General features: G+C 42.7%; 1 protein-coding gene across 2 annotated transcripts; it reads left to right on the top strand.

The window, feature by feature from the left end:
* Positions 1–51,162: 51,162 nt before the first annotated feature.
* Positions 51,163–133,105, top strand: LOC139371293 (contactin-3-like). 2 transcript variants are annotated; one of them, XR_011627218.1, is made up of 24 exons: positions 51,163–51,553; positions 64,872–65,007; positions 67,027–67,162; positions 89,221–89,396; positions 91,492–91,590; positions 100,199–100,402; positions 100,951–101,053; positions 101,484–101,668; positions 106,827–106,963; positions 107,383–107,512; positions 108,152–108,302; positions 108,788–108,915; positions 111,147–111,322; positions 120,566–120,683; positions 121,900–122,058; positions 122,151–122,300; positions 124,531–124,601; positions 126,004–126,238; positions 126,622–126,731; positions 128,712–128,898; positions 129,173–129,285; positions 129,551–129,716; positions 130,236–131,261; positions 131,678–133,105. XR_011627218.1 is itself a non-coding variant. In XM_071111591.1 (23 exons), exons 2-23 carry the CDS (start codon positions 64,953–64,955, stop codon positions 130,340–130,342), a joined length of 3,096 nt encoding a protein of 1,031 aa, XP_070967692.1. In that variant the 5' UTR covers positions 51,163–51,553; positions 64,872–64,952; the 3' UTR covers positions 130,343–133,105. The 2 variants fall into 2 exon arrangements, 1 of the variants encoding a protein (XP_070967692.1); XM_071111591.1 differs by having other exon boundaries at positions 130,236–133,105.
* Positions 133,106–144,179: the final 11,074 nt, after the last annotated feature.

Genomic DNA, 144,179 nt, shown 5'->3' with positions numbered 1-144,179 from the left:
TTGCCTAATGTTAGAGTACACCATGCAAATATTGTACTCAGTAGGAATATTGCTCACATTCAGAATAATACAAACATCTGCATAGATCAGTTAGTTCACAAATGATTACCTTCACACTGTGTGCTAATTACTTGTCACAGTAGAAAGTGAACAACTGGGATCTTTCAGAACAGATTTCAGCAGACTGCCTGTCTATCTGTACAGTAAGTGATCTTGGCTGCGTAAACATACCAACGTGTCAAGCTCTTTGTCCTTAAGCTGTGCTCCCTGGAACTCAATTGCAGGACACTAGCAGCGAGCCATGTGGACAGAAAACCCATCAATTAAGCTGACATTACACTTCTGTTCACTTGTCTTTCAAAAGCAGTGTATTATATTGCATGTCCACAGCTGCAAAGCCCAATGAGGATAAAGTTGCAGATTGAAATCCCAGTGATCCTAGTGAGAATGAAGGTGCTAATTACTGGCTAGGAGATTGTGCGGGTATGGTTATAAAATACTAGGCAGATGGGGCATAAAGACACCATCCTGCTTTCTAAGAACCTTTGCACCATTTTTTCACATGTCAATGCAGTATTATTTCTGAAGTATAGTTTATTGTATCGTAATTTCCACAAAGGTGGACTAGAGAGATGGGGAGAAGGTCATTCAGAAATGATGCCACTTTATTGTATATGGGAGGAGGAATTGTTGTTTACCACCCCTCACATCTTGTATGTTGACTTGATAACCACATTTCAGGATTGTATATACATCTCTGTATGTATGAGGTGTATACACAACTGAATACCCACATAGTGAGGAAGATTGTTACCATGCTACCATATTTTATCAAATACAGGACAGAGAGGGAAGAGACAAAGTGATACCAATCTTCAATCTCACTGATTGAGATCCTTCTTGGCACATGGGGTTGGCTGGCCCACTCACAAGTTCTAAATATTAGGAAATCAATACGATGTTAAAATAATGAAATAAAGGAGAATGGAATATTAAACACTAAGGAATAGAAAGTACTGTTGCAATGTCATTTTGAAAATATGATATGGATTGAGTGATGCCTGACTCAGTCAAATTTGACATCAAACCAGAAATCCTTTTACCGCGAATCAATCCAGGGCCTTAAGGTAAAGCTCATACTTCTATGATTTTATCCTTGAACATAACTCAGTTTGGGGTATAATCATACTTCCTGTCCATTTAGACCTGGAATGGAACAAACAAGGTATACCTGTGGTTCACTGTCTCCGAAAAAAGATCAATGTCGATCTCAATCATTGTTTTATAAACTGTAGTTTCAGCTACTTGTAATAACTTGTTCTTTTCAAGGTCAAAACAGTTAAAGGATGATCTCATTGGCCTCAAATATCATTTGAAATACCGATGAGATTACATAAATACCCCTGGGGTAATTTGTATTGAGACCTAGATTGATGGGTCACAGCATATTTTCCATCATGGATTTGACTGATGCCTGTTGAGTCAATGTCTTGCTTTTTGAATTTCTGTGCACTTGTAGACAGACTGTGGGTGATATGTGCAATCTAACTGTGTCTAGGCTAGACAGTGTGTTGCATGATGTGTGGTAGTGGAAGATGCACATCACTGAGCTCTTGTGCTCTAAACTTGCTCTTGAGGGGATTCATAAAGTTGTGATTGTATTGTGCTTCCTGCTTTGTAGATAGGTCTCATCCGAGTTCTCAAATAGATAAAATATATCTTGCTTTTCAAAAGGGTTAGAAAGGGGCTATTTTCCTATTCATCTATTCCCCTGTTTCTTGTTAGAGATGAAACATTATATATCTGACAGCTGTTTAGTATTCTACCATCTTACCACAACTCTGAATCATAACAGTTTGCCTGAACCCCAGAATAATTCTTTCACCTGAGCAACTTTAGCTCATTTTGGTGAAACCCTCATAGATTAATGGGGATGTGATAGAGAGGCTGATATGACAGATTGCAAACAATGGACATTTATCAAGAGCAGTGCGGTCAATCAAAAGCAAAGTCAAAGTGCGGAAGAGCATTACTTTTCTTTGCATATCACGGTGGTGTTTTGATCACAGTGTAAAGCAGTAGCTGATTAAATACATGCCAAAAGATTCCATGCTGGAACCTTAGGTGAGATATGTGATCCTTTACACAGAGCAGTCAGATGGGGGCTGATCTGATGGGGGTACACAACAAATACACAGCAGAGGTCCTTGAATAATGAATGCATTGAAGTTGTGAATGGTCCCTTCTGTCAGTCTGAAATAGTTACAGAAGTTGAGAGAAGTGCCTAGGCAGCACAGGCAGCAGCACCCTGGCTGGTTTTCCCCATGATGAATTGGTGGGTTATTTTTAGTCCGGCTCCAGAGAGGGGTCAGGTTGGCACCTCTGACGGGCCCAGGGAGGGAGAATCAGCTGGGCTGGGTCTGTGAAGTAGGTCCTCCATGACAGCAGATGGAGAACTGCAGATCTAGAGCCACCCTCCCTGGGCTCAGTTAATCGCTCCAGTGGAGTCAGCCGGCTGGGCTTCCAATCACTCTCATCTGGCTCCCCGTCTCGACGGGTCTCGGAAGTGAAATCAAAACTTGGTCTTCCAGATGGAGGGACAGACAATGTACAATATGTCCTGGTGCACCCCATGCAACAGATTTATGACAGCCATAAAATGAGACAGCAAAATGTTTAGGGCCTGTAAATAGTCCGGCTGGAGAGGTTTTTGGAGGCTTGAAGTTGATTGTTTTTTCCTTACTTGTTTCTTATGCTTTTAAACCTACATTATATTCTCTGTAAGGTAATACACTGTGATTGTGGCATTCCACTTATCTGTATCCTGAAAAGAAGAACTATGACCAGGAACTATAAGATTGTTTCGATAACGAGATACACATAATAAAGGTCAACATACATTTAATGATGAGATCTAACAAGCTAAGAAATTGCAACATCAAGTGTAACAGCAATAATTAATGTTGCCGACAGAACATGCTGCTTCACTCCCAAAGAATATGAGAACAGTGGCACTTCAAATTATGAATTCCAGTGAGCCCTCTAGCTGCCAGTTTCTGTCACTAGCAGTTCAAGGGCACAACACACATATTCCACACCTAGCCCCATGGGCTGGAGGTCTGTCAGATATTGTGTGTGTGTGTGTGTGTGTGTGTGAGAGAGAGAGAGAGTGTGTGCATGGGAGGCTCTCCTGACAGTGGGCCTACTTTTAATGAGGCACACCTGGCCCTCATTCATAATGGAAGTCAGATTTCAAATTAATTTGGTGACCCTCTCCATCCAGGGTGATGTTTAACAGCTGTAGAAACCCAGTAACCGCTGCATAATGCATCATCATTCACGTGTTTGAACCAGAGGATGAGATCTCCATTGTTTAACCTTTCTCTCTCTGCATCCAACACAATCAGAGGGAGACAACAACAACGCATCCTGACACAATTAGATCATATCTGATTCAAAGACTTACAGGCCAATTTGATTTGACAATAGTTGCAGAAACAGCACTGCAGCTAAGACAGCATTTACAGCGCATAGTGCAGGCTGCTACTTCCTTCAGTAAGGTCTGTTATGCAAAGGTCTAATTCCAAGGCTTCTGTCAATAACAGGAGGAAAACTTGAACGTCATTATTGAAACCGTTGTGCATTGCAGCAGGTAATCAATCAGTGAATTGGTCTCTTCTTCTCAGGCCTGTCATTCAAGTTGTTGTTAGAATACTTGTGTTTTTGGTGCTTCGTGTTTCATAGAGAGATGGATTATATGGGAACAGGCATGATTATTCAGGTGGGATGACTCATCCAGATTGAGTATGTGGATGTACTGCTTGTTCCTAACCAGGCACAGCCTTGGACATTACAGTACCTCTGCTATTCCACTAAAATAGCACACGTTTATCTGATTGCAATCCCTTATTTTCCCGAACATGAAATTGGCCTTGGTACAAATGCCCAGCAAACACGCACACCTTTGGCCAACGTATCAAAATGCGTCGGGAATATGTAGTATGGAGAGCGTTTACACATTGGGAAGAAGCTGCTGCGATGTCAGAATGTTGATGCCTGGCCAGCTTATAAACAATGTAGAACTATAACTCTTAGAATGTAGGAATTCTGAATACATCTGCAAGACGTCTTGCCAATTAGCAAGCGATGCCTACCTGGCTTCTTCCCTATGTATCAGGTATACATCGTGCCGACTTTGGCCAGAGGTTTGTCTCCTGTCGGTGGGAGCCTCTTGTCTGACCAGGTTGGGACAGATTCAAGTTAAGGGTGGTACTTTTTGGCCTGATTCAGCCTGATTGATGATCGCTCTTACTCAACAGATCGAGACAAATGAATCCCTTGAGCTATCACAGAAGACAAGTGAAAAATAGACTCTGACAGCTTGACACCATGAGAGAGAGTAAAAGGAGGGAAAAGATCATTAATCAAAATAAATGTTTGATCTGTTTTGGGATATACATTTGAAAATTGTAATGGTGTGTGCTGATAGTCGGCAAGCAAGTTCAGGGTGTGAGTGATTTAATCAATGAACAAAACATAATACGAAACAAGAACAACGAACAGACATGAAACTGAAACAGAAACAATGACGCCTGGGTAAGGAACCAAGGGGAAATATACCAAATAGGGCAGGTAATCAAGGAGGGGATGGAGTCCAGGTGAGTGTCATTAATGCGATGATGCGCGTAACGATGGTGACAGGTGTGAGCCATTATGAGCAGCCTTGTGACCTAGAGGCCGGAGAGGGAGCACACGTGACAAATATGAACATGATAAACCAGTAATTGATAAGTTCCACAAATCCCACCTTACTGCAGTTTCTCTTCGATAGGTCACAAAAAAGAAAATAAAAGTAATTTCCTCCATTCGATCAGCTACATGCTGTTGTTAATGCGGCATTTTGGAAAATGATCAATGCTGTACAAGAGACAGCTGATGAAGTGCACTGAATGAAAGCTGCCATGGCTCATGTGCGGTCATAGCTATCTTATGCACAAACAATGTTTGTTTTAGTGTGTAATGTTTGAGCTGCGGTGCAGACAAATGAAAAGAGAAGTAGTCAGCTTTTCCTAAGAGGAAAGAAGCTTTGATGAGCTGAATCAATGTTTGTTGATGCTCTTTTCAGATTTCTACTATTGCTAGAAATTATTGGAATATAAATCATAGTGGCATTGAAAAAATGTCTGCATTACATGTGTTTGTCAATTTCTTCAACAGATGATCAGGTCTATATAATTATCAAACATATATTAGTAATGGAAAGGAAACATACTATTTGTTTAAGTATTAAAACTCTCCTTTAGTAATACAATTGTAGGCAGAAGTTGGTACAGAGTACAGTATATGATAGCTCTCCCCAGGTTCTGCAATGTGTCTAAGACATCCTGAAATGTATATAGTCTCCCCTGTTCCCCTTGTGTGACTTTCCCTGGCAACAACATTTTAATAAATCTAACCTCCCGTTGACAGCAGAAACCATCTTGTCAGCAATTAAAAGCTCAGAAGTGGGTTTGACCGCAACTTGACCTTTCATCACAAGTATAGAGTCATAACAAGGTGAATGAGTCTAAGCATGGCTGTTTTCATCAGGCCTGCGGCAGCCTTGTGTTCTCAGGAAACCAGTCGTACTCTCAGAACCTCAGACAGCCACGGTGGGGCCCAGACAGGAGGAGTATGAGTGTAGGTGGTATCCGCCTTCTGATAGTGTCTGCAGGTGCACATAACTCAGAACAGGTTTTAACACATACACAGAAAAGGAGACCTTACAGTTTATCATAACACAATTCATTAACCCTTTGAAAGGTATGAGGCCTTGGTTTAACCCCTTCACATTCTAAATAAATTGTACTTAACATTGTGCTTTATCATTTTACACAATACCCTTTTGCTCTGATAAAACCAGTCCAAAAAATTCTAAAGATTGTTGAGATATTTGGTGAAAAAATCTCAGGGATGCTCAAGGCCTCTATTGGAAGTGTTTTATACAGTAAGACCCAAGCTGGTATTTCGTCAAAAGTAGGCCTACACGGGGAGAATCATAGACTGTGGAAATGTAACATTGTTCCTGTGAGGGGAACATGCATTATTCCATTAAATGTCAATATCAGATCATTGTTAAATTAAGAGATTAGCATTTTCTGGCACAGGAATTATGTGACATTTCCCAATGTAGATAATATTGCAGTGCAGGTTTGATTGATTTCTACAGATTGATAGAACCTTCTCCATCTCATCAGAGAAACTAATACCATATCATGCTTAACCTGGAATCCTGCACCATAGACTTAAATTTATCGCATGTATGGATCCTGGGTATAAATACTTCAATGACAGTATGATATATAAACAGTAAATATATATATTTACATCCTATGGAAAAATCAATAAACCATCTGTGATTAAGGGGATCTGGGTAATTTAGTAATTACCAAAGGCTATTATGAAATTGACAGTGATGTGCTATTCAGGCAATCCCTTTAAACAAATGGTTTGCTTAAAAAAAACTGCAGCCTTTAAAAATCCCTCCCAAGACATTTCTCAACATGCCCGCCAGACTAATACACCTATTCACAACCAGAGGAGTGGGGAAGTATCTTTCAAAGTGATTGTCCTGTGAGGCTAAGAGACAGAGCCAGCACATATATTGGGTTCTATCTTACCATGTTAAATGAAGCTAACTCAGCAGCTTGAAGCAGAAAATCAATGATCCTTTAACTGTTACTCAATCTCATACCTCAATTAACACACCGCCTACAGAGGGGGAGTTTGTCATGTGATGCATCTGATTAATGTTGACTTAAAGAACATGGCAGAGCATAGGAAAGTCTAACTTCGAATGCTGGTGTCAAATATGTCCCGGGATTTATTGTATTTGAGTTTGATTCAGTATTATATTCAACTCTTCACCAAGCTCAATTTTGCTTTATGTACTCTATGCATGAACTAAGTCATTTTACATCTCAAGGGTATAAACACCAGGATAGTGCTGGGTCTGTCTATTTGAGCTTACAAGTCTTGTTACAGTCATCACAAATCACTGAGCCTAGTAATTACTATGTGTATTCTCATACCTGCTGTTAAATATATTGTTTTTGAGCAACATGAGATGCCTTGGACTGTTGCCATTGATTTGCAATAATCAATTGGTTATACACCCACATATTACAGCACAAACACGGTCCCATTGTGAGTCCATAAGGGAAAAGTGATTAGAGACAGGTTTCCATCTTTGTTATGCTCTATTCCCTTGAGGTTCTCACAATGAGTAATGATTGTACCACACTGTCTCTAATATTTCCATTTCCTGGTCTCTTTGTCTCAAGCATGTCTCCGTCATACTATCTATTTCTTTGAATATTCATTCTCTGTTCTTTTCTCCCGGTCAAAAATGTTTCTTTCTCAAATCACTTTTTATTTCTTTTCAGATGCCTTTGTTTGCCTGTCTCAAAACACAAAGCTCTATTATTTAAGATATTATTTATTTAAATAATTCCCAACCACCATCAATGGTCTTGGAACTTGGTAGGTCTATTACAGCTTTGTTTAGTCTTTCAATATCTGCATACATGTTAAACAGAAAAATGTTCAGCAAGTGTGAAGTGAATATGAGATTATATAATTTCATTGTGATATAACATCTTGGTTCAGAGTAAATGTTTTGATCATATTAGTATTGTTTCAAATCCATTCTCCTAACTGCAACCTTATGATAAACATGAGAGCTCCTGGTCCCTAATAGTGCATGCAGGCTGCTGCTATTTTTGTATGGCAGGTGATCAGCCATATGCTGAGGTAAGCGTTACCTTGAGATTTTATAAATAATAACATCAACTGGAACCAACAAGCCAAGGAGGCAATTCAAGATCTCACCAGAGCCCTCAGAAATGATGACAAAACGTGTTTGGTGTCAGCACTTGGTAGGTAAATAGATCAAATAAATACTAGCCATACTGTACACTCTACAGTCACAACATGAGACATGAGTGATAGGGTGACCATGGTGACTGTAAAACAGTCCAAGTTATAGGTTCCAAAAAGGCAACATGATATGTGTTCTAAAATACATGCCATGAAATGGTTAGTTCTCCACATGCATTTTGATTGATTAAAATGTGTTTCAGCCTTGCATTAATTGAAAATATCCATGCAACATTTTTAAGTAAGAGCATAGAGACACTGGTTTGATCACAAATCTGGCATCCTTTATACAAGTTTCAAACAGTCATGCATAAGATTATTGAACCTACAAGCTATTGACATCTGAGTGTATATTTCAAGGGCATACTGTGGTTCTCTTAAATTGTTTCCTATCTTTAGTGTAATTCATAGCTTTGTGAAATCCAAGCCTCACTCTTAACACAGGACTCCATTCAACATCTTAAGATGTCGAAAGGATTTATTTCCTTTCAAGGATTGGTAGTAGCTGTTGGAGTTGGCCTGCTTGGCTCCCCTACATTGTTGAGCGTACAGTAATCCTTATGGCCTGTGGTCCCAATTACAAATGTGTCTCTCGGCAGTCATTCCAGCTAGCCAAGGAATGTAATCCCTTCCCAAATTGTGTTCTGATGTGATAATAATGGCAGAAAAATCTCAAATTTGGAAGGGTCTATTGAGTCCTGTTTTTGAAATTGTCTTTAAGTAGCGTATTGAGAGAAGCAACAAACCTTGCCTCCATATAGGATCACACAAGACTAACTCATGAGTTTGCCTATTTGCCCTATGCACTCTGTTACAGAGGCAACATCACACAGCCACTTCCTATTATGTTAATACTCTTTTTCTACACCTGAAAACATCGCCAAAAAACTCCAACACTACAATAACAAATCAACAATCTTGTTCAGATTTGATCATTGTTATCAAGACCTATAGTAGAAGAAATAAAAACTTGTATCCACTCTCAGGATATCTAATCTAATTTGTCTGGTGTTTGATTTCCTTTGCAGCTGGTCCACATTTGTCATCCTGTAATATTTATCATTCCTGCGCATTTATCATTTTGAGCATTTGTCATTCCAGAACATATATCATTTCAGAGCATTTGTCATTCCAGAGCATTGCTTGTCATCTCCCTGGTCCCTTTCACAATGTTCATTTGTCTATTTGACTCACAAGACAGCACTGCTGTATGTGGGCTCCTCTTCAAATGTGGATGTAACACTGCTGCTCCTGCAGATATACTCACAAACACCCTACAGTATGGACAGTTATTGCGTGTTACTTAATCATGTGACTATCAGAGAGAAATAGCTGTCCTTAGAGACAGATCTGTGTGGGGCGTGGCCTTGTGAAAAATAAACCAAATTATTGTTAAGGGAGAGAAACAGACTTGACCTTTAGAGACATGTCTATAGAATCCCAGATACATCATTTGAACTTAACCAAATTAGATCTGGAAATGAAATGACAAATTGCAACAAGGTGCTTCAATTCCCATTTCTCATCATTTATGGTGACTGCATGGATGAGGGTAAAGCAATGAATGAATGTAACAGCGTTTTGCTCTAATAAAATGAAAATGCAGCTGTTTAATATGTGGATAGAGTTGCCAACACACCCTGAACAGTCGGTGAGTGGGGGTAAAGTTGTATGATAAGGAAAAATGAGGTAGAGGCTTTTTTTCTGTTGTTCATTTAGTATATTGTATATTATGTTTTTATAAATATCCAGAAAATGTAGACAACTTTTCTGCTTTTTTCGCAGTTGAAAGTGTTGTTGACTCCCATGGGTTATACATTTCTGATGAGCGCTTTGGGTTACAGTCCCAGTCTATGGTTTTAAAAGCACGAGGAACAAAAGGGGTTGAGTGCAAATTGCCTTTGTTTTTCTAATTTAGATGTGGGCTTTGCTGACTACTTGCAGAATACACATGGTAATGGTGAAAGGAACTGTAAGTTCAACACAGATCCTTCTCACTACATGGTAACTTAGGACACTGGACTATTCTATTGCACCCAGTGATGTAGTGGTGCCTGGAGAAGTAGGTATACTCCAATTTTGCCCAAATCTTTTGAAACGGCCCGGCTGGAGAAGGAAAGGCACCCTGTGTGAAAAATTATATGACAAACAATGAAACTGAATGACCTAAAATGATAAATCACATATTGGCCTTTCACAGGCCAACCCAAGTTGTACTGTGCAAATAGTCTACTAGTAGGCCTGCTATTAAAATAGATATATTAGGCTGTACACTGAGTCAGACATTCACAGATTTCACAAAACCTTTTTTCATTTTTTTTGCTCTCAAAGTCACACTTTTTTTTAAATAGAAAAAACACAAAACTGGATGTTTTGATGATCTCCACACTAGCCTACTTCGATACTCATCATGGGGATTAACACGTGAGTATAGGCAATGCCCACAGAAATAAGTTGGTATACAGTGTATACCTGTGCATACCCTCCACTACACCACTGACTGCACGTTCCACCCTTGCATTGCATTCATCAAAAGACACTGGATTGGCTGTTGGAAGGACGCAGCATTTTTTGGGGGGGTTGAATGTGCCTTAAGCCTACAATAACTATTTGGAAAACTGGGCACAAATCACAGTTCACAGAGATGATTCAGTCAGGGGCTGGTTGTGACAAGAAAGGCCCAAGTCTGACAGTTGCCATGTTGCCATGTGGGAGCATACCAACAGACCAAAGAGTGTGGACTGTGAACAGATAATTTCAAATTCCTTATATTAAGCAAACCAGATGGCATGACTTTCTTTTGTTTTTTGTATTTACAGATAGCCATGGGCACACTGCAACACTCAGACATAATTTACAAACAAAGCATCTGTGTTTAGTGAGTCTTCCAGATCAGAGGCAGTAGGGAAGATCACCTGTTCTCTTGATAAGTGCGTGAATTAGACCATTTTCCTGTCCTCCTGCTGTGCATTCAAAATGTAATGAGTACTTTTGGTTGTCAGGGAAAATGTCTGGGAGTAAAAAGTATATATTTTCTTTAGGAATGTAGTAGAGTAAAAGTAAAAGTTGTCAAAAATATAAATAGTAAAGTAAAGTACAGATACCCCCAAAAACGACTTAAGCTGTACTGTCAATTATTTGTACGAGTTACTTAACCCCACTGGGTACTACTATGGTACTTTCACTTAAGCTCCAGTACCCCCAGCCAGTAGATTTGTTTTGGCTGACCGTGTCAGGTCGGATGAGGTGTTTATGCCCAGGAACTAAAAACCGTCCACCAGCTCCACGTTAACGCCACCTATGCTCCCCGCAACATGATTCCCCCCGCCTCGTAAAATTCACAATGATATCCTTTGTTTTCTTTGTATTCACTTCAATGTTGTTTTCACTGCACCAGACTATTAGACATTGCACTTCATGTCTATCTATATCTATCTTGTCATTGTTAGTGATGAGCCCTAGGAAGTTGTTAGTCTCACAATATATTGTCAGGAACCCCTTTTCTGTTTTTTTATTTTTATTTAGTGCTGTGAGAATGCAAACCAACTACCTACAATGGCCTATCAAAACCTTTTCTGCATGAAAAATGTACTTTATTATTGTCAAAGACTTGGCACACAACCATTGATACACAATGTGTGTAATGCACTTTGGCCTAGTACACGATCACAGTAAAAATGTATTTAGTGGGCTGAGCTGCAGAAAAGAAACTCAGCAGATCTTCCGACTCTCTCTCCCCACTCAGCTATGCAGGTGTGCAGGTGGTAAAGTCCTTGGCAGCTGAGATTATGACACAGTGACGGTAGAGAGACACACCAATGAAGTACTGTATGTGTCAGTCATGCTGGTGTTGCCAGTAGAGTAGAGAGTAGAGAGAGACACTCCGCTGCTGCCCAACATGCTGGTGTCGCCAGTAGAGTAGAGAGTAGAGAGAGACACTCTGCTGCTGCCCAACATGCTGGTGTCGCCAGTAGAGTGGAGAGTAGAGAGAGACACTCCGCTGCTGCCCAACATGCTGGTGCTCTATGGTTGATTCGGGGATATGTTTTCTTGGTCTTGGATACACAGAGTGATAGCCTTACAGAACCTTCCCTTTATTCTATGGTTTTTTCCTTCTTCTTTCTGGGACACATGTTCAGGTTTAGAGATTGACACTGGCAGCTCTTTCATCTCTATGTGAATAGACAAGTCATTAACCTTTCTGTTCTGTCCCAATCTCAGGGCCTCCTCCTCAGTACGATCATCACCCAAACTCTGTTCTCTCCAGATCTCAGGGACTCCCAGGTCACCCACCCTCGCACTCACTTTTTGTTCCAGCACCTCCCGATTTACAAATGAAGCACTGATAATTATAATATTCAGCCCAAGGGCACAACGGCCACTTTGGCCGCAAAAGGCATGGATTTTTTAGGGGGCATTACAGCCACACAATGGGGATGCCGCTGGGAAATTCAAGACAGATGAAGTGTGTGCAGCCTGCACAAGAAACAAATCAGAGCTCATGCCTTCATTAAATAGTACCTGCAAAACACCAGTCTCAACGTGAACAGTGAAGAGACAACTTCAGGATGCTGGTTTTCTAGGCAGAGTTCCTCTGTCCAGTGTCTGTGTTCCTTTGCCCATCTTAATCTTTTCTTTTTATTGGCCAGTCTGAGGCAACTCTGTATAGAAGGCAGCATCCCTGTGTCACCTCTTCACTGTTCACGTTGAGACTGGTGTATTGAGGGTACTATTTAATGAAGCTGTCAGTCCAGGACTTGTGAGGCGTCTGTTTCTCAAACTAGACACTCTAATGTACTTGTCCTCCTGCTCAGTTGTGCACCAGGGCCTCCCACTCCTCGTTCTATTCTGGTTAGAGCCAGTTTGCGTTGTTCTGTGAAGTGAGTAGTACACAGCGTTGTATGAGATCTTCAGTTTCTTGGCAATTTCTCGCATGGAATAGCATTCATTAAACAGAACAAGATTAGACTGACGAGTTTCAGAAGAAAGTCCTTTGTTTCTGGCCATTTTGAGCTGTAATCAAACCCACAAATGCTGATGCTCCAGATACACAACTTGTCTAAAGAAGGCCAGTTTTATTGCTTCGATAATCAGGACAACAGTTTTAAGCTATGCTAACATAATTGCAAAATGGTTTTCTAATGATCAATTAGCCTTTTAAAATGATAAACTTGGATTAGTTAACACAACATGCCTTTGGAACACAGGTGTGACGGTTGCTGACAATGGGCCTCTGTACGCCTATGTAGATATTCCATTAAAAAATCTGCTGTTTCCAGCTACAATAGTCATTTACAACAAAGTCTACACTCTATTTCTGAACTATTTTATTTGTATTTTAATGGACAAAAAAAATGCTTTTCTTTAAAAAAACAAGGACATTTCTAAGTGACCCCAAGACTATGCATAGATAATAAACAGAGAGTAGCAGCAGCAGCGTAGGTGAAGAGTGTGAAGGAATGTGAATGTGTGTGCATCCTCTTGAATATACATTCTGTATACACAGCGCCTTTAAGATGGAGATGTCAAGAAAATGCAATCAATCACAAATAGACCCCTAAGTCTATCTTCTGTGAACTTCTGCAAGGTCTTGGTTATGGAAAATGAGTCTTCTTACAGTTAAACTACTAGAAAGCCTGATTACCACAGCCAGACCCGGCCCTGCTTCCCAGTCAGGTTTCATACAACTTCTGCACCTGTACATTTCACCCTGTGCTCCTCCAAAGAACAGAAGGAATGTACCCTTGTATAAACTGAGCCTTATTTTGCTGTAGTCCCTTTCGAATGGCAAGGCTTTCTCTATTTCCACTTCCACTGTAAATCCATGTGCATAGATAGATCAGAGGCCTATCTGGCCCCATCAGTGCAGTTTGAGACTGCTGTACGGCCCTGAGGATGCCGCCAGGCCCCACTCCAAACATAGTATTTACAATGTGTGGAGAATAATGAGCAGACTCCTAGCTGGTGCTGTGAGCATGCCAGTGGCAAATCTGCTATCCATGTGGTTCTCCAAGCATGTAAACTGTGGATGGGGAGGCCAAAAAAGCATCCACACTTGCTCGGAGGGGCCATGTGAGTAAGCAAACGTGACGGAACACAGACCGACATTCTCTGGTTTTGTTTGAAGGAAGAACAGTACTGTCCCATGGTTAAGTGCAGTGTTTCCCCAACTCCAGTCCTTGAGTAGCCCCAACAGGTTTGTTGTTGCAGGCTTAGCAGGATTTTACACAGAGAGACTCTGAGATTAAGCTGGAGGTATACCACCCCCCCCCCCCCCCCCCATGATGGAACAACCTACTAAAACTATGAGATATGATGATGGAGCAGAGAACATGTGAATGTGAGAATGCATTTGGAATGCACTACTAGGGTACCAGGGATGTGTGTGACTTGTGTGAGATGTGATTGAGTTTGTCGTTATTGCTAAGGACTCCGGGAACCTTTCACAACCATCCACTGTCTGTTTGTTCTGCTGTTCATACATTTTAAAGCCTGCACTGAGACCTCTGGGAGAGTAAACAATTGCTTTATTGATGAATCCCCCCCATAACAGGAAGAGCACCACAGACCAGAATGAGACTTGACGCCACATATAACCTATTATTTTACTCTCATCGTTTGAGCAGAAGTGGAATGTTAGCATTTCTTTAGTTCTGAGCATTGTCATTAAAAGTTAAGAATAGCAGTTAGGAAGTGTACTCCGTAAGGCATTATTGTTCCCTACTTGACTAGTGATGTGATCTTTTCGATAATAGGAGTCACATAGTCTGTAACAACACAAGCTAACAACACATGCACTGGTATGTGTGTTTTTGTCTTGTCCAGGGTTGTTTGTATTCTATGGGGTTTTGGTATGTCTAGGTATATGTAGGTCTATGGTGGCCTGAATTGGTTCCCAATCAGAGACAGCTGTTTATCGTTGTCTCTGATTGAGGATCCTATTTAGGTTGCCATTTGGGTTTTGTGTGTTATTGTCTATGTGTAGTTGCATGTCAGCCCTCGGTTTAGCATAGCGTCACGTTTGTGTTTATTAAAGAGGAATGTATTCTTATCCCGCTGCGCCTTGGTCTCATCATTATGACGAACGTGACAGTAGTCTTCATTCTCCCTATAATTAGTATTATTATTGAGAATCGGGATATGCTCCTTCTATTTTCAACCTGCCACTGAATAACTATTTTTTGCACATTCAGTGTCAAATGTGTGTTTTCACTTCACTGCTCCCTGAAAAGCAAGCGAAGCTCTTCTTCCCGAAAGCACTGTCTTTTGGAGAAACTACAGGGATTAACATGAAATCCTCAGTGAAATTGTTCCAATGACACCATGTCTACCTTTTTTATCCCTTAGGTAGATAATTTACATTGAGAGTGTTTATTGTAGAATGTGTTTGAATGACCTAGGCTTTCTTATAACGAGATAAAAACTGTGGTTATAGTGTATAGCACTATAGCATTGTTTGAAAATGCTCCTGGACTGAATGAGAGTACTTGGTGAGGTGTTAAGTGGTAATGAAAGGATTACCTTAGAGAGAGAGAGGATAGGATTAGGCTGCTTAAGAGACTGTGACATGCATAGAATTACACTGGAGTGTGTGTGTGTGTGTGTGTGTGTGTGTGTGTGTGTGTGTGTGTGTGCGGGGGGACGGGACTTTGCAGTGTTTGAACTGAACAAAGTTTTGTCACACAACACAATGCCACAGAAGTTTTGAGGGAGCGTGCAATTGGCATGTTGACTGCAGGAATGTCCACCAGAGCTGTTTCCAGAGAATTTAATGTTCATTTCTCTACAATAAGCCGCAGCCAACATCATTTTACAAAATTTGGCAGTACGTCCAACTGGCCTCATAACCGCAGATCAAGTGTAACCACACCAGCCCAGGACCTCCACATCTGGCTTCTTCACCTGCGTGATCGTCTGAGACCAGCCATCAGGACAGCTGATGAAACTGAAGAGTACTTCTGTCTGTAATAATGCCTGTTTGTCTGGAAAAACTTATTGTGATTGATTGGGCCTGGCTCCCCATGGATGTGCCCCTGCCCAGTCATGTGAAATCTATAGATTTAGGGTGTAATGAATTTATTTAAATTGACTGATTTCATTATCTGAACTGTAACACAGTAAAATCATTGAAATTGTTGCATGTTGCGTTTATATTTTTGTTCAGTTATTTCTTACATTATTTGCTCAGAACGTTTCTGGTATTATTACCTACAGCCCAACAAAAACTTTGGGATATTATCTCAATGGTCACTAATCAGAAATTCCATCAGAAATTCGACTTCCCTGACCTAGATCCTTTGTTTGCTCTTCCAGAGGCAGCTCTACTCATACTGGAGGCTCCAGCAAAACACCGACACCGGCGAAGAGGTAGGAGTGCGGCCCTAGTCAGACTCAGGGTGCATACCATCCACCTCTTCCAAGTATATTACTCACAAATGTTCAGTCCGTGGACAAAAAAAGTAGATAAGCTCAAGGCGAGGATCTCCTTCCAGAAAGACATCAGAGACTGTAAAATACTCTGTTTTACGGAATCATGGCTTTCTACGGATATATTATCCTCATCTATTCAGCTAGTGGGGTTCATTACATGGACAGGAAGAAAGAACTCTCAGAGAAAAAGAAAGACGGAGGGGTTTGTTTCATGAATAACAACTCATGGTGTGATTGTGGTAACGTACATGTCCTTTTGTTAGGAGATGCTCATCACATCTCCTATCTCACATACGCACCACAGACCCAGGATCATTGCTACTCTCCCTTCCGGAATGGCTACAAGGCACTTTCCCGCACTCCCTTTGGCAAATCAGATCACGCCTCTAAACTGCTCTTCCCCATCTATAGGCAGAAACTTAAACAGGAAGCTTCCGTGGTAAGGACTATTCAACATTGGGCTGACCAATCTGAATCTTTTCTTCAAGATTGATTTGGTCAAGCAGGCTGGGAAATGTTTTGGGTCACCTCTGAGAATAGTATCAATGTATACACTGACTTGGTGACGCTGTTCAAGTGTATAGAGGATGTTGTTCCCACTGTGACAATTAGAACTTATCCAAGCCAAAAACCCGGATATATAGCAGCATTTGCGCAAAACTGAAAGCGTGAACCACCGCATTTAACCATGGCAAGCTGACTGGGAACATGAACGTGTACAAACAGACCAGCAACGACCTCCATAAGGCAATCAAAGAGGTAAAACGACAGTACAGGGACAAAGTGGAGTTGCAATTGAACTGCTAAGACACACGAGATGTACAGTATGTGGCAGGGACTCCAGGCTGATGTGAGTAAGTGTTAACCCTCGCAAGGCTGCCTTCATTGCGAGGGCTGACCACAACTCCATTTTGTTGCTCCCAGCCTACAGACAGAAACTAAAACAAGAAGCTCCCTCGCTCAGGTCTGTTCAACGCTGGTCCAACCAATCTGATTCCATGCTTCAAGACTGCTTTGATCACATGGATTGGGATATGTTCCGCATTGCGTCCAACAACAACATTGACGAATACGCTGATTCGGTGAGCGAGTTCATTAGAAAGTGCATTGACGATGTCGTACCCATAGCGACGATTAAAACATTCCCAAAACAGAAACCGTGGATTGATGGCAGCATTCGCGTGAAACTGAAAGCGTGAACCACTGCTTTTAACCAGGGCAAGGTGACCGGAAACATGACCGAATACAAACAGTGTAGCTATTCCCTCCGTAAGGCAATCAAACAAGCTAAGCGTCAGTATAGAGACAAAGTAGAGTCAGAATTCAACGGCTCAGACACAAGAGGTATGTAGCAGGGTCTACAGTCAATCATGGATTACAAAAAGAAAACCAGCCAGCCCCGTCGCGGACCAGGATGTCTTGCTCCCAGACAGACTAAATAACTTTTTTGCCCGCTTTGAGGACAATACAGTGCCACTGACGGCCCACTACCAAAACCTGCAGACTCTCCTTCACTGCAGCCGACGTGAGTAAAACATTTAAACGTGTTAACCCTCGCAAGGCTGCAGGCCCAGACGGCCTCCCCAGCCGCGTCCTCAGAGCATGCGCAGACCAGCTGGCTGGTGTGTTTACGGACATAGTCAATCAATCCTTATCCCAGTCTGCTGTTCCCACATGCTTCAAGAGGGCCACCATTGTCCCTGTTCCCAAGAAAGCTAAGGTAACTGAGCTAAACGACTACTGCCCCGTAGCACTCATTTCCGTCATCATGGAGTGCTTTGAGAGACTAGTCAAGGACCATATCACCTTCACCCTACCTGACAACCTAGACCCACTCCAATTTGCTTACCGCCCAAATAGGTCCACAGACAACGCAATCGCAACCACACTGCACACTGCCCTAACCCATCTGGACAAGAGGAATACCTATGTGAGAATGCTGTTCATAGACTACAGCTCAGCATTTAACACCATAGTACCCTGAGTCTCAACCCCGCCCTGTGCAACTGGGTACTGGACTTCCTGACGGGCCGCCCCCAGGTGGTGAGGGTAGGTAACAACATCTCCACCACGCTGATCCTCAACACTGGGGCCCCACAAGGGTGCGTTCTGAGCCCTCTCCTGTACTCCCTGTTCACCCACAACTGCGTGGCCATGCACGCCTCCAACTCAATCATCAAGTTTGCGGACGACACTACAGTGGTAAGCTTGATTACCAACAATGACGAGACGGCCTACAGGGAGGAGGTGAGGGCCCTCGGAGTGTGGTGTCAGGAAAATAACCTCACACTCAACGTCAGCAAAACAAAGGAGATGATTGTGGACTTCAGGATACAGCAGAGGGAGCACCCCCCTATCCACATCAACGGGACAGTAGTGGAGAGGGTAGTAAGTTTTAAGTCCTTCGGCGTACACATCACGGACAAACTGAATTGGTCCACCCACACAGACAGCGTCATGAAGAAGGTGCAGCAGCGCCTCTTCAACCTCAGGAGGCTGAAGAAATTTGGCTTGTCACCAAAAGCACAGATGCACAATCGAGAGCATCCTGTCGGGCTGTATCACCGCTTGGTACGGCAACTGCGCCGCCTACAACGGTAAGGCTCTCCAGAGGGTAGTGAGGTCTGCACAACGCATCTCCAGGGTCAAACTACCTACCCTCCAGGTCACCTATATCACCCGATGTCACAGGAAGGCCATAAAGATCATCAAGGACAACAACCACCCGAGCCACTGCCTGTTCACCCCGCTATCATCCAGAAGGCGAGGTCAGTACAGGTGCATCAAAGCAGGGACCAAGAGACTGAAAAACAGCTTCTATCTCAAGGCCATCACTGTTAAACAGCCACCACTAACATTGAGTGGCTGCTGCCAACTCCAGCCACTTTAATAATGGAAATTGATGGACATTGATATAAAAATATATCACTAGTCACTTTAAACAATGCTACTTTATATAATGTTTACATGCCCTACATTACTCATCTCATATGTATTTGTATGTACTGTACTCTATATCATCTACTGCATCTTTATGTAATACATGTATCACTAGCCACTTTAAACTATGCCACTTTGTTTACATACCCTACATTACTCATCTCATATGTATATACTGTACTCTATACCATCTACTCCATCTTGCCTATGCCGTTCTGTACCATCACTCATTTTTATATCTTTATGTACATATTCTTTATCCCTTTACACTTGTGTGTATAAGATAATTTTTTGGGAATTGTTAGGTTAGATTACTCGTTGGTTATTACTACATTGTCGGAACTAGAAGCACAAGCATTTCGCTACACTCACATTAACATCTTCTAACCATGTGTATGTGACAAATAAATGTGATTTGATTTGATCCCAAACGGCATCCCAAACAGCGTCCTCAGAGCATGTGCAGATTAGCTGGCTGGAGTGTTTACGGAAATATTCAATCTCTCCATATCGTAGTCTTTTGTCCCCACTTGCTTCAAGATGTAAACCATTGTTGCTGTACCAAAGAAAGCGAAGGTAACCAAACTAAATTCTTATCGCCCTGTTGCATTCACTTTTGTCATCCTGAAATGTTTTTAGAGGCTAGTTAACCTCTTTAAGCTAGGGGGCAGTATTTTGATGTTTGAATGAAAAACGTTCCCAAAGTAAACTGCCTATTTCTCAGGCCCAGAAGCTAGAATATGCATATAATTGGAAGTTTCCAAAAAGTTTCCAAAACTGTCAAAATATTGTCTGTGAGTATAACAGAACTGATATTGCAGGTGAAAACCTGGGGAAAATCCATCCAGGAAGTGCTGTTTTTCTGAAACTACTCTTTTCCATTGCAAGCCTATCCTCCATTTAAAGGGATATCAACCAGATTCCTTTCCCTATGGCTTCCACAAGATGTGAACAGTCTTTAGACATAGTTTCAGGCTTTTATTCTGAAAAATTTGCGAGAATGATCACATCGCGTCAGTGGATAGCCAGATGTCCTCAGATTTGTGCATGCACGCGCGCCTGGAGCGAGTCCTTTTCTTTCACTCTTCTATTAAAAAGGCTGCCGTCCGGTTGAAATATTATCGATTATTTATTGTAAAAACAACCTGGGGATTGATTATAAAAACGTTTGACATGTTTCTATGAACTTTACGGATACTATTTGGAATTTTCATCTGCCCGTCGTGACCGCACGAGCTTGTGGATTTCTGAACACAACGCGCAAACCAAATGGAGGTTTTTGGATATAAAGAGAATCTTTATCGAACAAAACAAACATTTATTGTGTAACTGGGAGTCTCGTGAGTGCAAACATACGAAGATCATCAAAGGTAAGCGATTAATTTGATTGCTTTTCTGACTTTCGTGACCAATCTACTTTGCTGCTAGCTGTTTGTAATGTTTTGTCTGCTGAGAGCTGTCATCACATAATCGTAGGTTTTGCTTTCACCGTAAAGCCTTTTTGAAATCTGACACACCAGGTGGATTAACAACAAGTTAAGCTGTGTGTTGGTATATTGCACTTGTGATTTCATGAAAATTAAATATTTTTATTAATTTAATTTGAATTTGGCCCTCTGCAATTAACCGGATGTTGATGAAAATGATCCCGCTAAAGGGATCTGTGCGCCAATTAAGGACGTAATGTACAGTGCCTTGCAAAACTATTCATCCCCATTGGTGTTTTTCCTATTTTGTTGCATTACAACCTGTAATTTAAATGGATTTTTATTTGGATTTCATGTAATGGACATACACAAAATAGTCCAAATTGGTGAAGTGAAATGAAAAAAAGTGTTTAAATAAAAAAAATGGAAAAGTGGTATGTGCATGTGTATTCATTCTCTTTGCTATGAAGTCCCTAAATAATATCTGGTGCAACCAATTACCTTCAGAAGTAACATAATTAGTTAAATAAAGTCCACCTGTGTAGAATCTAAGTGTCACATGATCTGTCACATGATCTCAGTATATATACACCTGTTCCGAAAGGCCCCAAAGTCTGCAACACCACTAAGCAAGGGCCACCACCAAGCAAACGGCACCATGAAGCCCAAGGAGCTCTCCAAACAGGTCAGGAACAAAGTTGTGGAGATGTACAGATCAGGATTGGGTTATAAAAAAAATACCTGAAACTTTGAACATCCCATGGAGCACCATTAAATCCATCATTAAAAAATGGAAAGAATATGGCACCACAACAAACCTGCCAAGAGAGGGCCGCCCACCAAAACTCATGAAACAGGCAAGGAGGGCATTCATCAAAGAGGCAACAAAGAGACAAAAGATAACCCTGAAGGAGCTGCAAAGTGTCCATAAGACCACTTTAAGCCGTACACTCTAGTTGGGCTTTACGGAAGAGTGGCCAGAAAATAAGCAATTGCTTAAAGAAATAAATAAGCACGGTTGGTGTTTGCTTAAAGGCATGTGGGAGACTCCCCAAACACATGGAAGAAGGTACTCTGGTCAGATTAAAAAAAACTTTAGCCATCAAGGAAAATGCTATGTTTGCCGTAAACGCAACACTGGAACAAATTGGAAAGAATTGCAAAAATCACTGAAGCTGGAGACTCATATCTCCCTCTCTAACTTTACGCACCAGCTGTCAGAGCAGATCACTGCACCTGTAAATAGCCCATCCAACTACCTTATCCCCATATTGTTATTCATTTATTTTTTTGTTCCTTTGCACCCCAGTATCTCTACTTGCACATTCATCTTCTGCCCATCTATCAATCCAGTGTTTAATTGCTAAATTGTAATTATTTCACCACTATGGCCTATATATTGCCTTACCTCCCTTACCTCAATCACCATATTCTTATCGGCAGATGCGATAGCCTCGGTTTTTCTAATGACTGCCTTGCCTGGTTCACCAACTACTTTGCAGACAGAGTTTAGTGTGTCAAATCGGAGGGCATGCTGTCCGATCCTCTGGCAGTCTCTCTGTATATATCAATGATGTTGTTCTTGCTGCGGGCGATTCCTTGATCCACCTCTACGCAGACGACACCATTCTGTATACTTCCGGCCCGTCCTTGAACACTGTGCTATCTAACCTCTAAACGAGCTTCAATGCCATACAACACTCCTTCCGTGGCCTCCAACTGCTCTTAAACGCTAGTAAAACCAAATGCATGCTTTTCAACCGTTCGCTGCCAGCACCCGCACGTCCGACTAGCATTCCCACCCTGGATGGTTCCGACCTAGAATATGTGGACATCTATAAGTACCTAGGTGTCTGGCTAGACTGTAAACTCTCCTTCCAGACTCATATCAAACATCTCCAATCTAAAATCAAATCTAGAGTCGGCTTTCTATTCCGCAACAAAGCCTCCTTCACTCACGCCGCCAAACTTACCCTAGTAAAACTGACTATCCTACCGATCCTCGACTTCGGCGATGTCATCTACAAAATAGCTTCCAATACTCTATTCAGCAAACTGGATGCAGTTTAATACAGTGCCATCCGTTTTGTTACTAAAGCACCTTATACCACCCACCACTGCGACCTGTATGCTCTAGTCGGCTGGCCCTCGCTACATATTCGTCGCCAGACTCACTGGCTCCAGGTCATCTACAAGTCCATGCTAGGTAAAGCTCCGCCTTATCTCAGTTCACTGGTCACGATGGCAACACCCACCCGTAGCACGTGCTCCAGCAGGTGTATCTCACTGATCATCCCTAAAGCCAACACCTCATTTGGCCGCCTTTCGTTCCAGTTCTCTGCTGCCTGTGACTGGAATGAATTGCAAAAATTGCTGAAGTTGGAGACTTTTATCTCCCTCACCAACTTTAAACATCTGCTATCTGAGCAGCTAACCGATCACTGCAGCTGTACATAGTCTATCGGTAAATAGCCCACCCAATTTTACCTACCTCATCCCCATACTGTTTATATTTATTTACTTTTCTGCTCTTTTGCACACCAGTATCTCTACCTGTACATGACCATCTCATCATTTATCACTCCAGTGTTAATCTGCAAAATTTTAATTATTCCTCCTCATGCCTTTTGCACACAATGTATATAGACTCTGTTTTTTTTCTACTGTGTTATTGACTTCTTAATTGTTTACTCCATGTGTAACTCTGTGTCTGTTCACACTGCTATGCTTTATCTTGGCCAGGTCGCAGTTGCAAATGAGAACTTGTTCTCAACTAGTCTACCTGGTTAAATAAAGGTGAAATAAATAAAAATAAAAAATAAAAATCTTACCTGATTTGCACACACTGTACATATTATTTTCTATTGTGTTATTGACTGTATGTTTGATTATTCCATGTGTAACTCTGTGTTGTTGTTTGCGTCACAATACTTTACCTTATCTTGGCCAGGTCACAGTTGTAAATGAGAACTTGCTCTCAACTAGCCTAACTGCTTAAATAATATTTTTCTTAAAACCCACCTCTCATCACCCCGAGAACCCTATCCCCACAGTGAACCATGGTGGTGGCAGCGTCATGCTGTGGGGATGTGTTTTATCGGCAGGAACTGGGAAATTGGTCAGAATTGAAGGACTGATGGGGAAACATTTAAATGTCTTGGAATGGCCTAGTCAAAGCCCAGACCTCAATCCAATTGAAAATCTGTGGTATGACTTTAAGATTGCTATACACCAGCGGAACACATCCAACTTGAAGGAGCTGGAGCAGTTAGGGTTAGGGTTATTCATTTTGAAAATAATTAATTTGCCTATCGAATGTAAAAATATTATTGACTCAGCTTAAAAGAGAAAAGATACAGATTGCTCTCCTAATTTGTTATTTTATAACTAGGCTTGTCATGGTCGCATAATTGCAGAACAGCTCAGAGATTAACATTGCACTAACTGCGTCTGTAATGACTACTGTTTCATACCTCCATACTCATTAATCAGCTATGACTGGCGATAGAAACTCAGTCAGTACAGAAGTGAAACATAACCTGATTCTTAACAGCACCTTTAAGATCTGGAGAGATATTTGTAAACACCTTGGGAGAAAGGATTACTTTTCTGCTTGGACTCCCCTTAATAATAATGGTATTTCACCCTGGCGTATCTGATAGCATATTCCAGCTCTGGCACCAGAAAGGTATAAGGTCAACATCAGATACAGTATGTTTGATTGTGACACGTTGCTTTCGTTTGAGCAAATCCCCCCAAATTGACATATGTTTGGTATCTGCAAGTACGGCATTTAATTTAATCTAAGAAGATCCCCCCCAAATAACCCAATACGAACCCCAGTGGACAATCTCCTGCTGAAAGCTGAAAGACCTAAACACTTCATATCTTCATTTTATGCTTCTATACACTCTAATGTTTAAAGTAATTCAAGTGCTCTGAATAGGGTATGGGAAATGGAGATGGGGAGAGACACAGAAATTCAAAATTGGACAAAGGCTATGCTTGAAGCAAGACAACTGTTCACCTGCAACAAGGTGAAATAGATGCAATATAAGATTATGCAACGGGTTCATAGGACTCCCATTATATGGAATAAAATGAAAGCAGAATTCACTGATAACTGTTGTAAGTGTAAGAAGGAAAAAGGCACTCATGCCCATCTGTTTTGGACATGACCGTTTCTGAAATATTCTGAGAAAATGTCAAAATGGAGCTGGAGGGCATGGTCATATGTCCTATAAGATTGGACCCATGGCTGTTTGTACTGGGTGTCATCGGGAACAGGCCATCACTTACCTTAGCACAGCTCAATCTCCATAAAGCAATAAAGCAATACTATTTTTTTACTATTTTTGGCCCACAAATGCATTCTTCTTAACTGGATAAAAGACCAGCCAACAATAAATCAGTGGTATTGCCACTGGAGAAAAGGAATGGTACATTTACGAACAAGGAACGAGATTTCTATACAACACGGGACACATTTTTTGCTATCTCTTCCCCCTAATCTTGCAGATTGACCCTAAGAAATGTCAATATAAAAATTCTGTGAATTTATGGGTCAACTGGACCCTGGTCGCTTTTTTTGTAGAAAAACAAATATCTTGTTGTGTAGGCCTTTATAGTCTGTTAGGGGTATATACTGTATTAAAGACATTGGTCAGGGGTCAGTTTACTATTGTTCACGTACTGTTTTACCAACTTTATATGTATATACTGTATTCTATTCATGGCTCATCTTATATAACTACTGCTGTACACACTAGTATATTCATATACTGTCCATACTGTCTATACACAACATTATATACTGTATTTGCAGTACCAGTCAAAAGTTTGGACACCTACTCATTCAAGGGTTTTTCTTTATTTGTACTGTTTTCTACATTGTAGAATAATAGTGAAGACATCAACACTATGAAATAACACATATGGAATCATGTTGTAACCAAAAAAGTGTTAAACAAATCAAAATATATTTTAGATTTTAGATTCTTCAAAGTAGCCACCCTTTGCCTTGATGACAGCTTTGCATACTCTTGGCATTCTCTTAACTAGCTTTATGAGGTAGTCACCTGGAATGCATTTCAATTAACAGGTGTGCCTTGTTAACATTTGTGGAAGTCATTTTTTTCTTAATGTGTTTGAGCTTATCAGTTGTGTTGTGACAAAGTATGGGTGGTATACATAAGATAGCCCTATTTGATAAAAAAAACATGTCCATATTATAGCAAGAACAGTTCAAATTAGCAAAGAGAAACGACAGTCCATCATTACTTTAAGACATAAAAGTCAGTCAATCGAGAACATTTCAAGAACTTTGAAAGTTTCTTTAGGACTCCCAAGTGGGGCATCAGTCTAAGGCACTGCATCTCAGTGCTAGAGGTGTCACTACAGACCCTGGTTCAATTCCAGGCTGTATCACAACCGGCCGTGATTGTGAGTCCCATAGGGTGGCACACAATTGGCCCAGCATCGTCCGAGTTAGGATTTGTCCGGGGTAGGTCCGTCACTGTAAATAAGAATTTGTCCTCAACTGACTTGCTTAGTTAAATAAAGGTTAAAAAAATTCAAAAGTGCACTCGAACAAACATCAAGCACCATGATGATGCTAGCTCTCATGAGGACCACCAAAGGAAAGGAAGACCCAGAGTTACCTCTGCTGCAGAGGATAAGTTCATTAGAGTTACCAGCCTCAGAAATTGCAGCCCAATTAAATGCTTCACAGAGTTCAAGTAATAGACTCATCTCAACATCAACTGTTCAGAGGAGACTGCGTGAATCAGGCCTTCGAGGTTGAATTGCTGCAAAGGAACCAATACTAAATGACACCAATAATAAGAAGAGACTTGCTTGGGCCAAGAAACACGAGCAATGGACATTAGACTAGTGGAAATCTGTCCTTTGAGATTTTTGGTTCCAACCACTGTATATTTGTAAAATGGATGATCTCTACATGTGTGGTTCCCACTGTGAAGCATGGAGGAGGAGGTATGATGGTGTGGGGGTGCTTTGCTGGTGACACAGTCAGGGATTTATTTAGAATTTAAGTCACACTTAACCAGCATGGCTACCACATTATTCTGCAGCTATACGCTATCCGATCTGGTTTGCGCATATTTTTTTTAACCTTTATTTAACTAGACAAGTCAGTTAAGAACAAATTCTTATTTTCAATGACGGCCTAGGAACAGTGGGTTAACTGCCTGTTCAGGGGCAGAATGACAGATTTGTACCTAGTCAGCTCGGGGGTTTGAACTTGCAACCTTCCGGTTACGAGTCCAACTCTCTAACCACTAGGTAACCTAGTGGAATATCATTTGCTTTTCAACAGGACAATGACCCAACACACCTACAGGATGTGTAAGGGCTATTTGACCAAGAAGGAGAGTGTTGGAGTGCTGCATCTGATGACCTGGCCTCCACAATCACCCGACCTCAACCCAATTGAGATGGTTTGGGATGAGTTGGATCACCAAGTGAATGATAAGCAGCCATTAAGTGCTCAGCATATGTGGGAACTCCTTCAAGACTGTTGGAAAAGCATTACAGGTGAAGCTGGTTGAGAGAATTCCAAGAGTGTGCAAAGCTGTCATCAAGGCAAAGGGTAGCTATTTTCATTTGTTGAACACTTTTTTGGTTACTACATGATTCCATATGTGTTATTTAATCATTTTGATGTCTTCACAATTATTCTACAATACAGTGTAGAAAACAGTACAAATAAAGAAAAACCCTTGAATGAGTAGGTGTGCCCAAACTTTTGACTGGTACTGTACATTCTAGTCTCTGACATTGCTCGTTCTGATATTTCTGGATTATATGTGTGTTGTTTTATTATTCTATTTTGTTGTTGTTAGTTATTACTGCACTGTTGGATCTAGAAACACAAGCATTTTGCTACACCTGCAATAACATCTGCAAATCTGTGTATGCAACCAAAAAACATTGACTTGATTTGATTCAAAGAACGAACATTTAAAGGAAAACATGTTGAATTCTTGCAAGGGTCAGCTCGAGGCGGCTCAACAGGGGGCTGGTGAAATGGAATGCTGAAATATTTATCAGAGCGTTGCATATTCAGCTGAGGGTCCTTTGTGAGTGCTCGTGCGTGTGATCTTCCACAGCACGTTTACAAATTAAATATTTAACGGCGAGAGCGGGATGCCTGGGTAAGTGAGAAGAGCAGCGAGTTGTGTGCTTCAGGGATGATGGGTGTGGTGTCCCGGGAGGTGGGGGTGGAAGGGGGGGGGGGGGTAATGAACCTATCAGTGTCCAGATATGAGAGTCGACTCACCACAGTATCTTCTCATCCTAACAGAGCGGAATCAGCCTCAGAGTAAATGGCACACTGTTGCTTCAGAGAGCCGGAGAGGTACACAGAGATGTGTCATCACATCTCTTTCTGTGACTGAAAAACTAGTGGGGAGAATATGTCACACACATAGCTATAAGCATACCTGAGAATATTGATTTTGGCTTGCATTAATATTTCACAAACATATTTACAAATTCTTCTTTTGAAATTACCACCGCCTGAAAGCCTGTGACCTCTGCAAATGGCAACACATTTGAGTCAAAAGTCATTCATAGTTCAGTGTAGAATTTTGGTTTAGCCTCCCAAGGCAAAGTAGGTAACATTTCTCATGAGTGGAAGAAGTTACATTGACAAGGATGAAAATTATCTGCCAAGTCTTTTCATTGTACCTAACTTTACTTGGAGGCGCAGGTTAAAAACTGGAAAGGGAAGTTGTTTTGCGTGGTTCAGTCTACCACTTTCAGGTTGAAAGTCAACATCATATTAATTTACTTTCCTCTGAATAATTTCTGAACATAAAATCTAAAATTCCCAAAGGACATGTCAGTATGGCCGGTGATATCATTTCTCACCTGCCACGCAGGAGGCCCATCTTCACTTATCACCAATTAAACTCTATTCATCCACCAACTCATTTAAAGTCTGTAAAATTGTGCATGAACATCCATAGTTTTTTCTATTTCCAAAGCTTCTCAATGGAAAGTATTTGTACTGTACGTGAACCTCTGTTTCAACCCTTGCTATGAGCCTGTGTATGAAACCAGCAGGCTGAAAAAGCTTTGTTCTGCTAAGATGATGCAGTGATATTCTGAACAGGGCCAACCCGCTGAGCGGAGGACATCTAAAATGAGTCAAACATAATCAGCAATTAAAATTGTCAGCATGTGGGAGTGTTATACATGAGGGAGGATAAATCTACATCCACGAAATAGCTAGCATGTGTCAGGATGGCTCTATTGATGAGCACAACTCACAGCTTGCACTCTCAATAACTCAGAGATCCACTGAGGTAGGACTTGTTCAGTTTGACTGTTCAGAGTATTTCAAAGAATATGCTTCAAAAGATGATTTGAAACCTGTAAATATGTTCCTAGATAAGCCGGTGCCATGGTGTCAAATAGACCCATCGACACGTGGCATGTTTCAATCCATACAAAACATACATACCATGTGCACAAGCACAGGTCACAGAGATCAGAGCAGACCCTGCTGTAATTCCTTATAGAAATAGGTGAAGAGGGATCAGATCTGGTACTCTCTAATTTTCCCTTTCTAAACAAAACCATTTCAATGGACCCATAAGGAGGATTAACAACAACATGCATGCACCTCCCCTCACTACACTTGGCTATGGACTTCCTGGTTGTGAGAAGGTAAATCTAACACCCAGATGCATTATGGTCCAGGCCCTCAATGCATTTGGAATAGGAGGTATAAACTGTAACATGTTATGTTTGACTTAAACAGGCTCTGAACAGAAATTGCAAATGAACTGAGTATTCAAAATGAGTTGTAAGACCCCTTCTGAAATTAGAACTCTTTTGGCTAAACTAAAACACATTGTAAAGATAAGAAAAGCCACAAACTTCTCAGAGCTGCACAGTTGCTGTCTCAATTGTATATACATTTTCATTTGGTGATGTTGCCTTTGTAGACAATATTCATGTTTTTGAATAGGCACACGGGGAGAGGAGTGAGGGATCATTATTTTACATAATTTGAACATGTTGTCACTCACCCTCCCATCATCTTATCATCATCTGGGGTCAACAGGGATGAAAAGTGTATTCTCCAGAGCTGCCTATACTCCATCGCAGATGCAATCTCCTCATCTTCCAGTCCAGTGCCTCTCCTGAGCTGGTCCATGTGATCTCTGGCCTGCCCCTTCTGCTGGTACTATGCTGTGGTTGCCAGAGGATCAGGTCACTAGCAGAGGTGTCATTTGACCTATATAAAACATTATCATAATAGGTCTAAATTCACTTAGAACTAAAGAATACTGTAGGGTTGGAATCAGTTGAGATGAAAGAAAGTTGCTCAACACTGTTATCCATCACTGGCTCACATAAAAAAAATTGTATTGCCTCAAACCTCTGAGACTGCCTCTAGTAGTGCAGCTAATTGGAGGGGAAGTCTGTGGCAGGTCAGGGTTGTGTTGGGAGGTGCTTTCACTTTTTAATTAATACCAGTGGACCTCCAAAGGCCTCTGAGTGAGAAGTCATGAAAGGTGAAAGCTCAGTCAACCACATTGTTCCGACAAGGTGGAATCCACAAGCATCAGCCAAATGTTTGTATTTATCTTTCTGTGCAATGTCTAGGCCAACACAATATATTTCTAGCAATTTACTGCCCAGTTTACATTGAGATTACTAACACATTCCTGACACATGTTTATGATGTGTTAAAGGTGAGTACTTTGGAACTTACGAATTGTTCTTTAGTATTGTCTGAGCAACGTCAATACTCAAAGCTGAGTCAAAACATGTGCCCATATATAGACTATATAGCAGGGTTTCCTAAATGGTGGCCCGCGGGTGGTTTAATTTGACCCCCCCAAATAAAATAAAATAAAATATATATACACACATATATATACATATGGTGAATTTAAAAAACAGAAAATTGATCAGAAATGCAGTGTAGACATTGTTAATGTTGTAAGTCCCCAACTGGCAGCTGCATTAAATAGTACCCGCAAAACACCAGTCTCAACGTCAACAGTGAAGAGTCGATTCCATGATGCTGATTTAATTATCTTCTTGGCCTTCCTTTGATACGGGTGCTGTTCCCCCGGTTTGGTTGCCCGTACCACCCTCTGGAGAGCCAAGTGGTTGAGGGCGGAGCAGTTGTCGTACACAGCCCACCAGAATGCATTAAATGGTGTATCATAGAAGCTTGTAAGGGTCTTAGGGGCCATGCCAAATTTCTTCAGCCAGTCGTTGAATCGTGGTCACTGATTCCTCAAGGACTGCCGCTCATTCCGTTCACCAGCTCCAGAGGTCTACGTCACCGGCCTTCTAGGCGTCACTGAACTGGGTCATTACCACCAACCCCGGACTGTCTTGTCTCATTACGCACACCTGGTTCCCATTCCCCCTGATTAGTATGTACACTGTATATATGTGCCCTCTGTTCCCCATTGTCCTTGTTGATTATTGTTTCATGTCCTGTGCAAACTTCAAAACTTTGAAGTCACAAATTTCCTTTGATTTTGAACGAAAAGCATTTTTTTGTCCATTAAAAAAACATAAAATTGATCAGAAATGCAGTGTAGTCAATGTTGTAAATGACTATTGTAGCTGGAAACAGCTGATTCTTTAATGGAATATCTACATAGGCGTACAGAGGCCCATTATGAGCAACCATCACTCCTGTGTTCCAATAGTGCGTTGTGTTAGCTAATCCAAGTTTATCATTTTAAAAGGCTAATTGATCATTAGAAAACCCTTTTTGCATTTATATTAGCACAGCTTAAAACTGGCCTCTTTAGACTAGTTGAGTATCTGGACAATCATCATTTGTGGGTTTGATTACAGGCTCAAACAAATAATTTTCTTCTGAAACTCGTCAGTCTATTCTTGTTCTGCGAAATGAAGGCTATTCCATGCAAAAAATTGCCAATAAACTGAAGATCTGTACGCCTGTTTAGATATTCCATTATAAATCAGCCGTTTCCAGCTACAGTAATCATTTACAACATGAACAATCTCTACACTATATTCTGATCAATTTGATGGTTTTTAAATGGACAAAAAAATTGTTTTTTTTTCAAAAACAAGGACATTTTTAAGTGACCCCAAACTTTTGACTGGTAGTGTATATACAACATTTTGGCCTGTTCTGCTGACCGCACACAGCATGTCTCGTTGCTCTGGTCTGTGCTGGGAAGACATTTGGAACATCATCTACAGTGGGGTAAAAAAGTATTAAGTCAGCCACCAATTGTGCACTTTTTCCCACTTAAAAAGATGAGTGAGGCCTGTAATTTTCATCATAGGTACTCTTCAACTATGACAGGCAAAATTAAGAAAAAAAATCCAGAAAATCACATTGTAGGATTGTTAATGAATTCATTTGCAAATTATGGTGGAAAATAAGTATTTGGTCAATAACAAAAGTTTATCTCAATACTTTGTTATATACCCTTTGTTGGAAATGACAGAGGTCAAACGTTTTCTGTAAGTCTTCACAAGGTTTTCACACATTGTTGCTTGTATTTTGGCCCATTCCTCCATGCAGATCTCCTCTAGAGCAGTGATGTTTTGGGGCTGTTGCTGGGGAACACGGACTTTCAACTCCCTCCAAAGATTTTCTATGGGGTTGCGATCTGGAGACTGGCTAGGCCACTCCAGGACCTTGAAATGCTTCTTACGAAGCCACTCCTTCATTGCCCGGGCGGTATGCTGAAAGACCCAGCCACGTTTCATCTTCAATGCCCTTGCTGATGGAAGGAGGTTTTCACTCAAAATCTCACGATACATGGCCCCATTCATTCTTTCCTTTACACGGATCAGTTGTCCTGGTCCCTTTGCAGGAAAACAGCCCCAAAGCATGATGTTTCCACCCCCATGCTTCACAGTAGGTATGGTGTCCTTTGGATGCAACTCAGCATTCTTTGTCCTCCAAACATGGCGAGTTGAGTTTTTACCAAAAAGTTATATTTTGGTTTCATCTGACCATATGACATTCTCCCAATCTTCTTCTGGATCATCCAAATGCTCTCTAGCAAACTTCAGACGGGCCTGGACATGTACTGGCTTAAGCAGGGGGACACGTCTGGCACTGCAGGATTTGAGTTCCTGGCGGCGTAGTGTGTTACTGATGGTAGGCTTTGTTACTTTGGTCCCAGCTCTCTGCAGGTCATTCACTAGGTCCCCCCGTGTGGTTCTGGGATATTTGCTCACCGTTCTTGTGATCATTTTGACCACACGGGGTGAGATCTTGCTTGGAGCTCCAGATCAAGGGAGATTATCAGTGATCTTGTATGTCTTCCATTTCCTAATAATTGCAATAGGTAAGCAGCTTGGTTTGAAGAAATCAACTCTGGGAGCAATTATTAGGAAATGGAAGACATACAAGGTGATGAGAAAAGCCTGTAATTTTCATCATAGGTACACTTCAACTATGACAGACAAAATGGAGAAAAAAAATCTAGAAAATCACATTGTATGCACCTGTTTGAACTTGTTATCAGTATAAAAGACACCTGTCCACATCCTCAAAGAGTCACACTCCAAACTCAACTATGGCCAAGACCAAAGAGCTGTCAAAGGACACTATTGTGACTCTTTGAGGATGTGGACAGGTGTCTTTTATACTGATAACAAGTTCAAACAGGTGCCATTAATACAGGTAACGAGTGGAGGACAGAGGAGCCTCTTAAAGAAGAAGTTACAGGTCTGTGAGAGCCAGAAATCTTGCTTGTTTGTAGGTGACCAAATACTTATTTTCCACCATAATTTGCAAATAAATTCATAAACAATCCTACAATGTGATTTTCTAGATTTTTTTTTCTCCATTTTGTCTGTCATATTTGAAGTGTACCTATGATGAAAATTACAGGCTTCTCTCATCATTTTAAGTGGGAGAACTTGCACAATTGGTGGCTGACTACATACTTTTTTGCCCCACTGTACATGTTAAACAAGAAATAAAAAATGTTTTTCCAGCCATTTATGTCCTTTATGGGCTACTTCATATCCATGAAGAGAGTGGAGATGGAGGAGCAATGCGTCAGCGCAGTCAGGTCATGGACCATCCCCAACTCTGTGAAAGCAGTCCAGCGATTACTGGGGTTCGCCAAGGTTCATCTGGATTCTTCAACACTGTGGTCGCGCCTCTTACCTCTGTGCTGAGAGGAGTTCCCCAGCTGCTTTGTTGGACTGCGGAGGTGGAGAGGGCGTTCAAGACGCTGAAAGCATGCTTCACCACTGCTCCCGTGCTAGCACATCCCGACCCCTCACCCCCTTCATTATTGATGTGGATGCCTCCGAAGTAGGACTTGGGGCAGTGCTGTCCCAATGCCCCGGATTCCCTCCAAAGCTGTGGCTTCTACTCCAAGCAGGCTCTGAAGGTGTGTAGGCACTGGTCGGATGGGTCTTAACACCCTTTCCTAGTGTGGATGGACCACCACAACCTGGAGTACATCAGGGCAGTGAAGATGCTAAACCCGAGACAGGCCAGGTGGGCTCTATTCTTCGCCGGATTCCAATTCATGCTTTCCTATAGGCCAGGTTCAAAGAATGTGAAGGCGGATGCCCTGTCTCGCCTCTATGACGTAGAGGAGAGGCAGGGAGAGGAGACCCACATCATCCCTCCATTCCGTATTATCGCGCCAGTGGTGTGGGATGTGGACGCCGACGTACATCGGGCCCTGGGTACGGAACCCCCATCTGCACAGTTCCCGGAGAACTGCTCCATTTGTGCCCAGTCTAAGACACCCAGACACTTCCCTTATGGAAAGCTTCTTCCCCTGCCGGATCCACAATGATCCTGGTCTCACCTCTTGGTGGACTTTGTCACTGACCTTCCCCCCTCCAAGGGGAACACCACCGTTCTCATTGTTGTGAACCGTTTTTCCAAAGCTTGTCACCTCCTTCCTCTGTCTGGGCTCTTTTTACCCACGTCTTCCGCCACTACGGGATCCCGGAGGACAGTGTGTCAGACCGTGGCCATCAGTTCACCTCACGCATATGGAAGGGGTTCATGGAAAACCTGGGGGTCACGGTCAGTCTCACCTCTGGGTACCATCCTCCAGGAAATGGACAGTTGGAGAGGGTCAATCAGGAAGTGGGCAGGTTCCTGAGGTGTTACTGTCTGGACCGGCCGGGCAAGGGGGCAGATTTTCTACCTTGGGCTGAGTATGCGCAGAATTCCCTTCGGCACTCCTCCACTAATCTCACTCCTTTCCAGTGCGTATTGGGGTATCAGCCAGCCCTGGCACCTTGGCATCTGAGCCAGACCGAGACCCCTGCCGTAGACGAGTGGTTTCGTCATGCTGAGGAGATCTGGAATGCTGTGCACACTCTTCTCCAGCGTGCCGTGTGTCGACACAAGGAACAGTCCATCCGGCACCGCATTACCACCAAATTCGGACTCTCTTGTCTCATTACGTACACTTGATTCCCATTCAACCTGATTAGTATGTGTATATGTATGCTCTCTGTTCCCCATTGTCCTTGTTGATTATTGCTCCATGTCCATTGGTCTTGTGAGTACCTGTGTTCTGTTGTATCGGCTTGCATATTACCGTATTAGTGTGCACTTGTTATTACGGGTCTCACCCCGTGTATTGTTATTACGGGTCTCGTCCCGTGTATATTTTAATTATTATACCTTTGTTTGAACAAGGAACACAGACTGAGACCAAGGTCTCTTTTACAGCTGGGCCCTGCATATACATGTTTACACACAGTTTAGGTACGATGATTAAGAAACTACACAAGACAAACAAAACGATCACATATAACACGAAAAAATACAGCATTAGATTACATTTACAGACAGGTTATTCCCCTAACAGCACAAGAACTTGCTTTACCCAAAACAGTTACAAGCAATACAAAAATAAAAATCCTCCAATAAATATATAAAATGGGCGACAGGGGGACAATAGTCTCAAGTTTAGGTTTAGTCTGCAGGCTATTCCATAGGAAAGGAGCGTAACAGGAAAAGGCAGCCATACCCAACTCTGTGGAAATCTCATGGGCCTCAAGTGTAATCCATGCTTGAGACCTGGTTTTAGGAATTCTAATTCTAATATTGATGAGTGATGATAAATAAGAAGGTAGTTTATTCAGAAGTGTTTTATAGACAAACACGAGAGCATGTTGTTCTCGTCTCACGGACAGCGAAATCCAACCCACATTTTGATATAAAACACAGTGGTGAGTTCTGTAGCTAACACCCGTAATAAACCTAAGTGCGCAATGATAAGTAGCATCCAGCGATTTAAGTGTTGATGCCATAGCATGCATGTAAATAATATCCCCATAATCTATAACAGACATAAAAGTAGCTTGCACAATTTGTCTTGTGTTTGTAGAGGACAAACATGTCCTGTTTCTATAGAGGAAGCCTATAGAAACAGGACAGCCTATTTTTAGCCACTTACAAAGTTCATCAATTTGCATTTTAAAAGACAGTTTATCATCCAACCATATCCCTAAGTGTTTATATGCAGAGACCTGATTAATTTGCTCGTAAGTGCAAGTGTATTTTTAACCAACTTTTTTAACCTATTAAAAATCATAAAATATGTTTTCTTTGCACTTAAAACAAGTTTCAGCTGTATAAAAGACCCTTGTAATATCTTAAAATCTGTTTCCAGTAATATTAATGCTTGGTCAGCCGTTGAAGCGATAGAGTACATGACAGTGTCATCAGCATATAAATGAATTTGACACTTTCTTATCTCATCACTGATATTGTTTATGTAGAGAGTGAACAGTAATGGACCCCTTTAACCAACTCCAATGGCTCCGACTGGATGCCGTCGACTCTAACAGCCTGACTTCTATCCTTTAGATAGTCATGAAACCAACGACAGGCATCCGATCCCAGTCCTATTGACGGCAGTTTACCCAAAAGTATTGTGTGGTCTACAGTGTCAAAAGCTTTCGATAAATCTATGAACAAGGCATCACAGTGCCTTCTACTATCTAGGCCATTAGTAATATAATTTACAACACGTACAGTGGCCGTAATAGTATTGTGTTTAGGTCTGAAGCCAGATTGATTACTAGAAAGAGTATTGTTAACACTTAAAAAAGATTGTAGTTGCCTATTCACCAATGTCTCTCTCTTCATCACTCAATACCTAGGTTTACCTCCACTGTATGCACATCCTACCTTACCTTTGTCTGTACATTATACCTTGATGCTATTTTATCGCCCCCAGAAACCTCCTTTTACTCTCTGTTCCAGACGTTCTAAACGACCAATTCTTATTGCTTTTAGCCGCACCCTTATTCTACTCCTACTCTGTTCATCTGGCGATGTAGAGGTGAATCCAGGCCCTGCAGTGCCTAGCTCCACTCCTATTCCCCAGGCGCTCTCTTTTGACGACTTCTGTAACCGTAATAGCCTTGGTTTCATGCATGTTAACATTAGAAGCCTCCTCCCTAAGTTTGTTCTATTCACTGCTTTAGCACACTCTGCCAACCCGGATGTTCTAGCTGTGTCTGAATCCTGGCTTAGGAAGACCACCAAAAATTCAGACATTTTAATTCCAAACTACAACATTTTCAGACAAGATAGAACTGCCAAAGGGGGCGGTGTTGCAATCTACTGCAAAGATAGCCTGCAGAGTTCTGTCCTACTATCCAGGTCTGTACCCAAACAATTTGAACTTCTACTTTTAAAAATCCACCTCTCTAAAAACAAGTCTCTCACCGTTGCCGCCTGCTATAGACCACCCTCTGCCCCCAGCTGTGCTCTGGACACCATATGTGAACTGATTGCCCCCCATCTATCTTCAGAGCTTGTGCTGCTAGGCGACCTAAATTGGAACATGCTTAACACCCCAGCCATCCTACAATCTAAACTTGATGCCCTCAACCTCACACAAATTATCAATGAACCTACCAGGTACCTCCCCAAAGCCTTAAACACGGGCACCCTCATAGATATCATCCTAACCAACTTGCCCTCTAAATACACCTCTGCTGTTTTCAACCAAGATCTCAGCGATCACTGCCTCATTGCCTGCATCCGTAATGGGTCAGCGGTCAAACGACCTCCACTCATCACTGTAAAACGCTCCCTGAAACACTTCAGCGAGCAGGCCTTTCTAATCGACCTGGCCGGGGTATCCTGGAAGGATATTGATATCATCCCGTCAGTAGAGGATGCCTGGATATTTTTTAAAAATGCCTTCCTAACCATCTTAAATAAACATGCCCCATTCAAGAAATTTAGAACCAGGAATAGATATAGCCCTTGGTTCTCCCCAGACCTGACTGCCCTTAACCAACAAAAAAACATCCTATGGCGTTCTGCATTAGCATCGAACAGCCCCCGTGATATGCAGCTGTTCAGGGAAGCTAGAAACCATTATACACAGGCAGTTAGAAAAGCCAAGGCTAGCTTTTTCAAGCAGAAATTTGCTTCCTGCAACACTAACTCAAAAAAGTTCTGGGACACTGTAAAGTCCATGGAGAATAAGAACCCCTCCTCCCAGCTGCCCACTGCACTGAAGATAGGAAACACTGTCACCACTGATAAATCCACCATAATTGAGAATTTCAATAAGCATTTTTCTACGGCTGGCCATGCTTTCCACCTGGCTACTCCTACCCCGGTCAACAGCACTGCACCCCCCACAAGAACTCGCCCAAGCCTTCCCCATTTCTCCTTCTCCCAAATATGCTCAGCTGATGTTCTGAATGAGCTGCAAAATCTGGACCCCTACAAATCAGCCGGGCTAGACAATCTGGACCCTTTCTTTCTAAAATTATCTGCCAAAATTGTTGCCACCCCTATTACTAGCCTGTTCAACCTCTCTTTCGTGTCGTCTGAGATTCCCAAAGATTGGAAAGCAGCTGCGGTCATCCCCCTCTTCAAAGGGGGTGACACTCTTGACCCAAACTGCTACAGACCTATATCTATCCTACCATGCCTTTCTAAGGTCTTCAAAAGCCAAGTCAACAAACAGATTACCGACCATTTCGAATCTCACTATACCTTCTCTGCTATGCAATCTGGTTTCAGAGCTGGTCATGGGTGCACCTCAGCCACGCTCAAGGTCCTAAATGATATCTTAACCGCCATCGATAAGAAACATTACTGTGCAGCCGTATTCATTGATCTGGCCAAGGCTTTCGACTCTGTCAATCACCACATCCTCATCGGCAGACTCGACAGCCTTGGTTTCTCAAATGATTGCCTCGCCTGGTTCACCAACTACTTCTCTGATAGAGTTCAGTGTGTCAAATCGGAGGGTCTGCTGTCCGGACCTCTGGCAGTCTCTATGGGGGTGCCACAGGGTTCAATTCTTGGACCGACTCTTCTCTGTATACATCAATGAGGTCACTCTTGCTGCTGGTGAGTCTCTTATCCTCCTCTACGCAGACGACACCATTCTGTATGCTTCTGGCCCTTCTTTGGACACTGTGTTAACAACCCTCCAGGCAAGCTTCAATGCCATACAACTCTCCTTCCGTGGCCTCCAATTGCTCTTAAATACAAGTAAAACTAAATGCATGCTCTTCAACCGATCGCTACCTGTACCTACCCGCCTGTCCAACATTACTACTCTGGACGGCTCCGACTTAGAATACGTGGACAACTACAAATACTTAGGTGTCTGGTTAGACTGTAAACTCTCCTTCCAGACCCATATCAAACATCTCCAATCCAAAGTGAAATCTAGAATTGGCTTCCTATTTCGCAACAAAGCATCCTTCACTCATGCTGCCAAACATACCCTTGTAAAACTGACCATCCTACCAATCCTCGACTTTGGCGATGTCATTTACAAAATAGCCTCCAATACCCTACTCAACAAATTGGATGCAGTCTATCACAGTGCAATCCGTTTTGTCACCAAAGCCCCATATACTACCCGCCATTGCGACCTGTACGCTCTCGTTGGCTGGCCCTCGCTTCATACTCGTCGCCAAACCCACTGGCTCCATGTCATCTACAAGACCCTGCTAGGTAAAGTCCCCCCTTATCTCAGCTCGCTGGTCACCATTGCATCTCCCACCTGTAGCACACGCTCCAGCAGGTATATCTCTCTAGTCACCCCAAAAAACAATTCTTTCTTTGGCCGCCTCTCCTTCCAGTTCTCTGCTGCCAATGACTGGAACAAACTACAAAAATCTCTGAAACTGGAAACACTTATCTCCCTCACTAGCTTTAAGCACCAACTGTCAGAGCAGCTCACAGATTACTGCACCTGTACATAGCCCACCTATAATTTAGCCCAAACAACTACCTCTTTCCCTATTGTATTTAATTAATTTATTTATTTTGCTCCTTTGCACCCCCATTATTTTTATTTCTACTTTGCACATTCTCCCATTGCAAATCTACCATTCCAGTGTTTTACTTGCTATATTGTATCTACTTTGCCACCATGGCCTTTTTGCCTTTACCTCCCTTATCTCACCTCATTTGCTCACATCGTATATAGACTTGTTTATACTGTATTATTGACTGTATGTTTGTTTTACTCCATGTGTAACTCTGTGTCGTTGTATGTGTCGAACTGCTTTGCTTTATCTTGGCCAGGTCGCAATTGTAAATGAGAACTTGTTCTCAACTTGCCTACCTGGTTAAATAAAGGTGAAATAAATAAAATTAAATAAATAAATAAAATGACTCTAGAATTTTAGCCAAACAGGAGAGCTTAGAGATGGGCCGATAATTATCCAATTCACTACCATCACCTCCCTTGAGGAGTGGTAAAACAAAAGCTGTTCTCCAAGATTTAGGAATCTTTTCTACGACAAATGTTTGATTCAAGATATGCGTCACTACACCAGCAATAATAGGTGCCGCACACTTGAGTAAATATGGATCCAGATTGTCAGCGCCTAATGATTTCTTAGAATCTATAGCAGATAGTGCATATAAGTCCTCATCTTCTGTGACTTTTTGAAAATTAAAAAACGGCTTACTGTTTTTCACATCAGCTAAAAGCCGAGGGGCTGAAACAATAGACCGGTCAGGATCATGTTGGCCATTTTTTCTTTCAAAAAGAAAAGCAGCAGAAATAAAATGCTTATTAAAAACATCACAAATTTCAGTTCGGTCACTGATGATCACAGATTCCGATGTAATTTGCTTCGGCAGGGAAGTCAAGGAGTTTCCTCGTTTAAGTGAGTTAACAGTTTTCCAGAATTTAGCGGGATCACCAGCAGACTCTGTCAGAGCATCAAGAAAACACTGAGATTTTGCCTTCTTTATTCCTCCGGTCCATTAATTTCTCAATTGCCTAAAAAGCAGCCAATCAGCTGTTTCACCAGTTGTCCTTGCCAAGGCCCATGCTTGATTCTTTTGCAGAAAAAGGATTTTCAAATCACAGGAGAACCAAGGATTAGTTCATTTTTTTTAACCCTAAGTCGCTTTAACGGGAGGTTGAGGATCAGCGTTGCAGAGGTGTTGTTGCCTACTCTCGCCACCTGGGGTTGGCCTATAAGGAAATCTGGGATCCAGTTGCACAGGGAGGAGTTCAAACGCAAGGCCCCTAGCTTAGTGGCGAGTTTGGAGGGAAATATGGTGTTAAAAGCTGAATATAGTAAATAGCTTAAAGTTAAAGCTATCTAATTAATGTAACATTCAACCTGAAAATGAGTGTAACATCCCATGGCCACATTTTGAGCTTACTGTAGCTATACATTTTCTTCTTATGTAATCATGTTCAATATAGCATGCATAGGTTATCGTAAGTCTGTGGAGATCTTCACAATTGCTGTAATAATCTAAGCAGAATCTCGAGCAGCATTGATCACTTGCACCATTTATGTATGTAATCTCAACTGCAATTAATGTCATTTGGTTGTGCTATTAGATGAAGCACAGTGAAATTACATTAATCTGTTGAATAAATGTAAATAATTCTGACATTGTATTCCCATTTCAATTTTGCTGTGCTTTTAAATGGTTGAAAGCTCAGTGATAGACATTTGGGTGACAAACTAAACCAAATATCAGTCATTGTTTTTCCATTGGAATTTGGTTGTGCTTTTAGATGGTGGAAAGCATGGTGATAACACACTGGAAATTCAACTAACTTTTGGCTGTCTTTTTGAGTGAGTGAATATAGGTTTTAATCTCATTGATCAACGTCTCAACCAAATATTACCCAGTTATCCACATTGAAATGACGTGGTGTGCCCAGTGGGTGCCTTCTCTGACTGAATAACAAACTGATTGGAGTTTGATACTACTTCTCTCTCCGGCATTGGGTTGTAGGTTGGCACATTGCCAGCTAGGGAATGGACCCATGCATGTTATGGAGCACTCAGAATGTCTTTATCACCTGGCATATGCTTTAGAATGGTACAGGTGGATGAGAACACTGCTTAGTAGGAGATAGCAATGCTTTCAGAATCGACTGGGTGTGAAACCACAGCAGGTTACAGTTTTAGCACCGAAGTGAATCTGATCACTTCATGTTATTCATGTCTTATTGTTGACAGGATTTGGAATCTCTGAGCTTTAATGAATAAAAGTCTGCACCTTTCTTTATTGCGGTTTAATTTTGGATGTGTGATGACTACTGACTTGTTTGAACTGTTTCAGCCCATCTCTTCATTAAGTGAACTGCAATCTACCTTACAAGCTCTAGGCTAGAGATATGATAAATTATCTGATTTGCTCTTTAAAGGTCTTCGTGCTGAGTGAAGTCGATGCAACACGGCATACTGTATATTGTCATTCCCTGCATCAGGATTGTTGTAACGATAAAACAAGCAGTATAGGATATCAGAAATTCTACAAACTCATTGCATCTTGTGGCATTGTTAGTGACATTATTAACTGACTGTATCAGTATGGGGGGGAAAAGTACTAATATAAAACAATATTTTTTGTCCTTGCAAGCGTCAGTATTTATTGAGATGCCCATGTGGGATATCTAGTCATCCAGACCTCTAAACAAACAGCTAAGCTAATTTCCTGACTTTAGAGGAAGTTTTGTCTGGGCTTTTTCTGCATCCATCTCTGATGTGTGCCTGCAGTGAATTAGTTTGATAGACACTGCTGGAGGTGTCTAATGGTTCATGTTTCCAAGGCAGTCTAATTTGTATGGTCATATTTTATCTGTAGCTCATGTCTTTATCCCTATCTAACCTCTCCTCAGATCCTCTCTGGATTTTTCCTCTGCATCTTTGGAGGATGTACCTAGAGTAGCTACAGTAATGAAATTGCTGAATGTCTAAAGGAAAATTGAACTGTACATAGTTCAATATGGGTATTACAAGTCTTTCATTCAGATTTACCTTTATCTACACATACGCCTAATACATACATAAAACACTATTATTTATGTTGATTATTTGTTTAAGATGTTATAATTATGCAATTATGCATTTTATTGGATAAGGAGCAGCAATATTAACAATGGATCACAATGATGGGCTTTAACTTACAGCATATTTCTCCACAGACAAATAATGATAGCAACACCTTTGACGTGCCATGGTATAATACCATTCAAAGTGTGAATTTACTACCCCGCCATTGTTGATGCCCATGGCTGTATCTTGCAGCTGTTGTTAACCTGTCAGTGTAGAGGGTCGAGGCCAAAATTCCTAGAGGCAGCAGTTCCTCTCGAAGTGGCTCTGTTAAAATTGCATGAATACATTTCCATAGTAATGTTCTATCTATTATGGTTGAATGAAGAGCTGTTAATTAATGATGCTTCAGAAGAAATGTGTGTTAGGCTACTTCACTGGGTTTCTAGGCAATACCGTTTGTTACATTCAAAAGCATCTCTCAAGATAATTACAGGGAAAATGGTCTATTATGTCTTTACAATGCTCAACAATAAGCAACTCAGCACCTGACTATTAAATCAAATCAAATCACATTTGATTTGAGACGGGCTTCGTAAACAATAGCTGTAACAGTCTAACAGTGAAATGCTTACTTCAGGGCCCATCCCAACAATGCAGAGAGATAAAATAAAGAAAGAATAGAAAAATAATAACAGAAGGAATAAATACACAATGAGTAATGATAACTTGGCTATAAACATAGGGTCCCAGTATTGAGTCGATGTGCAGGTGTACTACATGTAGGTAATTGAGGTAGATACAGTACATGGGCAAAAGTATGTGGACAACCTTCAATTTCAGCAACACCCATTGTTGACAGGTGTATAAAATTGAGCACAGAGCCATGCAATCTCCATAGACAAACACTGGCAGTAGAGTGGCCTGTACTGAAGAGCTCAGTGACTTCCAACGTGGCACCGTCATAGGATGCCACCTTTCCAGCAAGTCAGTTTGTCAAATTTCTGCCCTGCTAGAGCTTTAAGTGTTGTCATTGTGAAGTGGAAACGTCTAGGAGTAACAACGGCTCAGCTGCAAAGTAGTAGACTACATAATCTCACAGAACAGATCCGCAGAGTGCTGAATCATGTACTGAGTAAAAAGCACCTGTCCTCGGTTGCAACACTCCCTACCGAGATCCAAACTACCTCTGGAAGCAACGTCAACACAATAACTGTTTGTCGGGAGCTTCATGAAATGGGTTTCCCTGGCCGAGCAGCCGCACCCAAGCTTAAGACCACAATGCGCAATGCCAAGCATAGGCTGGAGTGATGTAATACTCGCCGCTATTGGACTCTGGAGCAGTGGAAACACATTCTCTGGAGAGATTAATCATGTTTCACCATCTGTCAGTCCGACAGACAATTCTGGGTTTGGTGGATGCCAGGAGAATGCTACCTGCCTGAATGCATTGTGCCAACTGTAAAGTTTGGTGGAGGAGGAATAATGGTCTTAGGCTGTTTTGCATGGTTCGGGCTAGGCCCCTTCCACTGAAGGAAAATCTTAACACTACAGAAAAAAATGACATTCTAGATGACTCTGTGCTTCTAACATTTTGGCAACAGTTTGAGGAAGGCCCTTTCCTGTTTCAGAATGGCAATGCCCCTGTGCAAAAAGCAAGGTCCATACAGAAATTGTTTGTCAAGATCGGTTTTGAAGAACTTGACTGGCCTGCACAGAGCCCTGACCTCAACCCCATCAAACACCTTTGGGATGAATTGGAACGCTGACTGCGAGCCAGGCCTAATCACTCAACATCAATTCCTGACCTTACTAATGCTCTTGTGGCTGAAGCAAGTCCCCGCATCAATGTTCCACCATCTAGTGGAAAGCCTTCCCAGAAGAGTGGAGGCTGTTATAGCAGCAAAGGGGGGACCAACTTCATATTAATGCCCATGATTCTGAAATGAGATGTTCAACGAGCAGTTGTCCACATACTTTTGGCCATGCAGTGTATGTAAATAAAGATAAGGATAAAGTGACTATGCAAAAGGATAGAAAATAAACAGTAGCAGCATTATATATGATAAATCAAAATAGTTAGTGCAAAAAGGGTCAATGCAGATAGTCCGGGTAGCAATTAGTTAACTATCAGCAAAGCGAGTGAAGGAACTTAGATTCATGCTCAGCTCAGATTTGCTAAATCCTTTCCTTTTTCCCCCTTGCTAGCTCTGATGTTGCTGATAGCTTCTTTGTTGAGAAAAATGTACTTACTATTACTGTGATATGTGGTTGTCCCACCAAGCTATCTTAAGATGAATGCATTAACTGTAAGTCGCTCTTGGTAAGAGCCTCTGCGAAATTCCTAAACTGTCAATGTAAAAATGTAGAATCACTCTATAAATTCTATGAACAAAGAATCGAGTGACACATATGTTATGGGAAATTAGAACATGACATTGCCATTCATTTCAGAAAGGTCTCCTGGAGCAGCAGATAAACCATATGGATCTTTCACACCTTCCTGCCTTTGAAGTGAGAAATCCCAGCAGGAAATCCCCCAAATGAGGGATCAAATTCTGTTTGATGCCTTCTCTCACTGCATTGCAACATAAAACAATGAACTGAGATGCTTTTATGGTTGGCCACTGACTTGCATATAACCAAACTTGATGTTTTCCTCTCCACCCATGCATCCGTTTATGACCCGCCGCTGCAATATGACACCACATTCAGGTTGACATCATGTCATCCAGCAATCTGTTTAGTCATTCATACTACTTTTTTAAGTGTGTGAGTGTCTTGTTGGTACGTTAGTGATTCTGTTAGAATGTTTATAGATTTAATGATATCATATATGGCAGCAGCAACCACGTACACTGCAGTGCTCACAACCTTTTTGTTACCCTGGAATGCAACCTTTTCACCGGATTACAAGATGGCACTCAAATGGCCTGGGCTGTCAAATGTGCCATGGTGATGACCACCCTGTTTTTACAAACCCAGTGCTCCCTTTCACAAACACGGTGCATCTGTTATTTAGCCTGCTGTCTTGCTCTGACTTGAGGTTAAAGGATAGACTACTCAGCCTATGGAAGCTTGAACGTCTAAATAGAATATTACGCTCAATCCACAATTCTGACCTAAATTCATCAACATTTCCTCCAGTAGGCCTAACTGTAGCATCTGCATGAACGTTAAGCTCTTACATTTGCTGTGCTGGTATAACATCATGTGATTGTGAAAAGCTACACTTTTTCTGATTTTAAATAATGAACAATAATATGACAATATTAGTCTGTGAGTACCCTATACCAAAACAAACTGGTCTCTATTTCAGGCCTAAAGCAAAACATCTAAAGTAAATCCCCACTGTGATTCCATGGCTCTGACCCCATTACGTGGGCTTAGTCACTGGCTTACTAGTGCTGTTCCGTGCCATCCCTAGGAGGGGTGCATCACTTGAGTGGGTTGAGTCACTGACGTGATCTTCCTGCCTAGGGTGCCGCCCCCTCGGGTTTGTGCCGTGGTGGAGATCTTCGTGGGCTATACTCAGCATTGTCTCAGGGTAGTAAGTTGGTGGTTTGCGGATATCCCTCTAGTGGTGTGGGAGCTGTGATTTGGCAAAGTGGGTGGGGTTATATCTAGCCTGGTTGGCCCTGTCCAGGGGTATAGTCGTACAGGGCCACAGTGTCTACCGACCCCCCCTTGTCTCAGCCTCCAGTATCTATGCTGCAATAGTTTATGTGTCGGGGGGCTAGGGTGTCTGTTTTATCTGGTGTATTTATCCTGTCTTATCCAGTGTCCTGTGTGAATGTAAATATGCTCCCTCTAATTCTCTCTCTCTCGCTCTCTCTCCCTGCCCTCCCGGAACCTGAGTCCTGGGACCATGCCTCAGGACTACCTGGCCTGATTACTCCTTTCTGTCCCCAGTCCACATGTCCGTGCTGCTGCTCCAATTTCTGTTATGCCTGTGGCTATGGAACCCTGACCTGTTCACCGGACATGCTACCTTGTCCCAGACCTGCTGATTTTGACTCTCTCTCTCTACCGCATCTGCTGTCTTGAACTCTTAATGCTGGGCTATGAGAAACCAACTGACATACTGTATACTCCTGAGGTGATGACCTGTTGCACCCTTTACAACCACTGTGTTATTATTATTAGACCCTGCTGGTCATCCATGAGCGTTTGAACATCTTGGCCGTGTGCAGTTATAATCTCCACCCGGCACAGAACTGTTCCTGTCAAGAAGCACGGTTTCGAATACTCCTACAGTTTTGCTTCAGTACTGCAGTTCAACTGACGCCTGGTCCAGAAAGACAAAATTCCTAATAAGACACTTTAGTCATCACCTTTGTGCACACCGGATGCACTATAGATGGTCCATGAATTGGGGTATGCGAAAGTGAGTAGATTATCTTGGAAACAACTGTTGGCCATTTTAGACACAGTCCCCAGTTCTTATTATACCTCAGTAGTAGTGCTGCAGTGGATAGCAGCTGTCTTACCTGACCAATTATGCTATTTTGTGTTTTTTTTACACATAATGTCTCCGGCATCATTTCCTATGACCGAAAACAGCTTCTGGACATCAGTACAGTAATCACTAACCTCAATTTGGATTAACATTTCTACTTCAACAAGTCCGAAGCTCTGGAAATTATGCTTGTTTTGGACCAGGCCCTAATCCCTGGGACTCGAAAAAGGAAGCAGCGTCAAAAGAGAGGCCAGCGAGGCAACATCCTGACGATACTACGTAGGCGAGCAAATAGATCGCCATTGCCTTCTGTTCTATTGGCGAACGTCCAGTCACTTGAGATCAAACTGGATGAGCTCCATTAGAGACTATCCTATCCACGGGACCTGAACATTCTTAATATCCCATGTTTCTCTGAGCCGTGGCTGAACGGAGACATGGATAACATACTGAACATCTCGCTTGTTTTTCTATGCATCCTTAAGACCGGAAGGCAAACTCAGGTAAGATGAAGGGAGGAGGGTGTGTGTCTCTTTGTTAACAATAGCTGGTGCACAATCTCTAATGTTAAGGAAGTCTCTAGTTTTTGCTCGCCTGAGTTAGAATAGCTCATGATAAGCTGCAGACCATACTATTTACTGAGTTTTTATCTATATTTTTCGTAGCTGTATATTTACCATCCCAAACTGATGTTGTCACTAAGATTGGAATCAACAAGCTGTATTGGGCCATATGCAAACAAGAAAATGCAGATTCAGAGGCGGCATTACTCGTGGCCGGTGATTTTAATGCAGGGAAAATTTCAATACATTTTACTTCATTTTTACAATCATGTCACCTGTGCTACAAGAGGCGACAAAACTCTAAATCACATATGCTCCACATATAGAAATGCATGGACCTCCTTCAACCTCCTTTCGGCAAATCTGACCATAACTCTATCCTCCTGCTTCCTGCTTTCAAGTAAGAACTCAAACAGGAATACCAGTGACACGCTCAATACAGAAGTGCCCCAATCAAGCGGATGATAAGCTACAGGACTGGTTCGCTAGCACATACTGGAATATGTTCTGGGATTTCTCCAATAACATTGGGGAGCTTACCATATCAGTCACCACCTTCATTAAGTGCATCGACGACTTCATCCCCACAGTGATAGTATGTACGTACGTACATAGCACAACCAAAAGCCATGGATTACAGGCAACATGTGCACTGAGCTAAAGGCTAGAACTGTCACTGTCAGGAGGTGGGACACTAATCTGGAAGCTTATAAGAAATCCTGCTACGATCTCCAAAGCGTCAATACAGAACTAAAATCAGATCCTACTACACTGTTTCTGATACTTGACGGATGTGGCATGGCTTCCAAACTATCATGGTTTCCAACGGGAAACCCAGCCACTAACTGCCCAGCAACATGAGCCTACCAGACAAGCTAATTTCTTTCTATGCTCGCTTTGAGGCAAGCAACACTGAACCATGCATGAGCGCACCAGCTGTTCCTATGTGAGTAAGACCTTAACATTCACAAGGCCATGGGGCAAGACGGAATACCAGGACGCGAACTCAGAGCATGTGCTGACTAGCTGGCAAGTGTCTTCACTAACATTTTCAACCGATCACTGACCCGGTCTATAATACCAACTGGTTTCAAGCAGACCACCATAGTCCCCACGCCCAAAAACGCAAAGGTAACCTGCCTAAATGACCATCGCCCCATTGCACTGACCTCTATAGCCATTATATGTTTTGAAAGGCTGATCAAGGCTCACATCAACACCATCATCCCAGTCACCCTGGAACCACCTGAACAAAATGAATACCTATGTAAGAATGCTGTTGATTGACTACAGCTCAGCATTCAACACAATAGTCCCCTCCAAGCTCATCACCAAGCTCAGGACTCTGGGACTGAACACCTCCCTCAGCAATTAGATCCTGGACTTCCTGACGGGCCGGCTCCCAGGCAACAACTTATCCACCACACAGAACATCAACAAAGTGGCCCCTCAGGGGTGTGCGATTAGTCCCCTTAGTCCCCTCCTCCTATTCCATGTTCATCCACAACTGCGTGGCTGCACACAACTTCAACAGCATCATCAAGTTTGCTGACGAAACAATGGTGGCAGGAATGATCACCAAAGATGATGAGGCAGCCTATAGGGAGGAGGAGTGTGACCTGGCAGTGTGACCTGGCAGTCCCTCAACGTCAGCAAGACAAAGGAGCTGATCGTGGACCAAAGGAAAGGAGGGTGAGCTCGCCCCACCGAAGTGAAGCGGGTCGTAAGCTTCAAATTCCTCACTGTTAACATCACTAAGGAATTAACATGGTCCACACACAGCAACACAGTTGTAAATAGGGCACGGCAGTACCTCTCCCCCTCAGGAGGCTGAAAAGGTTTGGCATGGGCACTCAGATCCTCAAAATATCCTACAGCTGCACCATTGAGAGCATCTTGACTGGCTGCATCACTGCTTGGTACGGCAACTGCAAGGCACCCTACCGCAAAGTGCAACAGAGGGTGGTGAGTACATCACTAGGGCTGAGCTCCCTGCCACTTGTGGGTTTGATTATAGGCTCAAAATGGCCAGAAACAAATAACTTTCTTCTGAAACTCATCAGTCTATTATTTTTCTGAGAAATGAAGGCTTTTCCATGCGAGAAATTGCCAAGAAACTGAAGATCTCGTACAACGTTGTGTACTGCTCCCTTCACAGAACAAACGGGCTCTAAGCAGAATAGAAAGAGGAGTGGGAGGCCCCGGTGCACAACTGAGCAAGAGCACAAGTACATTGGAGTATCTAGTTTGAGAAACAGACGCTTCACAAGTCCTCAACTGACAGCTTCATTAAATATGTACCGACAAAACACCAGTCTCAACGTGAACAGTGAAGAGACGACTCCAGGATGCTGGCCTTCTAGGCAGAGTTACTCTTTCCAGTGTCTGTGTTCTTTTGCCCATCTTAATCTTTTATTTTTATTGGCCAGTCTGAGATAGGGCTTTTTCTTTGCAAATTTGCAACTCCCGGTGTCGCCTCTTCTCTGTTGACATTGAGACTGGTGTTTTGCATGTACTATTTAATGAAGATGTCCTGTTTATTGGTTGCATGTAGGCTAGGTTAGAAGCCTTGCCTACAGCTTTATAAAACATTGAGCTTTCAACACAATTTGTGATACATTTTCTGTAGGATATTGCATTTAGGCCTAGAGATAAATAGATGTAGTAGATATAACTAGATGCACCAGCCCTACAGTGGAATATATTTGAATTGGTTTGTTGACTTTGAATACTGGTCCTAATTGAATAATCATCTCAGGACGATATGCTCATAACATTCACTATGCAATTACCATGAGGTATTACACAAATTACCCTGACAGTCGTGAAATTAAACTACAGCTGTAACTCCCTCCATTTGGATGGCTGTGACTAATTCCAAATGGGCAACGCATATAAATGACCATGTGCCATGTAATAAAAAAAAAACTATCTATTTGGCTTTGAATGTGGAAATTAGAGCATGCAGGGTGTGTATTGAGAGCCTGACCGGTGCTGCATTTCATTTGCACGCGTTTTCATGTGTCATCAGTGAGCGCTTCACCACCTCTGCACTACCGCTGAAGCCCGGGGATGCGCAGAATGTTAATACATCTCGACTCAGAGATCACTCTGTCACAGTATTCCTCCAGACTGGCAGCATTTTTGGAGTGTCTTGGTTGTTGAAGGACTAAACCAAAGCACCTGTGAGTGAGAAGGCGACGTCGGAGTTGAAGCTCTGTCACTGCTGAGCTAATTGTTTGGGTGCCTCGGGATTACATCGAGGAGCATCTCCACCAAACCAAGAGGAGAGAGGCATATGCGGGACTTTTTACGAGTGTAGTGTGCACGGACTGGGATTCTGTGGACCAGCGTTTACGCGCAACCTCTCGATGGGATTCTGAATGAGAGAGCCAAAGCTGCTACGAAAATGTATATATATTTTTAAAGGACATAGAGACACTCGATAAATACCACCACTTATGTTATGTCCTGCTCATTTCTCTGATCATACAATTTCATGAAGAGGAAAAAACATTCTGTTTAACAACTCAGTAAGTATTTATTAGTTGACTTGATAAGCTTCTACATATGTCAAAAGGCTACTTTAAAATGTCTCTCATAATAGTGGGTACATTGCATGTCAGTATGAGTGTCTATGCATTCCACAATCGCTCCTCATAGGCTATTAGACTACAAGTATTTTTCGAAATGCTGGGAAGTTTATTTTTAATTTTCAATAAATGAAAAGGCAGTGAGAAATATCCGAATTATTTTATAGTTAGCAATGTTATGGCAACTGCAACGTAAATCACACGGTCCATTGTTATGGTTGGTTTTGTGGCTAGCAAGAACAGCCAAATGAGAGGTAAAAACACCTACGGGGCTGAATTATTCCCGAACACTGCAATATACCCCTGACATATATTACTACAGAGGAAAGGATTGTGTCCATTTTAGTTGAGCTCAATTGGTTTTGAAATCCCTTCTGAAGAGTGGCAATCTTTTTCTTGCTTCACATTTTCACTTATGGGCAGTGGCAAAGGTGAAACAGAAACAACACCCTGATTCAATAATTTATTACACTTCCTGTCTTCTGAATTGTAGAAAAAGCTATTTCATGTTAAAAACAAATATATTGAAGTGTGTAAGGGGGCACCATCAGACGGGATATATAATGGTTGTGCATGATCATCTCATGCATAATTGAGCCGTGAATGGCTGCTCCAGGCTACTGAGATCTGTCTTGGTGCTCAGGCAGCTCTGTTAACTCATCTAGGGCACAAGGGGCTGCTTTGCTTTGTGCGGTGCGGCCAGGGAAGGTACAGTAGTCTTCATAGCTCTTGACTGCAGATAGGCTATAATGCTGAGGTTGGTTGCAACAGAGCCCCCTTTCTCCACATAGTCAGATGCACCTTGTGTCTCTTGAACACAATCTTTTCCATATTAAACTGTGATTAGTCATCCAACACATAATTAAATTATGCTTTTAATTATGTTGTTATGCTTTTAATTATGTTGCTGGCATTGTATTTTGTATTGTATTTTTCCTGATAAGTACCTTGACTCCTCTGACTGTGTGGAATGATTGCCTACAGGCTGCCCTCTGGGGGACCTTTGTGACCAAAACCGTGTCACGTTTGTTCTATTTTCTCTAGCTAAATGCATATATGAATTTCTCAAAACTCTTGTCTCTTCTGTTTTGACCATATAGTGGACCCCTTAAAAAAGATAGAACACCAGCTGCAGCAGAATTGCACATGCTCAGCCAATACACATCTTCAAAGTATGAGCTATCCATGGGGGATTTTGATCCCTCTCCTCTATTCATGTTTATTTATAGATTTCTCTAGCATGATTTGCTCATCTCATTTTGTGGCTAACAAGAACAGCCAAATGAGAGGTGAAAACATCATAAGTGCCTATGGTGCTGAGTTATTCCTGAACACTGCAATATACCCCTGACATCTATTACTACAGAGGAAAGGGTTGTGTCCCTTTATTTGAGCTCAATTCGTTTTGAAATCCCTTCTGAAGAACATCAGAGTGGCAATCTTCTTACAGTAAGTGCATTTCTGTTTTGAATATAGTGCTGTACATGGATGCACAGAGATCTAGCTCTAGTCTAGAGATAATCTGTCCTTCTACCTCTTCATTCCACACATCCCACACCTCCAACCCAGTGATGTATTGGGATGGGGGTCTGGAGATATGCGACCACAATGATGGGGTTGTGGAACGGATCACTTCTCACTGTCTGATAAAGTGATGCTACAGAGGTTTTGTATAATTTCAGCCAGTAGTCTTGAAAGCAGTGCTCACAAGCCAAAACAGGTCCTCGAAAATTGTGCACAGTTGTGTACTACGTCATTTGTCCATTCATATGATATGTTATGTTGTTGCTATTCATACGATATGTTACACATTTGTAAGTGCTTAAGATCCCAGACTGCCTCTTTAAGTGCATTTACTCTTCTGCCTGGCCCCATGGTTTGAAGAAGCTGCTGGGTTCACCAATGCATTGGACCCTTTGTTAACATCTGAGGGAATGGCTGGATTATACTGTCTTTTGAACAGTGTGGCCTTCCAGGAATTATTTTGTTTTTCACAGTTATAAGAACCTTCCTTCTTTGGCAACATGTTTTCACCAGATAAGTATCAGTCACCCCACCCTTTGTGCACAGCTGTTATTGGGGTGTTAAACAAATTCTCTCACTTAATGTGTGAACACATTTAATTTCTTTCCCTGAAAATATCTTGCTACATAAAATGTAGATTAATGGATTACATTTGTGACATATTGATTGTCTTCAAATGCAATATTGTTGATTAAAAACCTTAATCTTTACAAATAATTTTAAATGTTGAGGTTTGGCGTTACTTTCTCATTTTCAGTTAACCATTCATCTGTTATACTATACTGTAGCTACATAAAACAATTGTGACTCAACGTCACTATAATGTTTCTCTGAGTGACAGAAGTGAGAAACGCAATAACATTTGCCTCTTTTTGGGCTCTGTCTATATTACTCATGCATTTTTGTCTTAATCACAGCCAGTTTGTCAGTTCTAATCATATGTTATCTTATGCACGCATGTATCTAACGACATGTCAATCAGTCATCTTTATGGAGCGTCTCAGTGTTCTGCATTATGTGATGAGCTTCCATGGCAGCTGCACTTAAAACAGCAGACAGAGACATCTCAGGAGAGGCATTCATATGATAATGTAAAACCATTCTTTAATTGGATGGAAATGGTACAAAGTTTTAAGGAGAGCAAGGGAGGCAGTAAAGTAAGAGGTTACAAAATATATTCCAAGTCACTACATTGAAATGGTCTTGGACAAACACCGTTCAGTTACTTAGCTCAGTGCATTTAGAACATCATTGTGTAACAATCTCAAAGACTTCTTTCAATGCCCTTGTTCTGTCCTTTAATACCCAACTTTGATATCCTAACCATGTGCAATGCAACATTTATTCATCCTCATTGGCCCATGTGAAATTAAGTCTACTCAGTAGCCGGATCGCTGGATAAACTAAACAGTGAGGCACACTCAGATGACGATGAGCTCATTATCTTTCTTGGGTAAATCACAGCGCATGGTGGAACTTAGAACTGTAATCATCTCTCTGGTCGATGCTGGCCTTTTCCAACGCAGTGCAATAATAGTGATTACAGCACAATTATATGTATCCTGTTCTAAAAAGAGACAATCTTCAATATGAATGAGGTTTTAGATGGGGCTTGTCTTGTCATACAGTGAATAGCCTACCTATGATCTGCTTTTCTAATCTAACTGTGTAACAGTGTCTCCTTTTGAGGTGTACACTACAGTATATGCTGGTCCAGCTTTGTTTGCCATAGGTCATGTTGCATCAGAAAACAGCTCACCTTCTCTCTCATGTTGTGATGGAACCTATCTCCTTTACTCCTGCCATTATTAGATTATTTGGAATTATGCATCCCCTCAGGGGAGAACAAATGCCTTTAACCACCTATCCTATCATTTTTGCACCAAACAACAGCCCCTCTAACCAAGAAGTCATCTAATTTACTCTGGGATACGTTTAGCCATTGACTTTCATTAGGCTTAGCTATTGTGAAGGTGAAACTGTGATGCCTCATTACATTTGGCAGAGCAATCTCGTATTCATAATTTCACTTCACCTCCGCCAGTGCGTAATGATATCCAGCCATCCTTACCATTATAGTACATGGCCAAATAGAAGACAGACTGTCATTATAATGCATACCTACACTGAGTGTACAAAACATTAAGGACACCTTCCTAATTGAGTTGCACCCCCCCCCCTTTTTGCACTCAGAACAGCCTTAATTCATCAGAGCATGGACACTACAAGGTGTACTATCCACAAGGATACTGGCCCATGTTGACTTCAATGCTTCCCACAGATGTGCCAATGCCCATGTTGACTCCAATGCTTCCCACAGTTGTGTCAAGTTGGCTAGATGTCCTTTTGGTGGTGGACCATTCTTGATAGACACAGGAAACTGTTGAGCGTGAAAAGCCCAGCAGCGTTACAGTTCTTGACACAAACTGGTGCGCCTGGCACCTACTACCATACCCTTTTCAAAGGCACTTACATTTGTTGTCTTGACCCTCTGAATGGCACCCATACACAATCCATTTCTCAATTGTCTCGAAGCTTAAAAATGCTTCTTAACCTGTCTCCTGTCCTTCATCTACACTGACTGAAGTGGATTCACTTGGGCCACCCGAGTGGGCACTGCATCTCAGTGCATAAGGTGTCACTACAGACACCCTGGTTTGAATCCAGGCTGTATGACAACCGGCCGTGATTGGGAGTCCCATAGGGCGGTGCACAATTAGCCCAGTGTCGTCCGGGTTTGGCCAGTGTAGGCTGTCAATGTAAATAATATTTGTTCTTAACTGACTTGCCTAGTTAAATACATTTTTATTTTTTAAATGTTTTAAAACAAGTAGCGTTAATAAAGGGTCATAGCTTTCACCTGGTTTTACCTGTCACGGACAGAGCATGTGTCTTTAATGTTTTGTATTTGCAGCATGAGCTCTTCATTTTTGATGAACTCAGTGGAGATATTTTGCTTGACATGTTGACTGCCCAACTTGATTTTTCCCACAAGCAGGGGTTCCAACATGTCAAGCAAAGTCTTCACCAGAGTATGTAAGCGAAAACCATTTAGGCCAACCTCTCTGCTCAGCCTGGAAAGAGAGGCCAAAAGGGTTTTTAGCATCCCCAGTGGCTAAATGTGGAGAGGATATTCTCCGCTGCTGACCGGCTCCCCAGGTACCATCGCATGAGCCTGAAGCCACAGACTGGCCAAACTCGTGTTTCTAAAAATGAATTCAAAGTCACTAATAAGTCATTTTTCATTTAATTTGTATTTAATTCTAAGTAAGTCACAGACTATATCCACAATTTATAGACTATAATGATTTAATACAATGAAATGTTGTTTAAATGCTGCGCGTTTATGTCCCTACCAGCCTATTGTGTCACAATTATAAATACAATGTATTTCTTTGTAGGCTATAGCCTTGAAATAATTGAAATAATTTAGCCTAAATAATCAGGCTCCTTGTCCGGCCTCCTGACCTATTTAGAGTGTTTATATGCTGCTTAATATGACATGTAACCTATTTGAAATGATGTGAGCTTCTTAAATTCACCTTTTTCATGTTTATTCAAATGCTTTTCATTCAAATCCTTATGGTTTGGTTTCAATACTTTAACTATTTGTAGATCCAGGTAGTCACACAAATAGATGAGTGTTGGTTAAATTGGGATTTTAATGAATGGATTGAATTTGGAGCGGGAGTTGTTTTTCCTGTAAGCATGGAGCGGCTTTTAGCAGAGCGGTAGGAAAGGACATGGAGCCCAAGCACCGTTCCATGAGCAATGAGCGGGATTTCCAACAGCTCAACTCCGCTCACATACTCTGGTCTCCACTGAGGTTGTCAAAATAAAGAGCTCATCTTGAAAATACTAGAGGTACAGTCGGTCCTCCATGGGTCCCTGCATTAGACCGGGAAGGATAGGATGGGATGACTGGGATGGAGCAGAGCAAACCAGACACACTGAGGAATGTGGCACACATCTCTACCCAGTACGATCTCAAAGCGTGTAATCCAATGTGACACAATTTTACAGTGGCAAAATGCCCCCTAAAACTTGAAAGACACCAGGAAATCCACTCTGAGACACACTGTGCCCCGTAATTACAGCAGATGAGGAACAATTGCTGGCACTAGGACCATGGTGCTAAACCAGCACTGGCCGGAAGATTATGTAATCTATAACCAAATTAGATCCCCCCCCTGAAGAGTGTGTTCTAGGCGACAGTGTAGGTGGCTTCAGGAGGCTGGTGCTTCTTGCAAAATGTGACTCATTACAATGGATATACAATAACTGCTAGGCCTATACTGCTCCCTTTAAACTGCATACACAATTCTGTCTTGGTTTGTAAAACATTTTAAGACGATGAAACCATAGTTTTATATGCCATGTTACTGCTATATTAAGAATGCAAAAGATAGTAGTACCCTATTGGGATAATCCACAAAAGTGTCACGTTCTAAGAATGTGGAGAAGGGATAGGATGCTTAATCCTGAGAAGCATATCAGCTTTAGGAAAGAAAGCTTAAATTGGAATTGTAGAAAATAGGCTCAAGTTCCAGATCAGAAATTGTTTAAATGCCCATTAGATTACTTGTCAGACAATATTATGTATGGTGCATGTGAATTCAAATCAAATCAAATCAAATGATATTAGCCACATGCGCCGAATACAACAGGTAGACCTTACAGTGAAACGCTTACTTACGAGCCCCTAACCGAACCCCTAACAAAAAATACGGATAAGAATAAGAGATAAAAGTAACAAGTAATTAAAGAGCAGCTGTAAAATAACAATATATACAGGGGGGTGCTAGTACAAAGTCAATGTGTGGGGGCACTGGTTAGTTGAGGTAGTATGTTCATGTACGTAGAGTTAATTAAAGTGACTATGCATAGATGACACCAGGACTGGTGTGGAGGGGGGGGGGGGGGGGGCAATGTGAAGAGTCTGGGTAGCAATCAGGGTGCTCTCGATGGTGCAGCTGTCAAACATTTTGAGGATCTGAGGACCCATGCCAAGTCTTTTCAGTCTCCTGAGGGGAATAGGTTTTGTCGTGCCCGTATCATGACTGTCATGGTGTGCTTGGGCCATGTTAGTTTGTTGGTGATGTGGACACCAAGAAACTTGAAGCTCTCGACCTGGTCCACTGTAGCCCTGTTGATGAGAATAGGGGCGTGCTCGGTCCTCTTTTTCCTGTAGTCCACAATCATCTCTTTTGTCTTGATCACGTTGAGGGAGAGGTTGTTGTCCTGGCACCACATGGCCAGGTCGGGGCTGAGCACGCACCCCTGAGGGCCCCCAGTGTTGAGGATCAGCGTGGCAGATGTATTGTTACCCACCCTTACCACCTGGGTGCGGCCCATCAGGAAGTCCAGGATCCAGTTGCAGACGAAGGTGTTTAGTCCCAGGGTCCTTATCTTATTGATGAGCTTTGAGGGCACTATGGTGTTGAACACTGAGCTCTAGTCAATGAATAGCATTCTCACATAGGTATTCCTTTTGTCCAGGTGGGAAAGGGCAGTGTGGAGTGCAATAGAGACTGCATCATCTGTGGATCTTTTGGGGCGGTATGCAAATTGGAGTTGGTCTAGGGTTTCTGGGATGATGGTGTTGATGTGAGCCATGACCAGCCCTTCAAAGCACTTCATGGCTACAGACGTGAGTGCTATGGGTCGTTAGTCATTTAGGCAGGTTACTTTAGTGTTCTTGGGCACAGGCACTATGGTGGTCTACTTAACACATGTTGGTATTACAGACTCGGACAGGGAGAGTTTGAAAATATCAGTGAAGACACTTGCTAGTTGGCCTGCGCATGCTCGCAGTACACGTCCTGGTAATCCGTCTAGCCCTGCGGCCTTATGAGTGTTGACCTGTCTAAAGTTCTTACTCACATTGGCTGCGGAGAGCGTGATCACACAGCCTTCCGGTACAGCTGGTGCTCTCATGCATGTTTCAGTGTTATTTGCCTCGAAGTGAACATAGAAGTAGTTTAGCTTGTCCGGTAGGCTCGTGTCACTGGGCAGCTCTCAGCTGTGCTTCCCTTTGTAGTCTTGTAAAGGTTTGCAGGCCTTGCCACATCCGACGAGCGTCAGAGCCGGTGTAGTACGACTTGATCTTAGTCCTGTATTGATGCTCAGTTCAGACTTTGTGAGCATGGCATAGGCTCAATGGAAAAACTTCTCTCTAGCTTCTGACTGTGAAACCAGGTTTGAAAGCTTTTGAAAGGGAATATTGAAAACCTTAGTAAGTAACCCAATGCAAAAATAATCAAATAATTTAGGAGTGATTTCATGTAATATATGTATCATGTATCATTTCAATGGATTATGAGGTAATGGAATAAATATCCACAAACTCAGGACTAATGCACACATTTCATTTAATTGGGCTAAGATTTCTGTCATGAGACCTTCATCAGAGCAGGGATGGATTATAAGTTAAAATGACAAGCAAGGGGCTTCCGGTATTGCGCTGAGCTGATCAGTCGTATCTTTTTCAGCTCCGCTACAAATTTGAAATACATCCTGAAATAAGTTCACCCTTAAGCTTAATGTACCAGGAAAGGCAGTGATAGTTTATTAGCTTCGAAAACCCACAATGCCGACAAAGAAAAGTCATACCACAAAGGCAGACTTTATAAGTGAAAGTTTAAAGTCTGAGGACGAAGGCGTCGCGCTAGCTTCATGTGCTAGAGGTGGAAGCAGGACTGAGGCGACAAACATGTGCAGTGCCGTTATCTCCAAAGATATCATCAAGGCCATCAAAGATATGCAGAATTATCTATCAAATTCGAAAATGTACTGTCTGCAGTGGATGACATTACTCACCTGTGTGTGGATCTATTGAGCACCTTATACGGAGTGTCACTGGGAGGGGGAGGTCTGTTAGAGACTGAGGTAAGATGGTTAATCACACGTTCATGCTTGATTGTTAGGCATGTGTTTTTGTACGTTGACGTGCTTTAAAGCGTCCTTTGTGTTTTTGTTTATGGTGGTAACAGAGGTCTATTGGTATATTAGGCTGATCCAATGTGCTCTTATGGGGCAATGTTCTATTTCAAGTGTACCTGGTAAAGTCGATGACTCATAGTGTTAAGGTTAAATTTACATCCTGGAACTGAATGGGATTAAATAAAATCGGCAAAATAAAACAGGTAATAAGTAGATCAAAACAACTTCAGGCGAAGATCATATTTTTGCAAGAATCACATCTATTATCTGGCGACATTCCTAAGATATGCCTGGGTGGCCTGGGAAAATCATTGCAGTCTCACTTAGTTCCCATGCAAGGGGAGTTATTATTATTATCCATAAATCCATTCCATATCAGATATTGCAAACAATTTGTGATCCTGCCGGCAGATATGTTATTATTATTATGTACAGTACCTTGCTGTCCGAGCAGTTCACGAAGATCACTCTGTTCCCAACGAAGATGTCTCTGAATTCTTTAATGATTTGTTTTTAAACCTTTCCACACTTCCAGGTAATTATATTGTTGCAGGAGACTTTAATTGCACTTTGGATCCTGTTAAAGATCGCACCCCAGGTTCGAACTACTCCCACATTACACTTTATGAAGGATTTAAACTTAATAGAGATTTGTCGAGAAATGAAACCAGATTATGTGGAATACTCCTGTTTCTCTAGCACTCACCAGACCTATTCCTGAATCGATAATTGTTTGATCTCAGCAGCATTATGCTCTACAATTAAAAATTGCTTTAATGATAGCATTGTTATATTTTCTAATTTAGTAGGTGACCCACCTAAACGGCACTTCCAACCTAAATGGCTGCAAGATACAAGTTTTACAGAATACATTGGACAGCAAATTGACGTATACTTTTCAATTTAATACAACAGACTTCAACTTGTACTAGATGGGAAGCCTCTAAAGGTTTCATAAGGGGTCAAATTATACATTTCACCAGCTCAAAGTAAAAAAATACTTGTCAGAAAAGGAAATGACCTGAAACCAAAATTAAAACTCTGGAGAGAGAAATTTTCCTCACCAGTTTCACAGGTGCACACAAGAAGTTGCTCTTGTTCAGGGCTCAATATAACAGAATTTCTATGGGTAGAGCTGCAGCAAGCTTATTGAGACTAAACCAATTTTATTATGACCAGGGTGAAAAAGCTGGGAAGCTGTTGGCCTGGCGAATCAAACAGCACTAAACCGAGAGAGCAATCAATTCAATTCAGGATGCAGGGGGAGCTGTGATGGTAGACCCTCGGCAGATAATACCTTTAAATCCTTTTATGAAAAATGATATGCATAAGAGTATCCTCCTGAAAATGATACCCAGGCTAGCTTTTTAGATAGATTGGAGTTTCCCAACATTTCTGATGAATCTAAGGATATTCTTAATGCTGAGCTGACTGTGTAGGAAATGTCCAATGCAATTGATAGTATGAGGGTGGGAAGGGCATCTGGCCCATACATCTACAAGAGATTTAAAAACAAAAAGAGCACTCTCCTCCTGGATATGTTTTAGGAATCTTATGAAAATGGTCTCCTGCACCCTTTTTTGAGAGGAGCTCTGATCAATCTGCTCCTAAAACCTGGAAAGCTGCATACTCTGTCAATCACCACATCCTTATCAGCAGACTCAACAGCCTTGGTTTCTCAAATGATTGCCTCGCATGGTTCACCAACTACTTCTCTGTGTCAAATCGGAGGGCCTGTTGTCCGGGCCTCTGGCAGTCTCTATGGGGGTGCCACAGGGTTCAATTCTTGGGCCGACTCTCTTCTCTGTATACATCAATCATGTCGCTCTTGCTGCCAGTGAGTCTTGGATCCACCTCTACGCAAACGACACCATTCTGTATACTTCTGGCCCCTCTTTGGACACTGTGTTAACTAACCTCCAGACGAGATTGAATGCCATACAACTCTCCTTCCGTGGCCTCCAACTGCTCTTAAATGCAAGTAAAACTAATGCATGCTCTTCAACCGATCGATGCCCGCACCTGCCCGCCCGTCCAGCCTCACGTTTTAGTCCTATCTGGTGAAACCACAGTTTCCCTCCTGGAAGAGCTGATCCAGGTTTCCAACTATGGACCAGCAAGTGTTTAATAATCTTGTTAGGGCTAGGGGTTCTGCTAGCGGAAAAGAGAATGAAATAAAAAAATATTTTTTAGAAGTATTTAGCTTTCATACATTCACAAGTGCAAAACATCAAATTAAAGCTTAAATTCTTGTTAATCTCCCCATCGTGTCCGATATCAAAAAGGCTTTACAGCGAAAGCACACCATATGATTATGTTAGGTCAGAGCCTAGTCACGAAAACACATACAGCCATTTTCCAGCCAAAGAGAGGAGTCACAAAAAGCAGAAATAGAGAGAAAATGTATCACTAACCTTTGATCTTCATCAGATGGCACTCAGGACTTCATGTTACACAATATATGTATGTTTTGTTCGATAAAGTTCATATTTATATCCAAAAATCTCAGTTTACATTGGCGCATTATGGTCGAAAACATCCGGCGGATTTTCAGAGAGCCACATCAATTTACAGAAATACTCATCATAAACTTTGATAAAAGATACAAGTATTATGCACAGAATTATAGATATACTTCTCCTTAATGCAACCGCTGTGTCAGATTTAAAACAATCTTCATCAGAATGCACTACCCGGCATCCCAGTTCCACAATACATTTTAGTTTTGTTCGATAACGTCCATCATTTATGTCCAAATACCTCCTTTTTGTTAACGCGCTTAGTAAACAAATCCAAACTCACAAGGCGCGGCCAAGTCCAGGCGAAAGTTCAGACGACAAGTTCAAAAAGTTATATTACAGTTCCTAGAAACATGTCAAACGATGTATAGAATCAATCTTTAGGATGTTTTTAATATAAATCTTCAATAATGTTCCAACTGGAGAGTTCCTTTGTCTTTAGAAATGCAATGGAACGCAGGTTGCTCTCACAGGTGCTCAGCTCTACACAATATGCTAGAGTCTGGCTCAACCAAATCCTCTGCGCACACACTGAACTCTTGGAAGGAAGATATTTGGAAGGACATAGACTTGGATGAATGGAGTAGTATATGTACTAAGGCTCAGACACAAACTGTAAATACTCGGCTAAAACTATTGCAGTACAATTGGTTGATGTGAACATATGTAACCCCTGCTAAGTTAAATACGTTTAATAGTACAATTCCAGATATATGCTACAAGTGTAATCAGTCTAAAGGAACTCTGTTTCATTGTCTGTGGCACTGTGAGAAAATCCAAGATTTTTAGGAGGTATCACATATGATATCCCAAATAGTGTCAGTAAAATTGCCTCTCCATCCCAAAGTTTTTATCCTGGGGTTGTACCCAATCAGTCATCATCTAACGGATCAAGTTCAAACACTTATAGATATGTGCTTGTTGCAAGCAAAACGCTTGATAGCTCTTGCCTGGAAAAGTGTGAACAGGCCTAGTATTGCCCAATGGCTTAGGGAAATGTCATCTTGCCTAATAATGGAAAAGATAACATATACGGTTAAAGGTAAACAAGACACTTTTGAAGAGATTTGGGGACCATTTTTGGATTTTGTTGAGCAGAGCGATGTGTGTGAAATATTGGCTAATGAAGGGATCTCTGGGTAGTGTACTATTCCTTCCAAGAGTTCAGTTTGTGCGCAGGGGATTCAGTTGAGCCAGACTCTAGCATATTGTATAGTGCTGAAATTATCATTACAATAGGTTGAGATCTGTTATGTTTTGTGCATGTGGGGTTGTGGTGAGAGATATCCGATTTGGCTTGTGGCGCTGTGTTTCATCTGAAATGTGTTCCAATTATGTTCTATACTATTGGATCAGACCACTGTAAAATGTAATTTTGGTGGTTTTATGCTTCTGTAACACTTTTGTTTCGTCTTAGTTGTTTCATCATTTATTTTTAATTTTTTTTTGTTTCTGTTAACTTTTTATGTGGTTTTGCTATAATTATTTTTCCTGTAATATCTCTGCTTATATGTCTTATTAAATATAAATCTATAAACGTATTGTTCAATTAAAATATATATATATATATCCCACCTCTGCAAAAATGGGATGCATATTGAGAGAATAAACTTTTTTTTCTACTAGTCAAAGGAGACACAGAAGACCGGTAGTGTTTTGAAAGGAACATTGATCTATAGTATTTATTCACAAATGCGTAAGTTTCTCATTGTATGCTGTTACCAGCTACAGTATGTGCCACATATTAGGCTATATATTAGTATCTGCTAACTGTATGGTGTCTGCCAGTTTCTATTAATAGGCTGAGGAAAATCAATTTTGAGGTCAATCATTTCCAACCCCCTCTTTCCTGTGATGTTTAGCAGATTTGTGCTTGTTGCTCAGATTCACACGAAATCCACTGAGATGGTTTAGTCATGAAAAAACAGGCCCACTTAGCAATTATTTGTGTCACTATTCCATTACTTTGTCCAAGATATACAGTAGATCCATAGACTAGGTACTGTTTTTTTACACTTTGATTCATTGCAATTAATAATGCATTGCATACAGTAATGTTGTAATGTGCATGTGTTGTCCTTAGTGAGTGGATTTAATTTACACTGCTTTCACTGTTTGTTTTTTACTTCAAGTCTTCTAAAAACTATTGAAGAATAAAGAACATGAATAGTGCAACTTTTGCAATACTGGAATCATGTTCTGTTGTTGAATGCTTGTCATATTTGGCTCAAAATGTCTTATTTTAATTATTTCTATAATTACTTTCCCCTTAGATTAAGATTCTCGTAATCAAGGGAGGACATTCCATTCACAAGCAATTGGATGAGAGTCGTATTTGCCCTTGGCAACTGAAGATGATGTTACTATGGAAACGACTTCTGCTGCTATCAATCATTGGTTGCCTTGCCGGTAAGATGTTTTACTACACATTTTATTCAGGAAGAGGTATTTACAGTTATCATTCTACAAGTTCCTAATCCTGTATGATTTTCCATCAGTGGAATGATTCATGTTTATATTAACGTTGTTACTTGCAAAATGTAAGTAGGCCTTATTGCTCTTTTTGTTACAAATGAGAAACTGGTATACATTTTTGGCAAGTTTACTGCAATACCGCTCAATGGAGCACTGTTTGAAGTATGACACTGATGTGTGTGCCCTATGTTGTCTATTTGGTCTCATATGGAAATGTAAGAGATCTCATGCTTATGGTGTTGCCTACATCATCTTAAAGTGCTATATGCATTTTCCGGATTCGGCTCGACAGTGTGCTATGAACTAAAATGAACCATTCTATGCACTGACTACACAATTCTACAGATTCTGTATTGCATTACTTTGGATGGCAGGCAGATTCCAAGCCTAGTATTTGCAACCAACCATATTATATTTTATACAGACAAGGTTAAATTGATTAAAATGCAGTTTTTCATTTACGCTAGGCTTCTTCCCCTGTTGCCCTTCAGCCATCTCTTGGGCAGCCTACTGCATTTGCACCTCCAGGGACATCTGGGATTCCATTCCTATTCCTGTGTATGAGATGTCAGAGATCCTTATCAGAATCCTTGGGATGGAACTACGCCTGTATTTCATCCCAAACCACTTGCCACACTGACCCTGTGGTCAACTGGGATTGGGATGAAAATCTCTCTCTCTCTCACTCTCTCTTTCTCTCTTTTTCCACTGAAAGACAACCACAGCAAATAATAATTATAAATAATAATAATATATTCAACTTGTATAGTGCTATTCATTACATTAAATAAATATCAAAGTGCTAATAGGAGGTTGAATTGTTTTAGCGTGTGCAAATGACATTGCAAATCCCAATGTATGTCATTTTGATTGTTTTGACATAGCTTATAGCTAATTCACAGCTATTTCTCAAAGGAAGGTGGTGTAGACTAAATCAGCATAGCTAATATAACCATCAAACTTAGCATGTGACTTTAATATCTATGACCTCAGTCAAATGGTTCCTGGGGAAGGCAGCACTGCAGGCACTGGGGTTGTATGTGAAAAAGTCCATAGGATATTGAGATACATCAACCTCACTAGGTATTACATGTCTAAATCATGTTGAAACCGTTCCTTACTTTTTAAAATGTAAGAGCCGTTGCACACTGGGAATCCAATGTTCTTCAATAAGTATACTGTCCTATAGGAGAGATTGATGCAGCAGGGTTTGGAGACATCGAAATCGGATGGCCAAAAAGTTGAAAGTGTTGAGTTATTGATTGGCCACTTTTGATGGACTGCACTCTTCCGAATGATGCAGCATTCCAACAAGTAATTGAATGTGTAGGCTTTAAGGGTCTCAACAATCAACACAGGTATCCGAAACATAAGGTCTTAAGTTACAAATAAAAACGTCCAAAATATTTTGAGGTTTGCACAGTGATGTAACACTAACAAAGCAGGAGAGATTTGTTGCTTATCATAAATCGTCTTGCTTCCAAATGGATTCACACGGCTGCAAGCATGTGACTGACGTTTCAACGGCACATGAAGTCTCCATGGTTTTTGCACTGCTCAGATGCTTTTTGTGGTGCCAACATTGAATTAGTTATGCCAACAAGAAGGTTTTTCATGGATAAACTATTAGAATCATCGGGGTTAGTAGCATACTATTTCATAAAATAATGGTTTCCTTATCTCTCGTCAAAATCAAATTTTAATGGCCCCGTCGCTCTTGTACAGTGTATTAACATCTTGTAATCAAAAACATGGTTTTCAAATGTGTCATCATTTTTTGTCACCTCTGTTGGTGAGTGCTGGCGTGTCAGGATTCACAAGTTTTCACCCTCTACCTGTTTGTTCAGACTAATTTGTTATCCTTAGATGTTAGATGACTGAAATGTCACACATTGACGAAAGCCAATTGTTTAACGCCTGAGTATCACAGCCTGTGTTTCTTATGTTCTCCAGCTCATGCACAAGATGTCCTGTTCCAAGGGCCAAGGTGGAGAACAGAGCCCAGTGACCTCATTCTCCCCAACAACTCCCCTGACCAGGAAGCCACCATTACATGTGAGGCAGAGGGGAAACCCTCCCCACAATACAGGTAATGGATTCCATCTATTTACATTATAATTCCACAAGTCAGTGTGGAACTGACATTAGCAGCCATTTAACATGAAGAACATAACATCCAAGCCAGACAGTTAACCAGACAGAGAAAATGATTCATAGGGCATGCTCATTCCAAAACCCACAGAAACTTTAAAATAACGAACGCGTTTAGCTATGATTTAGAAGGGAAGTCGCCAACCATTAGCTTATAACTACTTCAGATATGTGAGTGTAGTTATCTTTATTACAGATTTGATTTAGGTTGCTCTTGGATTGAAGCTAATGTGTGCTGCACTGAAATCATTAGTAATGTAGGGAGATTTCAATGACTAGATTCTCTAATATCCCTCCGGTTATTCCCCGGTGGTGAGTGTGCCTGTAAATGGCAGCCCGCACTGGTTTTGTGGTAGATTGTGTTTCGTAGCTTGGTCAGCATCATGTAAATGCACAGCAAGCAGTTGAGAGAGGCAATAACCTTGTGAGTGACATTCCCTTCTTAAATGCTTACATTTCCTCTAATGCGTCTGTGCTGAAAACATGGTCTTAGAGCAGCAGCAGGGGGTATCATTATACTTGTTGTGCAAGCTGAGCGATCCAAGGATGAGCTGAACCATTACAACTTGAACTGTTTGAAAAATAAGTTGAGTGGATGCGTTCCCACCATCAAGCTAAACAATTGTGACTTTTAGTACTGCTCTGACTTTTCAGGCTTAAGTGTTTCTGCACAGGTACAAGCATATATTGTGGTTATGAATATGTTGTTAAATTATGCCATAGTCAACTGTGACGCATAAAGTGGAATAGCTCTTGCATGCTGTGAGTAAAATACTCTTTAGATGTTTAAGTGCAACTCAAAAGTTTCCTGCATTAGTAAAGTAACAGCGATATGTTATCACTGGTTTAATATTGGATGGATAAAACATTAGTCATCATAAGCAATAAAACATATTATGATTGTTTTTTATGCAGGCTAATAACTTACTCCAAGTGTGTCTATATGAGCTATTTCACATGATTAATGTCAGTTCTAAAATCCAATCCAAGACAAATGAAAGACAGTCCACGCTTTCGTTGTGAACATAGACAGAACCCAAGTCAATCAATTGAAAAGCAGGACTTCAAGCCCACATTTTACGTAAGCTATTTGTAATAAAACAAAATTAATACAGAGCACAGGTCTTAGAATAGAAGTGAGTCACTTTATTAATAATGAAGCAAACCCCCAAGCCTGCATCGTTTAGACCTTGGACTCACTGCAAGAGAAGGGATCATTTGTGGCTTTATTTGGTTTGCACCAGAGTGTATGTTTGACACTGACTGTTCTTGACTTGTGGCCCCTCCGGCAAGGAAAGGAATTTTGTCTTGATGATTAAAAGCGAAACAATAATGTTTAGCGATAGGCCTACGTTTCATAACACAAAATACTCAAGACCTAAAATACCCCCAATGAACTGCCCTAGCTGTCCCTCAGAGCTGCAAATGGACAAGCTTTGGCCTCCACGATTCTGCAGGAACGCATCAACTAATATTGCCCAGTTTCTTGTCAAATAATACTGGAATCACAAGATCTAAGAATTGATATTTTGTCTGTTTTTTTTACATTTTCCAATTCATTTTTTACCATTAAAGTGATGCTCTTTAGTACAGTCTTTATTTTGTATATTTCATTACCAGTCTCACCCCGCCCAACCCCACAACGTCACACGACACCACTCCACCCCACACGTCACTCCACACAACCCCACACGTCACTCTACACTCCACCCCACTCCACACTTCACTCCACCGCACACCACCCCACACCACACATCACTCCACCCCACACCCCACATCACACTGCTCCACTACACCCCACGTCACACCGCTCCACTCCACCAAACCCCACCCCACATGTCACTCCACTCTACCCCACATGTCACACCACTCCACCCCACATGTCACTCCACACCACCCCACACGTCAGTCCAACCCCCATGTCACTCCACCCCATCTCAACGTCACACAACTCCACTCCACCCCACATGTCACTCCACTCCAACCCACCTCACTTGTCACTCTGCTCCACCCCACCCCACATGTCACCCCACATGTCACTCCACCCCACACCCCACGTCACACCGCTCCACTCCACCCCACCCTACGTCACTGCACTCCACCCCACCCCACATGTCACCCCACATGTCACTCCACCCCACACCACCCTACGTCACACCAGTCCACCCCACCCCAAATGTCACTCCACTCCACCCAATATTTCACTCCACCCCACACCACCCTCTATGTCACCACACCCCATCTCAACGTCACACAACTCCAATCCACACCACATGTCATTCCAACCCACATGTCACTCCACTCCACCACACCCTACGTCACTCCACTCCACCCAATATTTCACTCCACCCCACATGTCACTCAAACCACACCTCATGTCACTCCACCCCACCCCACGTCACACTACTCCACTCCACCTCAAATGTCACTTCACCCCACCCTAAGTCACACCACTCCACCTGACATGTCACTCCACCCCACCCAACATGTCACACCACGTCACTCCACCCCACATGTCATTCCACTCCACCCCAAATGTCACTTCACCTCACCCAAATATGTCACACCACATCACTCCACCGCACATGTCACTCCACTCCACCCCACATGTCATTCCACCCCACATGTTACTCCACTCCACCACACGTCACTCCAGACAACCCCACATGTCATTCCACCCCACATGTCACTCCACTCCACCCCACAGGTAACTCCACTCAACATCACCCCACATGCCATTCCACATCACACCACATTCCACTCCACCCCACATGCCACTCCACATGACCCCACATGCCACTCCACATCATCCCACATGCCACTACACACCACCCCACATGCCACTCTACACCACCCCACATGCCACTCCACATGACCCCACATGCCACTCCACATCACCCCACATGCCATTCCACACCACCCCACATGCCACACCACCCCACATGCCACTCCACACCACTTCACATGTCACACTGCTCCACTACACCCCACGTCACACCGCTCCACTCCACCCCACCTCACCCCACATGTCACTCCACTCTACCCCACATGTCACACCACTCCACCCCACATGTCACTCCACACCACCCCACACGTCAGTCCAACCCACACCACCCCACATGTCACCCATTTCACTCCACCCCACATGTCACGCCACCCGACCCCGCATGTCACTCCACCCCACACCACCCCACATGTCACTCCACCCAACATGTCACTCCACCGCATCCCACATGTCACTCCACTCCACCCCACCCCACATCACTCCACATCACCCCTCATGTCACACCACCCCACATGTCACTCCACCCCACATGTAACTTCACCCCACCCAACATGTCACGCCACACCACGTCACCCCACATGTCACTCCACACAACCCCACATGTCATTCCACTCCACCCCACGTCATTCCACTCCACCCCACATGCCACACCACCCCACATGCCACTCCACACCACCCTACATTTCACTCGACCCCACACCACCCATAATGTCACTCGACCCAACACCACCCCACATGTCACACCACACCACGTCGCTCCACCCCACATGTCATTCCACTCCACCCCATGTCATTCCACAACACCCCACATGTCACCACACCTCACATCACTCCATTCCACCTCACATTACCCCAAGTCACACTACTCCAATCCACCCCAAATGTCACTTCACCCCACCCCACTTCACACCACTCCACCTGAAATGTCACTCCACTCCACCCCACATGTCACTCCACTCCACCTCACATTTCACACCACCCAACATGTCACAACACACCACGTCACTCCACCCCACGTCACTCCACACAACCCCAAATGTCACTCCACTCCACCCCACATGTCATTCCACTCCACCTGACATTTCACTCCACCCCACATGATACTCCACCACACGTCACTCCAGACAACCCCACATGTCACTCCACCCCACATGTCACTCTATTCCACCCCACGTCACTTCACAACACCCCACATGTCACTCCACCCCACATTACCAAAAGTCACACTACTCCACTCCCACCCAAATGTCACTTAACCCCATCCCACCCCAACCCACGTCCCACCACACAACCCCACATGTCACGCATCTCCACCCCACCCCACATGTCACGCATCCCCACCCCACATGTCACGTATCTCCACCCCACCCCACATGCCACTCCACCTCACCCCACATGTCACTCCACCCCACATGTCACTCCACTCAACATCTCCCCACATGTCACTCCACTCAACATCACCCCACATGCCACTCAACATCAACCCACATGCCACTCCACATCACACCACATGCCACTCCACACCACATGTCACTTCACCCCATCCCACCCCACATGTCACTCAGCTCAACATCACCCCACATGCCACTCCACTCAACATCACCCCACATGCCACTCAACATCAACCCACATGCCACTCCACACCACATGTCACTTCACCCCATCCCACCCCACATGTCACTCAGCTCAACATCACCCCACATGTCACTCCACTCAACATCACCCCACATGCCACTCCACTCAACATCATGCAACTCCACTCAACATCAGCCACACGTCACTTCACTTAACATCACCCACACGTCACTTCACTCAACATCACCCACATGTCACTCCACCCCAAATCACCCCACATGCCACTCCACATCACCCCACATGCCACTCCACATCACCCCACATGCCACTCCACCCTATATGCCACACCACACCACCCCAGATTTCACTCGACCCCACACCACCCATAATGTCACTCGACCCCACACCACCCCACATGTCAATCCACCCCACATTTCACTCCACTCCACCCAACATTTCACTCCACCCCACCCCGCATGCCACTCGATCCCACATCACCCATAATGTCACTTGACCCCACATGTCACTCCACCCAACACGTCACTTCACACCACCCCACATGCCACTCCACCCCTCCCCACGTCACTCCACTCCACCCCTCATGTCACACCACCCCACATCACTCCACCCCTCATGTCACTCCACACAACCCCACATCTCACTCCACTCCACCCCACATGTCACTCCACTCCACCTCACTCCACTCCACCCCACATTACCCCACGTCACACTACTCCACTCCACTCCAAATGTCACTTCACCCCATCCCACCCCACATGCCATATGGCACTCCACTCAACATCACCCCACATGCCACTCCACTCAACCCCACATGCCACTCCACTCAACATCACCCCACATGCCACTCCACATCACCCCACATGCCACTCCACATCACCCATAATGTCACTCGACCCCACACCACCCCACATGCCATTCCACCCAATACGTCACTTCACAACACCCCACATGTCACTCCACTCCACCCCACCCCACATGTCATTCTACTCCACTCAACACCACCCCACATGTCACTCCACTACCTCCCACGTGACACTCCACTCCACCCCACGTCACTCCACTCCACCCCTCATGTCACACCACCCCACATCACCCCACTCCACCCCACATGTCACTTCACACCACCCAACATGTCACACCACACCACATCACTCAACCCCACATGTCACTCCACACAACCCCAAATGTCATTCCACTCCACCCCACATGTCACTCCACCCAATACGTCACTCCACTCCACCCCTCATGTCACATCACCCCACATGTCACTCCACTCCACATGTCACTTCACACCACGCAACATGTCACACCACACCACGTCACTCCACCCCAAATGTCACTCCACTCTACCCCTTATGTCATTCCACTCCACCCCACATGTCACTCCACTCCACCCCACATGTCACTCCACAACACCCCACATAACTCCACTCCACCCCACATTACCCCACGTCACACTACTCCAATCCACCCCAAATGTCACTTCACCCCAAGTCAAACCACTCCACTCCACATGCCACTCCATTCCACCCCACTCCACATGCCACTCCATTCCACCCCACCCCACATGCCACTCCATTCCACCCCACATGCCACTCCACAACACCCCACCCCACATGCCACTCCATTCCACCCCACTCCACATGCCACTCCATTCCACCCCACCCCACATGCCACTCCATTCCACCCAACCCCACATGCCACTCCATTCCACCCCACCCCACATGCCACTCCACACCACCCCATGTCACTCCACACCACCCCACATGTCACTCCACACCACCCCACATGTCACTCCACACCACCCCACATGTCTCTCCACCCAACATGTCACTTCACACCACCCCACATCACTCCACTCCACCCCACATTACCCCACGTCACACTACTCCAATCCACCCCAAATGTCACTTCACCCCAAGTCAAACCACTCCACTCCACATGCCACTCCACTCCACCCCACTCCACATGCCACTCCATTCCACCCCACCCCACATGCCACTCCATTCCACCCCACATGCCACTCCACACCACCCCACCCACATGCCACTCCATTCCACCCCACCCCACATGCCACTCCACACCACCCCACCCCACCCCACATGCCACTCCATTCCACCCCACCCCACATGCCACTCCATTCCACCCCACCCCACATGCCACTCCACACCACCCCATGTCACTCCACACCACCCCACATGTCACTTCACCCCACCCAACATGTCACACCACACCACACCACCCTACATGTCACTCCACCCCACATGTCACTCCACCCAATACATCACTCCACTCCAACCCTCATGTCACATCACCCCACATGCCAATCCACATCACTCCACATGCCACTCCACATCACCCATAATGTCACTCGACCCCACACCACCCCACATGCCATTCCACCCAATACGTCACTTCACACCACCACACCACATCACTCAACCCCAAATGTCATTCCACTCCACCCCACATGTCACTCCACCCAATACGTCACTCCACTCCACCCCTCATGTCACATCACCCCACATGTCACTCCACTCCACATGTCACTTCACACCACGCAACATGTCACACCACACCACGTCACTCCACCCCAAATGTCACTCCACTCTACCCCTTATGTCATTCCACTCCACCCCACATGTCACTCCACTCCACCCCACATGTCACTCCACAACACCCCACATAACTCCACTCCACCCCACATTACCCCACGTCACACTACTCCAATCCACCCCAAATGTCACTTCACCCCAAGTCAAACCACTCCACTCCACATGCCACTCCATTCCACCCCACTCCACATGCCACTCCATTCCACCCCACCCCACATGCCACTCCATTCCACCCCACATGCCACTCCACAACACCCCACCCCACATGCCACTCCATTCCACCCCACTCCACATGCCACTCCATTCCACCCCACCCCACATGCCACTCCATTCCACCCCACCCCACATGCCACTCCATTCCACCCCACCCCACATGCCACTCCACACCACCCCATGTCACTCCACACCACCCCACATGTCACTCCACACCACCCCACATGTCACTCCACACCACCCCACATGTCACTCCACACCACCCCACATGCCACTCCACACTACCCCACCCCACCCCACATGCCACTCCATTCCACCCCACCCCACATGCCACTCCATTCCACCCCACCCCACATGCCACTCCACACCACCCCATGTCACTCCACACAACCCCACATGTCACTCCACACCACCCCACATGTCACTCCACTCCACCCCACATGTCACTTCACCCCACCCAACATGTCACACCACACCACATGTCACTCCACCCAATACATCACTCCACTCCACCCCTCATGTCACATCACCCCACATGTCACTCCACACAACCTCACCCCACATGTCACTCCACACAACCCCACCCCGCACAACCCGATCTCACATGTCACTCCACACAACCCCACCCCACATGTCACTCCACACCAGCCCACATGTCATTCCACACCACTCCACATGTCACTCCACCCCACATGTCATTCCACTCCACCCCACATTTCACTCCACTCCACTCCACATGTTACTCCACTCTGCTAAATCCCACATTTCACTCCACTCCACCCCACATGTCACTCCACCCCACCCCACATGTCTCTCCACCCAACATGTCACACAACTCCACTCCACCCCACATGTCACTTCACCCCACCCAACATTACACAACACCACCCTACATGTCACTCCACTCCACCCCACATGTCACTCCACCCAATACATCACTCCACTCCACCCCTCATGTCACATCACCCCTCATGTCACATCACCCCACATGTCACTCCACACAACCCCACCCCACACAACCCGATCTCACATGTCACTCCACACAACCCCACCCCACATGTCACTCCACACCAGCCCACATGTCATTCCACACCACTCCACATGTCACTCCACCCCACATGTCATTCCACTCCACCCCACATTTCACTCCACTCCACTCCACATGTTACTCCACTCTGCTAAACCCCACATGTGACTCCACTCCACCCCACCACATATGTCAGTCCACTCCACCCCACGTCACTACACTCCACCCCAACCAACATGTCACACCACACCACGTCACTCCACTCCACACAACCCCACATGCCACTCCACTCAACATCACCCCACATGCCACTCCACTCAACATCACCCCACATGCCAAACCACTCAACCCCACATGCCACTCCACTCCACATCATGCCACTCCACATCACCCCACATGCCACTCCACATCACCCCACATGCCACCCCACATGCCACTCCACATCACAACACATGCCACTCCACATCACCCCACATGCCACTCCACCACTCCACATCACCCCACATGCCACACCACTCCACACCACCCCACATGCAACTCCACACCACCCCACATTTCACTCAACCCCCCACACCACCCATAATGTCACTCGACCCCACACCACCCCACATGTCACTCCACCCAATACGTCACTTCACACCACCCCACATCACTCCACTCCACCCCACATGACACTCCATTCCACCCCACGTCACTCCACTCCACCCCTCATGTCACTTCACACCACCCAACATGTCACTCCACCCAATACATCACTCCACTCCACCCCTCATGTCACATCACCCCACATGTCACTCCACTCCACCCCACATGTCACTTTACACCACCCAACATGTCAAACCACACCACGTCACTCCACTCTACCCCTTATGTCATTCCACCCCACATGTCACTCCACTCCACCCCACATGTCACTCCACCCCACATGTCACTCCACAACACCCCACATGTCACTCCACCACACCTCACATAACTCCACTCCACCCCACATTACCCCACGTCACACTACTCCAATCCACCCCAAATGTCACTTCACCCCACGTCACACCACTCCACTCCACATGCCACTCCATTCCACCCCACCCCGCATGCCACTCCATTCCACCCCACCCCACATGCCACACCATTACACCCCACCCCACATGCCACTCCATTCCACCCCACCACACCACCCCACGTCACTCCACACCACCCCACATGTCACTCCACACCACCCCACATCACTCCACTCCACCCCTCATGTCACACAACTCCACTCCACCCCACATGTCACTTCACCCCACCCAACATGTCACACCACACCACGTCACTCCACCCCACATGTCACTCCACACAACCTCACCCCACATGTCACTCCACACAACCCCACCCCACACAACCCGATCCCACATGTCACTCCACACAACCCCACCCCACCCCACACAACCCCACCCCACGTCACTCAACACCAGCCCACATGATATTCCACACCACTCCACATGTCACTCCACCCCACATGTCATTCCACTCCACCCCACATTTCACTCCACTCCACTCCACATGTGACTCCACTCCACCCCACCCCACATGTCAGTCCACTCCACCCCACGTCACTCCACTCCACCCCAACCAACATGTCACACCACACCACGTCACTCCACTCCACACAACCCCACATGCCCCTCCACTCAACCCCACATGCCACTCCACTCCACATCATCCCACATGCCACTCCACATCACCCCACATGCCACTCCACATGCCACCCCACATGCCACTCCACATCACCCCACATGCCACTCCACTCAACATCACCCCACATTCCACTCCACTCAACATCACCCCACATGCCACTCCACCACTCCACATCACCCCACACCACTCCACTCCACACAACCCCACATGCCACTCCACTCCACATCACCCCACATGCCACTCCACATCACCCCACATGCAACTCCACTCAACATCACCCCACATGCCACTCCACTCAACCCCATATGCCACTCCACTCCACATCACCCCACATGCCACTCCACATCACCCCACATGCCACTCCACATCACCCCACATGCCACTCCACTCAACATCACCCCACATGCCAAACCACTCAACCCCACATGCCACATGCCACTCCACATCACCCCACATGCCACTCCACATCACCCCACATGCCACTCCACATCACCCCACATGCCACCCCCATCACCCAACATGCCACTCCACATCACCCCACATGCCACTCCACATCACCCCACATGCCACTCCACATCACCCCACATGCCACTCCACATCACCCCACATGCCACTCCACCCCACATGCCACTCTACTCAACATCACCCCACATGCCACTCCACACAACCCCACATGCCACTCCACTCAACATCATGCCACTCCACTCAACATCACCCCACATGCCACTCCACTCAACATCACCCCACATGCCAAACCACTCAACCCCACATGCCACATGCCACTCCACATCACCCCACATGCCACTCCACTCCACTCCACCCCACGTCACTCCACTCCACCCCTCATGTCACACCACCCCACATCACCCCACTCCACCCCACATGTCACTTCACACCACCCAACATGTCACACCACACCACATCACTCAACCCCACGTCACTCCACACAACCCCAAATGTCATTCCACTCCACCCCACCCTACATGTCACTCCACTCCACCCCACATGCCACTCCACTCCACCCCTCATGTCACATCACCCCAGATGTCACTCCACTCCACCCCACGTCACTTCACACCACCCAACATATCGCACCACACCACGTCACTCCACCCCAAATGTCACTCCACTCTACCCGTTATGTCATTCCACTCCACCCCACATGTCACTCCACAACACCCCACATGTCACTCCACCACACCTCACATAACTCCACTCCACCCCACATTACCCCACGTCACACTACTCCAATCCACCCCAAATGTCACTTCACCCCACGTCACACCACTCCACTCCACATGCCACTCCATTCCACCCCACCCCACATGCCACTCCATTCCACACCACCCCACGTCACTCCACACCACCCCACATGTCTCTCCACCCAACATGACACCACTCCACCCCACATCACTCCACTCCACCCCTCATGTCACACAACTCCACTCCACCCCACATGTCACTTCACCCGACCCAACATGTCACACCACACAACACCACGTCACTCCACCCCACATGTCACTCCACACAACCCCACCCCACATGTCACTCCACACCAGCCCACATGTCATTCCACACCACTCCACAATTCACTCCACTCCACTCCACATGTTACTCCACTCCACTAAACCCCACATGTGACTCCACTCCACCCCAACCCACATGTCAGTCCACTCCACCCCACGTCACTCCACTCCACACCAACCAACATGTCACACCACACCACGTCACTCCACTCCACACAACCCCAAATGTCACTCCACTCCACCCCACATGTAACTCCACCACATCACACTACTCCACCCCAGACCACATGTCACTGCACCCCACCCCACATGTGACTCCACTCCACACCTCATGTCACTCCACCGCACCCCACACATCACTCCTCGACACACCACCCCACACGTCACTCCACCCAACACTACCCCACATGTCACTCCACACGTCACACCACTCCACTCCACCCCACATGTCACTACACTGCACCCCACATGTCACTCCACCGCTCCCTTAATGTCACCCCACCCCACATCACTCCACTCCACCCCAGACCACATGTCACTCCACCCCACCCCACATGTTTTTCCACCCCACTCCATACGTCACTCCACTGCACCCCACATGTAACTCCACCCCACACGTCACTCCACTGCACCCCACACCACCCACATGTCACACAACACTGCATGTCTCTCCACTCCACCCCAAGTCACACCACTACTCTCCACCACACATGTCACTCCACTCCACCCCACATGTAACCCCACTCCACATGTCACTCCACCCCACCCCACATGTCACTCTACCCAACCCCACATGTCACTCCACCCAACCCCACACTTCACTCCACCCCACTCCACATGCAACTCCACTCCACTCCACATGTAACTCCACTCCACACCTCATGTCACTCCACCCAACCCCACATGTCACTCCACCCAACCCCACACGTCACTCTACCCCACATTTCACTCCACCCAACCCCACATGTCACTCCACCCAACCCCACACGTCACACAACCCCACACGTCACTCCACCCCACATTTCACTCCACTCCACCCCACATGTCACACCACCCCACACGTCACTCCATTCCACCCCACATGTCACTCCACCCCACACGTCACTTCACACCACCCCACCCCATATCACACCAATCCACTCCACCCCACATGTCACTCCACTCCACCCTTACCCTACATCACTCCACTCTACACCACCCCACATGTCACTCCACTCTACACCACCCCACATGTCATTCCACTTCACTCCACCCCACATGTCGCTCCACTCCACACCACATGTCACCCAACTCCGCACCTCCACATGTCACTCCACCCCACATGTCACTCCACTCCACCCCACATGCCACTCCCCTCCACACCACCCCACATGTCACTCCACCCCACGTGTCACTCCACTCCACCCCACATGTCACACCTCTCCATCCCACATAACATCACACCCTACCCCACATGTCACTCCACCCCACCTCACATGTCAGTCCACCCTATATGTCACTCCACTCCACTCCACATGTCACACCTCTCCATCCCACATAACATCACACCCTACCTCACATGTCACGCCACCCCACCTCAACCCCATCAAACACCTTTGGGATGAATTGGAACACCGACTGCGAGCCAGGCCTAATCGCCCAACATCAGTGCCCGACCTCACTAATGCGAATAATGGAAGCAAGTCTCTGCAGCCATGTTCCAACATCAATTGGAAAGCCTTCCCAGAAGAGTCAAGGCTGTTATAGAAGCGCAGGGGGGAACCATCTCCACATTAATGCCCATGATTTTGGAATGACATGTTAGACGAGCAGGTGTCCAGTTCACATACTTTTGGTCATATAGTGTATGTGTGTGTGAGTGTGCTTGTGAGTGTGTGGGCCTACTTTTGCCTGTGTGTGTGGCCTCAGGGGAAACCAGGTGAGGTCTGCGGCTGGAGACAGCTCTGAGCGTGGCTCCATTCCCTGCCTGTATTTGATGAAGAGGCCTCATGCAACATTGATGTAAACCTCAAGGTCAACCAGAGTTCATCAAATCAAATGTTATTAGTCACATGCGCCGAATACAACCGGCGTAGACCTTACAGTGAAATGCTTACTTACGGGCCTCGAATCAACAATGCAGTTTTAAAAATACGGATAAGAATTCGAAATAAAAGTAATTAAAGAGCAGCAGTAAAATAACAATAGCGAGACTATATATGGGGGGTACCGGTACAGAGTCAATGTGCGGGGGCACCGGTTAGTTGAGGTAATATGTATATGGAGGTAGAGTTATTAAAGTGTCTATGCATAGATAATTACAACAGAGAGTACCAACGGTGTAAAAGAGGGGGAGAGGGAGAGGGTGGCAGGGCAATGCAAATAGTCTGGGTAGCCATTTGATTAGAGGTTCAGGAGTCTGACATGAGTCTGACAATTTGTAGGGCCTTCCTCTGACACCGCCTGGTATAGAGGTCCTGGAAGGCAGGAAGCTTGGCCCCAGGGATGTACTGGGCCGTTTGTACTACCCTCTCTAGTGCCTCGTGGTCGGAGGCCGAGCAGTTGCCGTAACAGGCAGTGATGCAACCAGTGCTCTCGATGGTGCACCTGTAGAACCTTTTGAGGATCTGAGGACCCATGGAAAAAATATTTTCAGTCTCCTGAGGGGGAATGGGTTTTGTCGTGCCCTTTTCACGACTGTCTTGGTGTGCTTGGACCATGTTAGTTTGTTGGTGATGTGGACACCAAGGTACTTGAAGCTCTCGACCTGCTCCACTGCAGCCCCATCGATGAGAATGGGGGCGTGCTCAGTCCTCTTTTTCCTGTAGTCCACAATTATCTCCTTTGTCTTGATCAAGTTGAGGGAGAGGTTGTTGTCCTAGCACCACACGGCCAGGTCTCTGATCTCTTCCCTATGGGCTGTCTCGTTGTTGTCGGTGATCAAGCCTACCACTGTTGTGTGATTGGCAAATTTAATGATGGTGTTGGAGTCGTGTCTGGCAGTGCAGTCATGAGTGAACAGGGAGTACAGTAAGACACTAAGTACACACCACTGAGGGGCCCCAGTGTTGAGGATCAGCATGACAGACGTGTTGTTGCCTACCCTTACCAGCTGGGGCGGCCCGTCAGGAAGACCAGGATCCAGTTGCAGAGGGAGGTGTTAGTCCCATGGTCCTAGTCCCAGGCTTAGTGATGAGCTTTGTGGGCACTATGGTGTTGAACGCTGAGCTGTAGTCAATGAACAGCATTCTCACATAGGTGTTCCTTTTGTCCAGCTGGGAAAGGGCAGTGTGGAGTGCGATTGGGATTGCGTCATCTGTGGATCTGTTGGGGCGGTATGCGAATTGGAGTGAGTCTAGGGTATCCTGGAGGATGCTGTTGATGTGAGCCATGACCAGCTTTCAAAGCACCAAATGGCTTAATGGCTACCGACATGAGTGCTATGGTCATCATTTAGGCAGGTTACCTTCGCTTTCTTGGGCACAGGGACTGTGGTGGTCTGCTTGAAACTGTAGGTACAGTGGTTCCTCCTTTAAAAGTTGTGAGCTTACGCCGGGGGACTTATAGGTCATTTGAGGTTTAGTACGGTACCCTTCATCACCACTTAATTTCTCCAAACCAGCGCAAGGGGGAGTTAGACCACTGATTATGCTTTTGGGTCCTACTGTGTCTCAAACTGACAATGAATGGGCGATATAAACCTAATTAGAAACTGATAATTGTGCACGACTTCAGTATTACTTACTAAAACTGTTGTTACACTAAGATTTTTATTATTTTATTTTGTTAGGATTATTTTGCCCTTACTGTAGTACTGTAGGCCACTCCTGACCGGTCATGTTGTATATCGCCTGAGTGGGCAGCAGTCTAAAATCTCTGTTGCTACAGATGCTGGTTCAATACCCGTGCCGGCCTCGGCTGCGAGACCCATGAGATGACTGTAGGTGTTTGGTTTTTCTCCCTCTAAAAACAGAAATAAATCATTCAAAGTAAAAAACTTTGGCTTTATTTACAAATGAGTAACATTGTCTCAACACATGTTCAACAATGGCCTTTATCTCGCTCATTTTACATTATTTGAAAATGAAATCATCTCCAAAATATTGTTATTTTCTAAAGAAAGCGATTATTATTATTAATTTAGAATTATATAAAAGCCTGTTGGATATTCTCACAGGATTTATTGTTAACCCTGTTATTAGCAGGACAATATATATTGGTCATGGCTCCCGAGTGGCTCACAATGGGACTGCCTTGCAGTTCTCCAGGTGTATCCACTGAAAGCACGCAAGGTTCAAGGCACAAGGTCAGGGGGCACGGGATGGGCCGCAAAGCCACGCACAGAAGACCGACCTAGCCCATTGGGAAGGAAGGAGGGGGGGGGCAACACTTTAATAAGGGGCATTGTGCTAACAATGGCGCTGATTAGGGAAACATTCCTGCTGTTCTGTTCTTAGTGACAGTCTGCAGGTTCAAACTAAAACAATGCAACTAATAATGGCATCTTTATGCTTTCATTAATAAAATTATTATAAAAATACTACTTTCAAAATGCCGATGTTTATTTAGTTATGGCTCCATAACAAATTACTATGTGTTAGCTGGTGGCATTTTGAAAACAGGTTTTCAAACACTTGTAGCCCGATTAGCAGGACAGTAGACTCTTTATAGCCCGGCTACTGTAGGTGTGAACATCCCCCTACCTGCAATGTATTCGATGCTTAAGTACTCTGAAGTGTTACATTTATAACGCAAAACAGCAGTACAGTATTTTCTTCATCAACATCTTTATGCTCTCGTTAATAAAATAATGATAAAAATACTCTTTCAAAATGCTGATGTTTATTTAGTTATGAATCCGTAACGAATTACTGTGGGAATAAATATCACGGAATGAAACAGATTGTTGCTTACTGGAAAATACTCTTTCAAACACATGGTCACTTTGTACAGTGCCATTATTTCTATTAGCAGGGCTATATTTTTGCCTTTATAGGCGGTGCACAATTGGCCCAGCGGTTCTCTCCCTCTAAAAACAGAAATGTTTTTGCCTTTACAAATATTATTTTGGCCTTCATTCAGATTACAATCGCTCTTTCATTTTTTTGTAAATGAAATATAACCTCCAAAATATTATTATATATTATCAGTCATATAGCCGGCACCTACGTAAAGCTGAGTGACTCACACATTCATGGCTTTGGATCAAAATAAATAAGTAGCAACATTCTTTCTTTAATAAATAAATGTTTTGGTTATCCTGACCTGGACCCATTATGGGCTATTAGCAGAACAATTTACCTTTACCAACAACTCTGTATTTTGATACTTTGGATGGGAGGCTCCGGAGTGGATGAGGGCTCCCACAGTGCAAAATATGGTGCTACAGATGCAGGTTCGAGAAACTTGCCAGCCGACACCGGGAAACCCATGAGGTGGCTTTTGGTTTTAATTTAGAATCCTCAAATCCTCTATATGTAATTATTTGCGGAGAGTCACATCATGTTTTTCGATATACCCTAGGCCTACCGTAGGCGACATGAGTCTCACTTTTGTTGAGTAATGTGCTGTTAAAAGTGGTGTAGGTTGTTGTGTCTTTGAAGACTGTTAATTTATAAAATCAGTTCTCTGTAATTATTATTAATTATTATACACACCTATGTGAGAATGTTGTTCATTGACTACAGCTCAGCGTTCAACACCATAGTACCCTCAAAGCTCATCACCAAGCTAAGGATCCTGGGACTAAACACCTCCCTCTGCAACTGGATCCTGGACTTCCTGACAGGCCGCCCCCAGGTGGTGAGGGTAGGTAGCAAGACATCCGCCACGCTGATCCTCAACACTGGAGCTCCCCAGGGGTGCGTGCTCAGTCCCCTCCTGTACTCCCTGTTCACCCACGACTCCAACACCATCATTAAGTTTGCTGACGACACAACAGTGGTAGGCTTGATCACCGACAACGACGAGACAGCCTATAGGGAGGAGGTCAGAGACCTGGCCGGGTGGTTCCAGAATAACAACCTATCCCTCAATGTAACCAAGACTAAGGAGATGATTGTGGACTACAGGAAAAGGAGCACCGAGCACGTCCCCATTCTCATCGATGGGGCTGTAGTGGAGCAGGTTGAGATCTTCAAGTACCTTGGTGTCCACATCAACAACAAACTAGATTGGTGCAAACACACCAAGACAGTCGTGAAGAGGGCACGACAAAGTCTATTCCCCCTCAGAAAACTAAAAAGATTTGGCATGGGTCCTGAGATCCTCAAAAGGTTCTACAGCTGCAACATCGAGGGCATCCTGACCGGTTGCATCACTGCCTGGTACGGCAATTGCTTGGCCTCCGACGGCAAGGCACTTCAGAGGGTAGTGCGTACGGCCCAGTACATCACTGGGGCAAAGCTGCCTGGCATCCAGGACCTCTAAACCAGGCGGTGTCAGAGGAAGGCCCTAAAAATTGTCAAAGACCCCAGCCACCCCAGTCCTACTAGGACAGACTGTTCTCTCTACTACCACAAGGCAAGCGGTACCGGAGTGCCAAGTCTAGGACAAAAAGGCTTCTCAACAGTTTTTACCCCCAAGCCATAAGACTCCTGAACAGGTAACCAATGGTTACCCAGACTATTTGCATTGTGTCCTACTCTCTGTTCATCATATATGCACAGTCACTTTAACGATACCTACATGTACATACTACCTCAATAAGCCTGACTAATGTCTGCATATAACCTTGCTACTCTTTTTTCAAATGTCTTTCTACTGTTGTTTTATTTCTTTACTTACCCCCCCCCCCCCCCCCCACACACACACACACACACACACACATACCTTTTTTTTGGCACCATTGGTTAGAGCCTGTAAGTAAGCATTTCACTGTAAAGTTTACACCTGTTGTATTCGGCGCACGTGACAAATAAACTTTGATTTGATTTGAGGAAAAAGATTCTTCCAGTCCGTAGTGAGTAATCCCAGTTCTGATGTCCAGAAGATATATTTGGTCATAATAGATGGTAGCAGCAACATTATGTACAAAATAAGTAAAAAGACAAGTTACAAACAACGCAAAAAAAATGAACATAATATCCCAATTTATTACGGGCATGTAAAACGTCAGCCATCCTCTTCGGCTATAGGTTTCAGGATTTTCAGGCTGCTTACCACTCTCTCCCAAAATACATCATCCAGAAAGATCCTCTTGATGGGAAGAGTCCATATCGGCAGACTGTGATATGGCCATTTCTTGGAGGGACTCCTTCCCGTCCAGGAGCCTCTCAAACATGATGACAACACCATCCCAAGGGGTGTTGCTGGGTAGCTTCAATGTGCTGCTCTTATTCTTCTCACTTTGCTTGATGAGGTAGATTGCAGCTATAACTTGCTGACTCTTCACATACCTAACCATTTCATTGGCTCTCTTGTAGAGTATATTCATTCTTTCAGTGCCATGATGTCCTTGAGGAGCAGATTCAATGCATGAGCAGCACAGCCAATGGGTGTGATGTGAGGTAGAACTCCTCCACTTTAGACCAAGTAGCCTTCATGTTCACAGCATTGTCATTCACCAGTGCAAATACCTTCTGGGTCCAAGGTCATTGATGACTGCCTTCAGCTCATATGCAATGTAGAGAATGGTGTGTCTGTCCCTTGTGTCTGTGCTCGTGTATAATACAGGTTGAGGGGTGGAGATGATGTAGTTAGTCATTCCTTGCCAACGAACATTCGACCACCCATCAGAGATGATTTGCTTGACCTTGACCGCTATGATTTGCTTGACCTTCACTTGAACTCTGAATCTGTGAACCAGTTGCATACACAGCTCGAGCAAGACATTCATCAGCATTTCTCTGACTACGTTCCTCCATTGAGTAAAAACAAATCTGATTGCAGGAGGATGATGAGCTGTTGCTATCGATAAGGTGTCTGATTCATCATTTTCACCTCGAAGAGAAGTAGAGGTTGCTTGTTGTGAACTTACCAGAAAGCATGTAGTCCTTGGCTCAGACAGTGTAGTAGTGTGGGCTCAATAGCATCTCATTAGTGTGCAAGATCTTGAGTTCAGCTGTACATGTGATGGAAGAGTTCACTGCACATGTGATGGAAGAATGCACTGTGCCTTGCAGAGGGTTGCAATTCCATTGAATTGTGGATAGTTTAACCAAAATATGCCACAAGATCTAGAATTGCCTTGTGTATCCCACAAAAAAAAGGTTCACTGTTATAAGCTAACTTTTTTGATGAATTTAAGCAAATCCCCCAAATTCCAGGGCTTAACTTCCCATGGAAGAATCCCGGAAATTTACCAAAAAGTTTCCTACCCTTTGCAACCCTAGTCCTCATTAGTCCGGAGCTGGCAACAGGTTTGAGGGCACAGACTTCTATACAGGTCACAGCATGCTGCTTGCAACAATCTTATACTCTCACAGTAAAAAGATGTCTAATTTAATGTTTTTGCCTCCATATTTGAGGTTTTGCTCACAACCTCACAGGTGATGAGAACCATTTTACTGACTGTTAGAGAGATACACATCACTGCATATGATGATGATGATGTCGGTGACGACTCAAATACAATATGACTATGCTAACATGGATAATTCATGTTTTGGATAGTGGATGGCAAAGGATAGTTATGTCCGCATGGGGTTTAATTGGTGGAGTGATAATAACATCTCAGTGTGATGACTGCTTGGTAATTTGTGTGATTTCAATTATATTGGTTCAGGTTAAATAACTCCACATCTTCTTGTTTTGTAGTGAAATTACACTAGCTGCATCACTGTGGTCTATCCTTGTTCTTTACTCTTACTCTCATGGAATGGGTGTTCTATATGTGACGGGAGTTTCATGCCTTCACCCTCAGGGGGGTTTCATACCAGGCCTTTTCTGGTGGCTACTTAGTGGTGGCAGGTGAGGGGTGTCTCTGACAACTTGTCCCACTGTTCAGGCTTGCAGTTTAAGGTGTTGCTGCTACTGCTGCTAGATGGGGTGGCTGGCATAGTGACTGGCTGTGTCGTGCATAGACACCATCACACCCAGCAGAGGAAGAGCTCAGCCATCTGCTCCAGGGGTGTCTGATCTGCTCAGCCTGCCTACTGTCCTCTCCCATTAACTTCAGATTCTGGGGTGGCTGCGAATATAATTAGCCACCAGACCACCTCTCCTTCTCCCCCTCTCCACTTTATTATAAATCAAATCAAATCTAATTTTATTGGTCACATATACATATTTAGTAGATGTTATTGAAGGTGTAGCGAAATGCTTGGGTTCCTAGCTCCAACAGTGCAGTAGTATCTAACAATTTACAACAATACACACAAATCTAAAAGTAAAAGAATGGAATTAAGAAATATATAAATATTAGCACGAGATGACACGTGAGATCCTCCTTCTATAGACTGTATACCTATGGTAACATGATGTATCAACAGAGCAGTTTGGAACATGTAGAAACAAGCTGTTTTTTTAAAGCAATTGAGATTCAATAAGTCATCAAACTCCCTAGTTTTTTGCATTCATATTTGTGCGCCCACGAAACATAGGCTTCATCACACACTGTAACTTCAAACATTTTTAAAATAATTTTGGTATCTGGAATGATGACAAAATATGTCTGATTAAGTGAAAACCACACTGTGATAGATGAATAATGCAGTCAACAACATGAAAGACAGCTATATCTTTTGTAGTCTGTCAGGCGGGAGTCTGGGGAGAGTCATGGCTGGTTTTAAGGCTGTGTGAAGAATAATTTTCTCTGCTCGTTAGTTTACTGAAAAGGGGAAAAATAATATTGATTTTTTTTTGCTCATCATTGGAATTGTCATTTCACTGTCCCAGAATGGCATTGTTCAAGCTAGCTGGCTCAAAGTCTCATCCTAATCATTCACAATTACTTGCTTTCTTAAGTGGAAAATAATCCATACTTATCATGCCTCTCAGCTTCGTTAATTTTCCTTTTTCATTTTAGGTTTCTGTCTCACTGTGGAAAAACAAAAAATTAGTTTTCCTATTTGTAAATTGTTTATTGCAGCAAATCATTAGTACTAAACCATCCAAAACATTTTATATTTTACTTTATTTGACCTCACTCAGTGTATATCCCTGTATTTATCTTAGCTGGTGATTGGTGTTTTTGGACAACTTGAAAATATTATTTGTTTTGAGCTATGACTCAAAACAAATAATATATTTTATATCATTTTATATCATAATTATTTTATATCATTAATGTGAGATGTGAAGTACATTTTTTTCCATAATTCAATTATGTACAATAGAAACAAATAGGCCAGTCTTTGAAATGCCAAGGCAGCTAGCTAGGCTAACCCAATACACTATGAAAAGTCTCATGCTAAAAACACCAACAATTACAGGGTGATTATATCCAATATCTTTCATTTGATTCAATTGTCTTTATCATGAGGGAATCATAAAGATTCAAACTAATGTTTTGATATTTCCTATCTCTTGGTGTTCACAGAATAATGGTCACCTGCACCCATCAAATCGATCCATATGATAAATGTTTGTGAGTGTGCATCTCCAGAGGCCCGGCTGCTGATTGTGTTTGCGTCTTTCCAGATGGTCGCTTAACGGAACACTCATTGATCTGGGGAGTGACTACCGGCGTCACATGTCTGGAGGCAACCTGATCATTAACAGTCTGGACAGGGACCAAGACACAGGGATATACCAGTGCACTGCCTTCAACACATGGGGGATCATCCTCAGCTGCCGAGCCACTCTACAATTTGCATGTAAGTGATTGGGCTATTTTTAACACATCTGTGTGTGACTGTGTGAGTATTGTTGCTGTGGCCTTAGCATTCTGATTTCTTGTTTGGTTTGCTTCAAATATATATTTTTAAGGGTTAATTGAATGAAATGTCAGATGCAACAAAATGGGTAAGGCAGCTTCTGACTCCATTGATTCTCATTAGTCGCTGTGTTTCCAGGTTTGACAGCATCTGAGCTCACTCGGTATTGACTGATACTTTGCAAATCTATGCCAGCGTCTGCGTTCTGGAAAGGAAAACAACACAAATAAAGCTTAAGACTTTGCAAACCAGACACAATCATTTTTATGAATATGAAGCTTTGGCATGATTCTCTACCATATAGAGAGCCAACAGACAGACAGTGTAGAGACACCTCTCCCCTCTCACTGTTCATGCCGTCTCACTATTGATCATGTCCTAGAGATAGAGAGCCTTTCCTTCCCCTTAAGAGATTGACTGCCTTTACCCTCATGGGCTGGATAATGAATCTCACTTGTGGGTCCTAGGTGAGGAGGGAAGCTGCTTGATATTTATTGTCTAGTAGGGGAATGCACAGAGGAGGTATTGGCGATACATGAAGGTTGCTGCATAGGCTGCTAGCTTTTCCTTGTAATGAAGAAGCTGCCATAGACAAGGATGGCTTGCTTCCTCCATTTCCTGTCTCCACAATTCAACCGCCATTTTGATGATGTGTTTCTTTTTTGTGATGTGTTATGGCCATCAACTTCATCCTATTTATATTGAATTTCTGAACAACTAACACAACTGGATAAGTTGGATAAGATACCTCTCTATATATATTTTTCTGACTTCCCTCCCGACACATTCTTGTTGGCTCTCAGAGTTGGAGTCTGTGCAGAGGAGACATATTAGCCTAGAGGAAGCACTCATTCTGCTACAGACAGGGTAGAGCCAGCCTGCAGAGTGCTGCATTTTAGCACCAGTCCCTGCTGTGACTTTCTGTGTGAGGAGAGAGGAGAATAGGAGGGCCTCCTCTCCCTACCTTAACTGATTACTACCTTTCAATACCAACCCCCACTGTTTGAAATTAATATTACCGTCATGATCAGCTGCAGCTGTGTGGTTATGCTTTCCAACCAGCCTGCTCCACCTGTCTGTAGATAGCCTAGCTAGCCTACCTCCTCCTGCTTTAGAATCAGCAGCTTGGCTGAGAGTTGTAGTTCTCCACTGCTCTGTTGGAAGATGGCCACTCACCGCGTGGCCTGAACAGAATCCTGCTATGACTTGGCCGTGTTGGATTTCACCACGGTCATCAGAGACTGGCTCATTAATCTTCCCTTCGCTCTCCCACTCCCCTCTATAATCCTTCTCTTTTCCCAATTTGTCTTAACGGGCACATTGACTTTCTTTTGTTTGTGTTCGGGGCCTGACTGCAGGGCTGCCAGCCCAAGGGTGCGGAGTCATTAGGCACAGGGGTACAGTGGTTTGCCCATCACTCACTGAAACAGAGTAACGTTTCATCATCCCAGGTACAAGCTCAGTCTGTCAGCTTTTTCCCCTTTCATTTGCAGGGATGAATTGCGCCCAGAGTATCAATGGGGAAGCTAAGTGCAAGATTACACTGCATTTAATAATGATGTTGGTTATTGCTCTTGGCACTGAATCCTGTTTTTCGTCATGTGCTCTGTGTTTGTTCAGTTCTTCCAGTTTCCTCTTCTCTCTATTATCCCTTTGCAAGTTAATCTCCTGCTGCTATCATAACAACTGTGTGTTGTGAGGTATACATCACACACTCAAGTCCATCAATAATGTTCAATGTTACAGTTGCCTTTCAAAGTATTGTATAGCATTGGGTGTGTTCTAAAGCAATCGATCACTGTACCTGTGAATGGATTCCTGCACCACATGGATTTTAGAGCTCTGAAGAAACCAATATAACGGATGCATGTGGTGGTGAAACTCAAACCACAGTGGGAAACACATTGGCTGATACTGATTGAGTTGTCAGCTGTATTTAGGCATACTCATGTTAGTGCTTACTGTCCATTATGCTTTATTATGCATATTCATCCATTCTGTAGTAACACTAAAGCTGGATTTTTGTGTTGATTAGACCTAGATAACTTCAAGACCCAAACTGCACGGAGTGCTGTGAATGTCCGAGAGGGACAAGGAGTGGTTTTGTTATGTGGACCACCCATGCATTCTGGAGGTATGTTTTTTCCTTATTAGAGATATCTATGAATAACTGGAAAGGTACCGCTCTTCTGTATCCCATTAAAATCTTTGATTTAAGTATTATATACAGAAGTTATTCAGGGTGTTCACAATATGTTTATTCATAACACCGTATTTGTTAGCCCTCAAAGCAATCATTCCAGCTAGCAACCTCAAATGAAACTTATTGCACACAGATGTCTGCAGAATAAAGCCGTGCGTGATTGGCCTCTGTTTGTTTTTCATTCTGAACTATTTCCTTCAATTAGAGACAAATCTGGGGGCAAATGAAAAGATGTTCCTCAAATTGGAGGCTTAACCTGATCCTTAGGCAATACGTTCCCAGCAAAGTGATTTTAAAACCTGGATCACATAATCAATTGTAACTTATCCCAACTCAAATGGAATGTAGAATTCAAAGTGATTTTTCAAACTCATTTATTTTATACCCTAGAGGAAAAACAAACCAAAAAACTTTCTGGGATATCTTGTTTATCTTTCATGCTATTTTCAACTTGTACAGATGAATGACTCTGCACATTTGAGTTTGCTATTGAAGTGTGTGTGATCGCAACCCTACTCAGTTAAACTTTCCTTGGTATTGAATAATGGACTTTGTACATACAGACTGACCCTGTTGCAGGACCATAATATATGCAATTTAGCAAACGCTTTTATCTAAAGCGACTTAGTCATGCGTGCATACATTTTACGTATGGATGGTCCCAGGAATCAAAGCCACTACCCTGGCATTACAAGCGCCATGCTCTACCAACTGAGCTACAAAGGACCACCACTCACTTTAAAGGGAAAATTCGAGATTTTGGCAAGGACACCCTTTATCTACTTCAGAGTCAGATGAAAAAGTTGAAAAGCTTCAAGTTCCTCGGCGTACACATCACTGACAAGCAACACCCGATGTCACAGAAAAGCCAAAAAGATCATCAAGGACATCAACCACCCAAGCCACGGCCTGTTCACACCGCTACCATCCAGATGCGAAGTCTGTACAGGCACATCACAGCTGGGACCGAGAGACTGAAAAACAGCTTCTATCTCAAGGCCATCAGACTGTTAAATATCCATCCACTCAACCCTGCACCTTAGAGGCTGCTGCCCCATATGCATTGGAAATAAAGTATGCGCACCCTTTGGAATTACCTGGATTTATGCAGAAATTGGTCATAACATTTGATCTGATCTTCATCTAAGTCACAACAATAGACAAACACAGTCTCCTTAAACTAATAACACACAACAAATTATCTATTTTTATGTCTTTGTTGAACACAGTGTAAACATTCACAGTGCAGGGTGTAAAAAGTATGTGAACCCTTGGATTTAATAACTGGTTGACCCTCCTTTGGCAGCACTAAACCAAATGTTTTCTGTAGTTGCGGATCAGACCTGCACAATGTCCAGCAGGAATTTTGGACCATTCCTCTTAACAAAAGTGTTTCAGTTAAACAATATTCTTGGGGGTGAACTTTATTTAACCTTTATTTAACCAGGTAGGCTAGTTGAGAACAAGTTCTCATTTGCAACTGCAACCTGGCCAAGGTAAAGCGAAGCAGTGTGACACAGACAACAACACAGAGTTACACATGGAGTAAACAATAAACAAGCCAATAACACAATAAACAAGTCAATGACACAGTAGAAAAAAATAAAGTCTATATGCAGTGTGTGCAAAAGGCATGAGGAGTTAGGCAATAAATAGGCCATAAGAGCGAATAATTACAATTTAGCAGATTAACTTGTTGGGTGTAGGGGGCAGTATTTTCATTTTTGGCTAAAAAAAAAACGTACTCATTTGAAACTGCCTATTTCTCAGCCCCAGAAACTAGAATATGCATATAATTGTCAGATTAGGATAGAAAACGCTCTAAAGTTTCCAAAACTGTAAAAATATTGTGAGTATAACAGAACTGATATTGCAGGTGAAAGCCTGATTTAAGGAAGTGCCTCTTATTTTGAAACCTCTCTGTTCCTATGCATGCCTATCCTCCATTTAAAGGGATATCAGCCAGATTCCTTTTTCTGTGGCTTCCCTAAGGTGTCAACAGTCTTTAGACATAGTTTCAGGCTTTTATTTTGAAAAATGAGCGTGAAAGATCACATTGCGTAAGTGGATAGGTGGGGGCTCTGAGAGTGACTTTGCGCAATTGAGTAAAAATTTGGAATATACGTCTGCGTTGTCGTGACCGCTCTTTTCTCATAATTTCAAAATCTGAGACGACAGGTGGATTAACAAAAGGCTAAACTGTGTTTTTCTATATTGCACTTGTCATTTCATGAATATGAATATTTTTAGTAATATTATTTGACTGTGGCGCTATGCTATTCAGCAGTTGCTGATGACAATTATCCCGCTACCGGGATGGGTAGCATCAACAAGTCAATACTGGAGGGATAAATGAGCAGATGATGATGTGCAAGTAGAGATACTGGTGTGCAAAAGAGCAGAAAAGTAAATAAAATAAAAACAGTATGGGGATGAGGTAGGTAGATTGGGTGGGCTATTTACACATGGACTATGTACAGCTGCAGCGATTGGTTAGCTGCTCAGATAGTTGATGTTTAAAGTTGGTGAGGGAAATAAAAGTCTCCAACTTCAGCGATTTTTGCAATTCGTTCCAGTCACTGGCAGCAGAGAACTGGAAGGAAAGGCGGCCAAATGAGGTGTTGGCTTTGGGGATGATCAGTCAGATAAACCTGCTGGAACGTGTGCTACGGGTGGGTATTGTTATCGTGACCAGTGAACTGAGATAAGGCGGAGCTTTACCTAGCATGGACTTATAGATGACCTGGAGCCAGTGGGTCTGGCGACTAATATGTAGCGAGGGCCAGCCGACTAGAGCATACAGGTCGCAGTGGTGGGTGGTATAAGGGGCTTTGGTGACAAAACGGATGGCACTGTGATAGACTGCATACAGTTTGCTGAGTAGAGTGTTGGAAGCTATTTTGTAGATGACATCGCCGAAGTCGAGGATCGGTAGGATAGTCAGTTTTACTAGGGTAAGTTTGGCGGCGTGAGTGAAGGAGGCTTTGTTGCGAAATAGAAAGAGGATTCTAGAATTTATTTTGTATTGGAGATGTTTAATATGAGTCTGGAAGGAGAGTTTACAGTCTCGCCAGACACCTAGGTATTTATGTATTTATAGTTGTCCACATATTCTAGGTCAGAACCGTCCAGGGTGGTGATGCTAGTCGGGCGGGCGGGTGCGAGCAGCAAATGGTTGAAAAGCATGCATTTGGTTTTACTAGCGTTTAAGAGCAGTTGGAGGCCACGGAAGGAGTGTTGTATGGCATTGAAGCTTGTTTGGAGGTTAGTTAGCACAGTGTCCAAGGAAGGGCCAGAAGTATACAGAATGGTGTCATCTGCGTAGAGGTGGATCAGGGAATCACCCAGAGCAAGAGCAACATCGTTGATATAAACAGAGCAAAGAGTCGGCCTGAGAATTGAACCCTGTGGTACCCCCATAGAGACTGCCAGGAGTCCGGACAACAAGCCCTCCAATTTGACACACTGTGAACTCTGTCTGCAAAGTAATTGGTGAACCAGGCGAGGCAGTCATTAGAAAAACCAAGGCTATTGAGTCTGCCGATAAGAATACGGTGATTGACAGAGTCGAAAGCCTTGGCCACGTCGATGAAGACGGTATATATTTTATCGATGGCAGTTATGATATCATTTAGTACCTTGAGCGTGGCTGAGGTGCACCCGTGACTGGCTGGGAACCCGGATTGCACAGCGGAAAAGGTACGGTGGGATTCGAAATGGTCAGTGATCTGTTTAATATCTTGGCTTTCAAAGACTTTAGATAGGCAGGGCCGGATGGATATAGGTCTGTAACAGTTTGGGTCTAGGGTGTCACCCTGTTTGAAGAGGGGGATGACCACGGCAGCTTTCCAATCTTTAGGGATCTCGGACGATACGAAAGAGAGGTTGAACAGGCTGGTAATAGGGGTTGCAACAATGGCGGCGGATAGTTTTAGAAAGAGAGGGTCCAGATTGTCTAGCCCAGCTGATTTGTACGGGTCCAGGTTTTGCAGCTCTTTCAGAACATCTGCTGTCTGGATTTTGGTGAAGGAGAAGCTGGGGAGGCTTGGGCGAGTAGCTGCGGGGGAGATGGAGCTGTTGGCGAGGGTTGGAGTAGTCAGGAAGAAGGCATGGCCATCCGTTGAAAAATGCTTACTGAAATGTTTGATTATCATGGATTTATCAGTGGTGACCGTGTTACCTAGCCTCAGCGCAGTGGGCAGCTGGGAGGAGGTGCTCTTGTTCTCCTTGGACTTTAGTGTCCCAAAACATTTTGGAGTTAGAGCTACAGGATGCAAATTTCTGCCTGAAGAAGCTGGCGTGTATTGGTTCCTGACTTCCCTGAACAGTTGCATATCGTGGGGACTATTCGATGCTATTGCAGTCCGCCACAGGATGTTTTTGTGCTGGTCAAGGGCAGTCAGGTCTGGAGTGAACCAAGGGCTATATCTTAGTTCTGAATTTTTTGAACGGGGCAATCTTATCTAAGATGGTGAGGAAATTACTTTTAAAGAATGACCAGGCATCCTCTACTGACAGGATGAGGTCAATATCCTTCCAGGATACCCGGCCTGGTCCATTAGAAAGGCCTGCTCGCAGAAGTGTTTTAGGGAGCGTTTGACCGTGATGAGGGGTGGTCGTTTGACCGCGGATACAGGCAATGAGGCAGTGATCGCTGAGATCCTGATTGAAAACAGTGGAGGTGTATTTGGAGGGCAATTTGGTCAGGATAATGTCTATGAGGGTGCCCATGTTTACAGATTTAGGGTTGTACCTGGTGGGTTCCTTGATGATTTGTGTGAGAATGAGGGCATTTAGCTTAGATTGTAGGACTGCCGGGGTGTTAAGCATATCCCAGTTTAGTTCACCTAACAGAACAAACTCTGAAGCTAGATGCAGGGCGATAAATTCACAAATGGTGTCCAGGGCACAGCTGGGAGTGGAGGGGGGTCGATAGCAGGCGGCAACAGTGAGAGACTTATTTCTGGAGAGGTTCGTTTTTTAAATTAGAAGTTCAAACAGTTTGGGTATAGACCTGGAAAGTATGACAGAACTTTGGAGGCTTTCTCTGCAGTAGAATGCAACTCCTCCCCATTTGGCAGTTCTATCTTGATGGAAAAGGTTGTAGCTGGGTATGGAAATCTCAGAATTGTTGGTGACCTTCCTAAGCCAGGATTCAGACACGGCAAGGACATCAGGGTTGGTGGAGTGTGCTAAAGCAGTGAGTAAAACAAACTTAGGGAGGAGGCTTCTCTCTTGAGGTCATGCCACAGCATCTCAATCGGGTTGAGGTCAGGACTGACTGGGCCACTCCAGAAGGCATATTTTCTTCTGTTGAAGCAATTCTGTTGTTGATTTACTTCTGTGTTTTGGGTCATCGTCCTGTTGCATCTCCCAACTTCTGACGAGCTCAGTTGGCGGACAGATAGCCTTACGTTCTCCTGCAAAATGTGTTGATAAACTTGGGAATTCATTTTTCTATCGATGATGGCAAGCTGTCCAGGCCCTGTGACAGCAAAGCAGCCCCAAACCATACTTTACAGTTGGGATGAGGTTTTGATGTTGGTGTGGTGTGCCTTTTTTTCTCCCCACGTAGTGTTGTGTTCCTTCCAAACAACTCAACTTTAGTTTCATCTGTCCACAGAATATTTTGCCAGTAGCGCTGTGGAACATCCAGGTGCTCTTATATGAACTTCAGACTTGCAGCAATGTTTTTTTGGGACAGAAGTGGCTTCTTCTGTGGTGTTCTACCATTAACACCGTTCTTGTTTAGTGTTTCTCTTATCGTAGACTCGTCAACAGAGATGTTAGGATGTTCCATAGATTTCTGTAACTCTTTAGCTGGCACTCTAGGATTCTTCTTAATTAACCTCAATGAGAATTATGTGCTGTGCTCTTGCAGTCGTCTTTGCAGGACGGACACTCCTAGGGAGAGTAGCAACAGTGCTTAGCTTTCTCCATTTGTAGACAATTTGTCTTACCGTGGACTGATGAACATAAAGGCTTTTAGAGATTATTTTGTAACCCTTTCCAGCTTAATGTAAGTCAACAATTCTTAATCTTAGGTCTTCTGAGATCTTTTTTGTTTGAGGCGTGGTTCACATCAGGCAATGCTTCTTGTGAATAGCAAACTCTAATTTTGTGAGTTTTTTTTATAGGTCAGGGCAGCTCTAACCAACATCTCCAATCTCGTCTCATTGATTGGACTCCACGTTTGCTGACTTCTGACTCCATACTTTTTCCAACCTGCACTGTTAATTCTTAAATGATATATTCAATATAGGCATGAAAATACAATCATTTGTGTGTTATTAGTTTAGGCACACTGTGTTTGTTGTGACTTAGATGAAGATCAGATCAAATTTTATGACCAATTTATGCAGAAATCCCGGTAATTCCAAAGGGTTCACATACTTTGTCTTGCCACTGCACATAGAAATGGACTTTCATAATGGAACACTATTCACTTGAATAATGTTTACATACTGCTTTACTCATTCCATATGTATATACTCTATTCTATTCTACTGTATTTTAGTCCATGCCACGCAGACATTGCTCGTCCTAAGATGTATATATTTCTTAATTGCATTCTTTTACTTTTAGATGTGTGTGTATTGTTGTGAATTGTTAGATACTACTGCACTGTTGGAGCTAGGAACACAAGCATTTTGCTACACCTGCAATAACATCTGCTAAATATGTGTATGTGACCAATATAATTTGATTTGAACTTGTGGATATCATTTTTATGTCTGTGTGCAGTTTAAGGAAGTTTCTAACTAACTCTAGCGTAATTGCTTACTAGCGTTAGCTCCATGACTGGAAGTCTATGGGTATCATGGCGCTAACGGCTCGCGAACCAACTCTAACTTCCTTCATACTAGAGAGACAAAAAAATTGTTCTACACGGTTCCTATGACTCTGGGGAAGTAGATAAAGGGCCTCATTGCCAAAAACCTGAAGTATCCTTTTAAACGTGACCCATTAGAGGTTCCTCTCTTTTGTATAGTGCACATTGTGTGTGTGTGTGTGTGTGTGTGTGTGTGTGTGTGTGTGTGTGTGTGTGTATACAGGCCTGTACAGCTGGAGGAGGTGATAATGGCCTTGTGTAGCCAGTTTGAAACACACTGCGACAGCCTCTTGCTTAGAAATTATCTTTTGCCAGGCATGTTGTTACCATAGCAGTATTGTGTTTTGTTTGGTTTTTCTATTTGAACAAGAGAATACGACCCAGTAAGCATAGCACTGCTCTCATTGCATTGTGAAGCATGAATGTGACGCACAACCTTGAACTCGTTGGGCCCATTGTTACCCATCCCTGCAGGTTTTTATTCGGCCTCAGCGGCTTCAAATGTTGGAATAGATGTTTTCTCAAATGACACATTATATCTCATGTTACATAGACATGGCCACAAATGAAATATTGTTGCTAGCTAAAGTGACTGCATTAGGGCTCCATCATAAATATTTGTTTATTCTCGAGGGCTCAATTATGGGATGGTTTCCTTTTGTGTAACGTTGTGCATGTTACTTAAATGGCTATTGTGTTCAATAAGAAAATATGTTGTTGCACTATATTTTAATTTTCCTCTATACTTGTATTTGCTTGACAAATGCTATCACTGTTCATCACTGGCCACATAGCTTAGAGTCAGGGATACCCGGTCTTGCTTTGCTTCATCAGAATGAATTAGTTTTGGCTTCATTGAACCGACTGCCAAAGCGTGATCCCAGCAGCCAAGGTTGCAAGGCGTTCTGCTCCCAGGGGGACAGGAAATGAGTGACAGTACATACAAACCTTGTAGCTCCCTACACACTCTCGCCTCCACACCACATTGGATAGGCTACTGCTACAGTACCTCACGCCTGTGAATCTGTGCTCTCTTCAAGATGAGTCAGTAATGCTGTGTTCTGTGTTCTTAATTATGCTAGGCCTGTTGGCTGAGGAGAAGCATGGCATACATGAGACAAGCCTGGAAGAAAGCCCTGTCCTGAGTCACTCAGAGTAGAGAACAGGGCATGTGTCATGAGAGTGCCAGTGCGGTGCTGTAATCCATTTTGGTTTGCTGTCTTTTCTTTGGACGCTCTTTCTTGTGCAGCAATAGCTGTTCTACTGCATTCGCCTGGTATCTTTAAACTTTAAATATAGAGAAGAAAATGTATTTTGATTTCTTGTACAGTATTTCAGCAATAGGATATATCTACACAAACATTTCACATACATGCTAAATGATATTTTCAAAAGGGCATTTTTCAATGTTGACTACTACTTCTACATACATGTATGTTTTTGGGGCGGCAGGGTAGCCTAGTGGTTAGAGCGTTGGATTAGTAACCGGAAGGTTGCAAGTTCAAACCCCCGAGCTGACAAGGTACAAATCTGTCGTTCTGCCCCTGAACAGGCAGTTAACCCACTGTTCCTAGGCCGTCATTGAAAATAAGAATGTGTTCTTAACTGACTTACCTGGTTAAATAAAGGTAAAATAAAAAAAATAAAAAAATGTTACTGTTCAGTACTACTACTGCATTACCGCTGTCACATTCCTCTCCCTCCTAGAGCTGACGTTTGCATGGATCTTCAATGAGTACCCCTACTTTGTCCAGCAAGATAGTCGTCGATTCATCTCCCAGGAGACAGGAAGTCTGTACATCGCTAAAGTGGAGCCTTCTGATGTGGGCAACTACACCTGTGTGGTCAACAATAGCATCACTAAGGGCAAAGTCCTCAGCTCTCCTACACCACTGGTCCTGAGGAATGACGGTAAGATCCAATCCTTTATGTAAACATACACGCTGATCAGACTGCACAAGCTGCCCAGATTAAGCTCCTTATAAAGAGATAGGCGCTACACAGGCTACAACATCAATAGTCTACCTCGCTCAACGTGTATAGCATTGGCAGACAATACACAGTCTACAATAGACCATTCTTTCCTGATAGTCTATAATGGTACTTGGTAAAAGACAGAGTAACCTTACCTTACCTCAAAGGGAAAAGTCATTGGGTGGAGTTCCTGCCCTCCTAGCAGCTTGAATATTAGATTCAGTCTGAAAAGAAGTCACATCTCCACAGGAGATGAATACATACCATCCCCTCCCCCAGGTGTATTCTTCTTTGAATCTTTAATAAACCTTTTCCGTTTCTCTCCCTCTTACCAACCTCTCAGTAATCGTTTCTGTTCCACACACAAAGACCTTTGTGTTTCTGGGCCCATGTTATTGTTGAGCCTTGTCTTCCAAGGCGTAAAGTGTGTATGCCATTAATCATTGATGCCAAAATGCTGTTTGTGTATTGTTTCCCTTTCATAGGAGCAATGGGTGAATACGAACCGAAAATAGAAGTTAATTTCCCTGACACTGTTCCAGCTGCGAAGGGATCCACGGTAAAACTAGAATGCTTCGCACTGGGAAAGTAAGTGAATGTGCATGTGTTTGTGAGAGTGCAGGTTTATTTGTTATGCAGGTCTTTGTAATTAGAAGGTTTGCTGTTCATAGGATGCTGGAATATTAGTGATATCACTCATCGTCTTGAAGTCAAGTATCACAGACTTACAGAGGAGTAGAGAAAGCAGTAGCACATTGTGAGGATGTGAAAATCAAACATCCTTTCATATGTCCAGGAAGGCAAAGCTGTTGAAATTTGATACAGTAAAAATGGATGAAAGCCAGATTTCCAGATTTGTATGGTTACATTAATTCTAAAGGCTTTGGCAGCCTCCTCTTTAGAGAAAAATTGAATTCCATTACACAGTAAAAGATTCTGTACAGTGAATCAACATTTTTTTCACCTCAGACTGACAGACAGTCATCATAAGGGATTTTTTCTCCTCATTGTATTGCAGCCCAGTCCCAGAAATAAGTTGGAGGAGAACCAGCGGTGTCCCATTTCCCAGTAAGGTGAAGATGAAGAACTCCAACGCTGTTCTTGAAATTCCACATTTCCAGCAGGAAGACACAGGGATGTATGAGTGCGTGGCAGAAAATAGCCGGGGGAAAAACGCTGCACGAGGTCGTATCGCCTTCCAGGGTAAGTGATCCATTTTACATTGAAGGAATCCAGAGACACTTATGAGTCAATGTGCTGTTGTAATAGATACCCACATTTGTAAATGTAGGCTTGGAGTCAGAATACTGGCTTTGGCCTTGGTTATCTGTTAGAAAACTTGGCTGTGTGAAATTTCAAGTTTTAATGTCACGTGCAAAAGTACAGTGAAATGCCTTTCTTGCAAGCTCCAAACCCAACAATGCAGTAATCAATATCAATATACCACTCAAAATAACCTAAGGTAGAACAAAAACACACAAGAAAAAAAGAAGAAGAACACAAGAAAGTAAGAAGCAGGGTTAGCTCCAATGCCATATTCCCAAGCCAAACCTTTTCAACTTCCTGAGGAGGAAGAGGTCTTCGCACCATCTTCATGAGTGTGCACATGTGAGTGGACCATTTTAAGTCCTTAGTGATTTGGACACAGAGGTACTTGAAGCTCTCGACCCGCTCCACTGCAGCCCTGTCGCTGTGGATGGGGGCGTGATCGCCCCCAGTACGTTACCATGCAGTCGTGGGTGAACAAGGAGTACAGGAGGGGACTAAGCACACACCCCTGTGGGGCTCCCATGTTGAAGGTCAACGTGGCAGAGGTGATACTCTTACCACCTGGGATCGGCCCATCAGGAAGTCCAGGATCTAGTAGCAGAGGGAAGATGTTCAGTCCCAGGGTCCTAAGCTTGGTGACAAGCTTGGAGGGGACAATGGTGTTGAACTCTGAGCTGTAGTAAATGAACAGCATTCTGATATAAGTATTCCTCTTGTCGTGACGTTGTATTAGTTAATGTGATGACTGTTGCCCATCGAATGATTACAAGTTTCTAATTGCGTGATTAACTGAATCAAGCAATTATTAACTCATTAACCTGGGGCACCATGGGAAAACTAGTTTTTATTGAGTTTCTATTTCCCAAATTAACTCAGAATATCGATTTTACAACAGCCGCTAACAGCCGCTAATTAACCAGTTGCCTACCAATCTCGCTCTGAACGTCATATAGCCCGTGAATCTGCACGGACCCGGGTCTCACCAATGAGTTCGTACCACACCAATCTTAGTTGAATATTTATTTACTAAAAAGGTAAAATGATGATAGAAGATACACATAGACAAAACACATTATAGGCTATTGATTAGAACTTAGTATAACGGGCCAACACACTATGGTGTGTGTTCCCCAAAAGGGGGATTTCAAAGAGAGAGAGAGAAAAAAGAAAGTACACGAGAGAAATATACATTTGGGTGAATTTGTCAGCTATGCTATTCTAACCCTAGCCTTGCCCCAAACAGCCGCTCTAATGGGTCAGAATATAATGATGTATTACGTGGGGATGATCTCAGAGGATTCTCTGCGTGGACCGTCCAGGTTGCTCGATGACGCACTACTCCGGCGCACCTCTCTGATCGTCCTCCCGATGTCAGTGTCCTTTTGGCTTAGGAGTCTGTTCCCTCACCCTTTGCTCTGGAAGGGGTCTTCTGTGGACAGACAGCTCTGTAGCTCAGAGCTCACAGCATAGGAATGAAACCCTTTAGATACCACGATTCAATGGGAGATGGAGGCTAGGTGGTTTGACTTGAATGCACCCGCTTAGACACAGCTACTCATCCGTAGCTTGGATAGAAAAGGATTTCTTTGTCTTCAAACTTGCGTTGCATTCTGGGTTCGTTGACTTTTTAGACCTTTGCTGCAGCTTGGGTCACGTCGTCCTCTATGTAAATTCTATACTCACAGGTTTTATACCCTTGGGTCAGAAGTGGGCGTAACCGCCTTTAGGGCAATTCTCTGGGCGTACCAAGTTAATGAGGGCAAGGTCTAGATTTCACTCAAATCCAATTTTAGACAACTAACTTAACATTTCATCGTTACCAAAACATTCCCTTTGATTTGGACATTTTCCACACAAAGTACAATGTATAAACATAAAACATATACTAGGAAAACTCTTTACGTTACAATGTTTCGTAATAACGTCATCTATTAACCTTTAATAACAAAACAAAAATGACATACATTTTCATATTCCATCTATCGTCATGACCACCATTGTGGCTGATGGGTAACCATTGTTCCAAAGTCCCTTTATTTCATGTTTAATGTTCTGAGGCTGGTTCTCCATAGTAACAGGACAAAGGAATTTGTCTGTGGCCTGATATTTACCAGGGGCGTGAGGGGTCATAAAACCCACCACATCTTCAGACCCCTAGATCTCTCCTCCTCTGTTGGGGTTGAGAGATAATCTGTAGGGTTGTGGTCTCCTGTAACCTGACCTGGTCAGGACAGTCATGACACTCTTATCTAGGTGGGTGAGGGCAGTGTGGAGTGCAATTGAGATTCCATCGTATATGGATCTGTTCAAATCAAATCAAATTGTATCGTCACATACGCACATTTAGCAGTTGTTATTGCGGGTGTAGTTAAATGCTTGTGTTCCTAGCTCAACAGTGCAGTAATATCTAAAAATTCACAACAACTAATCTAAAAGTAAAATAATGGAATTAAGAAATATATAAATATTAGGATGAGCAATGTCTGAGTGGCATTGACTAAAATACAGTACAATAGAATACAGTATATACATTTGAAATGAGTAAAGCAGTATCTAAACATTATTCAAATGACTAGTGTTCCATTATTAAAGTGACCAGTGATTCTCTAAGGTGCAGGGTTGAGTAACCGGGTGGTAGCTGGCTAGTGATGGCTATTTAACAGTCTGATGGCCTATAGATAGAAGCTCTTTTTCAGTCTCTTGGTCCCAACTATGATGCACCTGTGCTGACTTTGCCTTCTGGATGATAGTGGGGTGAACAGGCCAGGGCTTGGTGGTTGATGTCCTTGATGATCTTTTTGGCCTTCTTGTGACATCGGGTGCTGTAGGTGTTCTGGAGGGCAGGCAGTGTGCCCCCGGTGATGCATTGGGCAGACCGCACCACCCTTTGGAGAGCTCTGCGGTTGCGGGCGGTGCAGTTGCCGTACCAGGCAGTGATACAGCCCGACAGGATGTTCTTAATTGTGCATCTATAAATGTTTGTGTGAGTCTTAGGGGCCAAGCAAAATTTATTCTGCCTCCTCACAACACTGTCTGTGTGGGTGGACCATTTCAGATCGTCAGTGATGTGTTACGCAGAGGAACATTAAGCTTTCCACCTTCTCCACTGCAGTCCCATCAATGTGGATAGGGGTGTGCTCCCTCTGCTTTTTCCTGAAGTCCTCGATTAGCTCCTTCGTTTTGTTAATGTTAAGGGAGAGGTTATTTTCCTTGCACCTCTCTGCCAGGTCCCTCACCTACTTCCTGTACTCTGTCTTGTCATTGTTGCTAATCGGCCCTACTATTGTTGTGTTGTCTGCAAACTTGATGATTGAGTTGGAGGCATTTGTGGCAATGCAATCATGAGTGAAAAGGGATTACAGGAGGGGGCTGAGTATGCACCCTTGTGGGGCCCCTGTGTTGAGGATCAGTGAAGTGGAGGTGTTGTTTCCTACCTTCACCACCTGGGTGGCGGCCCATCAGGAGGTCCAGGACCCAGTTGCACAGGACTTAATTGCCCCTAGTGGTGAGGCCGACGTGTTGATGGAAGTTGGGCAAGTTGTGTCTTAATGACGGGGAATTAAAATCGCCAGCAAACAAGAAAGGCAGCCCCCGGATGTACGTTTCCTGCTTCTATATAACAATTAATTAATTGCCAACTTGTTATATTTCTTGTCTTGAGGTGGGATGTATACAGCAGTCACGATAGCAGCTGAAAGCTCCCTTGGGAGGTAGAAGGGTCGGCATTTGACCATCAGGCATTGTGAACAATGTTTCGAGACTTTCACTGTACTCAAGTCAGCACACAATTTGCTTTTGATGAAGAGGCATACCCCTCCCCCTCTCAATTTCCCTGAGTCTACTGTCCTGGCAGTTATGTGAATGGAGAATCCAATGATGGAATATTCATTCAAACTGTTAACCTGTTGCGACGACCAAACCCGGATCCGGGATTCTATTTATAGACCTAAGCTCATTACCATAACGCAACGTTAACTATTCATGAAAATCGCAAATGAAATGAAATAAATATGCTATCTCTCAAGCTTAGCCTTTTGTTAACAACACTGTCATCTCAGATTTTCAAAATATGCTTTTCAACCATAGGAAAACAATCATTTGTGTAACAGTAGCTAGCTAGCGTAGCATTTAGCGTTAGCATTAGCGTTAGCATTTAGCAGGCAACTATCACAAAAACAAGTAAAGCCTTCAAATAAAATAACTTACCTTTGAAGAACTTCTGATGTTTTCAATGAGGAGACTCTCAGTTAGATAGCAGATGCTCAGTTTTTCCAAAAATATTATTTGTGTATTAGAAATAGCTCTGTTTTGTACATCACATTTGGCTACCAAAAAAAAAAAAAAAAAAACGAAAATTCAGCCCTCAAAACGCGAACTTTTTTCCAAATTAACTCCATAATATCGACTGAAACATGGCAAACGTGGTTTAGAATCAATCCTCAAGGTGTTTTTCCACATATCTCTTCAATGATATATCCTTCCTGGAAGCCTGGTTTCTCCTTGCTCTCAAATGGAAAAATAATTGCACCTGGCTTTACGCTCCAATTTCGACGCAGGGACACCAGGCGGACACTTGGAAAATGTAGTCTCTTATGGTCAATCTTCCAATGATATTCCTACAAATACGTCACAATGCTGCTAACGTCTTGGGAGAACGACAGAAAGTGTAGGCTCATTCCTTGCGCAATCACAGCCATATAAGGAGACAATGGAAAACAGAGCTTCAGAAATCTGCTCATTTCCTGGTTGACGCATCATCTTGGTTTCGCCTGTAGAATGAGTTCTGGGGCACTTACAGACAATATATTTGCAGATTCTGAAACTTCAGAGTGTTTTCTTTCAAAAACTGTCAAGAATATGCATAGTCGAGCATCTTTTCGTGACAAAATATTGCGCTTAAAACGGGAACGTTTTTTATCCAAAAATGAAATAGCGCCCCTAGAGATCAAAGAGGTTAAGGCACAATTCTGATATTATGTCAGCGGTCCACGATAACAATTTATTTTCAGTCTTGGCTCTGTTGTCCTTGTTATCATCATTATTTCTTTGACACATCATGTCCCTGACATCTGCATATTCCCTCTTTTCATAGCAAAACCCCATTGGCTGCAAACAATGATCGACGGGGCCCTGTCCATTGAGGAGAACCTGTTCTGGGAGTGTAAGGCAAACGGAAAACCCAAGCCCTCCTACAGTTGGCTGAGGAATGGAGACAACCTAATTGCAGAGGTATGTATGGAGTCTTGCATGTTAAACCACATCAGCATCTCCACATAGTGTGCTGTGCTTCAGCATCTCTGAACAGCTGATGGGGTCCAAATTCAGTCTGAGTAATACATCAGCAGCAAAATGTTTTAGTGGCTTTTCCAACTTGATGGCCATGGGAAATACATAGCTTATTAGTGGTCTACTGCTATTGACAACATTACTTTCTTTGTTTTTGTTGAAGTAGCAGGTCAGCATTTTCTACCCCCTCACCCTATCCCAGTTCCAACCTGAGCATACATACCAGAACAGGGTGCTATAAAGTGTTATTTCTTCCCCTCTCTTGTCTCTTCATAGTGTACAAGTAATTGCATTTGCGCCTGTGGACATAATAGACTGCTCTAGCAATACATATGCAGATCTGCTTGCTTTCTCGTCCACAGGGCCGGGTACAAATCGAAAACGGGGCTCTCTCCATAGCAGCATTAAACCTGTCAGACGCCGGAATGTATCAGTGTGTGGCTGAAAACAAACATGGCATTATTTATTCCAGCGCTGAGCTAATGGTGTTAGGTAAGATAGCTTTCCTCTCTGCTTTTATGTGTGTCTAGATTGCTGTGTGTTTGATCATATTCTTAAAGATAAAACTAGCACCCTGCCGTTGCCCTTTTCAACATTCACTCGCAGCCTCATTTAATGCCACTTCGGCTCCAGAGAAGAAAATATGAATCTGATGGAGTGTCTCATTTTACTTTCAATCATTTCACCATATTGATTTTGATACTACAAACGCATTGCACAGTGGTATCAGAGGGCTTTCTCATGTAGATTACATATCGATTTATTCGGAGAGCTTTGCTGAGTTCTATCTGACTGACTGGATGAGAAATCCAATTCTGTCTTGATATTTAATGACACTGGGGGTCTCAGATGATGACTGACAAAATGTGATGATGACAGACAAAGCCCAACGTTTAGAGAAGCCCATAGTGTGTAGTGAGGACTGGTCTCTATGGGGGAGGGGGGAAATGGCTTCATCGCTGACATGGCTTCATCACTGAAGCTCTGAAGCAGTTCCTATGGAGATCCTGGTTTTGATGCCATTGGATAGGGGAAGGAGGGAGGGAACGACAGTCAATCTCAGCTCAGCACAGTTGATCTGTGAGTTGGTTCAAGTTGTCTTCTTCACTTCCCCCCCTGTGTCTCCTAAAGCATCACCTCCCAGTTTCTCCAAGAATCCACTGAAGCCCCTGCTGAAAGCTCGCTCAGGCAGTGAAGTGGTTCTGGAGTGCAAGCCCCAAGCCTCGCCCCGGGCAATTAGCCTGTGGAAGAAAAGCAATGAGATCGTGCAGAAAAACGAGAGGTAGTGTGAAACCCAGCATGAACAAAGGGCAGCTGTGTGTTATTAGAATATTTGCAGATGTGTGGATGAATAGGGGGAAAGGCCTATGAGAGGAAAACAAACCCCTGGAAAAATGTAGATATAGATAGTAAATGTTGTATGCGGAGTCTGTGCATATTGAATGCTTAGCATATGCAAATACCTACATTTCAGTCATTCAGGTTTCAGTCAGGCTTATTTTGTTTAAATTCAAAAATTCACATGCAGATAACCATCTCTTGGATGGCAAGCCTGGGTAGAAGGATTGGCATTAGGACACCAATTTCACAGGAAATTGCTAAATGCAAAGTCAATTTTCAGTTTTCTCTGTTGGAATACAAGGGAAAATGGAAATGATGTTGAAACGGAAGGCTATTATGCATCCTAGCACTTGGACTGTATTCAAAAATGGCTCTTCTATTCTCTACCCAAGCAACAGCTCAGAACCTCTGTTATTTATCCCCTAGGATTACTCTGCTTGCCAACGGGACACTGAAGATTGTCAACGCAACCAGAAGGGATGCGGGGAGCTACACATGCATCGCTAAAAATCAGTTTGGGACTGCAAGCGCCACCGGAAGACTCCTTATCACAGGTGTGATATCATAACGTGTTCTCACAATAAGCCCGATGCATCTCCCAAAAACTTTTCATTTTGGTTCATGATTTTAACGTAATTGCCATTTTTAACATCAACCGCTGTCATTACTGTCGGATATTTTTATCTACTGTCTTGTACTGATTATTGTACCAATAATTCTAGCCTAACATTTAATGAAAGTGATCGTTACAATTTGTCCGTACTACTTCAATTGGTCATTACTATTTTGTCTGTACATAGACAAGGTTGTAATTTTGCAATTAAAGCAATTGGAATTGATTTCACTAGAGAGAGTGGTGAAATAGACAAGTTATTATACAGCAATTAAGTGAAGGTCTTTATTTATGGGTGTGGTGACGTAGTGTGTTGGTGCAGTTATCAGGTACATGTATTGTAAGCGTCCGTCACTACCTCCATTGTTTTTCTCATTAGCTTTTTTAGGTCATACGCCAACAGCTGAACCCTGTAATCTAATGAAATTTAATTATCCTGACCTTTCTCTTACAATGCCCATACTCCACTGCAGCCACCATTGGGAATGTATTCTGCTTGCATAATCCTACTTCAAACATTTTCCCCCAATTTGACCATGCAAATATGAAGTGTTAACCAGAAATTGTGTTAACCTGGCTAGGACTGGGGTACCGCTAGCAACAGCCAGTGAAAGTGCAGGGTGGCAAATTCAGAACAACAAAAATCTTATAATTAAAATTCCTCAAGCATACAAGTATTTTACACCATTTAAAAGATATATTCTCGTTAATCCAGCCACAGTGTCTGATTTCAAAAAGGATTTACAGTGAAAGCACCACAAACGATTGTTAGGTCACCACCAAGCCACAGAAAAACAGCCATTTTTTCCAGCCAAAGAGAGAAGTCACAAAAAGCAGAAATAGAGATAAGAATTCATCACTAACCTTTGATGATCTTTATCAGATGACACTCATAGGACTTGATGTTACACAATACGTGTATGTTTTGTTTGATAAAGTTCATATTTATATAAAAAAATCTGATTTACATTGGCGCGTTACGCTCAGTAGTTCTAAAACATGCAGTGATATTGCAGAGAGCCACATCAATTTACAGAAATACTCATAATAAACATTGATAAAGATATTACTATTATACATGAAACTTTAGATAAACTTCTCCTTAATGCAACCGCTATGTCAGATTTAAAAAATAAAAAAACTTTACGGAGAAAGCAAACCATGCAATAATCTGAGTACAGCCTTTAGATAACAAAGCAGCCAAAAGATACTGGGTAGTCAACATTACTCAGAAATAGCATTTTAAATATTCACTTACCTTTGATGATCTTCATCAGAATGCACTCCCGGGAATCCCAGTTCCACCATAAATGTTTGATTTGTTCGATAATGTCCATCAGTTATGTCCAAATATCTTCTTTTGTTAGGGCGTTTGGTAAACAAATCCAAAAGCGTGTTCAGGTCGCGACGAACGTCGGACGAAAAGTTCAAAAAGTTCCGTTACAGCCCGTAGAAACATGCCAACCTAAGTATGGAATCAATCTTTAGGATGTTTTTAACACAACACTTCATTAATGTTCCAAACGGACAATTCCTTTGTCTGTACAAATGAAGTGGAACGTAGCTACTTTTCACATGAGCGCGCCAGACCGAGGCTGTGGCACTCTGTCAGACCACTCACTCAAAGAGCCCTTATGAGCCCCTCCTTTAGAGTAGAATTCTCAAAACAGGTTCTAAATACTGTTGACATCTAGTGGAAGCCTTGGGAAGTGAAACATAACTAATATCACCCTGTATCTTCAATGGGGGCTGATATGAAAAACTACAAACCTCAGATTTCCCACTTCCTGGTTGGATTTTTTCTCGGGTTTTTGCCTGCCATATGAGTTCTGTTATACTCACAGACATAATTCAAACAGTTTTAGAAACTGTTTGAATGACTAATAATAATATGCGTATATTAGTATCTGGGACATAGGAGGCAGTTCACTCTGGGCATGCTATTCATCCAAAAGTGAAAATGCTGCCCCCTATCCCAAAAAGGTTAAATGTTAGTTAGGCAACAATAGTTTGAAAGTTAAGTTCTAGAAGCTAGATACATGTAGCTATGGTGATCCTTGTCATAATAATAGTTTGATATAATTATAATCTTAAACACTAGAGTTGTTTGAATTTAGTGGATCCCACCCAGAGAGTATTAAGATGCATACTAAACTGTCGTTGCCTGGACAGAGCCCACCAGAATCACCCAGAGGCCTGCTAACATGGAGATCATTGTTGGCGAGAGTATCGTGCTGCCCTGCCAGATAGCCAGCGATCCAGCCTTGGATGTGTCTTTCTCCTGGGAATTCAACGGGCAGCTCATAGACTTCCACGGGGATGCCGACCATTTCGACAGAGTAGGAGGGGTAAGTCATCAGCAGCATTGGACCACCGCTGTGAGGCTATTCTACACTCTTAGAAAAAAGGGTTATTCAGCTATCCCCATAGGAGAACCCTTTTTGGTTCCAGGTAGAACAATTTTGGGATCCATGTAGAACCCTCTGTAGAAATGGTTCTACATGGAACCCAAAAGGCTTTTTCAAAGGGTTCTCCTACTAGGAAAGCCGAAGAACCCTTTTAGGTTCTAGATAGCAGCCTTGTTTATAAGAGTGTGGGATATTTTTTTCACACAGTGTGGCAGACTATACAAAACAATATGCCTTATTTGGAAACTGTATAATCTCTGTATAATAGGTTGTCTACATCTTAAAAACATCTAAAATCCCTATTGTCACACAGTAGGCTACTTTATTAAATGTGTATTCAAGAAGAGTACAAATGAAGGATGTGTTGGGATCAAATCTTAGCAGCAGTCTCATTGAAGTGTTGCTTCAATAGGCTGTATTTAATTTCCATTGTTTCAAGCTATAGTTTCTCTTTTTCAATGAATCTGCCATGCATATTTCCTCTCCCTGTCTATTGGACAGCTCATATCAATTGCAATGTTATCCATAAGACAATATAAAGGTGAAAAGCCATAGTATTTCATAGGAGATCATGCTAATCCATAAAATGTTTCTATGGTGGAATAAGCCTGATTAATTAAAAGTATTTTTACTTTTCATCCATCCACCTCAAGGGAGAACATTTTGTTATCATCTCTCTTTGCTGTAATTTAATTTGCATACCTATTTATGAATCTTGTGCCCCGAAAGAGTTTTATAATGAGTTGGCTGGCATTAACCAAGGGCAAGCCTTGGCACCTGTAAAATTCCTCATTCCTTGAATTAACGATAAGAGACTACTCTTTGTTGAAAATATGTGTTCAGTTTTGATATTCATTTGTTCTGCACTTGTCTCTGCCAAATAGTTTTAGGGAAATGTTTTCACTGTTTTATGGATTCATTCCTCACCCCAGGTTCATTGTATGGATATAGTTGGAAAAAAACTTAATGAATGGATAAAATTTGAGGTTGGTATTGGAGTTGAACCCCTCCAATGTTGTGGTCATGCTAAGTTCACTCCTGCGTGGAAATTACAAATGACATTGACATGTGGACACACACATAATGAGAAAGAGTTTTCACAGATTCCATATCCCAATGCCCAAGGAGATAACCAGCTCCTCTCAACAGCTTCTAATGAATGAATTAACATAATTAAACCAGATCTGCCTCATAGCTTCCTGCCTGCCAAAGCATGGGATTTAACCCCTCGTACTCCGGTCAGACATCTGCTGGCTGGTATGTCAGACGTAGACATGGCATAAGCATGTTAACCTCTTAGAGGAGAGGAGTGCCATGCCATCCCTTAGCTTCACATAAGTGCCACTCTGCTCCGCTTGGTCTTTGACTCTGAAACGTGAGGATCCTCAGGCCGTTCATTAGAGGGTCTTCACGGATCCACCTGTACCCGAATACCCGAGAACCGGGTCTAGGTCGGATCTGATACGGGTCTCAGGTATGTGTCTCCAGGTCCGTTTAGAATGGTTCTCTATATATAAACAAATATTTATGCATATCGGGTCCGGGTGGGAAAGCCCCAGGTCCATTTCGGAACAGGTCTAACGTTTTGGACCTATGAAGACCTCTAGCGTTCATACCCAATTGCAGCCAAGCCAAGTTGTGGTCACTGCCCAGTGAGTTGATGAAATCTGGCGTGACTTGAGTGTGTCTAACCTGGCTAGCCCTCAGGTGAATCATCTCTTCACAAGCACACTCCAAGTCCTGAAGGATGACATACTGTGTATGTGTAACAGATCACTTCACCAAGTGAACATTAGCCCTGGATTTTTGGAATGTGAGTTCCAACTCCCCAGAGTGATGGTAGCCTTGATATGTGCCTAATAATTAACTGCAGATACAGTGGTCCAGGTAGAACCTCTTTTTTTTTCTCTCACCCGTTTACACACAATACTCCATCATGACAAAGTGAAAACATGTTTTAGACATTTTTGCAAATGTATTGAAAATGAAATACAGAAATATCTCATTTCCAGAAGTATTCACACCCCTGAGTCAATACTTTGTAGAAGCACCTTTGACTGTGAATACAGCTTTGAGTCGTCTTGTGTATGTCTGTATCAGCTTTACACATCTGGATTTGGGGATTTTCTCACATTCTTCCTTGCAGATTTTCTCAAGCTCTGTTAAGTTAGATGTCTTCAAGTCTTTCCACAGATTTTCAGTGAGATTCAAGTGTGGGCTTTGTATGGGCCACTCAAGGACTTTCACATTCTCATTCTGAAGCCATGTAAGTCTTGCTTTGACTGTATTCTTGGGGTCATTGTCCTGTTGGGAACTTACATTTTTGCACTCTGAAGCAGGTTCTCTTCAAGCATTTGCCTGTATTTGACTCCTTTCATTGTTCCCTCTATCCCTACCAGTCTCCCAGTCCCTGTTGCTGAAAAGCATCCCCATAGCATGATGCTGCCACTGCCATGCTTCACGGTTGGGATGGTGTTAGACAGGTGATGAGCTGCATACAGGCCAAAGAGTAACATGTTTGGCTCATCAGACCACTGAATCATTTGCCTTATGCTCTCATAGTCTTTCATGTGCCTTTTTCTCAGGAGTGGTCTCTGTATGGCCACTCTCCAATAAAGCCCAGAGTGGTGAAGTGACTGTTGTCCTTCTGGCAGGTTCTCCTATTTCAGCCAAGGAACTCAGATTTTATGTCAGTGGTCCTTCTTGCCGGTTGCTCAGTTTGGTCGGACGGCCAGCTCTAGGCAGAGTCTGGGTAGTTCCATATTTTTTCCATTTCCCAATGATGGAAACCACTATGCTCTTGGAACCTTTCAACACTCTAGAAATGGTTTTATAACATTCCAGAGATATGTGCCTCATCGCAATTATATCTCAGAGATATACGGACAGTTCCTTGGACTTCATGGTACAGTTTCGGCTCTGACTTCAACTGTTAACTACAGGACCTTGTGTAGATAGTTGTGTTTCTTTCTAAATCATGCCCAAACAATTGAATTGGAACAAGTTTTTCATTTTTATTTCTTATTTCACCTTTATTTAATCAGGTAGGCTAGTTGAGAACAAGTTCTCATTTGCAACTGCGACCTGGCCAAGATAAAGCATAGCTATTTGACACATACAACAACACAGAGTTACACATGGAATAAACAAAACATACAGTCAATAATACAGTAGAAAAAAGAAAACAAAAGTCTATATACAGTGAGTGCAAATGAGGTAAGATAAGGGAGTTAAGGCAATAAATAGGCCATGGTGGCGAAGTAATTACAATAGAGCAATTAAACACTGGAATGGTAGATGTGCAGAAGATGAATGTGCAAGTAGAGATACTGGGGTGCAAAAGAGAAAGATAAATAAATAAACACAGTTTGGGGATGAGGTAGATAGATGGGCTGTTTACAGATGGGCTATGTACAGGTGTAGTGATCTGTGAGGTGCTCTGGCAGTTGGTGCTTAAAGCTAGTGAGGGAGATGTGAGTCTCCAGCTTCAGTGATTTTTGCAGTTCATTCCAGTCATTAGCAGCAGAGAACTGGAAGGAAAGGCGACCAAATGAGGAATTGGCTTTGGGGGTGACCAGTGAGATATAAATGCTGGAACGCGTGCTACGAGTGGGTGCTGCTATGGTGACCAGTGAGCTGAGATAAGGCAGGGCTTTACCTAGCAGAGACTTGTAGATGACCTGTAGCCAGTGGGTTTGGCGACGAGTATGAAGCGAGGGCCAACCAACGAGAGCATACAGGTTGCAGTGGTGGGTAGTGTATGGGGCTTTGGTGACAAAACGGATGGCACTGTGATAGACTGCATCCAATTTGTTGAGTAGGGTGTTGGAGGCTATTTTATAGATGACATCGCCGAAGTCGCGGAACGGTAGGATGGTCTGTTTTACGAGGGTATATTTGGCAGCATGAGTGAAGGATGCTTTGTTGCGATGTAGCAAGCCGATTCTAGATTTAATTTTGGATTGGAGATGCTTAATGTGAGTCTGGAAGGAGAGTTTACAGTCTAGCCAGACACCTAGGTATTTGTAGTCCACGTATTTGTAGTCCACGTATTCTAAGTCAGAGCCGTCCAGAGTAGTAATGCTGGACGGGCGGGCAGGTGCGGGCAGTGATCGATTGAGTAGCATGCATTTCGTTTTACTTGCATTTAAGAGCAGTTGGAGGCCACGGAAGGAGAGTTGAATGGCATTGAAGCTCATCTGGAGGTTAGTTAACACAGTGTCCAAAGAGGGGCCAGAAGTATACAGAATGGTGTTGTTTGCGTAGAGGTGGATCAGAGACTCACAGGCAGCAAGAGCGACATGATTGATGTATACAGAGAAGAGAGTCGGCCTGAGAATTGAACCCTGTGGCACCCCCATAGAGACTGCCAGAGATCCGGACAACAGGCCCTACGATTTGACACACTGAACTCTATCAGAGAAGTAGTTGGTAAACCAGGCGAGGCAATCATTTGAGAAACCAAGGCTGTTGAGTCTGCCAATAAGAATGTGGTGATTGATAGAGTCGAAAGCCTTGGCCAGGTCGATGAATAGGGCTGCACAGTAATGTCTCTTTTAAATGGCGGTTATGATGTCGCTTAGGACCTTGAGCGTGGCTGAGGTGCACCCATGACCAGCTCTGAAACCAGATTGCATAGCGGAGAAGGTACGGTGGGATTCGAAATGGTCGGTAATCTGTTAACTTGGCTTTCAAAGACCTTAGAAAGACATGGTAGGATAGCTATAGGTCTGTAGCAGTTTGGGTCTAGAGTGTCACCCCCTTTGAAGAGTAGGATGACCGCAGCAGCTTTCCAATCTTTGGGAATCTCAGACGATACAAAAGAGAGGTTGAACAGGCTAGTAATAGGGGTTGATGATTTTAGAAAGAGAGGGTCCAGATTGTCTAGCCCGGCTGATTTGTAGGGGTCCAGATTTTAAGCTCTTTTAGAACATCAGCTATCTGGATTTGGGTGAAGGAGAAATGGTGGGGGCTTTGGTGGGTTGCTGTGGAGGGTGCCGGGCAGTTGACCGGGGTAGAGGTAGCCAGGTGGAAAGCATGGCCAGCCGTAGAGAAATGCTTATTGAAATTCTCAATTATAGTGGGTTTATCGGTGGTAAGTGTTTCCTAGCCTCAGAGCAGTGGGCAGCTGGGAGGAGGTGCTAATGCAGAATGCCATAGGAAGCTTTTGTGCTGGTCAAGGGCAGACAGGTCTGGAGTAAACCAAGGACTATATCTATTCCTAGTTCTACATTTTTTGAACGAGGCATGCTTATTTAAGATGGTGAGAAAGGCACTTTTAAAGAATAACCAGGCATCCTCTACTGATGGGATGAGGTCAATGTCATTCCAGGATACCCCAGCCAGGTCGATTAGAAAGGCCTGCTCGTAGAAGTGTTTTAGGGAGGCAATGAGGCAGTGATCGCGTATCGTGTATTTGGAGGGGGAGTTAGTTGATATCTATGAGGGTGCCCGTGTTTACGGATTTGGGGTTGTAACTGGTAGGTTCATTGATAATTTGTGTGAGATTGAGGGCTTCAAGCTTAGATTGTAGGATGGCCGGGGCGTTAAGCATGTCCCAGTTTAGGTCACCTAGTAGCACAAGCTCAGAAGATAGATGGCAGGCAATCAGTTCACATATGGTGTCAAGGGCACAGCTGGGGGCAGAGGGTGGTCTATAGCAAGCGGCAACAGTAAGAGACTTGTTTCTGGAAAGGTGAATTTTTAGAAGTAGAAACTCAGATTGTTTGGGTACAGACTTAGCCTGCAGAGTTCTGTATTACTTTCTATCTTTGCAGTAGATTGCAACACCGCCCCCTTTGGGAGTTCTATCTTGGTGGAAAATGTTACAGTTAGGAATGGAGATTTCAGGGTTTTTGGTGGTTTTCCTAAGCCAGGATTCAGACATGGCTAAGACATCCGGGTTGGCAGAGTGTGCTAAAGCAGAGAGTAAAACAAGCTTCTAATGTTAACATGCATGAAACCAAGGCTATTACGGTTACAGAAGTCAACAAATGAGAGCACCTGGGAGTGGGAGTGGAGCAAGGCACTGGATTAACTTCTACATCATGTGAAGAACAGAGGAGAAGTAGGATAAGGGTACGGCAAAAGGCTATACGAACTGGCCGCCTAGCCGGTTCAGAACAGATAGTAAAAGAAGCAGGTTTCTGGGAACGATAGCATAGATTCAAGGCATAGTGTACAGACAAAGGTATGGTAGGATGTGAGTACATTGGAGGTAAACCTAGGCATTGGTGAGAGCGATATTGTCCCTAGAGACATTTAAACCAGGTGATGTCATCGAATATGTAGGAGGTGGAACAACATGGTTGGTTAAGGCATATTGAGCAGGGCTAGAGGCTCTACAGTGAAATAAGACAGTAATCACTAACCAGGACAGTAATGGACTAAGCATATTGATATTAGAGAGAGGCATGCATAGCCAAGTGAACATATGGGTCCAGTGAGTGGTTGGGCTGGCTGGGGACATGGCGATTCTGACAGTTAGCATGCCGGGGCTAACAAGCTAGCAGTTAGTAGGCCGGGGCTAACAAGTAAGCAGTTAGCAGACTGGGGCCAGCAAGCTAGCAGTTAGCAGACTGGAGCGAGCAAGCTAGCAGTTAGTAGACCGGGGCAAGAAAGTTAACAGAAATGCCTTTGGGGGACGTAGCGATGGAGGTAAGTCTGTTTTTGCCTCTTCGTGCGGTGACATCGATAGACCAGTCGTGGATTAGTAGGGTTCCAAGTAGCTCTAGGTAGCTAGCAGGCCACGGCCAGCAGAATGGGCCTTCAGCGCCACCTTTTGCTGCGATTACAGCTGTAAGTCGCTTGGGGTATGTCTCTATCAGTTTTGCACATCGAGAGACTGACATTTTTTCCCATTCCTCCTTGCAAAACAGCTCGAGCTCAGTGAGGTTGGATGGAGAGCATTTGTGAACAGCAGTTTTCAGTTCTTTCTACAGATTCTCGATTGGATTCAGGTCTGGACTTTGACTTGGCCATTCTAACACCTGGATATGTTTATTTTTGAACCATTCCATTGTAGATTTTGCTTTATGTTTTGGATCATTGTCTTGTTGGAAGACAAATCTCTGTCCCAGTCTCAGGTCTTTTGCAGACTCAATCAGGTTTTCTTCCAGAATGGTCCTGTATTTGGCTCCATCCATCTTCCCATCAATTTTAACCATCTTCCCTGTCCCTGCTGAAGAAAAGCAGGCCCAAACCATGATGCTGCCACCACCATGTTTGACAGTGGGGATGGTGTGTACAGCTGTGTTGCTTTTACGCCAAACATAACGTTTTGCATTGTTGCCAAAAAGTTCAATTTTGGTTTCATCTGACCAGAGCACCTTCTTCCACATGTTTGGTGTGTCTCCCAGGTGGCTTGTGGCAAACTTTAAAACAACACTTTTTATGGATATCTTTAAGAAATGGCTTTCTTCTTGCCACTCTTCCATAAAGGCCAGATTTGTGCAATATACGACTGATTGTTGTCCTATGGACAGAGTCTCCCACCTCAGCTGTAGATCTCTGCAGTTCATCCAGAGTGATCATGGGCCTCTTGGCTGCATCTCTGATCAGTCTTCTCCTTGTATGAGCTGAAAGTTTAGAGGGACGGCCAGGTCTTGGTAGATTTGCAGTGGTCTGATACTCCTTCCATTTCAATATTATCGCTTGCACAGTGCTCCTTGGGATGTTTAAAGCTTGGGAAATCTTTTTGTATCCAAATCCGTCTTTAAACTTCTTCACAACAGTATCTCAGACCTGCCTGGTGTGTTCCTTGTTCTTCATGATGCTCTCTGCGCTTTTAACGGACCTCTGAGACTATCACAGTGCAGGTGCATTTATACGGAGACTTGATTACACAAAGGTGGATTGTATTTATCATCATTAGTCATTTAGGTCAACATTGGATCATTCAGAGATCCTCACTGAACTTCTGGAGAAAGTTTGCTGCCTTGAAAGTAAAGGGGCTGAATAATTTTGCACGCCCAATTTTTCAGTTTTTGATTTGTTAAAAAAGTTTGAAATATCCAATAAATGTCGTTCCACTTCATGATTGTGTCCCACTTGTTGTTGATTCTTCACAAAAAAATACAGTTTTATATCTTTATGTTTGAAGCCTGAAATGTGGCAAAAGGTCGCAAAGTTCAAGGGGGCTGAATACTTTCGCAAGGCACTGTATACAAGGGACACGACAGGACAAAGACAAAGACGTCTGACTGCTACGTCATCTTGGATTTTTTGTTGTTGTAGTGACATCTCAAGGATATTGGATGTACCTGAGCTGATTTTGAAGTGTCATAGTAAAGGGGTGTGAATGCTTATGTAAATTAGATATTTTTTCAATAAATTAGCTATCATTTCTAAAAACATGTTTTCACTTTGTCATTATGGGGTATTATGTGTGGATGGATAAAAATATATATATTTAATACATTTTTTATTCAGTCTGTAACAGTAAAATGTGGAATAAGTCAAGAGTTATGAATACATTCTGAAGACACTGTAAATATGATCCATATCACTCACTTTAAAATATGAATACTATTACTTGTATGGCTCTTCCACATTAATTTATGTAACTATACTAAGCCTCCATGGCAGACGGTAAAATGTACAGAAGCTGTTTCATCACATCTTGCTCATCTTTGGGTTTTTCAACAGTTTATCAGTTTTAGGATCTCAAAGAGCACACAGTTTTATATAGAGCAGTATTAGCTCCTAGTCTGTGAGACATACTAATTTCTTATCTAATCTGGTTTATGTAATTATGGAATAATTAGGATCATCTTGCCAATTAGCCGAAATGTGTTTGTTTGTTTTGTGGGTCCTCTGCGAGGCTGAGTAGGGGAACACGCAGTGCCTGAAGGGTAGCCGACAGGATTGTTTGATTAGAACACAGCTGACATTCTTGTTGGTTCCTGTGTGTCACAAGACTCAGTGGCCTGAGGACCACATGCAGCTCTGTGCACAGAGCTTCCTCAATGTTAAAGCTACAGTCACACTTAGAAAGAAAAATAAGGTAGGGGCGCCACCCCCTATTGTTCTGATGTAATACATCTGTTTATTAGTCTACCTACAGTAGGATCACACATGCAATTGCTCAGAGAGAATGATGAAACAGTTCAGAGTGTATTTCCTTTAGATTTCTTGATCTTACACCAGATATTCTTGTTATTGTGTTTTTGTTATCCCTTGTAGAGCATTTCAGGAGATCTGATGATTCGTAACATCCAGCTGAATCACGGGGGGAAATATGTCTGTGTTATCGACACCGACGTAGAGAGCTTGTCCGCTTCGGCCATCTTGGTTGTGAAAGGTAAGAGAACCGACTGTAAAGGTTGTAAGGGTTCCTTTATGGAATTCATGTTCAGTTCACTCTGGCTATGAGATTCACATTTGTACAGTGACTAATATCTCCGAAGTGATGACATTTTAAGTTCTTTAGAAAAGTCTGAATGTTGAAATACAATATAGTGTCGGCTGTGAATACTTGACCTTAGAGCTTGCAATGAAAAATCTTGTAAGAACTTGGACAGAATTAAAATTGATTCATGCAATAAATTGGAGCTGAAATTGGAATCTAGAAGGCATACTTAATTTTATAGGCCTATATGAAGAATAATGGTTAATTAAACTTGCTGTCAAGCTACCTTTATGACAAATATGATGCTGTATTCATATACAAAAAAAAGGGAACTGTGCAGACAAATGTACATGTATATAATATCTATAAATATCTTACATATTTTTTTTTACATTTCATGACATGGCATGTTGTATTTGTTTAATGAAAACAACATTTTTATGACATATTTTTGAAATAATGGAAAGACAATATTTGACATCTCTGAATTTGAAAAAGGCACACACTCTGGCACTGGTACATTTTGTGAACGCAGCTTCCACAGTGGTAGTTGATATGTGTTTGGAGTAGTGCATCATCTCTCATTATTGTAGCTTATCTGTAGTGATTTACATTGGTATGCACACCCATAACACCCTGTAATAGCAGTCCCAGGTGTTTTGGAAAGCCATTGTTTATTACAGAGAACTTTAATTGGCTCATTTACATACCGACAAAATACCATAGAAACATCTGAATAATGGAACAGTGGAGCAAACAACAACATCATGGCATGCAACCATCTTTGGAGTAGATATCCATGAACACTGTCTGTCATTCTTTGCCTCTTAGTGTAGCGGTCTCTCGCTCTCTATCACTTCCTCTCACTGTCCATCTTTCTAACACACGCATATGTTTCACAAATTGTCCCCTCCCATGTTCCTGTCTGGCGTTAGTGATCCCATGCTCTTAATCACTTCTCAGCCTCACATATCCCATGTCTGCATTAAATGTCCCTGTGAAGCCGGATAAAGGACACAGAGCTTAATAAGAGGGAGTGTGATGGCATTGGACCAGCTGTAAAGGCAAGAGGATGATGAGTTGGTAATGGGGGTGTGGTGTTTATGGTGGTGGTGGGAATGGTGGTGCGGTGTGGAGGCTCACTTTGCTAATTGTCTGATTGAGTCAGGTCCCCCCGGGCCCCCGGACACAGTAGCAGTGGAGGAGATCACAGATAGCACGGCCCAGCTCTCTTGGAGCCCCGGCAGGGACAACGGCAGCCCTATCACCGGCTACATCATCCAGGCCCGGACCCCCTTCACTGTGGGCTGGCAGGCTGTGGACACAGGTAGTTTATACATCTACCATAAAGTACATAACAAAGCACACTATAACTACGTTTATCCAGCATGATAATAATGGTCTACTTTCCACTTCCAGTTCCTGAGGTGATCAATGGCAACACACTGACAGCCACTGTGGTGGGCCTGAACGCCTGGGTGGAGTATGAGTTCAGGGTGGTGGCCCGCAACAGTGTGGGCATGGGAGAGCCCAGTCCAGCCTCAGCCAAGACCAGGACAGAGGATACGAGTGAGTGTTTCTCCTCTAGTCTTTCTAAAATACACACGCAGACACACACACTAACAAACACATACACACACTAACACACATACACACACACACTAACACACACTAACATACACTAACACACACATACACATTAATACTGTAGATACAGTATACACAGACCCCTGACATCTTATATGAAAGGCTGCTTGAACCAGATGTCTTGTGATGGACCATTTTGTTTGGGCTGGAATCAGGATGCACATGCGCGGTCTGCAGTGTTATGCACGAAACAGTTGTCAAGTAAAATGGCATTTTCTGAATATTAAACTGAACAGCTAAATCTAAAAAAAGTTTTTTATTCTTTGTGACATTTGGCATTTGAGTTGGACAATATAGTCCAAAACATGTCGGGTCGATAATATCAAGGGAGAAGTTTCTTGGGTGTAAAATAAAATAAATTTTTCCCAATTGTTAACACACGTTTGCTGATACTACATCTCAGGTACTCATGGAAGCATTTGCGGACCTGAGCTGCCAGATGGAAAACGCACGTTGTCCCAAACTAGAACATACATTTGCCGCTCAGGATCACCTGGCCCTCTCTGCTCTAGCTGAAAAAGATTGTCATGTAAGGTGTTCAGGAAATTAAGGAGATAGGCAGTGTTCTGTGGAGGACCCCATTGTGGCTCATAGCTGAACATATGGCGACATTTTCCCCGCGCTGGCCAGGTACAGTACCTCAATGATGGCGCGTAGACCATGGATGTTCCTTCCTCTCCTCCTCTTCTTTGCTAAATTTAATCAAATCAAATCAAATGTATTTATTTAGCCCTTCGTACATCAGCTGATATCTCAAAGTGCTGTACAGAAACCCAGCCTAAAACCCCAAACAGCAAGCAATGCAGGTGTAATCCAGACTCATCTATGAATATGAGTTCAGGGGGCATGGGACTTGCATCCAACTCCATTGTTCTCTGATATGACAGTAAATACTGTAATTGCTGTATAGTAAAGTTCACTGTCAACATCAGTGAGTCTCTAATGTTTCAAGAGTGTAATACTACTACAATATTTACTTGCACATATTCATACAATTTATCCTTTACACTTTGGGAATTCCTTTCGAATGGGTTTCTGTTGATTTGCTTTCTACGGAGATGGTGTTTCTGAAGGATGCGGGCTATGGTTGATAAGCTCACTCTGTTGTTGTAGAAGATGGTAGGGTTTTCAATAATCTGTTGCTAGATTTCCTGCAGTCTTATGGCATAATTTTGAACTACCATTTGCACAATGGCAGCCTCCTATTCGTCTGTAAATAGTCGTCTTTCAGTTCTACAAAAACAAAATAGCATGCAGTACAGTAAACACTACAGTAGTACAGTACACAAGATAAACATGTTACAAAGTAGTATAGCTCTCAATTTCATACATACATTAATACGCCAAACATGTGCTTTGTTTCCCCTTACAGTCTGTATTGGAATGTACAGTCTTTACTGGGCTTTATGTGGTACTACTGTCAAATAGTAAAAGTCGAAGATAGGTCCAATGTCTGCAGTACATAACTATTCTCATTTTGGAATGTCCGGATGATTGATGCTACGGTGAAGTGGCTCAGATTGGGCTGCACTCTCTGCCCAGCCTCTCTCAAGGTCAGCCTCTCCACATGGTCCACCATAGTTGCCCGAATTTCATCAGAGATTACTCTCCTTGTTCTTGGTCTTCCTCCACCTCTACCTCCACCTCCACCTCTACCTCTACTTCTCTCTGCCAAGTTTGCTTCCATTGTTCTCCAAACACAGGAGTACTCACCTGTGGCCTTTTTATCCATGCCAGAGGTCTGATTGCAAAGTGACACATTTCGCAATTAGTGTTTGAAAAGAGAAAGAGATCAATTGGTAATTGAGCTTAGCTTGTTGAACATTGTTGCATTTCATTTGCACACAAGACATTTTAGTTGTGAAGGTTGTGTCAAAGGTAGAGAATTGTGTGTTGTGTTTTGTCAAATGTTATGGAAATGCAATCTGAGTGTAAAGCAAAACATGTGCCAATAGTATTGCAGATCTGGTGTCTGGTTCAACTAAATTAGTTACAGGTTTGGGTCATTGTGCCTCATGGGCCAGTTTTAGTGTGTAAACAATTGGGAAAATCTGTAAAGCTGTGTCATGAGACTAGACGTATGGCATATAGTCCTGTATTTCAGCTATGTTAAAAGCCTTAAAATTGCTCTCTTCTGGGCTTTGCCTTACAGTGCCTGATACAGCTCCCACTGATGTTGGAGGCGGAGGAGGCACAAAATCTGAATTAGTGATAACTTGGGAGGTAAGTTATCTGTCAGGTTTTACTGTTCTCTCCATAGCTGGATAATGGTTTTACTGTTCTCTCCATAGCCAGGTAATGGTTTTACAGTTCTCTCCATAGCCAGGTAATGGTTTTACTGTTCTCTCCATAGCCAGGTAATGGTTTTACTGTACTCTCCATAGCTGGATAAGATTTTTACTGTTCTCTCCATAGCCAGGTAATGGTTTTACTGTTCTCTCCATAGCCAGGTTATGGTTTTACTTTTCTCTCCATAGCCAGGTAATGGTTTTACTCTTCTCTTCATAGCCAGGTTATAGTTTTACTGTTCCCTCCATAGCCAGGTAATGGTTTTACTGTTCTCTCCATAGCTGGATAATGGTTTTACTGTTGTCTCCATAGCCAGGTTATGGTTTTACTGTTCTCTCCACAGCCAGGTAATGGTTTTACTGTTCTCTCCACAGCCAGGTAATGGTTTTACTGTTGTCTCCATAGCCAGGTAATAGTTTTACTGTTCTCTCCAGAGCCAGGTAATGGTTTTACTGTTGTCTCCATAGCCAGGTAATGGTTTTACCGTTCTCTCCATAGCCAGGTAATGGTTTAACCGTTCTCTCCATAGCCGGGTAATGGTTTTACCGTTCTCTCCATAGCCAGGTAATGGTTTTACTGTTCTCTCCACAGCCGGGTAATGGTTTAACTGTCCTCTCCACAGCCAGGTAATGGTTTTACTGTTCTCTCCATAGCCGGGTAATGGTTTTTACTGTCCTCCCCACAGCCAGGTAATGGTTTTGCTTAATTGTGCAGAATTGAATGGAGCAATATTATGATCGGCACTAGAGCCAGCCCTCTCTTCTGTGCTGGCCATGGAGTGCCATTTCTCCCTTCCAATGTGATTCAACTGAGGGACAGCGATTGTTTCTTTGAAGCCCACTTCATCCACAATTATGTGCTAATGCAGGGAGAGAAAAAATGAAACAATCAGTGATTTCGGATCATCAACTACATTCAGCCGCCGGCCAATGGTCAGGGGGCCTGAACATCATTACAAATCATTTGTGGACTGCAAATTGACAGCAAGAAGCCCAAACATATATAATATTTGACTAAAACATAATCATTTCAAAACTTGCATAGATTTGTATATGATCACACACTCTATTATGCGTGGGAGTACTTTGGAACAGATCTGCTAAATTAAAATCACATTTTTTATAAAGAAAATACATGTAATATTTTTTTGCTCAGAAAACTAGGGGACCAAATAAAATCACAGCCATTTGGGGAACCATTGTTTAAACACTACATCTAATCATTGCAACCAAGGTTGAAGACCTCTTTGGCAGGTGCTTGATGACAAACGCAGGGGTGTCAGTGTATTTGTCTGTATGCGTTTTAATATCACTATAGTTTTGTGTTTCGCTCCCAGCCCGTGCCTGAGGAACTGCAGAATGGAGAGGGCTTCGGTTACATCATCGCCTTCCGGCCGCTGGGTGCCATCACCTGGACACGAGTGGTCATCTCCACGCCCGGGGTGGCCCGATACATCTTCCGCAACGACACCATCCCGCCTTTCTCACCGTTCGATGTGAAGGTTGGGGCGTACAACAACCGTGGGGAAGGCCCCTTCAGTTCCATAGCCACAGTGTTCTCAGCAGAGGAAGGTAAAGGAAGCGGCTGCCAGTGGAAGTCACGCTGAAACCGCGCCTAATCTTTTCATTCTGGAGGCACAACCTTCTATAGTAAAGATGAAATACGTTGGTTTAGACACTTTCCCCCTCAAGCTGGGAGTGTCAACTTGGTATTAGTTATTGCAGGGGTAGATTACAGGAAATCCTAGCAGACACTTACTACACTGGGCTGTCAGTGAGGTACTGTGTTATTTGAATTTGCCATGCAAGTCAGATCCCAATAACAACCAAGCGGAGGCAAAAGCTCTATCCAGTGAATCTACAGGTCTATTCTCTGCTTTCCTCTCCTTCCTATTAGTTTGTTTGATGGTGTTGAATGAGTCTGTGGGGTGCTCACCAGCTCTCTATTTCTGCAGTCCCCAGTGAGGCTCCTAAGCGGGTTTGGGGCAGGAGTGTATCTGCAGCTACAGTTGAAGTGATTTGGGAAGCCCTCCCCGTCACCCCTGAAAGAGTGCTGGGTTATGAGGTAGGATTCACTCAATTTCCTCAATAAAACAACACATGCACATTGCCATTTCTAGTGTTTATATGTAAAGCAGTAGCTTAATTTATTCTATTTGAACACACAGTTCTTGAAATATCACCTGGGGTGCTGTGTACTGTAACATGTCACGTTATAAGATATCATGAGGAGTTCTGTAACCTTGACAACATTTTGTTAATATGTTGATTCCTATACGTACTGTATTTGTCCCAGCACTGCTTAGAGTAGCTGTGTCTAACAACCACCACCATTTAGCTGCAGCAGCTTTTAAAGCCAGTTGAGAAAAGCTCTCATCCATCCATTTAAGTACGCAAGAAGAGCTTTTCCTTTTCTCCCAGTGCTCTTTCAATCCTGCTCACCTCTGCCCCCTGGAACAAAACCCTTTGGTTGCCATGGCACTGGCTTTATTGTGTTGATACAATAGTGCTATCAGGTCAGCAAACAGGATTGGAGAGAGAGGGGCTTTTAAGGGGGTAAGCTGTTAGTATGCATCTTGAGCCTTAGAGGTTGGGTACAGTGGAGGTCATAGGATTCTGAAAGAGATGACACCTTTCACAGACAGATGCATTAGTATTGTTTTTGTTAGTAGCCAAACTGGCAGGATAGGTCTAAACTGATAATATGCCCATCATCTAATTTAAAAAATAGATATATATTTGTATTTTTATTTAACCTTTATTTAACCTGGTAGGCTAGTTGAGAACAAGTTCTCATTTACAACTGCGACCTGGCCAAGATAAAGCAGAGCAGTGCAACAGAAACAACAACACAGAGTTACACATGGAATAAACAAGCGTACAGTCAATAACACAATAGAAAAAAAAAGAAAGTCTATATACAGTGTGTGCAAATGGCATGATGAGGTATGGCAATAAATAGGACATAGTAGCAAAGTAATTACAATTTAGCAGATTAACACTGGAGTGATAGATGAGCAGATGATGAGCAGACGATGGTTTGTAAGTAGTGATACTGGTGTGGAAAAGAGCAGCAAAGTAAATAAAAACAATATGGGGATGAGGTAGGTAGATTGGGTGGGCTATTTACAGATGGACTATGTACAGCTGCAGCAATCTGTTAGCTGCTCAGATAGCTGATGTTTAAAGTTAGGGAAATGTAAGTCTCCAGCTTTAGCAATTTTTGCAATTCGTTCCAGTCACTGGCAGCAGAGAGTATGGATCTAGATCTACAGTATGAATCTAGTTTTTTACTCCAGTATGGTATATTGTTAAGTTTTCTGCATGAAAAATGTGTATCTAATAGGTTAATTTAGTTGCATGGCCAATAACAGGAATGTAGATGTGCCTATCCCAAGAGCAGACTTCAAATTTTCTCTCTAATTATTTACTTTACTCTTATGTCACTTAATACCCGAAACATACCCGAAACATGAATATTGAAAATGACCCTAAGCTAGCATTGGATTATTTAATTTGCTTCATTTGCTTCATCAAATATCTCTTCACCTGCACCGTTAATTGAAAGCTAATACCCCCAAGGAAAGTAATTAATTGCTCTGTCTAGTGTTAAAGAGAATACTATATTCCTCCATGCTGTAGCTGGATGTGTTCATTTCTAAGTACAGAAACTGTACTTTTATCATTGAAAATACAGATTTGTAAGGGGAATACATTTTATTGAACCAAAAACAGTGGATCTTAAACACATTATTGTGACAAGAATATCCCTATACTGTGTTAAACAAGCCCTTTGTCATTTTACTTATTGAGGTTACTCTTGGGTGCCTTTGTAGAATGACCATGGGCTAGAGATGATTTGTATCAAAAAATTGAAGACCCATATATCATTGATTGGGAAGCCAGTCCTCCACTGCACACCAAATGGCATTACAGATTGAATGATGAGGCTGTTCTAATAATGTGAGTAAAAAAAAATAATAGAATTAAATTGCTTGTGTCTGATATCTCAACCTCTTGTTGTTTTCTTTCCATTGGTTAACAGGTGGTGTACTGGGAAGATGACACCAAGCCTGACACAGTAGGCAAAGTCAGAACCTCTGGAAACTACTCAGCGGTTAATGTGACTGGACTGAGCGCTAACACACAGTATTATCTAGCTGTGTGCGCCTTTAACACTGCAGGGACAGGGCCACAGTCTACACACATCAACGCCACCACCAAGAAGCCAGGTGAGTGAATCTCATTTCCATGTATGTTTTAGTCATTTAGCAGTTGCTCTTATCCAGAACGACTTACAATTAGTGCATTTATCTTGAAGATAGCTAGGTGAGAATCTACAATTATCACAGTCGTAGTAAGTACATTTTCCTTCAGCTGTTTGGAGGATTGTACTGTATATAAATGTTTACTTAAACATTTAGGGGGAACAGAAACTCATTATTTTGTAAAACTATACAAGTATTATATGAACATCTCTCTTTCATCATCACTTCTCTCTCTTAGCACCAGGCCAGCCTCCTTTGAATGTAGAGTGGACCATGATTGGCTCTCTGCTCACTCTACACTGGGGTCCTGTGATAGCCATGGAGACAGAGGCAGAGGTCATCGGATATCTTGTATGTCTCATGTCACTGTGGCTCTATTCTTTTGTCAAGCACAACACGACCATCTCAAACCCACTCTTTCCATCATTTTGGTAAGGTTTTCTACATGGACAAAACATCCATAGCTCCAACCAGCAAACCTCACTGTACTGTCACCAAGCATTAGGAGCCATTTTATCATCCAATCAGCAAATCAAGTTTAAATTCCCTCACTCCTCACTGCTCATTTCAGGCGATCTTTCATTTTTGATTGTGTGTTTTGCATTGCCGTTTCTAGGTGCTGTTGAGAAGACACCGGTACAATGACGTAAACAGCATCATAACAAACAAAACCAGGATGGAGCTGACGCTGTCTCCCAACGACAACTACTTGATCCAGATCAAGGCCCTGAGTGAGGGTGGTGAAGGTGTGGGCAGCGAACCCATCCACATCCACAAATTAAGTACGTTTGCCATTTCCTCTCTCTCCCCTCTCCTCTTCCTGTGTTCCTTGATGAAGCTTTAATGATGATTAAATCAGCCAAAAAGAACATTTATTTTGGGCTCTTGCATCCCTCTTCAACCATGTGTAATAGACTTATTTCGGGTGCAAGAAATGCGACCTTTTTAGAAATGCATGTGTGGCGCAATCCATCTCTGCCATTGGGTTATTATTCCTTGTTGACTTCCCAGCTCTGCGGCATATAAAATAGTACAATGCCCCCCCCCAAAAGAGATCTGCTCTCTGATGTGATATAAGCCTCATCATCTCTGTGTAGTTGGTCTATCCTGTTGATAGCCATTAAAAATAGAGATATGGAAAGCACTATGTAATTCACAGTTGCCCTTTGATTTACAACGACTTGTCATCAAAATTAGCAGATAGAGACAGAAACTGCCCCGACTTCGTTTTCTTGCTCTTTTTGAAAAGTGGAATTTTCAGTTCTTGAAGAGCTTCTCTGACTGCTGGTTTGTGGTTTCAGGCATGGGCGCACGAGGTTCGGGAGCATCTAGTCTCAATCCGCTATCGCTGTCTCATCTCTCCGCATTCCTCATCAGCGCTCTCCTCCTCCTCAGCTCCTCCTGGTGATGTCTGGACACAGTCACAGGCCTCCTACCGGCCCTCCTCACTCCCTCTCCTCTAGCAGCCTGCTCCTGCATTCAGATAGGCATGGATGCAACCCTCTGTGGCAGTGCTGGACAGAACAGGAATTTTGAAGGGGCCATGCATTGAGGATATCAATTAAGTTCTGTAGAAAACATGAATTTGTGTGCATGATATTTAACAGTTTCCTCTCATATCATAAGTGCTGTCATGCTGTAAAACTATTTTGGAAATCTTTTTTTTCCAATGGAATATACTTCTATTTGGGAGTACTGATGTCTACATTATATATGTACAGTTGAAGTCGGAAGTTTAGCCAAATATAGTTTTTCACAATTCCTGACATTTAATCAGAGTAAAAAGTCCTTGTCTTAAGTCAGTTAGGATCAACACTTTATATTAAGAATGTGAAATGTCAGAATAATAGTAGAGAGAATTCTTTATTTCAGCTTTTATTTCTTTCATCACATTCCCAGTGGGTCAGAAGTTTACATACACTCAATTAGTATTTGGTAGCATTGCCTTTAAAATTTTTAACTTGGGTCAAATGTTTTGGGTAGCCTTCCACAAGCTTCCCACATTAAATTGGGTGAATTTTGGCCCATTCCCCCTGACAGAGCTGGTGTAACTGAGTCAGGTTTGTAGGCCTCCTTGCTCAAACACACATTTGCAGTTCTGCCCACACATTTCCTATAGGATTGAGGTCAGGGCTTTGTGATGGCCACTACAGTACCTTGACTTTGTTGTCCTTAAGCAATTTTGCCACAACTTTGGAAGTATGCTTGGGGTCATTGTCCTTTTGGAAGACCCATTTGCGACCAAGCTTCAACTTCCTGACTGATGTCTTGAGATGTTGCTTCAATATATCCACATAATTTCCCTTCCTCATGATGTCATCGGTTTTGTGAAGTGCACCAGTCCCTCTTGCAGCAAAGTACCCCCACAACATGATGCCGTGCTTCACGGTTGGGATGGTGTTCTTCGGCTTGCAAGCCTCCAACTTTTTCCTCCAAACATAACAATGGTCATTATGGCCAAACAGTTCTATTTTTGTTTCATCAGACCAGAGGACATTTCTCCAAAAAGTACGATCTTTGTCCCCATGTGCAGTTGCAAATCGTAGTCTGGCTTTTTTATGGCGGTTTTGGAGCAGTGGCTTCTTCCTTGCTGAGCGGCCTTTCAGGTTATGTCGATATAGGACTTATTTTACTGTGGATATAAATACTTTTGAACCTGTTTCCTCCAGCATCTTCACAAGGTCCTTTGCTGTTGTTCTGGGATTGATTCGCTCTTTTCGCACTAAAGTACATTCATCTCTAGGAGACAGAATGCGTCACCTTCCTGAGCGGTATGATGGCTGCGTGGTCCCATGGAGTTTATACTTGTGTACTATTGTTTGTACAGATGAACGTGGTACCTTCAAGCATTTGGAAATTGCTTCCAAGGATGAACCAGACTTGTGGAGGACTACAAAAAAAATTATTGGGTGATTTTTTATTTATTTTTTCCATGATTTCATGCAAAGAGGCACTGGGTTTGAAGGTAGGCCTTGAAATCCATCCACAGGTACACCTCCAATTGACTCAAATGATGTCAATTTGCCTATCAGAAGCTTCTAAAACCACGCTGTCTAAAGGCACAGTCAACTTAGTGTATGTAAACTTCTGACCCACTGGAATTGTGATTAAGTGAAATAATCTGTCTGTAAACAATTGTTGGAAAAATTACTTGTCATGCACAAAATAGATGTCCTAACCGACTTGCCAAAACTATAGTTTGTTAACAAGAAATTTGTGGAGTGGTTGAAAAACGAGTTTTAATGACTCCAACCTAAGTGTTGGTAAACATCCGACATCAACTGTATCTATGTTTGACACTGATCCTTGAAGATTACTAATGCCTTAAATACATTTACATACCAAAGTAGTTGACAAAAAATATTTAGTTATCTTGTGTTTTCAAAGTAATGTGAGTTTTTAATGAAGGTATGTTACATAATTGTGGTGTCAGCTGCTCAATGGAGAGATGTGTTGTGGTTTATATGGGTTGGACGTCCTTTGATATAACTAACTGTACATGGCATCTTGAGTTATTATTATGAGGTTGAAGAAGTACAACTAATTATCTAACTGACAACATGCCCAAACTAATGTCAAATTGGCCACTATAGCAGACAAAATCAGTTTTACATGATAACTGTTTGAATCATAATAATTTGATCAAGTGATTTTATAGCTGTAGCTAAACCATTACCTTGTATGCTTTGTGTTTGAGCTGTGTTAACTGAATACCAGTTTGGTCACCTGTCCCTCTAAGCCACTCATCTCTGCATAGTGAAATAGTATTAGGCACCTTACAGAGCTGTTGGCTCCTGAGCTTTAGACCCCTATTTAAAACAATCTGATGGGACTTGACATTTTGTTCTGTATCTCATGCTCCTCTTAATAATTGATGCATATCACACTCTGCATTCAGCACACAGTGAAATGTTAAGGTTCCCTAGAATAGAATCATGTAGAGTTATTGTGTCAAACAAATCCCACTTGTAATTTTCTGCATTCAAATGACCTCTAAATACGTCTATCATTTGACCTCCTGATTATTCAGAATTCCGATCATCAGTCGGCAAAATATATATAAATCATACATGTTTAAGTATAGGACATATGAGTGCCTTCACTGGAACGTCTTACAAGTTGACGGACATATCCACTCTTTCTGGATCAGTTTTTGGAAAATTATTTAAGGGGGGGGTCTATACTTTTATGGTCCTGAGAGATCCCGGGCATAATAAATGTATGATTGAATCTGCAGCATAATTTAGCAGTTATTAAAGCATCTAAATAAATGATGTCATGTCAATGGAGCCATGACTGGAAATTAAGGGAAAAGTTGGCTGCTGTCATGTCCCTTTCTCAAACTTCACTCTGAGAAAAAAGGGTTCTTCGGCAGTCCCCATAGGAGAACCCTTTTTGGTTCAAGGTAGAAATATTTTGGGTTCCATGTAGAACCCTCTGTGGAAAGGGTTTTACACAGAACCCAAAAGGGTTCTTCAAAGGGTTATCCCATGGGGACTGCCAAATAAGCATTTTAGGTTCTAGATGGAACATAATTTTTTAAGAATGTACAGTACTCTTTTAAAGAACTGTGACAAGCCTTATGGTGAGGGAGAAACTGTTTCCTGTTCATGTTATTGTACGATGGGTCCATAATTCTGGGGCCACTGACTACTGCTATAAGGTATTGTGCCTTCACTGAACTTTGTTACTGATTAGGGCTGGCTGACCTAGGATCACATTGTTGTGGGACTGTTCCCTTCATCTGCAACGTCCAATGAAAGCAGAAGGAAGTGATCCAAGGTAACTGTGACTCTGTCCCTGCTTAGCCATCAGAACAGGTGTGCAGGCCCCAGAGGCCCGTAAAGCCCAAAACAGTGGACGCAATCAGCCTGTCCTATCTGCTCCTACAGTGATTTCATAACGGCCTGTGCTCATTGATTAGACTGCTGCAGCCCAGTCAATGGGATATTGATTTCCCCTGTCCCATTATTGCAGCTGTCACAATTGAGCTGCTTGATTGACTGATGCTGGGGCTTCCTGATGCACATTTTTTGTTGGTTACTATTTGAGATGTCCTCCCCTAGTCTTTCTCTGTCTGTGTGTCCACCCCATCCAGAGGAGACAAGTCAAAATCATAATAATACAATGTAATATACATTACATGTTTTTTTTACAAGAGCTACTGTGACAAACTGATGTTTTAGGTTACATCCCCCTACTAGTTCCGACTACCTTTAATGGATTTTAAGTGCTGCACATTTATAAATTCCCTTACTGAAATTCATTCAGCATTTTGTTAATCATTAAAGGTTATGAGTTGGTTAAGAGAGGAAAATTGTCATGTTCCTTTTTTGTAATGTATTTTTGACTCTTGAAAAACTCTAATCTGAGGCTGAAGAGAGACATTGATATAGCAGTCCTTTTCTTTTTCTACAAATGATGAACAATGGCTTTTTAGGTGTCAAACTGTCTGGGGACTTAGCCTGTGTAATAATACTACTGTAAAACAAAAGTACGCGTGGTGTCCAAAAAATGTAAAGATTTAACACAGTAACAGTGTCTAATTGAAATAGTATAACTCTTAGACCTAATTCCTATGCCCAATTCCCTGCTCATTGTTTCTGTATGCTGGTTAGTAGAATAGTATATACTTACCAGTTCACCTTCACATCACGCAGCGCTAGAGTATGTGGATTTACAAATAAGTCCTTTATCAAATTTGGCCAGACTATCCTATAATTTACATAGCTATATACATGTATGTTACACCCTGCTGACTAAAATATAGGAGAAATAATGTACCTTTTTTGGGATTGTACTTTGTGAATTAGTACAAAATGCAATCCAAGAAAATTATTGTAGCCATCAGGTCAGTTGCGTTTGAGTTTACATTTTTACAACATGACATGAAAAACACTGATGTTGGTTACTTAGAGTGCGCTTTAGTTCTGACAAATGTGCTTGGTCAAATGTAAATAGCTTGCATATATATTTTTAAAGATGGCCTACAAAGACAATTTACTGATATTTTATACAACTTGTGGCCCTTGATTTTAATACTGATGTATTAATCCATGATCTCCATGAGATAACTGACCTATAGAACTGCGTTTCATATTGAAAAGTAACTGTTTTGTCTTGTATACTAAAATTGTGCATGTGAATCATTGTTTTGTGCTTTTGTGTTGAATTTTGTGTTGAATTTTCTAAAACTAACTTAATAAAACGTTAACTGCAGCAAGTTGTTTGCTTTAAAGAGCCACTTTTTTTTCTCTCTTCACACATACAGTATGTGACCTACAGTATGGTCTTTTCAACTGCCACATCAGACAGATAAAGGTTTCCCAGCACCATTTGACCTTTTAATATTCATAATAAGGCACATCTAGTATATAAAAAAAAGCAGCCTACAGGCTGGGATTTATTCCTGACACCCATTTGAGCTTTGATGGTTTTCAGCATCCCCACACTGAGAGTGTTGTCAACACAGCTATTGTAAATCATTTTGACAACTTGGCAAAATTTCAGAGAGGGGTGACAGAATTACAGATATGTAAGTGCTGTATTATGCAGTTGATTTTTTTTACATGCATGAGTAACACATAGTAATGCCTAATTGGGTCGAAGACAGTTCCCTCATGTAATCTCATGCAGGGATTGCAAAGTTCAATACGTCTTGGGAAAGCTGTGCTCCCGGGATTCGCACGTCAATGATAAGCAAGGCTTTTTAGTCAGTGGGATCCAGAAAGGATTACTTTTTGCCATATCAGTTTGTAGAACAAAGCACTGCTGCTGCGTGTAATCACTTTTCAACATCAGAGAGAGAGTACAGTGTTCAAGAGCTTTCACTGCTGCTCATATTAACTAGAAGACCACACACACACACACAGGCCCAATATATTCCTTAATCTTAATTAGTTTGAATTATAACTATAAACCAGTGCATGCAATTCATGCAGCCTACTGTATGCATCCTCAAGCCTTATTTTTAGACATTCCTAACCTAATGAACATAACGTGGCTGTCACGATCGTTGGAATGAATGTCGGACCAAGCTGCAGCGCGATATGATTTCCACATAATTTTTATAATAATGTGAAACTTAGCAAAGACAAACCCAAATAAACAAACTAACAACGAAACGTGACTACAGAGATGCTACGTGCACTAACTCAAAACAATATCCCATAAACACAAGTGGGAAAAACAGCTACTTAAATATGATCCCCAATTAGAGACAACGATACCAGCTGCCTCTAATTGGGAATCATACAAATCACCAACATAGAAAACAAACTAGAACACCACATAGAAATACACAAACTAGAGCACCCCCAGTCACGCCCTGACCGACTTCACCATAGAGAAACAATGGCTCTCAATGGTCAGGGTGTGACAGTGGCGATACGGACGAGTGGAATAAAATCTATGCTATGCAGACATACAGGTAACTGCCAAAATAAAGGAACACCAACATAAGCCCACTGGGCACACACTGGTTGAATTAACGTTGTTTCCACATCATTTCAATGAAATGACATTGAACCAACGCGGAATTAACATTGAATTGAAGTCTGTGCCCAGTGGGAAGTATCTTCATAGAGAATTGGACCACCACAATCCAGAACAACTATAATGCATCATAGCATAGATTTTTCAAGTGTCTGGAACTCTATTGGAGGGATGTGATACCATTCTTCCATGAGAAATTTTTCAACCCAATTGTTGATTATGGTGGAAAACACGGTCTCAGGTGGCTCTACAGAATCTCCCATAAGTGTTCAATTGAGTTGAGATCTGGTGACTGAGACGGCCATGGCATATGGTTTACATCATTTTCATGCTCATCAAACCATTCAGTGATCACTTGTACCAGGTGGATGGGCGTATTATCATCCTATGTGGGCATAGCCATGGTAGCCAAAATAATGGACTGCCCAGCATTTTTATACATAACTAAGCATGATGCGATGTTAATTGCTTAATTAACTCAGGTACCACACCTGTGTGGAAGCACCTGACATCAATACACATTTTATCCCTCATTTACTCAACTGCTTTCATTATTTTGGCAGTTACCTGTACAGTATGTACAGAAGCTACAGTATATATAGCGTATGTCATTACATTTGAATCTCTTCACGTAATTGCATATTTTCTTGTTGGTTTCACTTTAAACAACATAAGAAAAACAGGTGGATTCTGAACATTGATTTAAGGTTGGTGCATCGTTTTACCCTGTGACATTTGGAGGGCTTTGGGAGATTACAGATAATTTTGAGCAGATCACTTTTGTATAGTTATTGACCATCATTGCTCACTGCCTTTCAAAGTGTGTTGCATTATGAGGATAAAAATTGTCCGACTTGAGCCTACATGTCAACTGCATGAAATTGACAAAAAAGTAATGTGATCAAAGGTCATGATTGCCATCGACTGCAAGTTTCTGCAGTTGCTCTTCACCAACTTCATCCTCTACCTGCTTTGTGGAAGGTTCTATTAGCAACCAATCATTAGGATGTTTTTGATTAACCCACGCGAACGTGACCAAAGAAGTAACTGAAACAGGAACCAACTTTGATGCAATTTATTGATTTGATTGTACAATGTACAACACATGTATCTTCAGTTTGGGAGTGTGTGATATAGGGTTGGAGTTTATTTCTACATTATAAACAACTTTTATAAACAATGGCAACAGTACCATGTTGCACTGAGCCTTTCTGTTGGAAAACCACATCATTGTCTGACTTTCGGCTGTCGCAGATGCACCTCCCCCGACTTCACTCAGAGACTTTCGTCTACAGTCGGTTGCTATCGCCTTGCCACTCACACCAGCCCAATGCTCTGAATAGTGTGTAATTAGGGGTTGAGCAGCACTGAGCATTTTCCTAATTAAATAGAAATGCCAAGCTCGTCAGACAGTGGCCAACGCAGCGTTTGAATGCCAACCACTGAAGCTATTTGTAAATAAAGTGTCAGTAAAGTGGGCCTGTCCTTACTCCAGAAATACACGTTCACAGCTTTCACTTTAGCTTTTGCTTATTGCACAAGCTTTTTATTTAGACTTGTTCTGTTTTAGCTAAACTTATTGTTATGCATTTCGCTTAACTAAATGCATAACATTTAGTGTGGTGAAAAAACTCACTTATGATTGATTCTTATTTGGGCATGAAGTAATACTTAAAAGTAGTAGCCTGCCCAAAAGGTTGAAATAGTTTGCTCTTACACATTCAAAAATTAGGTCACAGTTTTGTTCCCCGGGTTGAAGTTGCACATAATATACCTTCAGAGGTACACATATGATCTCCCATGATACTTTTTAGGCTACATGCGTATAAGGTAGGCTACCATCATCTGCTCTTTATGCTTGATTGATTGGTCTATCGACCAATAATATGGAGCTGTGACATAATCACTCACTGTCTGAGGGGGCTCGACATTGTCTTATGTCAGATGGCTTCACTCCTACCTAATGCTCATCTTGACGCAAGACAATGGGGGCTCCAACGCTTCAAAGGTAATTTAGATTTTGGCGCAAAGAGAGATGATTGTGCAATGGATGAACTGTCAACTAACAAACCAAGAATTAGAAAGCTGACTCAAGTATTTTTGGCTTGCTAAGGTGAGTCATTTGACACATTTTTACATGATTTGGTAGCAGACTAACTTAACTTAGCTAGCTAGTTATTGTTTTTAGCATCTTAATATAGCTAGCTTTCTAACAAAGTTGTTTGTAACATTTTCTTATAGATCACAGGTCTGCTTAAATTATCTAACAGGAATATGTTGGGAGAGTCCTTTTAAGATATACAGTGCATTAATAAAGTATTCACACCCTTTGACCTTTTCCACATTTTGTAGTGTTACAAAGTGGTATTAAAATGGATTTAATTGTCATTTTTGGTCAACGATCTGCACAAAATACTCTGTAATGTCAAAGTGGAAGAAAAAATATAAGATTTATTAAAGATAATGGAAAATAAAACACTAATATCTTGATTAGATAGGTATTCACCCCCCTGAGACAAAATACATGTTTGAAACACCTTTGGAATTGATTACAACTGTGAGTCTTTCTGGGTCCTCTTTTTGGCTAGGGGGCAGTATTCGGAAGTTTGGATGAATGAGTTGCCCAAAGTAAACTGCCTGTTACTCAGGCCCAGAAGCTAGGATATGCATATAATTGGTAGTATTGGATAGAGTTGTAACTTGTAAGTTTCCACAACTGCTAAAATAATGTCTGTGAGTATAACAGAACTGATATAGCAGGCGAAAACCCGAGGAGAATCCATCCTGAATTATTTCTTGGGGAGGTGACACCATTTAAAATGCCTGTCTATGGGGAAATCAATGGAATACCTCCCAGATTGTAGTTCATATGGCTTCCAGTAATGGCAACAGTCTTTAGAAAGAGTTTCAACCTTGTTTTTTGAAAAATTAGCTAGAATGTGTAGTTTTTCTAAGTGGCTCCCATTTTGGCTGTAGTGTTGTGGTGAGTCGGTGAGGGCGCACACTTCGTTATTTATCTCCGGTAATGAACATACTATTCTCCATCTTAAATGTTATCGTTTATTTACATATTAGGGTACCTGGGGATTGATTAGAAACTTTGTTTGACTTGTTTAGACTAAGTTTATTGGTAACTTTCGGGATTCATTTGTATGCATTTTGAACGAGGGAAACCGGTGGATTACTGAGTCAAGCGTACTAAATAAACTGAATTTCTTTGGATATAAAGAAGGACTATATCGAACAAAGGGAACATTTGTTATGTAGCTGGGACCCTTGTGATTGCAACCAGAGGAAGATCTTCAAAGGTAAGTGATTTATTTTATCGCTATTTCTGACTGTGCTTGGTTGGAAAATGTATGTAATGCTTTTGTATGCTGTGTGCTGTACTCAGATAATTGCATGGTGTGCTTTCGCCGTAAAGCCTTTTTGAAATCTGACAAAGCAGCTGGATTAACAAGAAGTTAAACTTTTAAACAATGTAAGACACTTGTATTTTCATGAATGTTTAATATTATCTTGCAATTTCACCGGATGTTGGCCAGGTGGGACGTACCATTCCATCTAGCCCAGAGAGGTTTGCACACCTGGATTGTACAATATTTTGCACATTATTCTTTTTAATATTCTTCAAGCTCTGTCAAGTTGGCTGTTTATCATTGCTAGAAAGCCATTTTCAAGTCTTACCATAGATTTGAATCTGGTTTCAGTCAAAACTGGAAGTAGACCACTCAGGAACACTCAATGTCATCTTGGTAAGCAACTCCAGTGTAGATTTGGCCTTGTGTTTAACTTCTTATGGCTGCCATCCCGTTAACAGGATAATTGTCATCAACAACCGCTGAATTGCATAGCGCCACATTCAAATAATATTACTACAAATATTTATATTCATGAAAGTGCAATGTAGCAAAATACAGCTTAGCCTTTTGTTAATCCACCTGTCGTGTCAGATTTTGAAAATATGCTTTACAGCGAAAGCAATCCAAGCGTTTGTGTAAGTTTATCAATCGCTCTACAAAACATTATGTACACCTAGCATTAAGTAGCTTGGTCACAAAAATCAGAAAAGCAATCAAATTAATTGTTTACCTTTGATAATCTTCGGATGTTTTCACTCATGAGACTCCCAGTTACACAATAAATGTTCCTTTTGTTCCATAAAGATTATTTTTATATCCAAAATACCTCCGTTTGTTTGACACGTTATGTTCAGAAATCCATAGGAAAGAGCGGTCACGACAACGCAGACAAATTCCAAATAGTATCTGTAATGTCCACAGAAACATGTCAAACGTTTTTTATAATCAATCCTCAGGTTGTTTTTAAAATATATAATCGATAAAATATCAACCGCAACTGTCTTTTTCAGTCAATGGCTGCCAAAATTCTGTTACGCATAAAAAAACGCTGCTGGCACCTGGCCATACAATGACGCGATGTTATCTTTCTCGCTAATTTTTCAAAATAAAGGCCTGAAACTATGTCTAAAGACAGTTGACACCTTGAGGAAGCGATAGGAAAATGAATCTGGTTGATATTGCTTTAAATGGAGCAAAGGCAGGCTATGGAACATGGATATTTCAAAATAGAAGCCACTTCCTGGCTTGATTTTCCTCAGGGTTTCGTCTGCAATATCAGACAATATTTTGACAGTTTTGGAAACATTAGAGTGTTTTCTATCCAATACTAATAATAATATGCATATATTAGCAACTGAGACTGAGGAGCAGGCCATTTAGTTTGTGCAATTTATTCATCAAAGCTACTCAATACTGCCCCCCAGCCATAAGAAGTTAAGGTTATTGTTCTGCTGAAAGGTGAATTTGTCTCCTAGTGTTTGTTGGAAAGCAGACTGAACCAAGTTTTCTTCTAGGAATTTGGCTGTGTTTAGCTGTATTCCATTTCTTTTTGTCCTAAAAAAACTCACTAATCTTTGCCGATGAAAAGCACAACATAACATGATGCAGGCACCACCATGCTTGAAAATAAGAAGAGTGGTACTCAATGATGTGATGTTTTTGATTTGCCCCAAACATAATGCTTGTATTCCAGACAAAATATGTATTTATTTGCCCATTTTTTTTTCAGTATTACTTAAGTGCCTTGTTGCAAACAGGAAGCATGTTTGGAATATTTTTTATTCTGTACCGGTGTCCTGTCTTTGGCTATGCCGGATTAAGTGATATGACATGCTCTTCTATAAAATTCTTTCTCCGTAATTAATAGTCCCTGATTGAGCTAATCATGTAAATGTAATTAACTAGAGAGTCGGGGCACCACAAAATAATATTTATAGAGCTGTTATCTTCCGAATAAACTCTTAAAGACCAAGAAATATTTTACATCAATAGCAGTCAATATTAATCGTCACCTTAATCAGTCTCATCTGAAAGTTGTAATTTAATCTTCACGAACCCTGGCTAACAAGTTGAATCAGCAATACAAAATTGGGTTTAATTATATGACAGCTTGTTACACAAAAGAAAAGGGGCTGGGTGTTAGTGAAAAAGCGGGAAGACTGAGGGACAAAGGGAGAAGCTGTGCTATCGTAAATACAGTATCTTATGCATTCTAAATTACCGCCCATTTGGAAAAGGAAAATGCAATAAATTTTTACTCTGAGCTGCTCTGAGCTGCTCTTCGGTAGGTTGGTGGTAGATGGAAGGCCGTGTTGCCAAACCAAGTCCTTTGTCCTTTGATGAATGTCTCTGGCGGTCCATTGGTACCCAATGCAGCTGCTTTGGTACCCAATGCAGCTGCTTTTGCTAACTCAACGGCTAGGAGGTATCACTTCTGTAGTGAATAAGAGTTCAAAGTTCATACCAGTCGCAACCTAAGCTCACGCTGAGGTTGGCTTAGTTCTGTAGTTGACATGTTAGTCCTTTTAACGCAGAGGCTGCAGACCTCACGTACTTGGAACAGGAGGGAACATTTTCATGAAGGCTTTACATTGTGGAGCGAGAAGGGTGTGTTTGAAAAATTTTATAACCCATGTCTCTTCACAGGGGCGGGCCACTGATTGCAAATCTCTCATTTGGAAGCTAAAATGACTCATCTTTTCACCAATAATTTTATATTCAAACATTTAAATTTAACAACAATTCCATGTGAATCCGATAACTCTGATGTGTAGACTTTACACTGTAGAGTTTGTCATCCTATCATCGATGAGAATGTCTCCGATGACAGCCGAACTGACATCATATTCATTAAGTACCACCGCATATGTTCAATTGGTCGGATTACCAGAATATAGTTCAATTACCTTCTGATGTTCCTTCTGATGTTCCCAGAATCTCTATGTTAACCAAGGGATTTTCAAATGTCACATCAGTAGGGTAGAGAGAGGAAAAAGGGGGGAAGAGGTATTTATGACTGTCATAAACCTACCCCCAGGCCAACGTCATGACACCGGCTTCCTTCTTTTTACTGTCATTTAGACTATTATTGTGGAGTAACTACAATGTTGTTGATTCATCCTCAGTTTTCTCATATCACAACCATTCAACTCTGTAACTGTTTATAAAAGCAGCATTGGCCTCATAGTGAAATCCCTGAACAGTTTCCTTTCTCTAATGCAACTGAGTTAGGAAGGACACCTGTAACTTTGTAGTGACTGGGGGAATTGATACACTATCAAAAGATTATTTAATAACTTCACCATGCTCAAAGTAATATTCAGTATTTGCTTTTTTATCATTTTTACACATCTACCAATCGGTGCACTTCTTTGCGAGGCATATAAAAAAAACTGGTCTTTGTGGCTGAATCTGTGCTTAGAATTCACTACTTGACTGAGGGACATGTGTGGGGTACAGAGAAGGTAGTCATTAAAAAAATCATGTTACCAGTATTATTGAACACACAGTGAGTCCATTCAACTTATTATGTCACTTGTTAAGCACATTTTTAGTCCTGAACTTTTGTAGGCTTGCCATAACAAAGGGATTTGAATCCTTATCGACTTAAAATACATTTCAGGTTTTCATTTTTATTAATTTAGAAGATTTTCGACAAACAAAATTCAATTTTGACATTATGGGTTATTATGTGTTGATCAATTTTGGTAATTTTTTATTCAGGCTGTAACACAACAAAAGTTGTACTGCAGGTAAAAAATGATATTCCTATTCATGGTTTAATGTACTTCTACTCAATGCCTTTTATGAAAATTCAATCAAAAACCTTCATGCAAGGCATCAGGTAGAAGGAAACTAATCCACAAATACGATTATAGTCTTCATGAATTTGATAAAATAATATTTAAGCCCAGGCAGGACTTTACCAGCATATTACTAGGTTGTTAAAACACTAACTAGCAGGTATTATACTAGTTATAACTTAAACTAGCTACAGTATATCACAAATATGGTTTATGCATGATTGAGAATGTAGTCTCAGTGGACATGGAAGTATGACATTTTCCAGCATCCCTAGCTAGTCATACATGGATAAAGACTAGCCTGGTTAAATAAAATAAATAAATACATACAAATATATGGATAAAAACATGTTATGATCCCTCTACATATGAAATCATCCAACCTGTGGGAGTTCATGTGCAAGGACATTATTGTTCCTGAAGAACAAATTAATCCTCTATTTCAGTTTGGCTTCTGAGTTTACTGCATTTCTCCTCTAGTGTGAATATCCAATTTTCACAACACAAAAGGCTGAATATGAATTTTGACTCTGGGAGGACGGACACTCAATCAGGCTTTACTAATTAGGAGGGCACCTTTTCAACA

The sequence above is a fragment of the Oncorhynchus clarkii genome, chromosome 17 (assembly GCF_045791955.1).
Source record: "Oncorhynchus clarkii lewisi isolate Uvic-CL-2024 chromosome 17, UVic_Ocla_1.0, whole genome shotgun sequence".
Taxonomy (NCBI): domain Eukaryota; kingdom Metazoa; phylum Chordata; class Actinopteri; order Salmoniformes; family Salmonidae; genus Oncorhynchus; species Oncorhynchus clarkii.
Note: the sequence above shows the minus strand (reverse complement) of the source record. Positions and strands in the feature narration are given on the sequence as shown.

What these genes read in the sequence shown, in the direction of transcription:
- LOC139371293 (XM_071111591.1), top strand. Translation starts at nt 64,953, where the DNA reads ATGATGTTACTATGGAAACGACTTCTGCTGCTATCAATCATTGGTTGC. An exon ending in ACCACCCATGCATTCTGGAG is followed by an intron (nt 91,591 to 100,198) that starts GTATGTTTTTTC and finishes TCTCCCTCCTAG; the next exon opens with AGCTGACGTTTGCATGGATC. An exon ending in GGCCATCTTGGTTGTGAAAG is followed by an intron (nt 120,684 to 121,899) that starts GTAAGAGAACCG and finishes TGATTGAGTCAG; the next exon opens with GTCCCCCCGGGCCCCCGGAC.